We start from the raw sequence: 121,896 nt of genomic DNA, 5'->3' as shown, positions 1-121,896 counted from the left end.
GTTTAGAAAAACAGCGCAAAAAAGTGTTTGTCTGTTTGGGACAAAAAGGGAAGGGGAGGGAGCACGTTGCATCATGGGAGGATGACAACCTACCCAAATGCCTCTGCCTCTAGTTGCACTGTAGGATAGCTACCTATGGTGCACTGCTTTGATTGTTGACCCAAGGACAGCTAGTGGGGACGCAATACTCTGACACAATGAATGTGGTGTGATGACGCTCCTGCGACTTCTAAAATTGGGTGGTTGAAAGTCGATTTAAAATAAATCAACTTCACTCCGCAGTGTAGACATACTCAAAGTGCTCAAAGGCGCTTAGGTCAGTCCATTGTTCCTGTATGCATGCCTCTGCTGGGCATGGACCCACAGCTTTGTGTTTGTCTGCATGTATTCAAGACATGTGCGACACACTTTCGGGAGTATGACATAGCAGAGTTTCATATCTGTACGTATGTATGACATTACCGGAAACATGCTACTATAAAAATAATGTTCAGTATCTCATGATTGTTCCAACAACACCTCACATGACATACTTTGCATTAGACAATACACAGTTACATTATTAGGATGAACATGAATTAAACACAAATCACACTATAAGGATGTACATGGGGTACAGTGTGTCACAGTGTGTGTCTGCATGGGTCACGGGAAATGCACAGTCAGAGCTATGTGTGTGTGTGTGTGGGACACAGGTATGAGGAGGAAGAATAGTCAGTACTGTGTGTGGGTAGATTCGGGGAGGTGGTACAGTCAGTGTTGTGTGTGTGTGGACGGGTCTGGGGAAGGAGTACAGTCAATGCTCTGTGTATGTGTCTTGAATCTAGGGAGGGGGTACAGTCAGTGCTGTGTGTGTGAGTGTGGATGGGTCTCGGGAGGGGATACAGTCAGTGCTGTGTGTGTGTGGACGGGTCTGGGGAGGGGATACAGTCGGTGCTGTGTGTGTGTGGACGGGTCTGGGGAGGGGATACAGTCGGTGCTGTGTGTGTGTGTGTGTGGACAGGTCTGGGAAGGGGGTACAGTCAGTGCTATGTGTGTGTGGACGGGTCTGGGGAGGGGATACAGTCGGTGCTGTGTGTGTGTGTGTGGACGGGTCTGGGGAGGGGGTACAGTCGGTGCTGTGTGTTCGTGGACGTGTCCCGGCTGGGGTACACCCAGAGCAGGGGGCAGGGCTCGGCTCGGGAGATTCTTTCTGCAACCGTTGGAGTCACAGCGCGAGCGCGTTCGAGGAGCCGTTTGAGCGCGAGGCAGGTGCCGCTCCCCGCGCCGGACGGGGGTTGCCTGCGACCAGTAGTCTCGCTCGGGGCGGCGGCGCCATGCGGCTCTGGCTGCCGGCCGTGCTGGGGCTGGCGGTTCTGGCGGGCGTGTGCCGCCCACAGCGCAGGGCGGCCAGGCCGGTCCTGCCCAGGATCACCAACCAGACCTTCATCGACGCGTGCGTCCTGGAGCACAACAAGCACCGCACCGCTGTCCGGCCCGCTGCCGCCAACATGCAGTACATGGTAGGGAGGCGGCTGGCTGGGGGCGGCTGGCCAGGCTGCGGTCTCACGGGGGGACCCGAGGGAGGCTGGTCGCAGGATCGCTGTCCCACGGGGCACACGAGGGGGCTGGTTGTGTGGGGCACAGCCCCACGGGGGAAGTGAGGGAGCGCTGTCCGATGGGGCACACTGGGGGAGGGGCGGGTTGCGGGGGGCGTTGAGCCACAGGGACCGCCAGGGCGGCTGGGGCTCTGCCCCATTGCGTGTATGAAGGATCAATCCTGGAACCAATTTAAGAGCCAGAAATGAAAAATAAACATGTTACTAAATACTTGACACTTCGATGACTGGTGCTGCCAAAGCACGTGATAAAGGGAGTGGGTGATTTTACAGATTAGGCGAAAGGCCTCTTCTACAATGTAAATTCAGCAGGCGGGGAGCCATTTACACTACCATTCAGTACAGATCAATTTTGTGCTGTGGACAGGACCAAAACATGTTTTAACCTTTCCACCCCATAAATCTTCAGTATTGATGTTTGCAGAGTTGCTGCCCAGTGCAAGAATGAACAATACGGTGCCAGGGGCTACCGCATATTGAAAAGGGGCCGGGTAGCTGCAATTCTCTTTTACTGCACTGGAAGCTGCAGGTGTGCAGCCTCATCTGAGGATCAATCCCACACATTACACTTATCCGTGTTGAGTCTGACAGAGTGGCTAATTTATAAATATATTTAATTATCTAAATATAGTTAAATATCTTAGTTAATGTCCCCCAAGGAGATGATAAGAGAGATCTTAAGAGAATGAAATTCCAGCTACCTCTGTGAGGCGACAAAGGGCAAGGTGGGGAGTGTAGTCTTTGACAGCCCCTGGGTCCTGAGCAGACAGAATGGAGCAGGTATCCCTTACACACACACTGATGCCCTGGGCCTGTCCCTTTCCCTAGGTGAGCAGTTCCTTGTCCTCCTTGCAGCACAGGCTGGCCTTGAAACACCAGTAGCCAGGGAGTTAGAAACTAAATAAATCCAACATGAGAGCATGATCCTACAGCTCAGAACAGTGGATGTGAAAATAAAAAATCAAGCATCTTGACTGTTAAGGGATCAAAGTGTGCAGTGTTACTGTAGCCATGTTGGTCCCAGGATATTAGAGAGACAAGGTGGGTGAGGTAATATCTTTTATTGGACCAGCTTCTGTTGATGAAAGAGAGAAGTTACAGAGCTCTTCTTCAGGTGTGGGAAATGTACTCAGAGTATCACAGCTAAATACAAGGTGGAACAAATTGTTAACACATATGTAGTTAACACAGGGGTGTCCAACCTTTTAGCATGAGGGGCCACATTGCAATTTTTTTCTCACTTAGGGGGCCAGTGAGCAAATTTCGGATGAGGGATGCTGCTGCTGCACCTGGCCAGCATGGGACTTCAGGGGAGGGGGGCAGCTACAGGTGCCAACTTTTATTTTTGCTGGTGGGTGCCAGTGTGGGGGTGGGGGGAGTTTTGTGGGGGAGAGGACACGTAACCTGTAACGTGACTCATGTCACATGTCTTGAAGCGTGCCCCCTTCCTTGCCCGTGGCCGCTGTGCTCTTCCCACTCCCTGCCCCACTTACGGAGGGTGGGGTGTGTCTCTGTCCTCCTACTGTGCCCCCATTTGGCTGTTCTCCCTGACAGTTGGCACTTCCAACCCTGGCTCCTCCCAGCTGCTGCTCTGCAGTGGTGGCTACCTGGGGGGGCTTGGCTGGAAGAGGCAGCATCCCCTCCCTGCCCTTTGCTGGCTGCTGGACTGGTTCCCAACTAGAAACTTACAGGGGGGAATGGGGAAAAGGAGGGGAGCTCTGGTTCAATTGGCTCTTCCCGCAGCAGCCCAGCCTGGATGGGGAGTGGGGGAGGGTGCTTCCCCTGGCCAGACTCTCGCAGGCAGCTGCCTCACTGCACAGAGCAGTGTCTCAGCCAGCTGGGGCTACTGCAGGGGGCGGGCTCTGGGGGTGCTGGGCTGGCTGCATTCCACCTGGTGTCAGGGTGGGGCCTCAGGTGGAATGGGGTGGTTAAGAGGAGGGGAGTTGCATGCGCTGTACATGCAACAGCATCCCCTCCCAGACAGAAGTGGCTGATCCTATGCCCACTCTGCTGAGTCCTGGCTCAGCACAAGCTCAGCCTGTGCATGGGGCTGGAGGGGAGGGGCTGCTCCTCAGTTCCGGCTGGTTGGGTGGTGAGGGGGGTCTGCTCCTGCTGTTGTACCGTGCTGGAGAGGAGAGGGGCTGCTCCTCAGCTCTGGCTGCGGTGGCTGCTGCTGCGCACAGTGCGGAGCTCGGGGCCAGGGCTGTGCCGGCCTGGTGGGCCAGATAGCAGCCTTTGGCGGGCTGGACTCTAGCCTGTGGGCCATGGGTTGGAACTATTCAGAGTTAACACATTTCAAGGGACCATTCAAAGTGCAGTGGTCAATTAACGGTTCTTCAGTCATAGGAGGGAAAGGAAAATAAAAAAAGCTGGGGGTGGGTGGGTTATAAGATTATTGTACTAAGCCATAAATCCAATGTCTTTATTCAGTCCTTGATTTTTAGTAACAAAGTTATGTATTTAAGCTCCCAGGCTCATCGTTTGAAAGTGTTGTACAGGTTTCCTTTGAGGATGAGGACTCAGTGATAGGTTTGTGAAAAATGTTCACCCACAGAAGTGCACCACAAAAAACAAGTATATAAATTTCATGATATTTTCATCCTCTGGCCAGACAATGTAAACTCCCTCACTGATTTCCATCACATCTTCAACAACTACCATCCATCCATTAAACTCTCTCTCTAGAACACTCCTACACTATCATCAACTTCCTGGACACCACAATCAGGTTCAACAATGGAATCCTACAGACAACTATATACAAAACTCCACAAATCACCACACCTATCTTCACAGATCTAATAACACCCCAAACACCAAGAAATCTGTTATCTACAGCCAGGCACTCAGATACCACAGAGTCTGCTCCAAGGAGAAAGTCCAGGATATACACGATAACACACTGAAAGCCACCTTAACCAAACAAGGGCACTCTACCAGAGAAGTAGATTGCATCATGGATCGGACCACCCAAACACCTTGACAGAACCTACTTCAGTATGGAAATAAACCCCCTGTGACTGCTCACCCCTAATTATCACCTGCCACCCCACACTGGAACTCATACTGAATACCATTAAACAATTACAACCTATACTCAATCAGAATATGAGAGAGACAAGGTAGGTGAATTAATATCTTTTCCCAGTCTCCCAACTGCATCCTGAAATAAATCTTTCCTGAACCACCTTTTCTGGCCTTCAAACAAGCTCTCCCACTACATCTCTAAGCTCATCATCAGAAGCAAGCTCTCCACAGATCTGGAAACACCAACTCAAAGGGGCACTAGACTGTGCCAGAACAACAGATGGAAAACCTGTAGACATATCTCCACTGCTACGATGATAAGTACCCCCCCACAACACACCTTTCAAGACCCAGTGGTATAGTTCATCCAGTGCACTTCATGCCCAAATAAGAACTACATGGGTAAAATCAGACAATTGCTATGCTCTTAGATGAACTCACACAGAAAAATGGTAAAAGACAAAAACACCATATTACCTATGGGTGAAAACTTTTTACAAAGTGATCCCTCTATCTGACCTTTCAGTCCTCATTCTCAAAGGAATCCCTACACATGGAGCACTGCACTGTGCATCAGTACAACCACTCTTGGTGTGTATGTGCAGCAGTGATATAAGGAGGTGAGTATGCAAATGTACAGGCGATATACTAACTGCTGTGGCTCAATGCAGATGTGATTTGCATCAATCTAAGTTTCTAGGAAAGACAGGAAGTATGGCAAGAGACCACCTTGGCTTAACCAGGAGATCTTCAATGATCTGAAACTCAAAAAAGAGTCCTACAAAAAGTGGAAACTAGGTCAAATTACAAAGGATGAATATAAACAAACAACACAAGCATGTAGGGACAAAATTAGAAAGGCCAAGGTACAAAATGAGATTAAACTAGCTAGAGCTATAAAGAGTAACAAGAAAATATTCTACAAATACAAATACACTAGAAGCAAGAGGAAGACCAATGACAGGGCAGGCCTGTTACTCAATGGGGCGGAGAGAGACAATAATAGAAAATGTGTGTTGGGCCAGGGATCAACTCAGATCAATTCATGTACCCGCTGCTGGGCACCCAATAACCATGCCAGTGAAGACTAGTATTCAATCTCTTCAATGCAGAGCTATTTATTGAAACACAGTTATCACAGACACATAGAAAAGACTATGCAATGCCTCTCCTTAGTAAGCCTCAATTTCACAAGCATTAACCCTTAGTAACTATGCTGGCCCCACATAGTATCCTGATTAGTAAACAAAGCGAGGAATAGCTACAATCCTAGGTGAAGACTGTCTCTTCCTTCTTCCGGGTCCCTCAGGTACTTGGTCTATTTTCTGAGTCACTCGTAGCAGGGTCTAGGTTACCCCGAGGCCCTCTGGTCTCACATCCCTCTTCCGTCTGACAGTATCACCAGCCTTCTTGGATATATGCGTGTGTATAGATAGATAGATAGATACTATGTGATCTTCCTAGTACTTATACCCTCTTCCCAAAGGAGTCACATGTCCCGAAAATATGCAAAATATGCTTTGCTAGTGTATTATCTAGCATATTATAATTAATTCATAATTTGGGAAGGGGCTACAAGGATCGGCTGATATTCACTTTCCATTAACTACTCCCCCCAGACATCTGAGTTCACATTGTTTTATAGGGTCAGTTGACCCAGGTCAGCTAGTCCCAGATTCACCATTACACACCTCTGTGTGTTCACACCAGGCCATTGGCTGACCGTGAATGTTGAGGAGGGTATAGAGAGGTCCCAGTATTGAGTTCTCAATGGGCTGTAGAGAGAAGTGAGCATGGGATTGTTGAACCTGCAGGTCCACCAGAGTCTGCAGCATCTGTTTGCTGCCTGAGAAGCACCATTATGTCCTGGTGCATCTCCCTCTCCTTTTCCTGCACCTTTCTCCTCTCCATTCTATCCTTTTCCAGGCTGTCCACAACATTCATTCTTTATGCCCTGTGCTCACTGTCTGATGCAGCAATGTTTGCAGGATCTCATTGAACATGTGATCCCAAATCCTCTTATTTCTCCTCCTTATCTGGCTTAGGTGTTCAGAGGATGTAGAGGGGGAGATCCCGAAGGCCACAGTGGCAATAGCTGCAGATAAAACACACAGAGGTACCATTATCCGTCCATTCACTACAAAAAGAAAAAATTACGATGTTGAACTCACTCCCCTTGTTTCCCTAAAGTTTTAAGCACTACATTCTCACTTCTGCTTGGGATTGCTTGAACACAGCGTCAGTAACAGCACCAACCATGGTATGGCCTGCCGGGGATGGAGAAATGAGGAGGGATTGCTGGTTGCATGCTTCTAGCTGTATATGGCAATGGCACTGAATAATGGCACTGTTTTCCACAGGTTAGGGGTGATTTTCGCTGATCTCTTATTCCTGAGGATGACAAAAGCAGAGAGAGCATAGCTGCTGCTGGCATCCTGAAGCTGGCCACTTATGCTACTGGTCTATGTTCTGCAGGGGTACCTGCTGAAGTTATCACTAGGTGGAGTGGGAAGATGTCCTTATGTGGACTAAAAAATAAGGCAGCCCTCCCTAGAAACCTTTGGCAGAGGACTGTGGAGCAAGGAAGTTTCCTTGAGATCTCTCTTGATGATTCACAGGACATCCCTGTGCACATAAACAAACTGCTCCACATGGCTCTCCCTGCCAAACTCTACAGGGGAATGAAAAGCAGATAGCAACTCTTCCTCTCTTGGATGTGCCACTACCTCTTCTAGCATGAGTAAATTAATAATAAGTCAAAAGATATGTCCTGCTACTTTTGGGATGCCATCACTGTAATTTAAAATTAAAGTGCACACTTACCCAAGATTCCTTTCCGTGCATGGGGCTGGCTGGACTGCAGTGGAGTCAAAAACAGACCCTGGCTCACTGTGCAGCTGGTTCCCTTGGTTGCCTGTCCATCTTACTCCTCCTCCTCTTCCACTTCCACCTCCTCCTTCTCCCTATTCACAGCAGGGACCTGCGACTTGGGGTCCTCGGAAGTATCCACAGTGCTGTTGGGGGTGGGATCTCTGCCAAGTATGCATGCAGCTCTTTGTAAAAGCACTGGATCTGTAGATGGATTGTTAGTCTCCCTGGCCTTCTGGTATGCCTGCCACAGCTCCTTGGCTTTCATGCAGCACTACTGCTGGTTCCTGTTGTAGCCCTTCTCCTGAATCCCCCAAGCAATCTGCTTGTAGATATCCACCTTTCTATGGCTGGAGATCCAATACCTCTTGTCTGCTTGAGGAAGGAATGCATCTGGAGCACGTAGTTGAGATGATCAGCTGGGCAGTTGCACTCAACAGTGGAGAGCTGCTAGGTGTGCTTGCCAAACCAGGCAACCAAGAAAAGTAATTTAAAAAATTCACAGGGCTTTAAAGGGGAGGGGAGGCTTCCAGTCTCTGTGATCTCTAGGCAACGGAGTTCACAATGGTGACCAGAGAAGTCAGCACAGGGCATTGTGGAACAGCTGCTGAAGGACAATAACAATTGACATAAGTAGCAGTATCTGCACTCACATTGCATTGCCCAAAGTATGTCAACCTTGGCTCTACACAGTTCGGAGACATGGTGTTATTAAATAGGCGTAATAGGGCTGTCTCGGTGGGAGCCAAATTTAAGTGTAGACACATGCACAACTAGATCAACATAAGCTGCTTTGTGTTGACCTGATTTTGTAGTGTAGCCAGACCTAAGTTTTCTACAACAACACAAGAAAAAAAAAGAATGTTATAATGAGACATAGAAGGTAATTCAATCTATAATGCACTAACTTTCTTTTGTCCTACAACTTCAGAAATGTTAATCGCTTACTTCACTTTAAATGGTCTCTTACAACTATCTGTTCCACCTTGTATTGAACTGTGACACTCTGGATATGTGTAATTAGCAACTAGACACCTGTAGCTGGCCCGGGCCAGCCGACTCAGGCTCACAGTGCTCGGACTGCAGGGCTGTTTCATTGATGTGTAGACTAACAGGTTCAGGTTGAAGCCCGGGCTTTAGGACCCTTCGAGGGGGACGGTTCCAAGGCTCAGGCTGGAGCCCAAACCCGGAAGTCTATGCAGCAATGAAACAGCCTCGCAGTCTGAGCTCCACGAGCCTGAGTTAGCTAGCATGGGCCAGCTGCAGGTATCTAGTTGCTGGGTAGATATACCTTCTGAGTATCTTTCCCAGACCTGACAAATAGCTCTATGTAGTCTTGAAAGGTTGTCTCTTTCACTAACAGAAGTTGATCCAATAATCTCCCACCTTGTCTCTCTTCTATGAGTGAATCAGTTTACATTTCTGTACTGCTATCCTAAAGTTCATCAGTAAGTAAAACTAGGATTTTGGAGTGCTTGACTGGGTGACAGAAGGAGAATAAAATATTTATATTGTATAGTTTTACAGAATTTACAGACAATTTTAATCAAATTCAAATTATAGCATTAGCTATTCATGTTCTACTTTAGTTTGTCTGAGGGACACAAATGCCATTGTTATTTAACTCTGTTAACACAAATTCTTCAACTTTACTATTTTGCAGACTTGGGATGCAGCTTTAGCACGGACTGCCAGGGCATGGGCAAATAAATGCCTTTTTAAACATAGTCCGTATTTAGAGAAAAAATTTATGTCCCATCCTCATTATCCGGATGTTGGAGAAAATATCTGGACTGGAAATTACCGGATATTTAGTGTCAGTAAAGCCATTGAATTTTGGAACAATGAAGTCAAGGACTACAATTTTCAGACTCGCAAGTGTACTAAAACATGTGGTCATTATACTCAGGTAATTTGCTAAAACAGTCTACACAGCTCAAAGCACAATGCCAAGAATTAAAGTTCATGGAGACGATAAATAATTACCAGTTAATGGAAAATAGCTGTTATAGTGAGTGACCTATACATCACATTCTTTCAATGTTCCATTTAGATACTTATGTGGCCCCCACTGTCATACAGTCTACTAACTCTTAAGATACAGTTTGAAACCTATCACTCTGGATTATACAACAACTGTGCAAGACTTCCTGGATAGTACTGTGAATATGTTAACTTTTGTAAACAGAAATCATCTCTAACTTGGCATTCAACCCAACCAAATCACCCTGCTCTTGTTTTCTTAGTTTTTCAATCTTATAAGAAATAAAGAACATTCCAGGAGGTGGGAGAGGAGGGGGGAAAAGAGCTAACTTGTCATTTCCCAGAAACATAACTCTGTTTTATTTGTATTGAAAAGGTAAATAAGCTTTTATGAAAAACTTAAATGATTGTGAATCCACATGAACTTTGAAATAGAATTGTTTTCCAGTATTGCAGATGTAGTCACATTTTAGTGCTCTAAAGCAGTAGTTAATTTTGTCAGACTCAAATTGTTAGCTAACGGCCAATAGAAGTGGGTATTTAAAAGAAAAATTTCATCCTTTATTTTAATTATGAAACAGCAGATTGTGTGTTGTGCTTATATGTTGATCTTGCTGTTTTTCATGCAGTGAAACCTGTTAACATTCACCAGAGTAACTGCCAGTTCATCAAGTGGCGTCTGCACTTATGGGACCAAGGCAGCTGCATTGTGAGCTTCCAGAATCTCTTACAGAGCAGTATCAGTGGGGGTCACTTATCTCTCTCCCTTTCCTTATCCCGCTCCTTCCCTCATGTAGAGTTCTGAGGATATAAAAGGGGAAGTTAGTCCCTCTGTTTCTTCTAATTGCCAGTGGTGCGAGATCATCTAATTGCCAGATCACACTCGATATGCTCAATGGTTATTTTGTTGCAGTTTTTTCTTTTTTCCCCCTGCCCTTTGGGGACTATTTTTGTTTTTAATTAGTTAGACTGTAAGTTAGCTTTTCTTAGAAAAAGTAGAAAGGAGGAGGATGCCTGAATGGCATGGGCATCTAGATTCACAAAGCCTCACAGGCCTGCTGGTGGATGAGGCTCTTCAGGCCCAGTTGATTAAGTCTGGCACAACGTAAAATCACTGTTGACTTTGGAGAGCTGCACACCAAACTGTCCCTGTGTGCTTGACGTAGGGAGCTACAAGGTTCCTGTCCTGGACAATGAAGTTCAATGCCAGAAATCCATCACACCTTGAGTTTGGAAAGCCACTTGCCAAAGTGGTCTTAGTCTGTGGATCTGTCCAGTTTAACAGAGTTTGATGCTGAGTAGTTCTGTGACCAACGTGAGCAGAACTGAGAAGTCCCTATTCATCAAAGTCAAATGAGTCCAGTAACAAGGATCCAATACCCTTGACTCTGGAGAATCACATATCAAAATGGTTCTGTGCCCAGCATAAGCAACACCAAGGTCCCTGGATCTGTCCAAGTTGCCTGAATCTGGTACCAATGATAGAACATAACTGATTCTGAAGAGTTGCTTGCCAAAATAATTTTATGCCCAGGATGAATGGGCACTGAGGTCTTCAAATCTCCCGAGTCAAGCAAGTCCAGTGGCAAGGGTCTGGCACATTGGTTCTGTGCTCAGTATCAGTGGCACTAAGGTCCCCAGATCCATTTGAATTGGCAGAGTCCAGTGTCAAAGACCTGATAACATAGGTTCTGTGCTTAGTATAAGCAGCATTTGGTTCTGCTGACTTGTCCATGTCAGCAGAATTCACTGCAGAGATCCTTCACAATTATCTCAAGAGAATTATCTTCTAAAGTTGTTCTGTGGCTTTCTTAAGAGATGTTGAGGTCTTCAGATCCATCCAGATTGATCAAGTTTGGTGCCAGGAGTCTAGTGCTATCAAGCTTCAAAAAGTCACTTGAAAAGGTTCTTTTTGGCATAAACTGCAAAACCTAGGATCTGGTCCACTCATGACTCCAATCTCTTTGAATAATGAAACTGTCGAAGCAGTCTCCAGCTTTTGCTGTTTAGGTTCTATACTCACCGCTTCCTCTGACTCTCATTTGGAGGGTCTTCACCAGATTAGTATCACAGCTTCTGATATGGATCATTTACAACAAATATGGACTTAATATCATCTCGGCACAACAACCAAGTTCAGGACCTATTCGAGCTGTATCCGAAACATGGACACTATGCCACTAAGACTGGGCAAAACTGGAGGCTTTCCACACAAAATATCAATATTGTTTATTGGGCATAAAGTGGAAAGACTTCATTTGTAATACAGACATTTACGGTTACTCTGGTCTACAGATGACTGAGGTCTTTTTCCATAGCCAGCATCATACGATTTTCAGACAAGTTGCCAGAATGCCACAAGTTGTTCTGGGAAATGCTATTCTCCAGGTGGCTTGTAACATCTGGGATAAAATTCCACGAATCAAGGGGTGGAGGCGGTCCATAAGCAGACCTATTATATGGGTGCATCAAGTCTATTTCAGTGTTGGATATTCGGTCCGTCAAGCCTTTGTGACTGCACAGGAATGGACCAAATGACGAACGATCACTGCGGCTGACCATTCAGCTAAGCGTTGAAGAAGCATCTTGGACCTAGAACTATTCCAAGTTGACAGTTCAGTGTCAGGAATTAAACACTGAAGTGCCGAAGTGGCCAAGATGCCCAGATCCATCCAATGCAGAAGTATCTGGGATGACAGGTCTTGAATGCTGGTCTACAGGGCTCTTAGGAACTTGTAAGTTCCAACCTGCAATCTAATGACTTGCTTACAGTTGCCAGAATAGAAGCTGAACCCTGACAGAGGACTCTAATCTTGGAATAGGACTGGCGGAATGCTGGAGTTCTCTATTGGTTCATAGCATCTACACAAACCCAGCACAGGAACAGGAAGTTGTCCATGCAGATGAGATCTCCCTTCTTAAGACTGCTTCCCCTGCAATATCTGCTCCTGCTACTGATCTCCTGGTTACCTGCCTGCCTCATGACGTCTGACTCCCAGTTTTGCCCTCTGACTTGCCTTGAACTCTGCATGGTATCTGATGTAGTCTGACTCCCGACTCCTGCTCTGACCACGTCAGACAGGCCATGCCCTGATTGTGACAGTTTGCATGGACCACTCAGGCCACAGGTGCCAGCAGAATAGGCCTGGCTAACCCTTCAGGAGTACTAGACATGCTCTATAGAGGCACCTACCTTCAGGCAGACAACCAAGCCCTGCAGGCCTAGGTCATTCAGCTTGGAGAACCTTGGAGAATCAGCTATTGCAGCAGCATGTCATGCAGTTGCATGCTGAAAATTGCTTACTACAGTCATGATTCGTGCAGCCCTAATCCCTGATACAGCTGTCAGAATGCTTTGACAGGAATCACCAGTGATTCCGGGGTTTTATAAACCACTGCCATCTCTTATTCATGATGCATCCTCAGTCCTATATTACTGATCGGTAGTATGATTGGTCATCGGCCTCCTCTCCGGAGAAGCATTAGACTGCACCTCTCCCTTCTTGAAGTGTGATAGCCTACTATTGTTGAACTGGTGGGTTTTCCTCCAAGACATATTGGTATTTTTCGATGACCTGCACCGAACTCGAATAGCAGAGGCTGCCCTAAGGAAGCTCTGATGGGACAGGGTACTGTAGCCTCCTATGCCATGCAATTCCACCACCTCAAAGCTGATACAAACTGGAACAAGGCAGTATAAGGTTCTGATGGGCCCTGCAAGAAGAAATTAAAGATGCATTAGCCCAAGTAGAGATTCCCGTGAGTCTGGATGCCCTTGTGGATCTCGCCACCTATATAGACAATTGGTTACAGGAATGAAGGGAGGAAGAAACAAGACTTTTCATCACTGCCTCTCACTAAGCCAGTTGCAGGTGGATGTGGGCTGTTGATGGCTCACCCCCATAGAAAAGGAACAATGAACAGCTCTGCTTCTGGTGTGTGCATTAGGTCACTCCATCTCTGCCTGCCCCATACAAACTACAAGGAATCAGGGAAAATAGCTCCCCCACATTTCAGTCTTGACTGGAATGCACCCGAGATCTCCCCACTTGTAGATTCGCATATCTGGGATACCACTGTAAAATTCCACCCTATTACCCCTCATTGACTCAGGTACAGCTGACTGCCTCACAGATGCAGTGGCAGCCCAGATTCTGCAGATTCCCCTGCAATGCAAGGCCACTCCTGATCTTATAGAGACTATGATGGCTCTCTTCTATCTTCTAGTTCAGTAATGGAGGAAACAACTCCACTGGAGATTGTGATTCAGGGGCCTCAAGAATTATTATAGTTTGGTGTAATGCATTCTCCACTCTTTCTCTGATCCTCAGTATCTCCTGGCTGGCCCTCTACAACTCACTTATTTGGTGAGCTTGTGGAGGGCCACGAAAAATGCTTTACTTAAGAGTTTTATGGGCAGCAATGTTGGATATCAGTAGATCTTGTCCCAGTGACCAAACCTCGAGAAACTCAGGTGGGGGGTGACTATTCAGGCAGAATTTTCCATTAAATCTACAGTTCAAGTCCCTTCAAAATACCAAGACTACATCAATGTCTTTGAAAAGAAGAATGCAGAAACCTTATCTCAACACTGGGATTATGACTGCCCAATAGAGCTGCATCCAGGAGCCAAAATAGTATTTGGATGAATTTATGCCATGTTAGGACCTGAGCTGACAGCACTCTGGGAATATCTTCATGAGAATCTAACCCAAGGCTTTATCTGCATGTCAATCTCATCAGCTGGTATACCAGTCCTGTTTGTCAAGAAGAAAGACCGCAGCTTCTGACTCTGGGTGAACTACCATTCATTGAATCAGATAACTATCAGGAATTACCTGCCAGTCCTGACTCCTGAGCTGCTGGATCACATGGGGTCTGCTCATTTATTCACCAAGTTGGACCTATGGAAGTCATACAGCGTTGTATGAATCAGGGAAAAAGATAAGTGGAAGACCACCTGCTGGAACCAATATGGCCACTGTGAATATCTTGTATTTCAGGTTAAATACCACCCTGGCTGCCTTCCAACATTTTATAAATGATATGTTCCAAAACATATTGAACCAGCATGTAGTAGTCTACCTAGAAGACATATTGATCTTCTCCAACTATCCTCAACAATGTACTGCTCACATCTGAACAGTCCTGGAATGCTTGTGGCAGCATGGCTTTTCCACCAAGCTCAAGAAGATTGTCTTTGACCAGGCCTCCCCAGAGTTCTTAGACTTCATCTTATCCCTAGAAGGGCTCCAGATAGACTCATGCAAGGTCCAAGCTCTCCAAGATTGGCCAACTCACCATGTGACATGTGACGTGCAATGCTTCCTGGGGTTTGCCAGTTTCTACCGCTGATTTATCCTGAATTTTTCAAAACAAATTGAGTCCATTACCAGTCTCCTCTGCAAAAATGCCCACTTCTGTTGGTCTCCCGAAGCCCAGCATGCATTCAGTCAACTGAAACTTGCCTTTACTACAGCACCCATATTGTCTCACCCTGATGTCACACAAGCCTTCATTGTAGAAGCTGACACCTCCGGTACCATGATCGGGGATATCCTGTCCCAGCGACCCAAACAAGTGGTACATTTGTGCACTTATTACTCAAGGAAGCTCACCCCTGCAGAGCTAAACTATGAAATATTTGACAAGGAATGCCTGGTGATAAAAACCACCTTTGCAGAATGTTGGCACTATCTGGAAGGAACTCATCACCTGGTCCAGGTATTCACTGTCCTCAAAAACCTGCAATATCTATGTAGGGCAAAAGCCTTAAATCAGCAGCTGTTTTGGCAGCCTCTATTTTTCTCATGATTTGATTTCATTATCACCTACCATCCCAGATCCAAAAATGGCAAGGTGGAAACCCCAAGATACAGTACTAGTCCATGAAGTCCCAGCCAGGAAACAAACCTCATTCTCAAATCTTGGAATTTTCTCAGTGTAGCTTGTCACCAACATATACTTAAATTGATACACTCCGTCTCTGCCTCAGAAATTCTGTCTGATGAATGCGTTATTATCAACAAGCAGACACATGACTCCTGGGAAGGGATCATGTGTGTAAGGGACCTCATCTATGGAACTGCATCCTCCAGGACCCATAAGAGTTGCAGTCCTATAACTATGCAATGATTTACCCTGAGCAGGACACTTGGGGTACTTCAAGACCCAACGACTAATATCTCACTACTTTTGGCGACCCCATTGTCATAGCTTATATTGTAGAACTACCAGAGACCAACAAATTTACAACAGTTTTGATGGCAGGGGACTACTTTACCAATATGGTCCACCTCATTCCTTACATATGCCTCCACTCCTCTGAAAAGACAGCCCAGCCTATGGATTAGCCATAGTCCACCTCCATGGCCTTCTGAAGCACATAACCTCTGATTGGGGGTCTCAGGTGACAGTCTGGTTCTGGCGCAAGGCCCAGTGCTTGTTGGGATTATGCACGTCTTTCCTCCTCTTGCTGCCCCAGTCCAGCTGCTGGACAGAAAGGGCCAACCAGATTCTCGAGCAGTTATCCATGATGCTACATTAATGATCACCAGAACAATTAATCTTCACTTCTCCAGTCCATGTAATTTACCTATAACAAAACAGACCATGCATGTATAGGTCAGAACCCCGTTTTTATCAATTTCGGATACCATCCCCAATTCCACTTGCAATTACCTGCACCGTCTGCTAACCTGGCCAACAGACCTGGTGCAGAAGATTTGTTGGGCCCAGGAAGAAGTGAAGAAGCACCTGGAAAAGGCAAGAGCAGATTATAAGAGGTATGTGGAGCAGCATCAACAGCAGGGCCCCACCTATGTAGTGGGACAAAATATGTGGCTCTCCACGGAACACCTCCACACAGACAGATCTGCTCGCAAATTGGATTTTTGGTTCCATGGTCCTTTTAAAATCCTGCAACTGGTTAATCCAGTCACTTTTGAACTCCAACTACCCTGCTCTCTGAAGATTCAGCCAGTATTTTAAAACCCTACAAAGAAATCCCATTTCCCTCACAGGACCCAGCCACCACCTCCACCAGAACAGCTACAGGGCCACGAGGAATACTTATTTAATAAGATCCTGCGCTCTAAATATAAATGTGTCAGACTCTGATATCTTGTTGATTGGGAGAGGTGTGGTTCTGAGGAGTGCACCTCAGAGCCCGCATAAAATGTATATGCTATCACACTTGTGCGGGTGTTCCACAGAAATCACCCGGAAAAACGTGCTTCTGCATCACCCTGAGGGTGCCCTTCGGGAGGCGGTGATGTCATCAGAGACCACAGCTGTCAAAGCTTGGTCCACGTGGCCTTAGGAGCTTGTAAGTTCCAGCTTGCCACCCAGTGACCGGCTAATGGTTTCCAGAATTGAAACTAAATCCTGACAGAGGACTCCAGTCCTGGAATCTAATTGGCAGAACGCTGAGGGTCCTGATTGGTTCACAGTTTCTATATAAATCCAACTCAAGAACAGGAAGTTGTCATTGCAACTAGAATTTCTTTGCTTAGGACTGATTCCCCTGCAATACCTACTCTTGCTACTTGCCACTGATCTCCTGGTAACCTGACCTTGCCTAACAGCTGACTCTCAGTTTTGCCCTGCCTTGAACTCTATCCTCCTGGTATCTGATCTGGCCTGACGCCCGACTTCTGCTCTGACCATTATATCAGACTACCCATGCCCCAGTCATGACAAGAGGCTCTGGTTCCATTGACCCAATGTGCCACAAATGGTGCTGAAATCCATGAACCTGTATGGGTTGACAGAGTCTATTGCTTATGGTCAAGCTTTGGAAAGAGCTGCTCATTATCATGTCTCCATATCTGGATGGACTTGGAGGTCTGTGTTGGGGTTTCTCAGTGACCTGATTCTCATCTTAGCTCTCCTGGCTCAGACCACAACTTGGATTTTTACTCTAGAACAGCATTTACTCCACCCATGTCCTATCCCAGAAGTCTGTCTTGCACCTAGACTCTACAGAACTGCTGCTGCTGCAGCTAGTTTCCAGTTCTAAGCCAAGAAGAGGATTTTTTAGGGTCCAGTTCTGAAGTGGCTCTGCTATGGAGTGTGGAACTATCCAGTTGTCAGTGCCAACCAGTTCTTGATGCCAGGGACTTCCTCAGCCATCTTTATTTGCAAGTCACTCAATGACTGTGACCCAGGATATCTAAAAGATCATTTAAAGATAAGGAATAAAGTCAGTGGTAAACATTCCCATTCATTTGGCACAATGGTACTTTCTAGTGCTAGGGTAAAGTTGGTCTTTGTAGGTCTATAACAGGCTTCACTTGGAGGTGAGCAGGCCTACCGGTCAGGCTGCAGCCAGTCCTGGGATGGCTCTTCAAGGCAGTTTGGAGGGGGGCAGTCACGGTTCATTCCCCACTGACGCCCAGAGTGCTACAGAGTCGCTCAGGCATCCAGGGAAGGAGGGAAGGGTAGGGGGACCCAGGCTCTCCCTTCCCACTAGGTCCCAACCCAGAGCCCAAGGGGAGAGAGGCAAGGGGTAGCTCAGTCCCTTCTGGCTGCTATTTCAGATCAGCTTCTGGATCTCTTCCTATATTCCCTATTTTCCCTTCAGTTTGGGGCATGGCTCCAGCCTTCTGCTTGCAAAGCCTCAGCAATTCAAAGCTTCAGGTGGGAGTCCAGGTGGGGGTCCAGTCCTCAGGTGGGATTCCAGGTGGGAGTCACTTTGAGTTCATTTATTTCCCTATGAAGGGAGAAGGAGTGGGGGGGAAGCAGCGGGAGAGGGAAGTCAGGTCCCTAGCCTCCCAGTCAAGTCTTTCTCACAGTCCTGGTCTTTCCCTTGTAGATCACTCTGTCTCAGCAGCTACAGCATCTACCTTCTTATAGCCAGTTTCTCATTTACTGTCCCGCTGCACTTGACTGCCAGAGATTCCTTTTAAGTAGGTACTCAATAGGAGATTCTGTGCATGTCATGGGTGTCAGTGAGTTGTTGGATCTCCTTCACTTTGTTCTCCCATGACTTGTGCTCCCATTTCCTTTGAACCTCAGCTTTGAGTTGATGGTGGACATATTGCCTTGCATTTATGGTCAATCAGGTCTTGGATTTCCTGATTGCTCTTGTCATATTGGTCTTGATGCTTCCTGGTGGAGAAGCACAGTGTTCTCTCATACTCAGCATGGACGGCTGATTTGAGCACTTTCCAGTGATCTTTGGGGTTCTCCATGTTGGTTTTAATATTCATCAGTTTCTTGATGAGGCACTGCTGGAAAAGGCCATGTTTACTTGGGTCCTTAAATCTCTCAACATCGATTTCTGTCTGTGTGATTTCGTCTGCATTTGCCATTTTGTTGCAAGGTTGAGGGAAATGATCAAACGGATAAGGTGATGGTCCATCCAATAATTGTCGGCATCAGTCATTGCTTTGGTGATGTAAAGTCTTCACAATCACAAATACAGACAATCAGATCAGATGCCAATGCTTAGAATACAGGTGTCCCACAGTGTCTTGCACTTGTTATTTTGGCAGAACATGTTTTTTTTCTGAAAATTAGATCATATTCTGCACATTTGGTTAGGAGAAGAATTCCATTGGTATTGATCTTGCCCGCTGCTTTATTTCTGATTGTGCCATTCCAAAGCTCTGAGTTACATCTAACTCATGCGTTAAAATTGCCAAGGAGTATGAGCTTGTCCTCTTTGGGAATGGCAGAGAGAATCAAGGTTGGCATACAATCCTTCTTTGGTTTCATCATCAGTGTCAAGGGTTGGAGCATATGCACTGATGAGTGGTGTATGCTGGTTCTTGGTAAGTTTGATGCGGAGGGTTATGAGTCATTCATTGATACTAACAGTTATTGAACTCCAATATGCAGACAACTGTGAGCCATGTGCCCACTCAGAAGATCTTCAAAAAATAGTCAACGTTTTCTCTGAGGCCTACAACCAACTTGGCCTCACACTCCACACCAAGAAAATGAGGCTCCAAAGGACTCCAAAGCACCAGGATCCTGTTCCCATAATGCAGATCAATAAGGAAACCCTGGAGAACATCAAGCATTTCATTTACCTCATCAGCTGTCTGTTGCAGAAAGCTGACACTGATGAGGAAATTCAACACTTCCTTCAGTGTGCCAGTGCAGTTTTCGGGCACTTGAGAAAATGTGTCTTTGACGATCATGACCTCAAGAATCAAACCAAGCTTCTCATGTAGCAGGCCATTGTTATCCCTGCTGTCTTGTATGGTGCTGAAACCTGGGTCATGTATAGTAGACCCCTCAAGGTTCCTGAATGACACTACCAATGGTGCCTCCACAGGATGTTCCTAATCAAGTGGGATGACCAGCGCAGCAACATCAGTGTTTGTCTCAAGCCAAAACCTCCAGCACTGAAATTATGATCATCTGCCACCAACTCCTGCGGGTGGTCAAAGGCCAGAAAACGTATTCCCAAAGCAGGTCATTTTCTCACAACTGAACCATGGCCAATAGACTAAGGGTGGGCAAAATAAGCAATTCAAAGACACCCTCAAAGCTGACGTGAAGAAGTACAATATTGATATGAATTCCTGGGAAATCCAAGCCCTCAACCAACAAAATCCTTGTGGCAAGGATCCCAGTATTTCAAGATCCAACAGAAACAACAGGAAACAGAGAATGGGAAAGAAGGAAAAAACACACCACAGCCTGACTCAATAATCCAGATATTCCCCTTCCATTGGGAAATGTCTGCCCCAGCTGTGACAAGATCTGTGGATCCCTGATTGGTCTCATCAGCCATTGTGGATTCACCAGCAATAACTGGTTATCATTTCATGGAAGACAATCATCCTTGAACACTGAGTGATGAACCACTCCACAGTTTCCCCTCCTGGAGAGAGGACAAGAGAGGAAATGTACCACATGTGACAGATGTTAGCCATTTTGTTTGATGCATTACTGGAAGATGTTAAAACACTGTAATGATACAAGAAACTATATGGAATAGGGTATCTAGTATCCAGTATTGATTGTTTTGTATGATGCTGAGTCCTGCCTTGGTACCAGAGACACCTAAGAACTCTCATCCTGGGTCTTCACTGAGCCTTCTTTGGATCTAGAAGTAAACAAGCTTCACATCAAGGGAGGTAGGCTCTGTAATTTGAATGTTCAAAGGGCCTTAAGTTATCTATCTGGAGCCAAACTAGGGGACTTGATGACACTTCTCCCTTTCCCTTCCTTTCTCCTTCCTTTCCCCCCTCCAATACTCTGCATAGACCTGATTGTCTGGAGGGAGTACCATTCCAAAACAAGAACACAGAATTAACTACAGATCACCTGGGCGGGTTTGAGTCAGTGAGGAGACAGCTGGGAAGAGGTGGGACAGGAAACAAGCCTGGGAAGATTTAGAAAAAGAACTAAGAAAGAAGAGAACAGAAAAAGAAGCTCTGAGCTGGGGCAGAGACTGAGACACCACCAGAGTGCAGGAGTGCAGAGTCTGAACTAGGAGCTTCTTTGGAGCAGAGACAGCTGTTGCATTGGTGATTGCAAAAGAGGACTCTTTCATCCTGAAGCCCACAGGACAGCTGAGACCATGCAGCAAGACCCACCCTCACAATGCATACCAGCATCAAAGTGCACAGACAGGTTGGGGGGGCGGGGGAGTAGTAGGGGAAGGTTTGTACTGGTGCAGAATAGAGAGTCAGTATGTGTCTAGCTGACATGGGGGACAAGGTAGGAGGGGAAGGTCTGTGCTGTATACTGTATCGGGGCAAAGAATCTATGTAACCCCTGCTACATATCCTGACCTGGGCCTATTCCTGGCTTTTCTGTAGTTAACCCCTGGAACAAGTACCACACTTAACTCTGACCCCTTCAGAGGGAGGGTTGGTGATTGTGCAGAGATGTGTGGCTGGGAACTGGGACCCATTATCCAATTCTGGCATTCCCCTACATGACAAACCTAGCTACAAGTTCCCTACATTATTTGGAGGATGAAACCAAGGATCAGTCTATCACAGCTCAAAGACTGGCCAGGTGCCTCAGACTATGACAATTCTTATGACCTAGCTTATGTTCAGCTACTTGGAGATATCGAAATGAATTTAACTAGATTTAAGGAAGCTTCCATAGCATTCCTTCACATTGTCTTTATCGTAAAAATGTGCATGGATGTTACATGAAATTCTATACATTTATTAGGCGGCTTTTTTTGCTAGCTGAGGCTTCATTTGGGAGAGCAAGAGTTGCTGTCACATCTAGTACACTCTTGACTTGGGATCCAGAGATGTTGCTTGTTTTGGTAATTCTGCTGTCCTTGTCACCTAGAATGCCTCGACTTGCATTCCTGGTGGTTGTATTACTCAGTGAACTCCCATAAGTGGGAATGTACAGAGGCCAGTTGAAGAAGAAATGGTTATTTACCAGCAACTGGAGTTTTTCAAGATGAGCCTTTGTACATTTACACATCTTGCCCATCTTTCCCACTTCCTTTGAGTCTTCAATTAAGAATTCCTACAATTAGTGGAAGGAATTGAGGGATAATTGGGACCACTTCCCCCTTTTTACCCTGGGAACCCTACATGAGGGGAAGGGGAAGCAGAGAATAAGTGATCAACTGACACTGCTGCAAAGAAGATTCTGGAAACCCATGGTACACATTCCTTGCTTTGACAAGTGTGAACGTGCAGAAGCTCATCTTGAAGAACTCCAGTAGCTGGTAAGTAACTTATTTTTCTGGCTACTGTAACAAGTGACTGCACAAAGCAAATAATATTGAAGAATTCTCAAGAGAACAGAGATCCTCCTGGCTATTAGAACACATTACAGTGATCACAGTTTAAGCTTTATTTTGTAAAAGAAAAAAAATCTTATTTCTTCTAGGTTGTTTGGGATAATTCTCATAAGGTGGGCTGTGCTGTTGTTTTTTGTCGTAGTGCTGCAGGAATAAGAAATGCAGCACATTTTATATGCAACTATGCACCAAGGTAGGTTATTTTTAAAATGAAGACAGTATTAATAATGTTTATTCCTCCAAAAATAAATTGGAATCCTCATCCATAGTTTCGTGTGTGGAATCAGGGAAATGATTAATCACTCGGTTAATTCAGGTATCTAAAGACCCAGGAACTCTGATTAATAGTGCCTGTCAGAGAGTGGCTGACCCTCTGTACAGGTCAAAGGCCTAGCCTACCTCTAACCGGAGAATGAGGTAGCTCAGGTTCACCTGGGAATAGTTAACTCACTGAGTAATAGGAAGTAGTTAATTAGACAGGGAAGCATCTGGGCATGATAAAAAGTTTAAGGATCTGAAAGGAGAAACTCCTGAACAGAAAGGCAGCTTCTAGACAGAGGATCCTTCTAGCAGATTGGTGAGAAATTGCCTGAAAAGCAACATTCCAAAGAGGAAGAAACAGAATGAGAGGCTGGGTAAACCTACAGAGGAGGAGAGGTAGCTCACAGAATAACCAGGATCTGAAAAGAATTGGTTCTGGCTGTTCCAAACAAAGGCCCTGAGCTGGAACCTTGTGGAGTGGATGGGCCTTGCTTCCCCTACCTACTCCAGCCAAGGACTTTGAAGATGAACACCCTAAACCCAGGAGATCTAAGGTTGTTTAGTCTCCCCTAGAGCCATGGAATGTTCAACTCCCAATTTCCTTGAAGGGGACAGAGACTATTAAGGACTTGTTCAGAGGGCTGGATGACAAACACAAAATTGAGTGTGGTGGCATAAGGGGGATGGAGTCATGTGGTATAGCTTCCCATCTTGCTACAAAGGGGTGCTAACAGATAAAGGCCCCATATTATAATGCCTGGCAGTAGTTTTAATTTTGTGAGTTTTGTTGGTAAATCTTATGCCCTCTGTCTAACAAAGGAGGGAACTTCTGCACTAGAAGAGGCTTTACTCTCTCTGTGGAGTAATTACTAAATGCATGAACTAGAGAATTGTGCCAAACTAGATGGGTGTTTCAGTACCTTAATACATCTTTTGTCTGACCAGCTTTGGCTCAGCTCAAAAAGATAATGTATGGCCCAGTCATGGTATTAACATCTTTTTTTATATAAGCAAGAAATCTAAAATATGTTTTAACTATAGTAGAGGATCATGTTTTAACCCTGTCAGATTGCTTATGTTAAAATAGGGTTCCTTAAAATGGTCATAGTTTTTCTGTGCACACAGGAAAAAATCCCATGTTGTAACCCAGCTAGACTACAATCTTGTTACACAATAATAATCAAACATCGTGATTTTGGTAATCTAGGCCAGAAATTATAGCTATGCTATATTTTGTGGATCAGTCAACTGGACTAGGACTAATCTTTAATGTCTTTGTTTTCCATCTTACCACCTCAAACCACACATTATTAAACCATCAATATTTATTTTATTTAAACATCATAGGAAACTTGTAAATTAGTTTTAATCCTGTTGTTATATGATGGAAAAAATATTAATTTGGTTATAACAGAAAATCTTCAGTTTATTTGGACGCTGTTAATCAAATCAGTTACCCCAAAACCAAACATGGATAATGTGCTGTGCTCCACTGGACTCCCCTGTCTTGGCTCCACTTCACTGGTTTAAGAAACTGCCATGAGCAGGGTCAGAGTAAGGAATAAGCAGAACAGGCACATAACATCAGAATTTAAGCTTAATAATTCTCTTGGAAATTTCTTGGTCAAATTCTTGGAAACCAAAATCTTCCTTTTGACTTCTCTTCTGAACTGCAGTCACCTTTACTTATTTCCCCCAAACTCTTAGTTTAACATGTCTTCCCTAAACCTAAAATTTTCTATTACCAACCTGATTCCCTTATTCTTACAGCATTAGTAATCTTTTGGTATACTCTTCACTTCAGAGTTCACCAGAGCCTAGCAGACTTAAATCTTTCTTCTCTCCACCATCTTCTCAACTACCACTTGATATTCCTTGGATGCATTTACCAGTACAGAAGTGTGTAGCACACAGCTTTTGAGAGAAAGAGAAATAGAGTAATAGAGGTCCTGGATGAGGCAATTTACCTTTTAAGATCTCTCGTTCATTTCCCTACTTATTTTACTTCTGAGGGAATTCTGCGCCAAAAAAAATCTGCACGCAATATTTTAAAATTCTGCAAACACCAGAAGCACCCCTGCCTGGCAGTGGTTTTAATGGCCCTGCCCCTCCATGCTAGGTGCGGACAGACGGGCTCAGCTTGGCAGGGACCAAGTGTAGAAAGGTTTGGTGTGGGGGGATACATGTGTGGGTTGAGAGGGTTCTGTGTGAGGCAATCTGAGTGAGCGTGGCTTAGTGGGGGGTCTGGGAGCAGGGGGGCATTTGGATACACTGGCTTGTTGGTGGGGGGGTTCTGTATGCAGGGGCAATGGTACTCTGCAGGAGGCTCCAGATGAAGGTGGTTGGTGTTTGACAGGGGGCTTAGAGGGAGGGATGGGGCTCAGTGGGGGGTCTGGGTGCTTGGGGAGTGGGGCTTGGTGGGGTGGGAGTCTGGGTACAGCTAGTTGAGGCTTGGTGAGGTGGGGATTCAAGTGCAGTTATGAAAAGCAGCCAGGATTTCCTAATATTTATAAGTAAGCATCTTGAGAGGAAGGTCAGAGGGGTAAAAGGGATGATGTAGAACAAACTGTGTGGCCAGGAAGAGGCAGGTTGTGACATCCAAAAAAGGGATACCCAAATGTAGTTGAACCAAAGGCCCCATTGACAACTAGCCAGCTACTTGAAGACCATACCTAATTTGCATGATCATTTTATACATTTTCCATTAATAGGTAAATTCTTCAGGTAATGTCCTTCTGGGTGCTCCACTTCAGGTGTGCATGCACCCTGTACCTTTGATCAGAGATTTTTGGTAGCAGTGCCCATTCAACCCATGCATGTGCCCTATACATCTTTATACCCATACTGAGGCTGTAAAGGGCTGTGTAAGTGAACTATCCTTGATTCCTTCTCAATTGCCTTCAGCCAGAGAGGGGGGAAGTGTGTGCCTGTTTTTCTCATTAGAGTTAGAATATAGTATATAGTGTTAGTTCTTCATTGAGTGATGAGTCCCTGGGTGCTCCGCTGTAGGTGCAGCAGCACCTGTGCACCTGGGATCAGAGCTATTCAACAGCAATGCTCATCGGACCACACATGCGCAACTCCCTCCTCTCATGTTCAGTGTGGAACGTGTATATATAGCGCTGTGCGGTGTGACTGCCCTGAGTTCCTTCTCTACCGCCTTCGGACCGAGGCAGAACCCTTTAACAGAGCCCATTTTACTTTCTTCTTGATTACCTTCTGACAGGGGACACAGCTCCACTGCAAGACCATGTACCTCAGGTACCATCTCCAAGAGAAGATCTAAAGATCCTACCAGGGCAGACTGACTGTCCTGGTGCTACCTTCCATTTCTGGCAACTCAGGCAAGCCCTCTACTTCATCTTCGCACTGATGCCCTTTTTGGCATTGGTGAAACCTTCAACAATGATAGGAACATTGGCACCAACATCTAAATTCTCAGCACTGAGAAGTCCTCAGCACCGAAAAATACCTTGGCACTGAAAGATACCTCAGCACTGATAATCATTGGCACCAAAGAAATCTTTAGCGCCACCTGTCAGCCTTTCAAAAACATACCCGTTGGCACCATGCAGTGTGGCAGCACCAATGATGATTTATCCACCGCTGCAGGTATCTGACAGATCTAAGGGAATCTGACAATCCAGAGTCTCAACTCCTCAGGTGAGATCTATCCCCAGTCCCACTGTACGGGGAGATTTTGAATAGACCAATAAAAGGGCCAAGGTGATAGTGTACCATACTTGTTGCTAACAGCAGCCAAAATTGATAGGCCTTTCAGCAGGCCTGTGCAGCCGTGGCATGACTAAGCCAGAAGAGGAGGGGAGCCCCTTTATCAACCTTTGCCTGACCCTGCTCCCCCTCCTTGATGCTCTGGTGGACATGCTGGGATCTGTGTTTCAGGAAAAGACCAATAAGCTTATTTATGCATGCCCTGTGGGAGATGTTTGTCCCAGCCTCAAGATGTGCAAATTCTGTCAGAACATACCTCGCTAATTAAGTACTCTGGTAACCTTAGGTCTAGCTTTTGAAACTTTTTTTCTTGTCTACTAACAAAGATAAATGGGGATGGATCTTTGTTTGGACTCAGTGGTGGGTGAGTGTGTTTTTTGGATTCTACAATGACAGCTAGAAGATCTGGCCAATCGGAAAACCATCGCTGTTCCCACTCGAAAGCTGCCCCAGACTTCGGCAATTATAATGGTTGAGGGTTGGGATGTTTTACTAACCTGTTGCGGACGTATGTAAATGTTTGAGCCTAAGTAAAAGTATACCTTTAAAGTAATAGCACACTTGGGTTGTGGTTGAGCCTAAGTAAAGCATAGCTTTGTAGTAAGAGAACTGTTGTGTTATACTGTTTCTACCAGTCCATCTATCAGCTGGACAGCCATGTCTCCATTTGACTTATTTCCTGACACCACCTCGCACAAAGTAAAGTTACCACTAGCTTTGGGTTGGCAGAACCCTGGGTAACACCACCATCACTAGACTCAAGACAGTCTTCATTCTTGCCTCCACGGACGGCAGCCCCCTTTCCTCAGTGATGCCGAAGGAGGAGGAGGGCCCATCTACATCTGAGCAGATGACATCAATGTACCCTGCTTAACCTCACACTAATCAGGGAACCCAGGTTTGGCAGGGACCTCCATGGATGCAACCACATATCCCACTTCCACTTAACTGGCCATACTGGGACCTCTGAGCCATGTATAGAGCACAATTCTGCAATCCCCGCAAGGCAACAAATCCAGAGACCTGCATATCTCCCCTCTCAGCCGGCTTCCCAACCTCAAGAGCTAGAATTGCCACAAATACCAATGGAAGAAGTGGAATAGGAGGAAGAGGCTCCACCAGCCCTACATTTCTCATCATCACTGAACAAAGCCATCATGCCTCCACCTCCCACAGCAACAGACTACGTCAGACACTTTCAAGAACTCTTCAGCTGGGTGGCAGACTTCCCACATATTACACTGGAGGAGGTCAAGGAACATCCTTCATACATCCACTTCAGCCAAAAATTACATTTCCTATCAGCTAGGCACTACTCAAACCAGCAACCTATTATGACAGACCTCAGCTTCCATCCCACCTACATGCAAATATGCTGATAGAAAATACTGTGTGCCAGCAAAAAATGCCAAGTTTTTATTTTTGTATCCTACCCTGAATTCGCTCATGGTTAATGCAGTGCGCCAGTAGGAGAAGGGCTGCCAAGTACCAATCTTGATGCACCCATCCTAATCAAGGTTGGAAATGTCTAGACTTATTCGGATGAAAATCTTATTAGTCAGCCATTCTCCAATTTAGAATTTCCAATTATGAGGCCCTAATAGCTAAATATAATTACCTCAACCATTCTAAATAGAGGAGCTTTGCCAGGACCTACCGCAGACAAAAAAAACAATTCATGCCTTCTTATATCAGAAGGCCACCTAATAGCCCAGAAGGCTCTACAAGACTCCTTGGACTTGGCGGATACTGCTGCTTGATCCAGAACTACCATGATAGTAATGAAGTGAGCATTATGGCCACACCTCTCAGGTTTCCCCAAAGAGGTACAGACAAAAGTCAAAGACGTACCATTCAAGGGCCAAAAACTATTTTCCAACTGCACAGACAATTCCCTGCACTCTTCGCAGGATTCCCGAGCTCCTTTGTGATCTCTTGGGATATACCTCCTACAACCAAAGAGGAGATCAGGGAAATACTAGCTTCCTCCACTCTCTCGACCGCGACAATACAACCCACAACCATCAGTTTGACACTCAATGCCATTGCCAAAGGCCTCCAAACAGGCATAGACAACCCATTGTACTATGGGTGACGTCCTATACACCTTCAGCCAAGCAACAAATTTGAAGGTATGGCTTAGGCCCTGAGAACCTCCCATCTATCTCCACCATCTGCCACGTACCAACAGTTTTTGGCAACCGGCTATTTCATTTTTCCCATCTTGGACATTCATCAGTTAGGTCCTGGAGATAGTAAAGGAAGGACACTCCATCCCCTTCCTAGCTATACTGCCCTGCCACCTCCCCACCCACTGCATCCCTCTTCAGGAGCCTCTCTCATTAATCTATCCTACAGGGGGAAGAGAGACATATTATGCAACTAGGAGCCATAGAACAGGTACCTTCAAAACACAGAGGCTGAGGTTTCTATTCTCACTATTTCCTAGTTTGGAAGAAATCTGGTGGTTGGTGTCCCATCCTAGATCTTCGCAATCTAAACAAGTTTGTCAAACTGCAGTGTTTCAAGATGGTTACCCTCTCCACTATCATCCCAGTACTGGAACAGGGGGACTAGTTCTCTACCCTTTACCTACAGGTTGCGTACTTCCATATTACTATACATCCTGCCCACAGGCATTTCCTATGTTTAATCGTGGGCAACTATCAATACCAGTACAAAGTACTACCTTTCAGACTATCCACAGCACCATGGGTGTTCTCCAATGTCCTCGCAGTAGTTGCTGCCTATCTAAGTCATTATCTTTCCATACCTGGATGACTGCCTTTTCAAAGCCCCATCTGAAAACTACACCTTTGGAGCAGTTCACATGTCAATGACTCTGTTCACAAAATTAGATCTTCTAGTCAATCTAAAAAAATCCACCTAATACAGCAACTGAAATTCATCAGCACACAGCTTATGCCATACAAGCCAGAGCCTTCCTACCACCTCAGGTTCACGGCTATAACAGATCTGATATCCACTGCACAGGTATTCCCCTCCCAGATCTCCACACAGACATGCCTCCAGCTCCTAGGACATGTGGTTGCAGCCACGTTTGTGTCAGACACACAAGACTACACATGCAGGGTCTTCAGGGTTGGCTCCATACAGATTACCTCCCCCACAAACACAGCATACACAACTCTTATCCATGCCAAACTGAGTCAAGGACTCACTACTTTGGTGGACACATCTCAACAACATTTGTGTTGGGGTTCCCTTAGTGCAGCCATTACCTACCATGATTCTAACCACCGATGCCTCCCTCATCAGCTGGAGAGTGATCTACACAAAAACACTATACAGAGCAGATGGACACCTACCAAATCCACTTGATGCATCAACCTGTTAGAACTAAGAGCGGTCTGCAATGCCTATCTACATTTCCTACCACTTCTCAAACAACAGATATGAGTGTTCACTACAATCTCACCTGTATGTATTACATCAGACAGACAGGGAGGAGCAAGATGTTCAGAGGTGATCAAGCCCTGGAATTGGTTTATTCAGAACACCATCTCCATTTCAGCCACATATCTTGCAGGGTGTCAGAACACCGCTATGGATGCACTAAACATGACATTCTTGCATGATCACAAATGGGAGCTGGATGTGTGAGCACTTCAACCCATATTTGACTGATGGGGTTGCCTATGATACACCTTTTCGCCATTCAGCACAAAACCTGCTGCCCTCAATTCTCTTCCAGAATGGGATGGAGATGTGGCTCACCAGGAGATGCATTCCTCATAACCTAGAATGCACCATTCCTTTATGTCTTCCCTCCCTTTTCTCTTCTGTTCTGAGTCCTACACAAGATTCAGGAGGACTAAGCTCCGGTTATACTAAGAGCCCCAACATGCCATGACAAGTTTGCTACACTTAGCTTTGCATGATGCTATGCCAACCTATCCATCTCCTCCTGACATTGTGGCTCCTCTCACAAGATGCTGGAGGCATTTGTCACCAATCCTTGAATGCTCCACCTCAAAGCATGGTTCCTTTGTGGTTCCAGGGTCTGGAAATAGCCTGTTTAGAGGCAGTAAAATAGATACTACTGGATGGCAGACATGACACTACCAGATGCATTTACACAAAAGTGGAAGAGATTTCAACACTGGTGTGCTCCACGGTAGTTCAACACAGTACATACTCTGTTACCACTCATATTGGTCTATGTCCTACAACTCTAACAGGATGGATTAGCCAACAGCTCTATTAGAGTACACCTGGCTGTAATTACTGCTTTTCACTACCCCATCAATGGCTACTCGCTCTTAACACACCCTCTCACAAAGCGTTTCCTCAAAGGCATTCAAAATCTAAACACAGACATATGGGCCCCTACCCCAGTCTGGGACCCCAGCCTAGTCCTATTCTCTTTGCTTAATCACCATTTGAACCAAGGGCAACCAGCTCACACTTACACCTAGCAATGAAAATGGCCTTTCTCGTTGCCATCACATCTGCTTGACAGGTGAGAGAAATCTCAGCCCTCATAGCATATCCTTCATATATGGTATTTCATAAGGACAAAGTGACACTTCGCCCACACCAAAAGTTCCTACCTAAAATTGTAACATCTTTTCACTTCAGCTACCCCATACATTCCCTTCTTTCCCAAACCACACAGTAACCAACAGGATGCAGTCTTTCACATTCTAGACATGAGGCGTATGTTGTCATTCTATTTGGACAGGACTAGGTCATTCTGCAAATTGCCACAATTATTCATAACCAGGACAGAGATTGTACCGCTATAGCCAAACAACACCTCTCTAAGTGGATCTCACAGCGCATACAGCTATCTTACAAACTTCATAGGCAAACACCTACCTTGATCAGGGCATCCTCCATATAATCACTATCAACTTCCATTGCACTCCTTAATAGTGTTCCCATTGAGGCTTCCACATGGGCGTCATCAGATATTTTCACCCAACTCTATGCCATCATGCATGACTTCTACAGACATTCTCCTTGGACATATGGTCCTATCTTTGGCTATACAGACCCCTCCAAAGCCCCAATCTTCTGACTAGGAGCACTGCTTTCTAGTCACCTACAGTGGAGCATCCACGGGGACATCACTTGGAGAAGAGAATGTTATTGAACTTGTGCAGTAACTAAGGTGAAGGCAAGCAGAAAGATGCAATGGCCCTTTTGAGAACTGCATGCAGCCACAGTTGCTTGCACAGTGACACTTTAAAATTTTAAGTTATCCTTCTTTCTCCCCATTAAAACGGGTCATAAATAAAACTTTGTAGCATTAAAAAAACATCTGCCTTTATTCATTCATAGCTTGGGTGGACAGAGAAGGGGAGGGGCCACTGGAGTGAGGGTGGGAAATAAAGGCACAGCACAGACATACATTACTGCAGTTCATTGCAAAATCGGTTTTTCAGTGCTTCCCAAAGCTGAAGTGCTCTGCAATTGGCTTTGAGTGTAGCGCTGGATCTGGTGGCTCAAAATTTGCAGCCAGCCTATCAGCCTCCACGGCCCAACCCTGGGGGAACTTTTCCCCCTTTGTTTCACACAAATTATGCAATACACAGCATGCAGATATAACTGATGGGATGTTCTTTTCACTGATTTCAAGCCTAGTAAGCAGACATCTCCATCTGGCTTTTAAACAGCCAAATGCACATTTCACCACCATTCTGCACTTGTTGAGCCTGTTATTGAAATGCTCCTTCTCGCTGTCCAGGTGCCCGGTGTAGGGCTTCATTAGCCGAGGGAGCAAGGAGTAGGCAGGATCCCCCAGGATCACTATTGGCATTTCCACATCTCCAATGTTTATTTTTTGGTCATGAAAGTGCCCGCCTGCATCTTATTGAACAGACCAGAGTTCCTAAAGATGAGCGCGTCATGCATCTTTCCAGACCACCCCACACTGATATTGGTGAAACGTCCCTTGTGATCCACAAGGGGCTGCAACACCATTGAAAAGTATCCCTTCTGGTTTATATACTCTGTGGCAAGGTGATCAGGTGCTAGGATAGGAATATGCATGCCATCAATTGCCCCCCTCTCAGTTTGGGAACCCCATTGCGGCAAACCCATCCACAAACCCATCCTGCACATTTCCCAAAGTCACTACCTTTTTTACCAGAAGCCTATTGATGGCCCTGCACACTTGCATCACAGCAGCTCCAATGGTGGATTTACCGACTCCAAATTGATTCCCAATTGACCAGTAGCAGTCTGGGGTTGCCAGCTTCCACAGAGTGATGGCCACTCGCTTCTCCACTCTCAGAGCTGGTCTCAAACGAGTATTTACGCACTTCAGGGCTTGGGACAGCTCCGTGCAAAGTTCAAGAAAAGTGGCCTATCGCATACGAAAGTTCTGCAGCCACTGCTCATCATCCCACACCCATAACGATGCAACCCCACCAATCTGTGCTTGTTTCCCAGGACCAGACCATCACTCCACGGACTGCAGATGATGTGTGACAGCCTGCAGCAAACGGGAATTGTTTTGCTCTGTGGCTTGTAGCAGGACGGCCTCAGTAACATCGCTATTTTCCATGCTGTGGTTCCTCTCTCGCCTTTGAAAATATTGCAGGATAAGCTATGAGCTATTTGTGATGCTCACAATGATAGTGCAGAGCTGAGCGGGCTTCATGTCTCTCCGGCAATGGTGTGTGTCCAGCATAGAAAAACAGCACGGAAAAGCATTTGCAGTTTGTTTGGGACAAGAAGGGAAGGGGAGGGAGCACGTTGCATCATGGGAGGATGACAAGCTTCCTAAAAGCCTCTGTGACTAGTTGCACTGTGGGATAGCTACCCATGCTTCACTGCTTTGAATGTCGACCCAAGCATGGTGAGTGGAGATGCGAGAGCCTGGTGCAAGGAGCGTGGTGTGATCATGCTCCTACGACTTCTAAAATTCAGCGCGTGAAGTAAAGTAAATTGATTTCAGTCTGCAATGTGGACATACCCTCAGTTTATAGGAATCGTGGAAATGTTGTTCCTGTTTTATTTCTTAGAAAAGATTTAAAATTATTTTACCCCTTATCAAGGGGTCAGATTTTTCTCTTGTATATGGGATGCTGGGCTTCCTGAGTTTTAAAAGATGCCACTGTAACTTTGTAAGCCTGAGTCTCCCCTCCTTGCAACTTCCAGACACCTCTTGGTACTGATAGGTTGGTCACCAACTGCACATGTTGTATTAGTTTGTATCTTACGCAAAATACCATCCTGCCAGCCAATCCTTTAGTAGCTAAAACTAAAGGTTTATTACAAAAGAAACAAACAAGAAGAGATGTTAAATGGTCAAAGCAATCAGATACATACATATGACTTCAAAGTTCATATGTATCAGATTCTTAGCAATATTGGGGTTATACAGATCCTCTGCAGTATATCCAGTACTTAGCTGGGTCTGTCAGTCCTTTGCTTCAAAGCTTCAGCTGTAGAGAAGTTGATCCAGAGGTAAGAAGCAGGAATGAAGACAAAATGGAGAGGGTAGAGCTGCCTTTTATACTTTCTGCCATGTGGCTTGTCCCAAACATAAGCTCACAGCACATGGGCATGGAAAAGCACTTGGAGTCCCCAGTCCACAGGCATGTCTGTACATGTCCTGCTGACTCATAGGCATAGTTCCTGGCTTCTCTCCCTGGGCCTCTTGATTACTGTTGATGGGCCACAAAGCAGGCTGGCTAGTGCTGATGCTGATCCACCTGGGGGTGTCACCCAGTAGCACAGCACAAGTTTCAGTTATATATATCACACATTCATAACTTACAACATAAAGATGAAACATATAGATAAGCTTATCATATTTAACAAATCATAACTTTCCACTGATACCTCACATGACATATCTTGTAAGATTCATTGAAATATTTATCAATATTATTATAAATGGTCACCTCTAATCCATACAGCATCACACCTCCTCTCCACTCTAATTCAATAGAGGAGACCTTTGAGGAGCAAGAGACAAGGGTGGATCAGGAGGTCACCCCCTTACAAATGTCTTCATCACCTGATTAGGTAGTAATGATGCTGCCACCACCGCCATCATCATTGGCTGATGACTTTTGGCAGTTCCAGGACCCAATGAAGTGGGTTACAAAGGCACTTCAAATTCACCTGGGAGAAATCCAGGATTCCCATTACAAGGTCTTGGGCATATTGCATGTTTCTACTTCAGCATGGATAGCAGCACCAATTAATGAAGCACTCCTTGAGCCAGCCAAGACCATCTGGCAAACTCTAGCAACAGCACCCCCTACATGCAAGCATGTCAATAAATACGAGTTCTGGCCAGGGATTGTGAGTCTTTTGTTTTTACACCCTGCACCAAATTCTCTGGTCATAGATGCAGTTAATGAAAAGGAGCTTTATTCTTAAATTTACCCCACATAACAAGTAAGTAGCTGGACCTTTTTGGTCATAAAAACTACTCTTTGGTGACACCGTTCAAGAGTTCAAATCACCGGGTGCTGATTTCAAAATATGATTATCTCAGTTATGAGAAGTTCTGTGCTTTTTGTTGACCATTCACTGCAGAAACATTGAGATCAGTTTAGTGCCCTAATAAAGGAGGGTCTGCTCTTGGCGAAGACATCTTTGCAGGCTTCACTTTATAGGCCTGGATTGACATGACTAAACAGAAGGGAAGCCTCATTTCTTGGAAGAGAGGTAACTAGGTCAATATACTGAAAATGGAACATTTGTGCTAAGATAAGTACAGATTGTCTGAGCCAAGTAAGATAAAAAAGAGACCACCCAGCAAACCATTTACTATGAACAACAATACTGGCTCATTTTATCCAACATAGAGATAGGTTGAAAAGTATGTAGAACATGAACAATGCATAGACAGAGCATGCTGCACAGGGATTGGTTTCTGAAAAGTAACCAAGCCAATCTAAAAATGTGTGATGCAGTGTATGAAAAGGGAGAGTGTTTCTGTTTAACTTCTGGAATTGTAACGTACCCTGCATCCATCACCCCAAATTTATCTGAGTCTGATCACCTCAGCGTAGCATTGTTATATGCCAAACAAAGATACCTGAGTGATGAAGTCTGGAGTTGAACTGAGTTCTTGGGAAGCTGAGTAGAAAGCAGTCTCTGAGGGAATCCCTACATACTTTACATGGGTGACTGTGCAGCCAGGTCTATTTCCACCGCAATAGTGAGGAGATGAGCTTAGTGTCTTCAATTGCCCGGTTTCCCATGGGAGGTACATTTGATTGAAGACTTGCCATTTGATGGCCACAAGCTCTTTGACTCTCAGACAACTCACTTCATTCCCTAAAGGACTCTAGGGCTACACTTAGATCCCTTGGGATATATACATCTGCAAAGAAAAGTAAATTCAGCAGGTCTCAATCAGCACAAAGATCCCATCCTGTTCAGTTTTCCACCATCTGGACCGCTGGATAAGAGATTAAGATTTTTCTAAAAAGAAGTAACTACTACCTTGACTGCTTCATCCCAGCCACCAGCATCTTCCAAATACCAGTTTGATGGTTATTTGAGAGTCTGAACTATCCAATACTCAGCTGCACTCTTCCACTTCTTTTCCTCAATTTGGACACTACCTCTTTCAGTACAAGCAGGCATAGGAAAGTATAACATGAGACAAATGGGTATTAGAGACCATTACTACTGGATATACTATCCAGTTTTCCTCCATCCTGCCCTCCCACCTGCCTCCCATTCCTCTTCCAGGACCCCTCTCATGCTCAGTTGCTGAGACTGGAGATCATCTCGCTCCCAAGTCTAGTGGCTATAGAACCAGATCAATTTCAACACAAAGGAAAAGGGTATTCAAAGTATTTTCTGATATGCAGTAAAAATGGGGGCTGGTGGCCACTAGTAGATCTCAAGACAGTTAAAAGAGTATGTCAGACATCTGAAATTCAGAATGAAGTCCCTAGCAGCTATAATTCCCTCCCTGGAGTCAAAGGACTGGTTTGCAATTCTCTACCTCAAAGATTTGTTTCTGGCAACCTGATCTTTACTGCCACAGAATACAGTTTGAAGTAGGCTCCCAAATTTAAAGGGATTTTTTTGACTATCCTCTTTATTTTGTTCTGTCTATGTAAGAAACATAGGATGATGTAAAAACAACAAAAGACAGTGCCCCATATGCAGGGGAAGATTGAATTTGGAAAAATAGTGCACAGGAGCTGTCTTGTGAGTGGAATTTTATAACCCAAAATGCTATCTAGTGGTGGAAGAAGAAATGTTAAGTCCATATTTCTTATGCTTGGTTTGTTAAGGATGGTTTGTAGTTCTAAAAATTGTAAATATCTTTACTTAATTCAAATTTTCATCTAATTTTCATCTTTGAAGGCTTCAGGCCATATGGAGAGTGGGGGCACATTGTATAAATTTGAAATGCGTGGTTTTAAGTTAGTAGGACCTTTGGTTCCTAACTCCTGTGTCTGTATGCTATTTGCTTGTATTTGAAGGGTTTAGCTGACTTCATGTACAAAATGCAAGATAACATGTATTCTATACCATATCTGAGATTAAAATTGTACTTATATTCCTGAACAAAAACTGCATTAAAATGGAATTCAGACTGAGAATATAGATATCAGCCATTTAGAGGAACTGGGAATTGTGATTATCCCCAAAATAAGTATTTTAAACCCAGGAAATTCAGAGATAAGGTTAACTTTAAGACAAATCTAAACATCTTTAGTTGTGGAAATGCACAGTTAAGACACCCAAACAACCTTAACTCTGTACTGTAGGGACACCTTGCAGTAACTATACAGTTATAATTAATGCATTTTTAGTGTTTGTAGTACTAGATTAAATGTCACAATTTTTTTCTTTCTCCATCCATCCACCCCACCCCCCCAAAGTATCACTATATGGCAGCAATAAGGTTGTTTGACTGCCTTAATTGTATCAAACCTGAGAAAAGGAAACATCTATAAGAGCATGCATAATGAAAGTATCTGTAGGGGGTGGGAGGGACTGATAAGGCCTACTTCACTATGAGAATACAAACTAAGACAACACACTACTTCCTGTATAACTTAGTAAAATACTGCTCTATTAAGTTATACTAGGGTAAAATTGGATCATTTTAAGAAATTGCTTGGCAGTTTCCCTGATCCCTGTGACCAGAAATAACCTAACCAAGGAAAACATTTCCATTCAAGGATCTGGAGCTATTCAACTCCTGGGCCTAGCTATAGAACTCTAGGAAGGAAAGATGTCTGGAAAAGGGGAAAGGACAAGAGGTGAGGCAGTTGGATCCTGAGAGATTGAGAGGGATATGAACATCAAGAAACTAAAAACAAGCAAGTATCTTGGCCCCATAAGATTTCCAAACAGCATAATGCTAGGAGTTGGGTTCTAATGGTTTCTATATCTATACCCAGAGGTGCCAAAGGTTTTTTAAATTTTGTAGCAGACAGAAAAAGGACACTATAAGCCAAGTCTCTGACCAAACAGCAGTAACTGAGGACACATCAGTTATCCACATGTAAAACCTCTGGTGAATTTTGAAAGTGCAAATGCTTTCATTTAGCCAATGTTCCTCTCTTTAAAGTGTATCTGGGAAGGGAGAAATTTTTTATGCAGCTTGTTATCCTGCTTTTGTCCCAGAGTATGTAAAGGTATTCAGCTGAAAAACAAAGATAATATTGTTCCATCTTCGCTTTGTGGAAAGATCTGGGACTCCAGGTATTCAGCCACTGGAAGCAGTGGGGAAAGAACATCTACAACAAGCAAGGGGCACAAAAACTACAGTTCAGAATTTCACTGTATTTTTTTCACCAGAGAATAATCTAGCCAACATGTCACTAGATTGGTAGATCTTGAGAAGCAGAACAGTAAAATGGCCTGTTGGCTGCCAAAGAAGATGGGGCTATGGGAGAGAAGGTCCTATTAAATCAGGAACTTGAAGGCATGCTTTTCTTAGGGATGCTACAGCATTTTGCAGTACACATTAGATCTTCTTCAAAGACTATGAAATTAGCCTGGAACTATTCCATTAATAGGAAGGGGTGTGGATGTATTTCACTGGGCCCCCCAAAATCATTTTGCAATCAAATTTGAGTTTGTTTACCCTTATTCTAAAAGGGTATTGCTTTCAGATAAGTTTATTTGTGACAAGCTTTCATAATATGTTAGATTTTTACCATCTGAATTTTCCTCTCCATTTCACCACTTCATTTATTGTATGAAATTACTTCCATTTTGTCCTCCAGAGTTATATTCAGGCATTAATCTTACAGGTAGATTAATCAGCTCCAGTACTACTTCAGTTAAACAGCCTTTGTATGAATCTTTCACCAGAAGTAGGATGATATCTTAACTTTCAACTCACAGCCTGCACTCATCTGAGATAAGTCAGTGCTGTTGGTTTGGTCTTTATTATTAAGCACTTTGGTCCCATTTAAGCATATTTTAACTTGAAGTCTGATTAACTTCAATAGGATTACTCTGTGCTTCATGTTAAGCAAGTTCTTAAATATTTTTGGTGAATCAAAGTCTTATCTCAAGAATTTAAATTAGTTGTAAAGAGCATGCAAATCTCTTTTCTGAAAGTTATTTTGGGAGTATATTGGGTTTCCTGCGTACAAAAAATTATCATTTAATATCTACCTTAATTACAGTCACGCTGTACCCCTAGATATTCATTTTAAATAAATTTGTATACTATGTAATATTTGACTTATAAATCACTGGCTTTTTCCCTTTTGAGAAAGAGAGGAAGGAGAACAGTGGGAAAAAAAATGTTTTCCGGGAAGTGTCATGAATTGTTAAAATATGCTGAGAATGTTTTATCCTGAGATGTTTAACATTTTAAATGTATGATCTTGTTAAAATTGTACACAGTGAAATTTATCTAATAGAAAATTTTCTTCTGCCTTTGTAGTGGCAATTACCCAAGAAAACCTTATAAAGCAGGACAATCATGCAGTCTGTGCTCAGAAGAGGACACCTGTGTGGACAAGCTATGTAGTAAGCATTAGGAAGAGGCAAACAATATCCACCCTATTGATAAACTGTTTCTTATATTCTTTATACCTCTCAGCACTCCCTCAGGCCCCAATTCAACAAAGCACTTTAGCTTATGTTCAAGTCCATCCCTATTCAGTAAAGCACCTAATCAAATACTTCGTGTCTTATTGAATTAGTATCTCAATGAGGACTGCAAACTACCAGATTGGTCATAGCCAGTTATTACTGCCACTGGGACAAGGTGCTACTAACCACTGACTTTCTGTTAAAGGCTAGCAAGCAATTTAAAATCACTCATCCAAGAAAGTCAAGTTCCAGCTAAGCACTCTTTGGGCAGCTTACAGTATATATTATACTTGTTCACTAGCATCCACTGTCACTTTTGGGAAATAGTTGTGACTTTAATTCATACCTAAGATGTCTAAGTGTCCTGTCTCTTCAGACGTGTGGCCTTCAGACAATTAACTTATAGGAGTGGGCCATTCTTTCCAGGGCTGTTTCACGTAAATTTAACATCCTTGTAGGGATGTTAGAAAAGAAACTGAACACAGTAGCAGTTAATTTCCAAAACGGGAACTACACAAAAATGAGGAAGCTAATTAAATGGAAATTAAAAGGAACTGTCACTAGTGTGAAATGCCCATAAGCTGCTTGGAAGTATTTTTAAAACATCATAATAGATACTCGAACTAAATATATATCCCAAATAAAACAAGCACAGTAAGAGGACCAAAACAATGCAACCATGGCTAAAAAAAGTAAAAGAGATTTTAAAAATTGGAAGTCAAATCCTGCTGAGGAAGATAGAAAGGAGCATAAATTCTGGCAAGTCATGTATAAAAGTATAATTAGGCAGGCCAAAAAATTGGAAGAGCAACTAGCAAAAGCCACAAACTAAGAGCAAAACAGTTTTAAGTACATCAGGAGCGGAAGCCTGGCATACTGTGGGGCCACTGGATGATTGAGGTGCTAAAAGAGCACTCAAAGAAAACAAGGCTGTTGTGGAGAAACTAAATGAATTATTTGCATCTGTTTTCACTGCAAAGGATCTGAGGAAGAATGACTGGGTTTGGGAATCTGTTTAGGTGACCAATCTGAAGAACTGTCCCAGATTGAGCTATCAGAGCAGGCTTTGGAACAAATTGGTAAATTTAACAGTTGTAAGTCATCAGGACCAGATGGCTCACTCAAGAGTTCTGAAGGATCTCAAATATGAAATTGCAGAACTACTACCTGATATGTAATCTATCGCTTAAATCAGCCTGTGCACCAGATGACTGGTGGATAACTAACGTAACTCTGGTTTTTTTAAAAAGGCACCACATGCAATCCTGGCCATTTCAGGCCAGTAAACCTAATTTCTGGACCAGACAAAGTGGCTGAAACTAGTTAAAAAAAACAAAAAACAAAACAGAGTTATCAAAAACACTGGTGAACACGATATGTTGGAAGAGTCAGCATGGCTTTTGTAAAGGAAAATCATACCTCATCAATCTATTAGAATTCTTTGAGGGGATTAACAAACACGGACAAGGGTGATCCAGTGCATATCATGTACTTGTGCTTTCAGAAAGTCTGTGACAAGGTCCCTCACCAAAGGATCTTAAGCAAAGTAGACAGTCATGGGATAAGAGGAAAGGTCTTCTTATGGATCAATACCTAGTTTAAAGATAGGAAACAAAGGGTAGGAATAAATTGTCAGTTTTCACAGTGGAGAGAGGTAAATAAACGGGTCCCCCAAGGATCTGTACTGGGACCAGTGCTGTTCAACATAATCATAAGTGATCTGTAAAAAGGGATAAATAGTGAGGTGGCAAAGATTGCAGATGATACTAAATTGCTTAAGCTAGTTAGGTCCAAAAGTATATCTTGATTCCAAGAAGGATTAGATAAGTTCAGAAACAATAGGCCCATCCATGGCTATTAGTCAAGATGGTCAGGTACTCAACCCCATGCTCTGGTTGTCCTTAAACCTCTAGAAGCTGGAACTGGACAGGCCGGGGTTGATTACTTAATAATTGCTCTATTCACTCCTTCTAAAGCATCTGGCACTAGTCAGTGTTGGAAGACAGAATACTGGGGTAGATGGACTATTGGTCTGATCCAGTATGGCTATTCTTATGTTCATATAGCATTCAATTAGGGTGTGATGCTATTGCAAAAAAAAAAAAAAAAAGCGCAAACGCAATTTTTGGTTGCATTAACAGAGGCATAGCATGCAAGTTACAGAAGGTGATAGTACCAGTCTACTCAGGTCTGATTAGGCCTCAGCTGGAGTTCTATGTCCAGTTTTGGTCACCAATATATAGAAAGGATGTAGCGAAACTAGAAGCGATCCAGAGGCGAGTGATAAAGATGATCAGAGGAATGGAATGCAAGTCATATGAGCAAAGCAACTGGGTATGTTTAGTTTGGAAAAGAGATTAAGTGGGGACATGATAGTGGTCTTCAAATACTTGAAAGGCTGCCATAAAAAAGATGGAGAAAAGTTGTTTCCTCAGCACAGATAGCAGGACAAGAGGCAGTGGGTTTAAACTACAGCATGGCAGATTTAGATTAAATCTCAGGAAATGCTTCCTAACTGTAAGAACAGTAGGACAGGAGAACAGACTGCTTTGGGAGGTTGTGGAAGCTACTTCACTGGAGGTTTTCAAAAGGCTGGGTAGCCGTCTTGGATAGTTTAGACCTAACAAATCCTGCATCTTGACAGGGAGTTAGACTAGATGACTAGTTGATGGCATGGGCTAGCTGCCAAAGTCCAAGCCTGCTCAACCCACTGCATCTAAGCTTAAGTGGCTAGTCCAAGCTGCTGCCCATGCCAATGTCAATACTGCTATTTTTAGCATGCTAGCTCAAGCAGAGCTAATATGTGTTTGTCTGCCTGATCTAGGAAGCACACTCTCTCTCAGCTGCACTGTAGACATACCTTTAGTGGGCTGGTGTGGCAGGAGAGTTTGGTTTCCTACCTGGGTTTTCCCCCAGACAGTGGGGTCTCAATTTAATTTTCTAACTATGGAACATTTTTCACATTTCCTAGTAGACTTACTCCTCAGGCTATCTGAATTAATTTTTCCAGGCCTGATTGTACTCTTGGCCAGAAAAACAAGTGGCAACCTCAAGAATTACAAAATATGGATAGACTGTTTGGATGAGACAAGACATCCCGGATGAGACATCCTTGGATGAGACAAGACATCATTCTTGCGCCCCGCGCAGACTTTTGAATTTCCCGCCGCGTCTTACCCTCCACCGAAAAATCGCACTGATCCCTCAATTTCAGCAGCAGCTTGTCAATTTCGCTTTTCCCTCCCCCTTACTACTGGTGGCGGAAAAGTGAAATTGACAAGTTGCCACCGAAATTGATGGATCAGCCCAATTTATTAGTTCTGAATGTCTAATTTTGGCGCCCCATCCAATCAGGCGCCTCGGGCTGTTGCCCGGTCACACTGTAGCTCGGGCCAGCCATGACAGTTAGGGCACTCGTCTTGAGATGCATAGATTTGAGTCCCTACACTGGAGCAGGGATTTGAATTCAGAACTCTTCCCCCCCACTGAGTGTACCAATCACCACTTAAGTTCTAGTCTTTATTCCACTAAACATTTAAGTATTTATACAAAGTGGCACAGCTTCAACAGGAGTGACTGGAAGAAAAACCCACCACCCCAGAATGCCCCATAGCCTGGTGGTTAGCATGCTCATCTGGGAGGACACCTGGGTTTAAGCCCTCACTCCAGACTGGGGATTTGAGCCTGAGTCTCACCCATCCCATATGAGTGCGCTGGACTAAAAGTTATAAGGGTGGTTTATGAAAGTAGTCCATCATTTCCTTTACTTTTCTTAAAAATACCTGAGCCAGAATGTTCCATTCAACCCAAACACATTTTTGTATCTTATTTTTCAGAACAACCAGTGAGCCAAACAAGTTATTCACCCAGTTTGAGTTAGGTCATTTATTTTCAGTTTCAATTGAGAGGTACAGACTGAAATCTAGACTGTGCAGTAGGAAAGGATTCTTTGACAATTGCGTATTGCCTTGCTCAAATTACATGTAGATTCATTGAGTCTAAGGCCAGAAGAAACTATTATAATTTAATCTGACCTCCTGAATAGCACAGGCTAGAGAATGTCCCCAAAATAATTCTTAGAACATATCCTTTTGAAAAACATCAATTCTTGATTTGAAAATTGTCAGTGATGGAGAATCCACCAGGACCCTTGATAAATTGCTCCAATGGTTAATTAATCTCGCTATTTAAAATTTTACATCTTATTTCCAGTCTGAATTTTTCTAGCTTCAACTTCTAGCCATTGGATCATGTTATACCTTTCTCTTCTAGGTTGAAGAGCCCGTTTTTAAATATTTGTTCTCCATGTAGATATGTATAGACTGCAATGAAGTCACTCCTCAGTCTTTTCTTTATTATGCTAAATAGATTGATAGACTCAAGGAGTTTATTAGGCATGTTTTCTAATCCTTTAATCATTCTTGTGGCTTTTCTCTGAACTCTCCACTTTATCAACATCCTTCTTGATTTGTGGGCACCAGAACTGGACATAGTATTCCAGAAGCTGTTGCACCAGTGTCAAATATAGAGGTACAATAACCTCTCTAATCTACTCAAGATTCCCCTCTTTATGCATCCCAGAATCATATTAGTTCTTTTGGCCACAGCGTCGCACTCGGAGCTTATGTTCAGCTGATTATCTACCATGACCCCCAAATCTTTCTCAGTCAACACTTCCCAGAATAGAGTCCCCCATCCTGTACGTATGGACTACATTCTTTGTTCCCAGATTACAGTGTACATTACATTTAGCAAAATCGAAATACATACTGTTTGCTTCCACACAGTTTATCAAGCAATCCAGATTGCCCTGAATCAGTGACCTGTCCTCTTCATTATTTACCACGTCTCCAGTTCTTGTATCATATACAAACTTCATCAGTGATGATTTTATGTTTTCTGCCAGGTCATTGATAAAGATGTTTGTGATAGAGTTTGCTTCTCACAACTGTGGTGCCTCCTTGGGCCAGGTCTGGAGATTAGTGCATGATTAGTCTGATACCCCTTCTTCAGTTTCTCTCCCCATGGTCTCTCACTGCTCTCTTTGGAGTCAGGTTATTTCCTCTACTGTCACTCAGGGTGATCCCTCTTCACAACTTGGCCCTCCAGCTAGTTCATTATAATCTTCCCCTTCCAGAGTATCAAATCCTATTGGACAAACCATCTCAAGCTGACTTAAGATCCACTGCCCAGGCTGTTCCATTTCTCCAGTGGCTGGTATGGGAACCTGGGCCTACCCACACTACTCCTGGTGCTAGCCTGGAGACACTACAACCAGTAGCCAAAAGCTGTAATGTCCCAAATTGTGCTGCTGTTTCCCTGGGCTGCTTTCTACTTGGCCTCTATCAGGCTCTTTCTCCACCCTTCTTTGGGTACATCCTTATCTCAGAGACGGGATCCCAGAGCTTTTATTATCTGCTGAGTTTCCTCCTTTACCTTTCTAAGCTTTTCAGAGAGGGACTACAGGACTTTTCTGCTGCAGCCACCCTCCTACTTTCTACTTCCTGATTTTATGGTGCTTAGCCTGACTATTGCCCAGCTGGGCTTCATTACATAAAAGCTTATCAGCCTGGACTCTCCCCCAGGGGCAGCCTGTGGCAGGCTTATTTGTCCCTTTCTCTCTACTCATGCCTTGTGTGGGGTAGGCATCCATCACAATGTTAAATAGGATAGGGCCAAGAACCAATCCCTGTGGGACCCCACTGGAAACACACTCACTCAATATTGATTTCCCATTTACAATTATATTTTGAGACCTATCAGTTAGCCAGTTTTTAATCTATTTAATATGCATCATGTTAATTTTATATAGTTCTAATTTTTTTAATCAAAGTATCATGTGATACCAAGTCAAATGCTTTACAGAAATCTAAGTATATTACATCAAACACTATTATCTTTATTAACCAACTGTGTAATCTCATAAAAAACAGATTTCAAGCTAGACAGAATCTATTTTCCATAAACCATGTTGTTTGTTAATAATTACATTATCCTCCTTTAGTTCTTTATAATCAAGTCCTATATCAGCTGCTCTATTATCTTGCCTGTGATAAATATCAGGGGAATGAAAAGCAAATAACAACTCTACCTCTGTCTGTTGTACCAGTACCTCTTCTAGTAGGAGTAAATTAATGAAAAGTTAATATTTGTGTCCAGCTACATTAGGGTTGGGCGCCATCTGTACATTTAAACATTGTAATGGGAAATGAATTCACACACTTATGAGTTTCCTTCCCCTACATCAGGCTTGCCCGTCCTTGGCTGCCAGGACTAACTAGATGGCGGTAGAGTCTCAAACAGACCCTAACTTGCAGAATAACTGGACTTGCCCCCTAATCACACAAATCACATATCCCCTATCCTTCCCTGCCTTACTGTTGATGGCAGGGATCTTTGTCTTGGGTTCCATGGTGATCTGCGGGATGCTGGTGGAGTCTCTGGCAAGTATGGCATGCAGTTAGTTGTAAAAGTGGCAGCTCTGTGGCTCAGCACTTAATCAACTGTTGGCCTCTCTGGGCTTCTGGTATGCCTGCTGCCATTCCTTCACTTTCACTGCTACTGAGCCCTGTCTTATCCTTTTGCATATATCCCCCCCATGCAACATGCTCATAGATGTCCATGTTTCTACCACTGCTCCATAGCTGTACCTGCACAACCTCTTTTCCCCACAGGCCCAGAAGAGCCAATACCTCCTGTCCACTCCAGGCAGATGCATGTGTGGAGCATGTAACTGGCATGGTCAGTTGGATGGTTACACATAAGGAAGAACTGCTAGGTGTACTCATCAAACAGGGCAATCAGGAAAAGGCATTTAAAAATACACAGGGTTTTTAAAGGGGGATGTGGCTTTCCGTCTCTGTGACTCCTGGACATTGGAGTTCACGATTATAACCAGCTCAATCAGTGTCAGGCATTGTGGGAAAGTTGCTGGAGGACTGTTAGGGTCAACATTGGTCACATGGTCTCTACACTTGCACATTGCTGATCACAGTAGGTTGACCATGGCTCAAAACTATTCAGGAAGATGATGTTACTGTGTCATCCTAACCAGGCACTTACATCACTGTGAGACAAATTTGAGCATAGACACATGCACAGTTAGGGCGACGCAAGGCAACTTATGTGGACCTAACTTTGTAGTGTAGACCAGGCCTTAGCCTGTTGGCAAACAACAAACAATACAAAACCTGCCCATTATGTGATGCAGCAATTCCTTTGAATGATGGGCACATTAAGTGTGTCTTTTGTTTAGGGAAAGGTTATGTCATTCCAAAACATGGTGTTTACATCATTTTCAAAATGCAACCAGATAGCCAGGCTCTGAAATCTCTTCCAGATGGAGCAGTTGATGAAGGGAATGTTTTGTTCAGAAGTTTTCCTGAGGGAAGAAGTTCCTGATACTTCTTCAAACCTTTACTCGGTGCTCCATCCTCAATAAATGTCACACCAGGTTTTCAGGCATGAAGGACAGCTCATTAAGCATGTAAGAGCTGAAAGTCTTTATCTCAGACACCTTCAGAGCAGCCAGTTACCACTGCTGTCTGTGGGAGAAAGGAGCATCAGTACCCATCTCTGGTACTGGGCAAGAGGAAGCCAAAGTTATTTTAGAGACTTAGGTAGGTCTGCAGCAAAGCCAGTACCACCACTCAACATCAGTCCCAAAATCATTCCCTTTGGATAGCTATAAGTACAGGTGATTATGGTACCATCTGTCACATCAGCATCTACAGTACTGACAATAGGTACCCATATTTATTCCAAAAGTAGTCTCAGACTTCCACACCAACCATTAGATACATTTACCAGTGTTCTTTCTCCAAGTGAGACAAGATTACATACCCTGGATGTAAAAGGAGCTATTATCTACACAAAACAAAACTCTTTAGCAAATCACCAAGATTATTTGTGACATTTGGAAGCAAATCTAAAGGAAGAACTCTCATCTCAAAGATTTTTTAAATAGAATCAAATTGTATTAGAACAGCCTATAACATTAGCAAGTTGACTTCTCTGTAATAACGTCTATGTTATGTTAACATAATGTTAGATCTCTTTCTACCACAGCACAGGCAACCTTGGTGCCAGCTTACCTTAGTAATGCCCCCAGAGCTGAAGTCTGTTCATATGATCACCAGCCACTATTCATTGATATCTGATGGTAGATCTGATGCCAAATATAGTTGAGTTATATTGCAATCATTATTTAGATAACTCCTCTAGGAAGCAAGAGCTAGGAGCTTAACTGCTAGCTCATGACCAGTACACGTACAGACACTCAAAGAAGAAAGAATGGTTACTTTACAGTAATTGATTCTTTGAGATGTTCTCTACATGTGGATCCCATGACCCATTGCCTTTCCCTGCAGCTCAGAATCTTTCAACTGTATTCTGGGTGGTGAAATACCTGAATAGCGATTGGCATCCCTCTGCCCTTGGGTGGGGGAGCTCAAAGGAGTGGACAACCCCAGTGGACACTGCTGGTCAAAAAGTTCTGAACTCTTGTACATGCAGTGCATGTGCAGCAAGAGTGGGATACACACGTACATAACATCTCAAAGAATCAATTATTGTAAAGTGAGTAACCATTCATTCTTAGCTAATAATACTATTTCTTTTTTCCCTCCAGGAAATCCAAAACGTGATAAAATTATACGTATGTATTACAATTCTATACTATTACTTGAAGTTTACTTATTTATAAGCACATTGTGCTCAATAAGAATTTGTGTCTGTATGCTTGTTTATAGGTTACACAAGATGGTATCCACCCTGGGAGAATAGGATCGTATGTGACGAGTCTTGTATTGCTGTTGTGGTTTTAAGGCCAACACTGATGTTATTGGCTTTTCTAACTGTTTTTCTTATGCAGAAGCGTTATTCAAATTTGAGTATATCTAAATAATCTCTATTTGAAATATATTTTATTTCATGAAAAGTTACAAGTCCTAAAAAGATTAACATGTTACACTCGCCTATTACTCAAGAGAATTCTCTTTATGTTTTTACAGTGAATTGGATCATTTTAAACATATTATAAGGTGCTATTAATGTTTAATGGGTTATAAAGAATAAATTATTTTTGCACTAAGCCCTTGCATATATTATTTGATAATTATATTGTATTAAAGATGTGCAACTAATAAAAAAGGATAAATGTTAAGATAAAGGTGACAGTCTGGCAAGATTCATCAGAGGGATAATAAATAAATGGTTTTTCCTTGATGAAATTTAAACAAATAAAGTGGAATACCTTGCCTCTAGAATTCAATAAGTAAATTAAAACAATGTTTCCATTTTATAGTAGGGCAAATATTAAAGTGGTGATTACTTATTTAGCTATCTGTCTACAGAATCATACTGTAATGGACCCAGTCCTACTTTTCTGGAGTCAAAGTCAAAACTGCAAATCAAATGGGAACAGGATCAGATATCACTTCTATAGAAAGAAAGCATTTTATAAATATTTACTAGTACTAATATATACACATTTTCTAAAGCTATAAATTTGTGAATGCCACTTAGTTATTAATGTTTCAACTATTAAAAATAATTATCTTTCTATTAATTTGTTCCTAACTTATTTTGAACTTAGAAAAAAATACACAGTGAGGGTAAAAACTCCAATTTAGACTTCTCTTGTAGTTCCTGGCTTGCTGTCATAACCGTTGTTATGTAAACCAGGATATCTTTAATTATTTTTAATGTAAAACAAATATAGTATTTTATCTTAGAACCATTCCAGTTCCTCTGATAAATACATGTTTACCTGTATTTTATCCAAGAGACTTTAAAGGCATTAAAACGAATCCTATTTCAATATATGTGAACTTGAATTGCTCCAAAAGAACATATGTATTGACTCAGGGATTTTAAAGAATTTTTCTTTTGCCATATAGTAAGCTCAAGAGCCAGCATTGGTCTAGTATATCTAATACTGAGGGCATGTCTACACAAACACTTAGGTTGCAACTAGCTGGGGTGTAATTCTCCCTGCATGAGCCTGCTACACACTAAATGTCCACGTGGTCCCTGCTACTGTGCACTAGAAGTTCTGTAGTGTGCTTTAATCTGCTCTGCTTTGAAATAGGAGTAGGTTAAAGAGTTGTACTGCAGAATTTTTAGAGCACAGCAGCAGAGTCCACATAGACCCAGTTTGCAGCAGATTAGTGTGGGGTAGATTTACACTCCAGCTTACCGCAAACTAAAGTGTTTGTGTAGACAAGTACTGAGGTTGCTTAAAACCATTCTAGTCTATATGGTAAATATGTAACCTTTTACAAAATGTGTATTGTCTCAGGAATCTGTATTAGTTCAAAAGGTTTAATTATATTGTTTGATGGTTTGTCTTTTTTTTTTTTTTTTTTGAGCACAAGGCTAAATCCCTCATTTTTTTCACGCCCAGAGCTCAAGATTAAGTTAATTCACACATGTTCATTTTAGGGAAGAGTTGGCCTATAATACTTTTATATATATATACATCATTGTATTTCTAAAACATTATACTAATCCTATAAAACTATATTCAGAATCATACTGATTCATCTTATAGAATGTCCCAGAGTAAAAATGAATCTGTATTTAAAAACAGTTATTGGACATAAAAGCTTTTAAATTTCTAAGCATTTAGACCTTACCTATTTCAAAACTAAAGTTACCAAAAGGGTTATTAATTTTTTTAACTTGGGCCATAATTTACACATCTAGGTGCCTAAAGTTGGGCATGCAAAGCCAAAATTAGGTACCTAAATAAAACTTTCCCAATATTCAAAATTGCTCAACATCTATAGCTCCCAATGACTTCAACAAGCTGCAGATGCTGGCATCTTTGAAAATGAGGTTACTTATTTAGGTGCCTAAATCTGTCCTAAAGAGCCTGGATTTGAAAAAAAAAATTTCCTTAGTTCTTAAAGTAAGATGTTTTATATTTATAATAAAACTGTTTAATGTTTTTAACTTTCTGTTTGATGTTATTGCATAACTTTAAGGTACTGCCTTTCTTGCAAACAAAAACAAATCCAGTAATATTCAAACTTTACTCAGAATAGGATTTTCTAGTTTTGGCTATTGTGGAAGATAATACAATTATACCTACTCAGATCTCCAGGGCGAACTCCCTAATCACTTAGTAGCTCCCACTGTAACAAGATTTGAGAATCTTCTTTCCTCATATGTCTCTTTGAAAACAAAAGAAACCAGCTTGAGAGCAAAGAAGGGAGGGAGGAGATCCATGGTCTTCTAAGTTTTGTGAACCCAGTCAGCACATAGTGGCCAGATGTCTGCCAGCATGATTTGAGGCTTGCAAACTTTAAACTCAAGGCATAGCTCAAGTGAATTTGAGGTTTGTTACACAGTTCTTGGAGAGCTCTAGTTACTAAATCCTGAACTAAAACATGAGTCATACAACTGCTTAACCAGCAGATGGTGGTGCCTACCTGATTAGGAGACTATTACTTTGCCATCAATACCTTTTTCAGTATGCCTCAAGTTCATTTCAAGTTCACATCTCAGTTGCTGAGCCTGGCATGTAAGTGTTCTTTAGCTGTTATCAATTAAATTGTTTTTTGTTAGTGAAGATAAAGAGTGAGATTGGAAGATGCCTAAAGATTTATCAAAATGGGAATTGGAATTAGGATACAATTGACATGCTTTACATAATGCATGGTTGTCAGCTAACGGAGCTTTTTCTAAAGGGGAGACAGAATTTTTTTTTACAATCATTCCATGTTCACTTCAAATCTCATATACCATGGCAATGTATACTCCAGATGGCATTGCACTTTTGTGAGCATGCAAAATTTGAAATGGAATGCCAAAAACACCCACCCTAAAAAGGTCTCCACACCTTCTGAGCCACTTCACATGCCATCTCAAAAGATGAGAAGAGGGATGAGCTAAGAGTCCTGAGTTTTTAATCCCAATTTATTCCCCTATTTATATTTTTGTTACTATAGTGTTAATATCAAAAATGGTATAAAATAACAAATGTTTTATTTACTGTAGATGACAGCTTTATTTCCTTGTTAGTTTGTTTCAAATAAATTCTTTTCATCTTCATGGACTGCATTTTATTTTATCTTATCCTGTGTCTCCATTGTAGTCACCTAAGAAAGAATGACATTAGCAGTAATTAATTGTATAGTGACACTCCTACAGTGCATGTGACTTTGACTGTATTTTAAAGCATGAATTATTTGTAAAGCATCAGCAGTGTGCTTGGTTTAGTTCAACAGATTTTTCCTAGAAATATTACCATCACCTACCTTGTGGTCATAATTAGGCTGCAGTTCCACATGAGCTTCTTCACTAATGCACCTGTGTTGATTGTATTTTGGATTAAAAAGATGATGGGAGGAAGGAGAAACAGATGCATGAATTTCCTTTGACATTTTATTATACTGGAGAATCAAGCAGTTCTGGTACATTTTTAGGTACATTTAACTATAGTTTGAATTTTTCTGGCTATGCCCTCACTGTATCTTAATCAATCATGTGCCCTACTTAATTTGCTGTCACACACTTTTTTTCTCAATTTAACTTGAATCTGGCAACCTCAATTGTCTTTAGAACTTGTTTTAACTTTGTTTTGTTCTACCACTGACTCCTCCGAATACACTAAAATGCCATCTTTATAAACTTCCAGGCCTTACAGAATCTCATTTTCCTTTGGAAGATGTGTTGTGGTTGGGATGCCAATCACGAGGTTATGAAAGCATTATAAATGTTGTCAGCTTAACACATTAAGTTATAGCTGAATCTGCTGTGTCTGTTGCACAAGCGGAGTCAGTCAATCATACAGAGCTAATGGGTCTAAGCACCACCAATAACTACTACTAAACCAATAACTTGTCTACAGTGGTGATGGTGTCTAGGGTTTATGTAGCTACATGCCACATTGAAAAGTGGGCTGCGTGCACACAGTGGTGTGTAGCTACATGCGGCAGTGAAAGGCTCGGGCACTCAGAATGTATGTTTCTTGCAGCAGGGAAAAGGTTCTGAGAGCAGGACACTGCCCTGGTAAGAATAGCAGCACAGAGAGGGAGGCATTGCTTGAGTAGAGAGCTGTGTAGAGTATATTCCCTAAGGTTCTAGCTTGTCTTTACTCCCCTAAGAAGCTGCTGACCTAGGAATCCCATTCATGTTTTGGAAAGAAGGATAATGTGACGTGAGTTCTTTTGTAAGAGAGGATTAGACTGTGGTCTCATAAAGATAAAGAGGCATTTTCCACAGAGGGTGACTTGATTTTTTTTTAATTATGCTACACAGAAATGACAAACCAGTTTCTTTACTCTGACACCGGAACTGTTGAAGCAATTCATTTCCTATTACTCACACACTGTCAAGGGGTTCTTCCTTCAAAGTTTTGAGAGAGATCAAAAACAGTTGAGAATCATGAAAGTCAGAGTGTTCCTTGTTCTGCTATTACTAGACCTTTTCAGTTCTTGTTATTTTTATAAGTCAGATACTTTGCCTGATATAGAAGATGCACAGTTTATTGAGGAATGTGTGAATGCTCATAACCACTTTCGGTCAAAGGTGAATCCAACAGCCAGCAACATGCGTCACATGGTAAGGGGACCTTCACCATCTATTTGTAACAGAAATTGTTTTGTGCTGTTGAAATAACACATTTTTATTTTGTAGTTCATTTGCCTTGTACTTTTCTCACTTGTTCTGTGAATATTGTAACTACTCCAGATGTTAGTGGCTCATAGTACAGTAGAACCTCAGAGTTACAAACACCAGAGTTACAAACTGACCAGTCAACTATACACCTCATTTGGAACCAGAAGTACACAATCAGCCCACTGCAGAGAGGGGGGGAAAAAAGCATATCCAGTACAGTACTGTGTTAAACATAAACTACAAACAAAATAAAGGGAAAGCAGCATTTTTCTTCTGCATGGTAGTATTTCAAAGCTGTATTAAGTTAATGTTCAGCTGTAAACTTTTGAAAGAACAACCATATTGGTTTGTTCAGTTATGAACATTTCAGAGTTATGAACAGCCTCCATTCCCGAGATATTCGTAACTCTGAGGTTCTACAGTAAATACAAAAAAAAAAAAAAAAAGGCAATTAGTGATTAGAGCTGGGTACGAACTTGTTCAGTCCTTTTGGATTGCCAATTTGTAGTGCTACCTGAGTCAGGGCAGTGCACTGCTGTGCTGCTTCAGGAGAAAGGCAAGAAAAAAATAGACATTGAGTGCCTTTGTAATACAGGGCCAGCTTATGTGCATTGCTGTCCTAGCTCAGCTGTACAGGACAGCATATTGAGGGATCAAAATTAAGGCTCTTTCCACTCCTTACCCCTATCCACCCACTTCTCTCCTTTGTGACAGCAGCTACTGGCCTATCATGGGCATGCACACAGCCTGATGGGGGGGTAGCTTGTGCAGGAAAGTAAAGGGGCTTCTTATACCCCTACTCCCTGTGCAGGTGCACAGATGAGCTCATGACTGAGCCCTTAGTGTGTAAAAGCTGCCTTAAAGTAGTTCAGTTATGGAGGGTAAACTTTGCAGTGTGTTTTAATAAGACACTTAGAATTTCTCCCATTCTGATTGTCATAGCTTGACAACCCAGCATGCTATGCATGAAGTTTGTAATTACTCAAAAACAGTTGAGATACCAGCAGTGAAATGGGATCTTAAAGTGGGCAGAAATAGCCTCCTGAAAACAGCTCCTGCACAGAGGGCCTCTTTAACCACTGAAGAGCTGGCAAAAGGGTTCTGCAATACCTTAGTACCCTACGTTAGGGAATGGACCCAGGTGTGTCAAGGATGCAGTCAGACAGCACTACAGGATAGCAATTCTCCACTTCCCAGGGACCACGTAGGCCTTATTTTGCCAAGGTGTGGATGCTCGTTAGAATAATAGGCCTTGTCTGCACAGCACTAGAACTGGTGCTAGTTAACATCTACCAGATCCCTACTAGAGGCCATGTAATGCATTATGTGTTCACAGATCTTACTAGATTTTTTTCTAAAAACAATGCCTTCACCTTAGTTTCAAACTCTTGTTTTTTAAAACTAGATATTTTCAGTCTGAAGGACTTTGCCTCTCATGTTATAACAATGTTATGTTGTTTAACTTGGGCACATCAAACCTTTGACTGCGTCCTTGGAAAAATTGTTGTAGGATAGCTTGGTAGAATTTCTTCTTTTTTTTTTTTTTTTTTTTTAAGTTTGAACTGCACACTAAGGCTATGTCTACACCAGTAGTTCTTAACAAGAGGTGAGTATACATCTGGGGGTACACAGGACAAATCACACTCCTAAAAGGGGTACAGTAGTCTGGAAATGTTGAGAGCCACTGGTCTACACTACCACTTATGGCGATATAAGCTCTCTAGTGTAGCCATAGCCTAAGTTGTCTAATGCGGAGTAAGTAATGGAGCATATGCCAAGTCTGTTGTGAACCAAGTCATCAGAAGTATATATTGCTCAGCTCTTGGCTTCCCACGTATTCACTTATGTGCATCTAAGGTGAGGTAACTGCAGTATTTCATACATTAATCCAGTTTCTGTGCTTTGTGGTATTAAGAGGACCGAAAAACAGTGAAGGTGGGCCTAGAATAATCACTTTGTGCAGATGATCTCATGGTGACACAGAGGTGGTGGAGTGACTGTAACACCACTCCCTCACTGCTGCCAGCACAGGAGGCATGGCTGGGGGAAGGGAGTATTGCCAGGACTTCCTTGTAGCCCACTGATACTTGGTGTTATATAGGGCCAAGGGGCTGTTAGTAGCAACATTTGGGCCGGAAAGTTGTCATCTATAAATACAGCTAGTATTAGGGCAGACTTTGAGTACTGCTTCAATACCAGCTTGCTCAGTTGGCTACTGAAAGAAAAAGGCTAATCAAATCAAGGAAACAGCCAAGATCAGTTTGACCATCTTAACAGACCTTTAAACACATTTGTGTGCAGTTTTTCACCTCAGAGAAATATTTAAATATTAACTTAGGGCCAGGCAGAAGGGACAATATTAATGGGCAGATTATTTGAAGCCACAGAAGCAATGTTCTGACATCAAAGGAAGTTGCATGCACAAGCTGCAGGCAAAATATGAGTGTGAGGGTGGCATTAGGGCATACTGCTTTGCAAGGAAACTCAGTCAAGAGCCTAAAAACTGAGTATCACACTCATAAAATTTTCATTTCTTGCCCTTTTCATTATGAACAATGTTTAAATAATGTTTTTATTGCCCAGAATGGAAGTGGCCCCTTTGCAGCCACACAAGATTGAGCAAGAAAGGTTAAATCTACTTGTGTGATTGTGCACGGGGCCATTAATGATAGTAGTCCCTGCACTCTGGGGAATGGGAGAGCAAGGAGGACAGGGAGGTCTGGCTATGGCCCCACTCCTACCAGCACTGGCCAGCAGATGAGAGCAGTTTCTATGCCTACAGCTACACTGACGGCGGCAAAGTCGCCGCCATCAGATCGATTTCTCTGGATCAACTGAGCAGTCAGTGAAGACCCACTCAGTCGATCCAGAAATTGATGCACTAAGACCACCTTCGCAAGTGGCATAGCGCTGCGTCGACGGGAACGCGCTTCCCATCGGCGCAGTGCAGTGAAGATGGCGCGCAGAAGAGAAGAGAAGTCAACGGGAGTTAACTTGCGTAACTCCCGTCAACTGCCACCGAATCCCAGAGGTAAGTGTAGACAGGGTCTATGTCAGTCTAGTGACTGATGCAAAATATGCCTGCCTGTGCACAGAAAGCAGCACCTCTGTAGAGCTCCTCTTGGACTAACTGGCTCCATCCCAGGTCTAAATGTCATGATCTAGTCCTACATGTTTAACAGACTGCATATCAGAGGTAAGTGCACAGATATTAAATCCCTTTCAATATAAGGGACAGGCAGGAAAGAGTGGATTTTTAAAGGGAAGCAAGTGACAGGATTTCAGGGAAGACTGGATATGGGGAAGTGAGATGAGCAGAGAAGACTCCAAGATTACAGGCCAGGGAGGCAGGAAGGATTAGGATAAAAATTTCTGTTTAAAGAGGTTTGAATTTATGCAAGGCATTGCAGTTTATGTACTTTTCATGTCTTTTTCATTCTGCAGTCCTGGGACTCTGCTTTAGCTAAGAGTGCCAAAGCATGGGCAAAGCGATGCCACTTTGATCATAATGTCTATCTTAAAGTACCAGGAAAGATGCACCCTGACTTTACTCCAGTTGGAGAAAACATCTGGACTGGCTCTCTCTCTCTCTTCTCTGTGAATGCAGCCCTCAAGAAGTGGTATGATGAAGTCAAAGACTATAATTTTGAGACCCACTCTTGTACTAGTGTATGTGGCCATTACACCCAGGTGATTCTTTTTTATCTTGATCTTACTTTCAAATGTTTTGTGATCTTTGAAGAGAACAAGACAGAAACACATTTTGCCTTCTACATGTTATAAATTGTAGCCTAAATCAGTTACAAAATTGTAATTTAGAAGTGTGGGTTAGGAGAGCTTTGTGCTAAAAAAAAGAAAAATGGACAGTCAGGAAGGTGTTGTACTGCAAGAGACCCGCTGGCCTTGGTTTTGGTGTGAAGACACAGCACCTCTATGCAGATATTCCTGTGCCTCTGGGAGAGATCCGTAAGATGGCTGGGGTTCTGGCACTGAACCTCTCATGGAGGGAGGAGGAGGCATGCTCTGACAAACTGGTCTGGGGAGAACTCCATGAGAGGACATTTAGATTTTTCTGCAGCAGGGTGAGGATCAGAGTTTAAAATGTCTGATTCCAATATTACACACAATTGCACACCCAATAGTCAATACAGGAATTGTTCATCTAAATGGGTCCCTGAACTGTAACTACTGCTTCTGTGTTTGCTGTTACAAACACACTCAAGATACACTCCCCTCAATTGGTTGTTTCTCATTTAATAGCATAACTGCAGCAGTTGCTATGTAGTCCTGGAAAAGTTTCATGTATTTTGGTTTTCTTTTTAGGTTGTTTGGGCCACAAGTTACAAAGTTGGCTGTGCAGTTCAATTCTGTCCTACAGTTACAAGTTTTAAAGGACTCACCAATGGAGCACATTTTATTTGCAACTATGGACCAGCGTAAGTTAGCAGATATTATTTTAAAAGATCCTGATAGATGGCTTCCCTATCAATTCCCTTCTGGCTGATGTTTGGAGGGGTTTTAAAAGTCATAAAATACAAATGATACATAATCTGCAATATCCCAAATTAAGGTTAATACATTTAACAACACACTTAAAATATTAGCATCCAAACACGTGGGTACGTAACTCATAAAAAGTTATACTAAAAGTAGCTTGTGGAAAGCAATCATAGTAATGAGTGTAGATTGTCCCTCAGTAAATACAATGCATTAGAAAAGTATTTCAGTTATTTTCCTGGACTTGCTTCTCAATGCACTCTGGTTCATTTCTCCTGGTATTGCCGATGTCCAGTGATATATTCTAAATAGATGTCCCTTGACAAGTGAATTGTAACCCAAAACCAGCCAAAATTGACCGTTTTGGGAAAGCAGCTCTGGCTTCTGAACACCCAGGCAGAGTAGGTGTGTCCCTGCAAATACAGTCTATACAGATATGCTTGTAGAAGACTGTGATTCAGAGACACTCCCTGGCATAGGACAGTGTTGTGTGAATTGGGAGATGTGCCCTACATCTGATCTAACATGGCTACTCCCAGCTGTACATCATGTCCATCTGTGTTGTTAAAGTTCTATTCCTTATTCATTCAATAGTTTATTCTTTAATGAACCCTCAAGATCATTACACAGTTTACTTCTGAAGTCTTTTCCCCAGGTTTGTCACGAGAGGGTCTATTACAGGAGTGGGTGGGTCTGGGGCCTGCAATGTGCAGAAGGTCACATTGGTCAAATAGGATGCATCATGTGAGTAGCTGCTTCCCAATGTGAGTAAGAGGTTCATAGTCTGGACCAAAAGAAATTTGTAAAACAATTGATTTTTATTTTTAAGAACTACATATTTCTGGTTAAGGGATGTTTTTTTCAAAATACTCTTATGTCATTCTAACAGTTCAGTCACATGATTTATTTAAATTCTTCCCCCAAAGATTAAACAGAATATTTTTCTGCTTTGCAGGGGGAATTATCCAACACAGCCTTATGAAACAGGAGCTGCATGTAGGAACTGCAATGGTGAAAAGTGTGTAGACAAGCTCTGTGGTAAGTGCAAGGGAATCTGCTAAGGATATTCTATGGATAGCAAAGTCATATCATTGTCAGTGAAAATATGACAGGTATTCAAATTGTACCAGGTTAAATAAGTTATTTGAAATTATTCAATCAGGCAGCTGTAGTACTTTTCCTAGAATATTTACATGTGAATTCAGAAGTGACATGGAACAGAAAAGCCAACAACGAAGAATGGCTGTAATTTTTTAAATACAACAATAAGGCCTGATCCTGCAACATAGACCCTTACTGCTATGTAGCATGCCACTGAAGTCAAGAACCATCTTTAACATCAGTGATATTTTCAGTAGTGTAGAGATGCTTGAAGGACAAACTCCAGTATATAAAAATGAAAAAATACATATTTTTAGAATGAATATTCCCCCTAACCAGACTCTGGAGTGCGCCAACCACACAAATACCTAAATCTTTAGATTTTTTGATTCCTGGCTATGAAATCCTGCTGGCATGTCTTGCAGTCCATGGCATCTGATGTCTCAGACTGATGCATCAAGAGATAACCAGAAACATTTCACAGAGGGAGTTAAAAAGATTTTTTTTAAAGTTTAAGGCTAGATCCTGCAAATAGATCCACCTGCATGTACCCCTGTTCTGACATGGAATGTGACTAACTCTCATAGAGTACACCCAGGCAGATCCATTTGCAGAATTTAGCCATTAATAAAAACTTGTTTCAGTGTTAAATGCTTTTCTCCACTCTGCTCAGCAGGAGCTTTGAGCAAAGGTTTGTGCTTAATGCACCTTTGAAAATTATGCAAAGCTATCACCTTAAAAAAAAAAAAACCACCTTTTATATTTGCAGTTTCCATCATCTCTGTAATACCAATTTTATTTACTGCATCTTCCAACATTTTTTTTAAAATCAGTTCAAAGTCAGAGTCAAACTTTTAGACACCACTCAGCTGGGGATAGTTTTGTTAATACACTTCTAAATGTTCCACAAAAAATGAAATCTATCTGGGGTTTTGAACAGTCAGCGAGTTAGCCATCTAAACAGTATTTTGCCACTCTACTTTTGTGCCTTTTACATTATGGGTCACTTATAGAATTTGCTAAGTGATCTGGCTCAAGTCTCTCCACATCACTGGCTGAAAGTGGATGATGACCAAATTCTGACAAGTCTCTGTAGATCTCTGAAATTGTTGATCTTAGTACTTTATTTTATAAAGTATTTTATAAGTTTATTTTAAAGGAGGATCATTAAGTATTACTTGCTGTCCAGGCAGGGAGAAAACACTAATTCTAGACTTATTCAGAGTATCATCAGCACAATGGGCTATCCATTTTTCATTAATAAAATAAAGCTGACCAATAGCCATATTTACATTTCTTTCTCATCTCTCACCAGAAAATCCAGACCGTGAGAAATTGATAAGTACGAATCACAATTTTATATTGCTACCTGAATTACTTCCATTCTTCTACATGTCACTTGGCTTGATAAGAACATTATCTCCTTTTTGTTTTCTAGGTTACTCCAGTTGGTATCCAGACTGGGACACACGTCCACACCCCAACCCTCCTCGCGCCTCATGTGATGGTTATTGTATTACTGTTTTAATTTTAAGGCTTCTGTTTGTGTTACTGATCATTGGTGCTGTCTTACTAGTACAATGGCAGTATCCCCATATATTTATATATGATTAATCTCCATTTGCTTCCTATTGTCAATGTGCATAGGCACTAGTACCAGCCAGTTTTCCTGGGCTGTTCATGGTTGTTTGGGACAAGGAGGAGGGTATGTAAACTATTCAATCAAAGCCATACATCCCAGGCGTACATCTTCATTTTCCATCCTTTCCCCTAAGGCTCCTTAAAACACAAAGCCAGAAGGTGCTAGCTTTAGACATTTCACTGTAACTGCCTTCTCTTAACCTTCCCCATTGTCAAGTAATAATCTCCCATAAACATGTTATGAGAATCACCCCAGATACCTTCCCAAAAGGGCTCAACAGGTAAAGGAGGCTCAGTGCCATTGAAAAAAAAAAGCTGGTATCCTGAAGTGTTGGCACAGCAATGATAAAGTCAGCTGCCAGTGTGCTTTATAGCAGCAAGGAACCCATTCCAGCAACAGCATCATCTAGCCTTCTATTGTATCCTCATTTCTAGATAATACTCTCACACACACTCTCTCTCTCTCTCTTTGAGGGCTGAGTGACTCTGGGGATTGGAAATGGAATACTGAGCATTTCTGCTTCACAACCAGAGCAAGAGTGAAGACTGAAAGTTTTACATACCAAATGACTGTTTGGTGGCCAAGATAGAATGAATTTGTTTGGTCTCAATCCAATTCTAGGAGGATAAATAGATTGAGGACCTATAAGTACAATGATAGAATACTCAGTATGTCCCATATTCCCTTAACTAACTCAAACACTCCACTCAAAGTTCTCAGCTTCATCTTGGGATGGGTTATAGAATCATGGGAATTCCCTCTTACCTTCTATTTCCCCCTCCCCCATCCCCAAGTTGTTTTTCCATATATAAAGTTTTAATAAGCATCCTACCTCTGTCAGCGCCACCATGAGGCTCTCATCCTGCTCACTTGGCAACCTTTGCTTAGTCACTCTGGATCCAGTGCTGCTTCCAGAAGTGCTGATTTGGCACAAATGGGACTACAGCAGAGGTAGGACAGAGAGAGGCCCTAAAAGACTTATTACCAATGGGTTGAATTTGATATTAAACTGGCAACTAGCTTGGCTTAAAATAACCCCTCAGATCCCAGTGGTGTTAGTTGAAGGGGTGGGGGGCAGGGAAAGAGCAGGAGACGTATCTATTTAATACACAATAAACACAATTACATTCTCAGTGTGCTGTATGTGACTTTACTCACATAAAATATAAAAGTCACCATATCACACAAGATATCACATATCACACACTGGGCTTGCAATACCAGACTAAACTTAATGGTCCGATAATGTGACTCTGGCAATGGCCCATACCCCTGGAAGAAAAATAACCCATAATGCACCTGACTGAGTGTGCAATGCTTTATCCCAGGAGAAAAATTCCTTCCTTATCTCCAAGGCAATCAAATTGTGCTCTGTAGTATGACATTTAGCTACGCTTCTCATGCTGAGCTATGGTACAAGTATTCTTAAGGATCACCACATTAATTATTGTCAATATTGCCCTTTTTAAAAAATATAGATACAGCCAAAGCATTGTTCTGTTAAATGTCTGCAGCAGTGAAATGCAGAGTTTGATGTTACCCTGAATATAGGTGTATTTCTTTTTTATTGGCTGTAAATTGATACTTCACCAGTCAGATAGTAAACCAAGGGTCATGGTGGATTCTCCATCACCGACAATTTTTAAATCAAGATTGGTTGTTTTTCTAAAAGACGTGCTCTGGGAATTATTTTGGGGAAGTTCTATGGTCTATGTTATATAGGAGGTCAGAGTAGATGGTCACAATGATCTCTTCTGACCTTGGACTCAATGAATCCAGTATAAGATACTCAGGAATCATTACTGCTACATCACTGAAATAAGAAGAATGATAATCACACAGCTATAAAAACAGTTTAGTTATGTTTGTCATATATTCCTTTAGTATGTAATAAAAAAATCTGCCATTTATTATTTTAGCCTTTTGAATCATTGTACACTAAAGTTATTTTTGCATTTTAATTCTTACTCTTAACAGCGAGGAAGTGGCCTGCATGGGATTGTGTGTTAGATAGATGCAGATCTGAAAACATCATACGACACTAGAAAAAATCAAAACAGGAAGTTTAATTTAGATTGCGTGATATACCATTGAAAGCCTGGAAATTCAAAATGTAAAGATGACAATTCATCTCTAATTTTCAACCTAGGGGGTGGAGGGAGATAAATAGAATGGGGTGGCAAAAGTGAGCTAAAAGAAAGAGTCTGTCCTGGAGAGCAAACCCTAACACTTTGGGGAAGACTCAAAGTTGTGATGGATTCAACTCTCTTCTCCCACTATCTTGCCTTAATGCACCCTGTCTGTTAATAAGCCTGTTCACACACTCAGATACAAAACAATGAAGAGATTTAAAAATTGTTTGTACACACAAGCTGTTTTTCAATGGTTAATTTGTCAGTTTAAGAAAATTATACACAAAAAGACTTTTTACCTGAATATAGTGTGATTTTTGGTATAAATGACCATTTATCCCCAAGTCCAGTTTGTCTGGCAAGATAGACTGGAGAGACTAAGGGGACTATCTGACTCCATGGTAAAACTGTTTTAGTTAGTTATCCAGGAATTCACATTTTTACTGGGTTGGTGAAATCTAATTATAGAACATACCATCGGTTTGGGGTGTCTTTGACACTCTGCCCAGAGGTAGGGATTCACGGGCATGAGCCACGCCAGACAGCAGGACTAGGGGATACAGATATTATAAGTGAGATTAACATATGCAACAACTCACAAGCATTTCATAAAGTCCACACACATTCTTATAACTAATATCTATTTTAACAAAATTAACACACAGGTGAGCCCGGCTGGTTTCCAGCTATGCATTTGTCAGTGTTCAGTGAGGCCTAGGCATGAGCTGGCACCTGGTCAGCCAGTTTCACGACCACTAAACAAAGATCTTAGAGTGATTGTGGATAGTTCTCTGAAAGCATCTGTTCGATGTGCAGCAGCAGTCAAAAAAGCTATCAGAATGTTAAACGGGATAGATAAGACAGTAAACATTATAATGCCAGTATATAAAGCCACGGGACACTTAAACCTTGAATATTGCATGCAGTTCTGGTCGTCCCATCTCAAAAAAAAAAATTAAAATCAGAAAAAGTACAGAAAAGGGAAACAAAAATGATTAGGGGTATGGAACAGCTTCTTCCATATGAGGAGAGATTAAAAAGACTGGGACTTTTCAGGTTAGAAAAGAGATGACTAAAGTGGGATATTGGGGTTGGTCCTGCTTTGAGCAGGGGTTGGACTATATGACCTCCTGAGGTCCCTTCCAACCCTAATCTTCTATGATATGATAGAGGTCTATAAAATCATGAATGGTTTGGAGAAAGTGAATAAGAGAGTATTATTTACCCCTACACAAGAAAGAGGATTCACCCAATGAAGTTAATAGGCAGCAGATTTAAAACAAACATAAGTACTTCACCCAAAGCACAGTCAACCTGTGGAACTTGTTGCCAGGGGATGTTGTGAAGGCCAAAAGTATAACTGGGTTCAATAAGAATTATACACATTCATGGAGGTTAAGTCCAGCAATGGCTACTAGTCAAGATGGTCAAGGATGCAACCCTTGTTTTAGGTGGCTCGACTGCCAGCAACTGGGACTGGATGACAGGATGGATCACTCAATAATTGCCCTGTTCTGTTCCTTCCCTCTGAAGCATCTGGCACTGGCTGCTGTTGGAAGACAGTATATGGGCTAGTTGGACCATTGTCCCGACCCAGTATGATCATTCTTATGTACTAGTGAAAGGAGCTCATGTCACCTAAGAGACTTTTCCAGCTTTAGTAAGTGACTTCCAAAACTCCAGCTGTTGTTCACCACCACTGGGCTTTATTATATCCCTTCAGCAAGCCACAGCCTCCCATACTATTTACAGTCAGTAGCCAGCTTCTCCCCATTTCTGCGGAAGGGTACAGCTGCAGAAGTCAGTTCCACCTACTCCTTCTTTTGGGCTCACTAGTCTCTCCCCTCCCCCCCTTCCTTTCTGTTTATATATTCCCAGCCACTGGGATTACTGCTACACAGTTAGCCCCTCAGCTGTATCTCTACTCAATTAGTTAGTACCCTCTGCCAACTGCCTGTCTTTCAATCAGTCCCAATGCTGGTGGGAATAAGAAAGACGGGGTGCTGAGTCAGCGCCTGACTCAGCACACCCTGTTACACCATCTTACTCCCCAAGAGGACCATTTTTTACTCCTCTGTGCTGGAAACAGATTATGCAGTTAGGGCTAGTAGTAGTCAAACAGTTGAGGTAGGGCCGCTTGCAAACATAAGCAAGCTATACTGGGTCAGACGAGTGGTCTATCTAGCTCAGTATCCTGTCTTCCAACAGCATCCAGTGCCAGATGATTCAGAGGGAATGAACAGAACAGGGCAATTATGGAGTGATCCATTCCCTGTTGTCAGTGCTTAATTTGTGCCAATGCTGAGCCTGGCACCTCTAAGCTTTGCCGATCATAGCCTGGGCCCTTCTGGGCTTCCCACGTCAGTTATGAAAGTAAAAAAATTGCTTGAGCCCTGGCACCTCTTTCATTACAAATTAAACACTGCCTGTCATCCCTCCCGACTTCTGGCAGTCAAAGGCTTAGGGAAACCCAGAGCATGAGTTTGTGTTCCTGGCCATATTAGCTAATAGCCATTGCTGGAACTATCCTCCATGAACATATATAATTCTTTTTTGAACCCAGTTATACTTTTGGCCTTCACAACATCCCCTGGAGATGAGTTCCACAGTTTGACTGTGCATTGTGTGAAGTAGTACTTTCTTTGTTTGCTTTAAACCTTTTGTTTGCTTTAAACCTGTGTTAAAGTATCCCCCTTGATAGCCTCATACTCATTACCTCTATGGCCATAGCTTCTGGCCATCTCAGCCCACAATAACCTATTCAGCACTCTGCAAAGTGTACTTCTACTGCACCAAATGCCAGTTCACCTTCTCCACAGGAACTATCGACTGTCTTACAGCAGCAATCATAAACAGCCACTTCAAATTCCTGAGACATCTTCCACCTCATATTCTTCAGGAAGAACAATTCCAGCATGAACCTGCTCAAGTCACGTAGGCCCACAGATCCTTGTCACCACTTTGCATGCTCTAGATGTCCTTCATGCCCTATCTTTTTATTTAAGCAAAACCAAAATATTTATAGCATCACTAAATTATTCATTTCTCTTGCTGAGTGATCTGAAGGTTAAGCAATTCCAACCCAAAGAATTTCTAAATAGGTGTCAGATTTTATTAAGATGTGTGGCAGATTAAAACATGCTCTACCAGAGCATGGGCAGCTGCTGCAGCTTCTTTAAGAACCATTCCTATAGGTGGCAGATATAAAAACAAGAATCTGAAAGACCATACATAGCTTTGGTAAATTGTTCCAATGATTACTCTCACTGTTAGTTATGCCTTATTTCCAGTCTGAAATAAGTGAAACATACATAGAGAACATATCTCGAAGAAATCCAGTCACTGAACAGGTAAGTACAGTACAAGAAGTACATTGCTAGAGAGTTTACTAATTTGGATCATTCTAAACTGTAGAAGTTTCTGTCTGAACCAGAGAAGCGTCCCAATGGCTGCAAAGTGACTTCCAGTTTATTGAGATGCCCTGGTATATTCTCAGGGCTCGATCCAAAGCTCATTGAAATCGATGGGAGTGATTTAGTGAAAGATCTACTTTATGAGTCATCAGCACTAGAAGAGAAACAAACTAACATGGGTGTCAAAAAACAAATGCATTGCAGAGAACAGATGATCAAGAAGAAACATTCTTCAAACTGCCAGCATAATTAGTGTTCACTCTTTGCCAAATTCATCCATACTGTAACTCAGCATGCTTTAACATAATATGAACTACCATCTGGTTTGTATCATATTTTAGATAAATTAATTTATCATAGCATCTATTTCATAGAGTCAGTCTTCAGTTAGTTACAACTGACATTAATATAAGCTGCTTTCATTCAAAGATTGTAAATCACTTTAAAAAAAAATTACAAACTATAGTAATGGCCAAATTCTGTTCAAGGTCAAGACCACCCAGGATCTGAAGCAATGGAGAAGTAAACCAGGGTGAAAAAAAGAGGAAGGGTGTAGGTAGTAGGAGACAGAGTGTTCTTCATGAGGAACCATTAGAATTTTTTTAAACACACTAAAACAGAAACCACAGCTTCAGTGCATTTTCCTCATTCTTGTTTCTGCTGAAGCTGATTCATTTCCTGCTACCAATAGCCTAATAAGCCTGAAAATAAAACTTGAAGATAAAACTCAGCCTGAAAGCCTTCCAGCCAAACACCATAAAGGGAGCTAAGAGCACATTATGTAGCTAAAATATTCTGCTTTCAAAGCTGGAAGGTCAGAGAGACTTGAGAATCATGAAAATCATTCTGTCCCTTCCTGTGCTGGTCATATTGGATCTCTCCGTTTGCTGTTACTCTTATGAGTCAAACACTTTACCTGATATAGAAGATAAACAGTTTATTGAGGAGTGTGTGACAGCTCATAATCGTTTTCGGTCCCTGGTGAATCCAGCAGCCAGCAACATGCGTCACATGGTAAGGCAACCTTCAACAATATTACAATATTACTCTTCACTTGATCACAGACGGTGAATGTTGCAATGGAGTTAACCGCTCTATTGATTTCCTTTTGTAACTGGCATCTCAGTTATGCCAACCCTCCTTGAGTCATAGTAAAAAACCAAACAAACCCAAAGCCTAGAACCACTTCAATAAGACTTCGATTATCACAGCTGTACACCTATCTGCTCAGTGCCTTTCCCTCCTGGGTTCAGATTGATTTTTCAAACCTCACTCTTATGTTTCAGGTTTATGTTAGGAAAATCCTCCTTGTTCTAAACTGTCACAGGTCTGCAGCCCTATATGTGATTTGTATGGAGCCTTAAATATGTCCTTTAGCTGGTTTTCTTCCCCCTTCCCCCCCCCCCCCCCCGGGCTTTCTTCAGCGTTGTGTGCTGTAAATCTGCATTGGAAGAGGACACTGTCGTCACTTTGTAGGGTTTATAGCTAAGTTTGATTACCTTCAATACTCTCTATCAGGACTTCATCCAACAAAGGATTATTCACAGGTGCTGATGGTCCTAAAACCTGGAGGTGCTGGGTCGGCAGCAGAAGCCAAAAAGAAACAAAAATCTAATCAGGAATGAAGCCCATGACTGTCAGTTCTAGGACCATTCAGGCCTCCCACTCATCTCATTATTACTGTTGGGGGTGCATTATCTATCCATCCCACATTGGAATACAGATGGAACCAACCCTGGTAAAAATACCCAAAGTTCTCTTAAGGGGAGAGCTCCCATTTATCAACTGCATCAGCAATTCTCTTTCCCTAGTTCAAGGAATTCACAAACTACAATGATAAATGTGTTATAGTACATAACACAAACCCTGCTGTTCTGTTCAGAGGGCCATTTCCTTAGGAAGGTTTCTTCAATTTCAAAGTCCTGGGAAACATCCCATCCTACCTAGTTACCTTTCTTGCATCTTCTCATTGGAGAAATCTTCCATTACTGAACTTTCAAACAGTGAGATCAAGCTATATTTGAGCTGTAGTCAAATACATTCTAGTCACCCAGGAAAAAATCTGCCACCACATGGGACATACTTTGTCAATGCTCAGCAAGATCCCTGCCAAAATTTTACTAAGCCCATTTGTTTATATGGTGATTGGAGAGACCAGCGACTGTGAATCCACCTCAGGAAAGAGGGGGCCACTAAGCAGCAGAACCTATGCATGTAGAAACCATGAGTAATGTTTTTAGCATGCTAGCATGAGCAGAGCCAGCACATCCTTCTTCTCACACTGGGAAGTGCACTCCCAAAGGCAGTGTAGAGATATTCTTTGACTATGTTTTATTGTCATGGGCCATTGGTCACCCAAGTCACATGGCATGGTTTCTGCTCCCTAATTTGGTGTGTGAATTATTTTTAAATACAAGAACAAAAGTAATGAAGAGTTGACGAAAAATGAACTTTTCCCCTGTGCAAATGTGATATTTGTCCACAGAACAGCCATTCCTCAGACATTCCAGTTTGCTTCTCATGTGACTCAATCTTTAAGTGAACAAGGATGCATTCACACAGAGAGCAAATAAGAGTTATGAATATGGTCAAACAAATCAGTCATTTAGAATTTGAATAAGTGTTTGCAAACACTGTTTTTGCAGTAGTCAACCAACTCTAGCTAGGAGCAGTCACAAAAAGAGGAAAAATATACAGACTTTTTTTTTTGGAGGGGGGGGGGAGGGGAGGAGAAATCGGAGAGAAAATGGAATTGTAAAAAAGAACAAAATCTGCAAAACAGGGCCCCAAAACTCTTTGAACCAAATTCCCTGCTCACAGCCACTGATTGGGTCTCTTTCTTATAACTCATAGGAGTTGCACAGATGTAAACAGGAACATCACCCTTAACTTGTAATATTAGGACTGGAATTGGAAAACAATCTCTTGCAAATATTCGTTTAGGCAGATCTTCTATTGTATTTACTCTCTTTAAAAGTGAAAGAAATATCAAGTATCAGTTTGTCTAAAATATTGACAAAAGACCTTGATGAACCAATCCATAGGAAAATACAACTTTATTGCAATATTTTGCTAGGCAAGTTGTTTTTATATCAATTTTGTGAGACAAATCCAAGCAAAATTTAAAGATTTCAACCATAAAAGTTGACATTATAGCTCACTGTTCTGAAAGGAAAGTGCCTCAATTTGAGTTAGTGACTAAATGACAGATAAAACTACCTGGGCTTTTATTGATTTATGCACAATTCACTTTTACAGTATTAGCTACAAAAAGAAAGGGAAGAAATATATATTTGCAGTGGGTTATAAAACATATCATCTCTATAAATATGTTTAAAGATGACCTCACAGTTTAATGCTATTGTGGCATATTAATACAGTTGTGATGCTGTATGATTAAAATGTGACATGGTATGCTTAAAATATGACCATGCATATCATTGTTGCTACCACTGTTATATAATTGCAACAAATCTTATACAAAGTATGTCATGTAAAGTATCAATGGAAAAGTTATGATTTTCTGAGTATGATCATCCTGTTTATATGCATGTATCATCTTTGTATCTGAAGTTACAAGTATGACTTTCCAGCTGGATTTCACGTATGTTTGCTCCTGCGATAACACTTGTTTGTATCCAGTCTATTTACTTTGTGATTCATCAATGCCAGTTAATGGCCCATCAAAGGATATTTAGCTTTCACAATGGGCCACAAAAGGAGCTTGATCCCATCCGGTGAACTTTCCTGTGGATGTTTCAGCCAGCTAAGTAATGGCTGCTCCTATGGCTCACCAAAGCATGCAAGGACATGTGACTTGCTCATGTGATCCTGGACCCCATCTTGTTTCTGTGAATTTTCACAAGCTGAAACAATGAGCATCCACCCTCATGGCAGAGGGTATTTACGGCCCTGAAAATACCTCCATTTTATCTTCATTTCCTGCTTCATTTCTTTGGACTGGATTTCTAACAAGGAGGCTCTAAACAAGGACTGATGATACCCAAACTGTTTGGGTATGTAAGCTGGTGACACGGCCTAGCAGGGGCATCATGGCCCTTCCTCAGGCCCAGGCCCTGAGGAAGGCCACAGCGCCTTGCTCTAAGTGAAAAAGCTAGCGGTTACGAGTCTTTAGCCCTGGCCCCCAGGCGGGGCATGGCTATTAACGCAGTCCGTAGCTCCTGGCCCTCAAGCGGGCGGGGCAGGCAAAGTAGTCTTGAGCCCCCGGCCCTCAGGTGGGGCGGAGTTGGTGAGAGTCTTTAGCCCTTGGCCCCCAGGTGGGGCAGAGTTATTAAAGCAGTCTGTAGTCCCCCTGCCCTCAAGCAGGTGAGTCTGGCAAAGTGGTCTATAGCCCACGGGCAGGGCGGAGCTTGCACAATGCTCAGTATCCTCTGCAGTGACAGGTTCAGAGGAGCCAAGCGCTTCTGGGGTGGCCTGGGAAGGGGAGGCAGGCCCACCCGACTCCACTGTGTCCCAGCCCAGGGCCCTATCAATGGCAAAGAGGTTCTGCCATTGGGTTAGTGGGGCTCCAGCCACAATACGCTGACAGTGGTGCGACCGCAAGCTTAGCCAAACTATAGCCAGCTGCCCCTGGGCTACTTCCTCCCACCCTGAACCTAGATACCTGAAGCCAGGGGTCTTCTTCAGATTTCCCAGGGTAGACAGCCAGCGGGAGTCAGAGCAGGTCCGGAAGCCTTTGGGCCATCAGCAGATGGTAACTCCTTCAGGTCGCAGGGTCCCGGTGGGTCCTCCGGCACACAGGGTTCCAGCAGCTCTGGTGGGTCCCAGACGACGGGCAGCTCCTCTAGATCAGGGCCGGCCTCGGGGGGGTTCTCCCAGTCAGCGGTCTCAGGTAGCTCGTCCCAGCTACTAGGGCTCGGCAGCCCTGGCAGGCCCTGGAGGCTTCAGTCAGCGGGGGATTTGCTCTACACAGCCGCAGGGTCTGGGTCAGGCCCAGCCCACTGCTTTGGGCAAGACACGTCCTTATCTGGCAGCTGCTTCTCCTCAACTGAGCTGCTAGACCTGCCTTTTATACCTCCTCTTCCTGTCCTGTCCCCGGCCCTCTGCAGTGTCCGGATCTCTGAAAAAGGCCACAGCGCCCTTGCTACAGGCTGATTTCCGGACACTTTGCAAATTAAGAACTTTGCAATTCAGTTATTATCTCTACTTTGAAACTGACTTATGAACTTTTATTCTCATCAGTATGCATGTGAACTTTTAACCACTATTCTCTTTTCTTTCTTTTTTAAATAAATATTAGTTTAGTTAATAAGCATTGGCTTTAAGCATGTATTTAAGTAAGATCTGAATTATTCATTGACCTGTTTGGTAATGTGTCCAGTCCTTTGGGATTGGCAGAATATTTTTTTACACATGAAGGATAAAGATTTTCAGTAATCTCCATCATATTTGACTTGGCTGCCTGGGTGCTAGCCAAAGGGCTGGATAACTTTAAGGGAACTGTATTTTTATCTTCTGAATAACAGTTAGGTAATCAGAAGCTGTTTGTTGCTGGCTTGGTATATCTTATGCAAGAAAAACCACCAGTATTACCATTCTGCCTGCCCCATTCTTTGCAGTTTTGCCCTGTTTAAACTACCTCAGCTTGGCTCCCTTAGAGGCCAACGTCACAAAAGTGGACAGTATATTTAAAATATTGTACTTAGATGAATGTCATGAGCTACATTTTATAAAATGTAAAGTCTTTTTGTGTTTGTTTACATTTCTAGCAATCAGTTAGTCCCTGACAGAGCAGTCAGAATTGATTATTCATTTGAAAAGAAAAAACGTTTCTTTCCAGAAACTGAGACAGTCAAGAGATGCAATAGAGAAATTCCACTTGAAGATAAAAATATTCTAAAAACAAAATACCTAGTGTAAGCATGGAGTTGACTGGATCACAGAATTTTCACTGTAAAACGGTACTTTTTATAGGTACAAGTGTAAGCTCCCAGGCTGAATTTTCGGAAAGACACAACTCTAGATTTGTCCCAGGAGATTTTGTGTGCACAAAGGAAGCAAAAGAAGAAAGCAGAAACAAACCAACACTTGTGCAAACAGGCACTTGAGTATACACATTTTGTAGACAGCCATTTGACTGTCTGATTTGCATAAGCAAATACATGTTTGCTTATGCAACTATGGATTTGGAGCAAACATTTGCACTTACAAAACGTGTGAGTACAAATTTATGGGGAGAGTTTAAGCCACTTTAAAAGTTTGGCTCATGGTATGCATGTGACTTGACCTGAAAGTCAAAGTGCTCTGTCAATGTGTGTTAAGCTTTCATTGACGTTAATAGTAACCAAACACACAGGTAGGATTTGCTCTAGGGTTGTACTCTAAGTGCAAAAAATGGGAACATCTGGAATTATCCTGACCCCATAAAACTGGGCAGATAGCAACACTAATTTGCTCTGAAGTACCTATGATGCTCCTGAAATTAATTTTTTAACTCACTAATGAATCCCCATTTGCAACTAAAAAGAGGTTAAATGCCGACACTTGTTTTCCAAACAAGTTTAGTATTTGGTTTATAACCCAGGAGTCCAGCAAAAACAGAGCTTGGATGTGCTTGTCTGAGTGATTGGTTAAACTTATCAAAAATGGGTACACAGGACTGTTTATCAGTTGGTTCCATAAAACTTCCAGAACCCCTTCTTGGAAATCCCTGAGGAGGCCAGGAATGAATAGACACGCAAAACATATGAAACTTTCACATCCGGGGATGACCTACCCAGGAAATTCCTTTGCATTACTGTAATGCCAATGTAACTGAAAATCATTTGTGTCTATCTGTACATTTGACAGAGTTGGGACCCGGATTTGGCAAAGACAGCCAGAGCATGGGCAAAGACGTGTCAGTTTAAACATAACATCTATCTCAAGATACCAGGGAAGGCACACCCTATCTTTACTCCTGTTGGAGAAAACATCTGGACCGGCTCTCTTCAAATTTTTTCTGTGACTGCAGCCCTCACTTATTGGTACAATGAGTTCAAAGACTACACCTATAGTACTAACACCTGCACCTATGTATGTGGCCATTACACTCAGGTAAGTCATTTGTTACATTTTGCCATCTGAACTTCAGAATTATTTTTGTCCATTGTAATTTAAAATGGGAGATTCCTATTCCAATTCAACAAGCTATTTTCTAAGTGTTGGAATCACATTATATGAATGCTCTTTTTATTTCACTGTTTTAGAAAGGACCCTTGAAATAAAGAGGAATTTCTTTTTAACCTTTAAATTTAATTTTATTTTGTTTTCCTGAAAAAGACACTCTCTAGCAAGGAATCAGACACAGACTCTGAGGCTAGTTAGTAGCAGGATGAGTCATTTAGAGTTTGCTCAAAATTAGAATGGGGTGAGACTGGAAATTAACTACAGGGTCTTTTAGTTTTATGTCAGCAATTCAGGCTCAGATTGGTAATAACTAAAAATCATTATTACTGTTATTAGCTGTGTAATCCAGAAGCCATTTGCAGTGCACAACTTTATTGGCCCTGTATTTATGAAAAATATGCATCCTTGTTATGTTCCTGTAGGAAGTTTGTTTATTCTCAATGATATAAAGCTCAGGCTTGTATACAAATTCCCCTAATAACTGCCTTCTGACAGTACAGTGGCCTATATGTTAAATGAATTTCTGGTATCAGTCCAGTTCTTAGTAGATAAAGGTCCATGTGTCCTGTTGTCGCTCTCACCAAAAAGAGGCCAAGGATCATGCGGACATGCACACTGAGGTTATATTTACACTGGCGGCGGCAAAATTGCCACCGCCAGCTCGATCTTTCATGATCGATTGAGCGGTCAGTGAGACTTAATAAATCCACCTCCTCAACTAGCGTAGCGCTGAGCCGACGGGAACGCTTTTCCCGTCGGCTCAGCGCAATGTGAACAGCGCGCAGAAGCAGTTGACGGGAGTTACGCAAACTACGTATAGTTTATATATACTGCCGCCGAATTTCCGGGTAAGTGTGAACAAGCCCTGAGTTGCCACCAGAGGTAGTCCAGGTCAAGCTGGAGGTAAGAGCAGTTTGGGAAACTTGCACTGCCACTGGCCAAACTTTGCCTATAGACAGGAGGATTTTAGTTTCTGGAAGTGTCACTGCAGCATTTTTTATGAGCAATACATTCACTAAAACTTGTTATAGAAAGTTTAAAATAGGGTTGAGGCACGGTTATCGAGCAGAAAGTCACAGTCCTGGGATGTCAGCAGGCAGACCTACATGTTGTACAAGAAAAGAGTCCCTAGGATACACTTTTCTTAGTTCATCAATTCTGTTTGTGTCACAAATACAGTAGCAGTCTCTCTGTAGTACCGTGAATGTTAAATCAAATATTTTATTGTCGCTTATGCTCACTTCTTTTCAGGTTGTTTGGGCTACAAGTTACAAAGTTGGCTGTGCTGTTCACTTTTGCCCTACAGTAACAGGGTTTCATGGAGCTAATGTGGCACATTTTATTTGCAACTATGGTCCAGCGTAAGTCCTCTCATTGTAATTATTTTACAAGGCTGTGGTGTGGGGGAGGAGAAGCTCATGTTACTTTCTGGCAAACTCATCTGGGTAATGACTGAAGCAGCAATGAAATCCTCCAGAGAAAGACATGCTCCATTCTCTTTGAGTTCAGGGAGGGCTACCCGCTGGAATCTATAATGGGGCCAAAGAAGAGGGTAAAATAGGGGAGGTGCTGGAAGACAGATTGCATTGAATCTTTGAGCTGCTGACCTTCTGACTTGTGTCACTAGCAAACCATACAACTGATGCTACTGCAGAGCATGCATTGAAATTTAAGATTTTGAGAGGTTCAAACCTATTTTTGACATTTAAATTCGGGGGATTTAGCCCTAAATACGGAGCCCTTCTCTGCGTAAACCTCTCTATTCCTTTTATCTATTCAGTGGCCCTCTGGGGGAGAGCCGGGGGCAGATCCCCAACTTAACTATGTCATTCTACACATGGAGTATGCCTACACGGCAACTGGAAGTGTGGTGGTAGCTCGTGTGGACATACTTGAGCTAGCTTTAATCTAACTAGTGCAAATACTAATAGCAGTGAAACCACAACAGCAAGGACGTTTAACCAGCATAGGCTTGTTGCCCAAGTAAATACTTAAGGCCCCAGGCTCGCTGCCCAAGTAATTGCCCAGGCTTCACTGTTCTCAGTTCTCATGCTAGCTAGATTACATGCTGCAGTCATCCTTCCCTCCCTTCCCCCCGCCTATCAAGTGCAGTGCAGGCATATCCTAGGGTAACCAAGATTAACTATACAAGACTGTACTTGCAAAAATGTCAGACCAGTGCTTTATAGTGTAATGCAGTATCCCTGAACTTCTAATGTATCTGTCTTGATATTGTATGAGCCAGCATCCTGTTGGTTTCCTTTACCACTGCTGAATAGTGAATTGAAACTCCATATACTATTTCTTGTACAACTCAATTTATCTTCTACCATGTGAGCTAACCTAATCAAACTATACATCATTTGGGCATAGTTCCACATGGGTGCACCATTTGATTTAGTGACATTTGCCCCTATACAGGGAGCCAGCACAAAAGCGATGTACCACTTAAATTACACTTAATCCTTAATTTGAGTGCCTTGTCCCCAAGACGGTTTACTTGAGATTATATAAAACAAACAAATATGGGGTGAAATCCTGACCCCATTGAATTCAGTGGGGCCAGTATTTCACCCATAAAGTATCTACAAAAGAAGAAGGGTGGGGAAAGAGAGAGAGGGAGAGACAACTGTGACTCCTAGAACAGTCTGCATATGAACTGAAATAAAATAGTTCCCTCACAGATTCCCAACCAGCTGGCAGGGATTCCTCTATATTAAAAGATGCAGTAGGCACAAAAGAGAACACAGACCTCTTTCAGTAGCAGAGGTAAGAACACCACTCTTTCAAGTTCTCAGACTCTGCAAATTGAAATTTGGCAGTGTTAAACTCAGGAAAGAAATAGTTTTAATGAAAGTTTTGTCTGAGTTCCTAAACATGGGGCCTAATCATTCCTGCTCTCTTCCATTTCACTGCATGTTCTGCGTGAAAGGGACTTTGCCTTAATATTTCCTCATGATAAAATAATTCCAACAAAAAGTGAACACAAGATATTCAAATTCTTCCCAAGGAGGTCAATATCAGACCAAAGTTGTTCCTCTTTGCAGTGGGAATTATCCAGGACAACCTTATGAAACAGGAGCAGCATGCAGCGAATGCAATGGTGAGAAGTGTGTGGACAGATTATGTGGTAAGTAAAAGGGAAAGTCCCTAACTGAACTATGTTATATGGAAAGACCCAGAAATAAGACTTAATATCAATGGACCACTGCCATAAGACAATGCTCGCTTGCTTTCAAGTATGTTTGAGAATCTACATCCAAAAGCCAAGTGCGGTGAGGATACGCATAGAGGAAGAGAAGAGAATACTAGGAACCTCTTTCCCATCCCATGCAGTAGACAAAACTCTTAACATTCTGGTGAGCCTTAGGAGGGAGCCAGGCAAATACTCCCATCAATGTAACAAAACCCCCAGGGTTTCTGGCTAGCCTGAGATCACAGCTAGGCCCAACCTTCTGTAAGTGGCTGATTCTCTCCACTGCATGTGCTTGGGGTAGGGAGGAAGAGAGGAAAGACGCTGGTTTTTCAAATGGAACATGAAGCAGCCCTGCTGGTAACGTTTTCAGAAAATGTTCAGCCCAATGACTGTACCTCTGAGGAAAAACACTTAATAGTCCTTGGGCCAGAGATGGAGAGAACAGAACACTATAATCCAGGGGTTAGGGCATCCACCTGGGATGTGGAGATCCAGGGTCCAGTCCTCCTGTTCCAATCTCTCTTTATTTATCCACCTTCAGAAGAAGAGACTGAGAGTGCCCCAACATCAAAATATCCCATAGCTCAGTGGTTAGAGCCCAATACTGAGGAGGGGAAGACCGCTGTCAAATCCTTCCACTCCCCTCAGAGAGAGAGAGTGGGAAATTGAACTTGGTTCTCCCACATCTGCCACTCCTAGTTCCTTTTGTGGCTCCAAGCCTAAGAAAATAGTAGTAGCATCACTTGAAGTTATCAAATCCCATTCCTCTATTTCAGCTGCTAGGGGCTAAAGGAAGCAGGTAGGTTATGAGCAAGTTCTATCTCAGTCAGGCCTGGAGTATCACTGTGGAAATAAATGATTCTCAGATTTCCTTTCTTTTGGAAAGGAAACATCTTTCACTGTTTTTTTAAACTGGAGCAGACATATTTTTATTACACCGTAGGTGAGAAAAGCACAGGTCCTGGACAAAACTTCTCATTATGTACCCATGTTCTCAATTATTTTTCATTAAAATGGTTTCTAACTGGAAAACATATTTGTTCCTTTCTTTTCTCTTGCCAGAAAATCCAGAGCGTGATAAAGTCATAAGTATGTATCACAATCCAATATTGTTTCTTAAATTTGTTACGTTGCATACAGTTATACTTGAAAATAATACCTCTTGTTTTGTTTATAGGTAACTCTGGGTGGTATCCAGACTGGGACAAAGCCATGTGTGACCAGTACTGTATCATTGTTCTAGTTTTAAGGCCATCATTAATTGTATTAACTTTTGGAGCTGTCTGCTTTCTTCAGAAACATTATCCCCAAGTATCTGTAAGTAACTAATACACATTTGAAAGATTGTGGAGCACTTTGGGCTATTCTACTCTTATTCTACATGCAGATTTCCCCATTATTAGAGGGGAGAAATCTTACACATTGATCCATGGAATAAGGCCCATTCTATTAATTCTGAGTTGCAGGTGATTTGAAAATAGATAAATGCAAAAGGCTACTTTGGATTAAGGCTTGTCAGTGGCTATCTAGATATAGGTGAATGCTCATACTGCAATTCACTTTGTTAAGGGCCAGAGTTAAGGACATGCATTCCCCCTTCTCTTTTACATGCCCTGATGTTGGATGACCTAACTGCACAAGCTTGATGACATACTAATAGAGTTAATTGCTGCTGTGTTACCCCCGTAGTCCAACAGAAGTCAATTGGACTATTTATGTGAGTAAATCAAGCAAGATTTGGCCTATAACCTTTTTTTGGGGGGGTGAAGTGGGGGGTGTTAAATGGGATATTGGAGGCGATGAAGAGAAGAGTCACAAGTTCTTTAGCTAGCAGGCAGCCAGCAGCACAGGCCAGCCGGTGCCTATCCTCCTCTTCAGTCATATGTGCATTTGTTGACAGGTGCCAGGTAATAGTGTTTGTTAGTTCTGCGGGCTGAGCACACTGGCATATCTGTACATTTATTGAAAGGTGTCTTCCCTCCCAGAGCATGCTAATTGTAAACATTTGTAACTGTAAAGGTACCGATCAGATTTTCTTCACTTGGCTCTTTTGATTTAGATTGTGTGCTCATTGAGACAGGGACTGTGTCTTCATGGTTGGGTGAAATGCACCTAGCATGCTGTGGGTATTACCACAATATAAATGACAATAGGCTCATGCTTTAGATCTTAATGAAGTCTAAAAGCAAGTCAAATTGAAGAAAATAATTCAAGCTTGCATTAAACATTACCTATTTCACTTTATACAATGTGTATCGTAATTCAATAGTTAACTATCCTAAACAAAGTTGACCTACATGGGGCCCAATCCTGCAAACACTTAGGCTATGTTTACACAACGGTGGCAAATTCACCGCCGTCAGTTCGATTTATCTGGTTTGATTGAGCAGAAGTGAGGACCCGCTCAATCGATCCAGAAGTCAATTTAATAAAACCACCTCCAAAAAAAGAGCAACGCTGCATCAATGGGTACGCATTTCCCAATGGTGCAGCGTAGTGGAGACGGTGCGCAGAAGAGAATTTAGGAAGTTGACATAGGTTACACAAGCTACTCTATGTAGCTGGCATAACTCCTTTTGACTGCCACCAAATTTGCCGGTAAGAGTAGACCAGGCCTTAGGCATGTGAGTAGCTTTACCTATGTGAACAATTCCATTAGTTTAACAGACTATTTGTGAGAATGATGTTACTTATATGCATTAAGAGTTTGCAAGCCTGGGCCCTAGCTACTCCTCTCAGACCCAAAAAATAAAAGACAAGGCCCTCACTTGCTCAGCTCATCTCTTCCAAAACATTTGGGTGAACAAGAAGGATTTGCAACATCCCCAAATGACAAATCTCGGGACTCTGTCAAAGAGAACAGGAGTGTACAGGTGTGGTGACGATTTGAGAAATCTGTCTACGAATGTGCAACCTACAAACTGTTTGGTATTATTCACTCTCTGTAAGCCCTTATGATTATTTTACTATATTCTTACCGCATAGTCCTTGTCCTAAAGACAAAGGGAGTGATGCCTGAATGTCTGTCTTTGAATGAGGCTCTGAGGGGCCATCAACAAGTGAGTAGGCTGAGCCTGAACATAATGGGATGACTGAAGCCTAGGACAACTAGCTCTCTTCAGATCTCTGGAGGAGAGGAAAATCCCTCAGAACGAAACAAAGGTCTTGTCTACACTAGAAAGTTTTGTCACTGCAAGTCACAGCGATGATCACAAAGTACTATAATTATAAGGCTTGTGCCTGTCCATACAACACTCGTGTCACCGACGCATGTTCACAGTTGGTGATCTAGCATTGATAGTGAGAGCAGTGTATGTGGGCAACTATCCTACTGTGCAATTTACCACCTTGTGCCGCTAGGAGTTGTGGGAAGGTGGAGAGGATCACAGTGCGTCATGGGTGCGGGCTCAATGTCCCATGATGCAGTGATTCTGTCCCATCATTCCATGGGTTTCCAACTGCATTTCACAGCATTTTTCAATGGTCCCAGTTTCCTGTGCACCCACCACCTCTGTCTGAAAGGATGGATCCTGCACTGCTCTCCACTGTTGTTGTCAGTGTTCTGAACACATTGCGGCTGCTCATGCAGTGTATCACACACTCCCAATCCGAACAGGAATCTGAGATGCCTGACCTGATGTGTGTCAGGCAAACAAACAGTTTTGGATTACTGTTTGCATTAATGGAGCATCTGCACATGGTGCACCACTGCTTTTGGGCATGTGAAACAACCACTGGATGGTAGGCTTGCATTGTTATGCAGGTCTGGGATGATGAGCAGTGGTTGGAGAACTTTTGAATGCACAAAGCCACCTTCCTGGAACTCTGTGCGAAGCTCACCCCTGCCCCTGCGGTGCAAGGACACCAGAATGAGAGCTGCCTGCTCAGCAGAGAAGTGCATGGTGATTGCCGTGTGGAAGCTGGCAACTCCAGATTGGTTGCTAATCAGTCTGGAGTCAGGAAGACTACTGTTGGAGCTGTGTTATCGCAAGTGTGCAGGACCATTAATCACATTCTGCTACGAAGGACTGTGAGTCTTGAAAATGTGTATGAAATAGTGGATGGCTTCGCAGCAATGGGATTCCCTAACTGTGGTGGGGTGATAGATGGCACAAACATCCCAATTTTGGCCCCAGACCATTTTGCAACAGAGTACAGCAATAGAAAGGGGTACTTCTTTATGGTACTGCAGGCACTTGTGGATCACTGTGGGTATTTCACTGACATCAGTGTGGGTTGGTCAGGGAAGGTGCATGATGCACACATCTTCAGGAACACTGTTCTGTACGGAAAGATGCAAGCAGGGACTTTCTTTCCAGAGCAAAAAATTCCAATGGAGTATGTTGAAATGCCCATAGTGATCCCGGAAGACCCAACCTACCCCTTCCTGCCATGGCTTATACAGACAACCTGGATAGCAGCAAGGAACGCTTCATGGGCACCGTGTGTTCCATTTGAAAGAAAATAAAAAGATACTTCTCAAAATCGCAAGTGCAGCCTGGGCTAAAAGTTGGCCGTTCTCTTTCTTTGACTCTCTATGGAAAGTTGTGGAGTCACTCTCTGTGACCATATGAACGTCTGAGAACTGAATGAGATCTCAGCAGGGCTTGTTAGCATCAACACATCTTTGGACTTAGACTCCAGAACTCAACTAGCCAGATGTAGGCTTTTGGCTCTGATCCTACAAGTGACTTTGCATGGGTGGACCACTGAATCCATAAAAAGCCTGGGGCAGGTGTTTGCTTGGATGAAGTTACATGCAGATGCATCCTTTATGAACAGATTTAATCATATGCTGCCCAGCTCATACTACTATAAAAGAGGAGCACACGGAGTCTGCTGCTGATTTATGGGGAGTGAAGTTAAATACAGCAAGACTACTCCTCCCCTGCGTAGCTTACCTTGTGCTCTGTTTTACTACTCTGGAGACAAAGAAAGCGAAGAGTTAAAAATGTACAGAACATTCACATGACATTTCACACACACACACACACACACACACACACACACACACACACACACACACACCCCCTTAAGGAAATTCCCATACAAAAAGCTTCATTAAGATGGTTGTAAATCATAAACTTTAGATACAAGACTCAGAATTCAGTATTTATCAAATGATGAAAGCAAAGAAACTCAAATTTAAGGATCAATAAACAAACTGACCTGCTGACACCCATTTGATAACCGTAAAAAAACCTCAGACATTTTATTCTCAACCATACTAGTAAGTCGCCCTAACTCATCCACATTTCCATTATGAACTACAAATCCTCACCTTCTATACAATAAATGCAAATCACATACAGGCCATCAGCCTAAACACAAATGTTTCTCTTCTTCAGTTGCTCTGTATTTCTAGCCCATAAACATTATAATCCATCCACAATTCAGTTAAGAACCAGACAGTCCAAACCAATGTAAGTTGTTGCTGGGAAAAAACCAAACAAACTATACCTGCCCCTTTCAACTCCTTATATAGCACACCACTAGAATTATATACTCGCATCCTCTCTTAAAATAAGACACAAAATTCACTAAAAATGATGATATGCAACCAGTTATTAGTCAGAACTGAACACTTGGTGGGCATATGAATCAGTTTAAATCATTTATAGAAACATAATTAGGCATTTCTTGATTTTCCAGTGTATCCCCTTTCTAACCAAAACTCCTGACCAAGCCAACCATAAAAAAAAACATAATACATTTAAAAATACATAAATTCTCCCCCAAGCAACGTTCTCACTACGAAACAGGAGAAGTAACTGAAATTCCATGAAGTTCACAGGACTTCACTACTACAAGCGATGTTATGTGGCAGCTGCTCAGATACTAGTGATGGGTGGCAATATAAAACCCTAAGACAGATAGGACTTTTTCTTTATCTCTTCCTGTTTACTTGAACCTTAATTTTGCATTTCTTGGCTCTCTTGCACTCTCTCTCATATACATATTAAATAATATTTATTTAAAATCTCACCTATCTTAAAGTTTCTCTGGGAATACCAACATTCTGAATGAAATGCAGTCATATCTAAAGCCAAATTTCAGCACAGATGACATGATACTTTGCTGTTAAAGGGATGCCATTTGCTTAACAAAACCTCCCTGCACAACTCTGTCAAAGTTTTTTTCCCTGAACCTACAGGTATTACAACTATTCAGATTTTTTTCCCCTAATGCATGCATTTGTCAGCATTTTATGTCTAGTTAGTTTCATTGTTCCCCTGTATAGGTAAATAAGGACCAATGCAGCACACACATATGTGAGTAATTTTACTCCTGGGAGTAGTCCCATCAAATTCCGTGCAGAAAAGAGCCACCCGAGTTACTACTTGAAATCAATGGGCTATTTTCACATGTAAAGTTGTTCGTATGCATAAGTATTTGGAGGATTACGGCCTTAGTTAGTTTCCACTGTTGTTTAGCAGGTCTTTCAAACACTTACAAGGACAAAAGAAAGTATATTTAAAAACTAGGCAAGTGTGGTTGTAAAACCACAGAAGTAAGCAGGGAGATTAAGGAACAGGTGGTATTCCACAGACTACTTTTAACTCATTTTTGGATTTACTAGATTTCACGCTGGCAGGGTCTCTTGAATATGTTCTTGGTAATTTATTCCATTTACTCTAGTTTCTATTATTACAAACTAGCCTTTTTGTATTTGACTGATTAGTTTCAGTGTTGCATCTATCACACAGCATAACTAAGATTGAGAAGAGAAATAGCCCAGTGGCTTCAAATGACTTCTGACTCTAAACTGAGACAAACCAATGGTTCCGAAATCTGTAAAGTTAGTGACAGGACTGGGAAAGGAAGATTAAGTTAAAAGCATCTTATTAACAAAATCTAAATGAGTACATTTTAAGAATTGTGAGAATAAAAGTTTCAAGTCACTGAATAGTTGCAGTTATATGACTCATTAGAGAAAAATCAAACAGAAATGTTACCTCAGAATCTAATCTGTGACAGCACAAATTGCACACGCAGCTCACAGATACAAAAACATGCAAAGGTCATAGTGCTAGCTCGTAACTCCAGTCAGGCAAGACAATCAGATACCAGAATATCAATACCAGAGTATCTTGAGGTCTAATTGACAAGCAGTCGCAGACTTTACAAAAGCCACTGAAAACAAATCAATATACTTACCTACCTCAGGAGCTTAAACAAAGATAAAAAGGCTGAGTTCAAAGTAAAAATTGATAGCTTTAGACAGGCAATATTTGCCGAGAACTTTATAAATTAGCAATGACCTTTCCCCATAGGAAAGAGATGGCTGTTAATTTCTGACACTAATTGCTCAGAACACATTACTTAATAATTCTTTTCTGTTAGTCCAGCCCTGTATTTAGCTGGTCTGATTCTCCACAGCCTTGCAACCTATGTATTCATTTGCAACTGTGCAAAGTGGATGTAAAATGGTGCTATTCAGCTTTGAATATCCAAATATTGTCTTTACTCTCAAAGAGTCATCTTCCCTGTGTCAAAGTCTGGATGGACCCTGTACACTCTCACACTCCATAGAATAGGCCATCTTAGACTTCATAAAAGCACTTAAGTACATATTCTAAGAGAAAGACAAGATGCTTTTTAAAGCAATCAATTTGATATAAGCCAATCAAATGTTAACAAGGATACAGCAATAACAAAGTAGTATGCAACTTACACTTGGTTCTTAACGAGTTTGTCTTGTGTGATATTATTTGAAAACTAATAACTCCCTGGTCAATAATATCATAGTGAAATATGTAGCAACATTATATGTAAAGTTATGATCATAAAATGAAATTATGACTGAAATGTTTTTACCGGTCAACTCTGGGGAGTGGATAAACCTGTTTCTCAAAGACAAAGGACAAGCCGATGCCTCTAACCAGCTGTCATCAAAGTTGATGGGCAATCACCTGTCAAATGGCCATTCCTTGGCAAAGAAGGTGGCAAAAACAGATGGATCTATATTTAAGCGAACAGCATGGAATCTCTTGTACCACAAGACTCCATGACTCCAGTCTCACAGCAGGAATGCACTTTATCTAGGGGCAACCCTCAAGAAAATGCATTTCAAAGGGGGACTTGACTATAAAAGTAAGGGGCAAAAACATACATGTAGGCCCAAAACATACACTGTTAAATCCAAAAGACAGAAGTGGTTAAGGGGGTTTTATCTGTAACATCCTAAGATCTTGTTTGTTAGACTGCGGTTACATTTGTTTGAAACATCCTGCTTCTAACACCTCAAGATTCTGTTTATTAGACTCTGCCTTCTATTTGTACTCACTTAAAATCTCTCTTTATAGTTAAACTTGTTTTACTCTTTAATCAAAACTAAGCCAGTGTTGCATTCAAACTGAATTGTGTGGGTAACTCCACTTAAAGTAGCAAACTGTTGGATATTGTTCCTTTATAGGAGTAATGGACCTAAAATATCTGAACTGTCCAGAAAAGTGGGGGACAGTACAGAATACGAATTTTGGGGGGGAAATTCAGGTCTTGGAGTGTGTTGGGGGTCATCCTGAAAGTGGTAATCAAGGCTGATAGAAGCCAGAGTGTGCTGTCAGGCTGCAGCTATACACAAACATTCAGGGTGTGTAACCTCCATGCTGTCTGGCTGCTTGTGAGGGGCCCATGTTGGGAGTTACTGAAGCAAAGCATTATGAGGCACTCCAGGTTGCAGGGCAGGTGGTGACACAGTTCCTCACTGGTCTGGATTGCACCCTGGAATGCCAGTCACAAAAAGCAATCAGGGGCTTGCAAGACATTGAAAGTTTTATTACAGTCTAAACCAAAGAAAATCTCACTCCATTACTTCCCACACACCCTGGCCCTTCAATGTTAGGTATTCTGACATCTCAAAAAGCACACAACTAAATAATTTAGGCTTATCATGATGACGGATACTTCTTTATTCTTACATTTAAAGTAAATGTAAAGGAGTTGTGAAAGTGTTTGATTTCACATAAGAGGTCACCAAGCCGAAGAGGTTGAGCAGCATAGGTCTACTGGAATGGTTCTTGCTTTGGGTGCAAGTAGTCAGGGGTTCAAACCCCAGCTAATCTTTCACAGATGTCGAGAGGGAGGGTGCAATGTGGACCTTTATGAGATCTATTGCCTGTTATGTAGATGGCCAGAGTAAACGATCACAAAATTACATTCACTTCTGGCTTTAAAAAAAAAAATCTATGAATTTCAAGAGTATGAACTGAATGCCAGCCAGTTGGTTACCCCTAAAAGTTATATTTCACCATAATCTCCATTTACTGAAATAAAATAAAGGGCTTCAAACATGTTTACAAAACATAAGGTTTGATTATGAGGAGGGCATGCATGGATTAATCAAAGAAAATGTACCAAATATAATCATTATGATGTCCCTTAAAGAGAGCAAAAACTAGAATAAAATGCCTTAAAAATGAAAGTTACAAGATACTTTATATATTATCCTCTACAACCATGGCTCCAAAACTTAGATGCTGACTCTGCAATCAACTCCAGTGAGCAGACATCTACATCATTCTCTTTAACCACCTTCAAATCAAGTCATCTGATCAGTTTAATCTCCATATTAAGATTTTCTAAGGCTTTTAGATATTCCCTCTGAGTCATGAGGACTAAGAAACCAGTCACAGCTATTCACTCAGAAAATCAAGTTAAGGATTGAGACGTAATAGACAGCAGTTCTAACGGGGGCAGAAGGGAGCCACTGCCTAAAGACCCAGGTGGAGTGCATTTCTGTGGGGCTAAAAGACTGGTGCAGGCTCCTTGCGGCAGCCATGGGGATGGGAGATCAGTGTTCCCCTCCCCTTGGCTGTAACAGAAGTACAGCAAAGCGCTCTGCCTGGGTGCTTAAGTGCTGGGGTCCCTGCTGGAGCCAGAGGGAAGGAGCACTGATCTTCCATCCCCCTGGCTGCAGAAGGGAGCCACTGCCTAGAGACCCAGGTGGAGTATGCAGGGCTACAGGACGCGTGCGGTTTCCCTACTGCAGTCAGGGAGACGGGAGATGAGCGAGGAGGCAGCTGCAGTCTGGCTGCAGTGGGGGGTGGGTGGCCTACTGGCGGAGACTGGTGGCCCGTCAAGGCTCTCAAAATTATACCTGTGGCCCTCTAGCCAAAAAGGTTGGGAACCACTGAGTTAAATGGTAACCAATAATTTTCACGTTGATTAGTAAGAGTAAGAACTAAATTTTAATTGTGCACTACTTTGATACTGCCATATCCTTGTTTAACTTTGATCAGTTTAATAATTGTTCCAAAATTCTTTATTTTTATACAGAAATACATAAATAAGTGCTTTTATTATTCAGTGAGTTCCATGTGGGCTTGCCAGCTGAGATCAAAAAGAGGCCATTTCATGGAAGCAATCCACTTTCCTAAAGCAGATTACAGGACCTACGGTTAGGCTAGGTCTACACTGGAAACCATATGGCAGGACAGCTATCCCAAGAAACCCATCTTACGTAGACCCTCCTCATGCCAATGAAATAAGCTATACCAGCAAAACAATTGTATGCCATCATATAGCTATGACTACACAAGACCTTTGACGGTATAGCCATGTTAAAAAAAGATCACATCCATAGTCAGCATTACTATTCTGGCAAGTTTCTAATGATGACTTGGGTTTAGTGAGTGACGTTTAAAATTTTTAATTTCAACTTTATGTGTAACTTGATAATATAAAAAGTACCTCATAGACTCTAAGGTCAGAAGGGACCAATATGATCATCTAGTCTGACCGCTGCACAACGCAGGCCACAGAGCCTCACCCACCCACTCCTGGAATAAACCTCTAACCTATGACTGAGTTATTAAAGTCCTCAAATTATGTTTAAAGACTTCAAGGTATAAAGAATCTACATTGCCGTGCCTCATGCTACAGAGATAGGGGGAAAAACCTACAGAGTCTTTGCCAATCTGCCCTGGGGGAAAATTCCTTCCTGACCACAAATATGGCAATGAGTTAAACTCTGAGCATGTGGGACTCACCAGCCAGACACCCAAGAAAGAATTCTCTGTAATAAATCAGAACCCACCACATAGGCCCAATGGCCTATGAAGGAATGTTATATCTACCACTAGTAGTCAAAGATCAGTCAATTGCCAAACTAGGCTGTCCCATCATCCCATCCCCTCCATAAGTTTATCGAGCTCAGTTTTGAAGCCAGCTAGGTTTTTTGCCCCCACTACTCCCCTTGGAAGGCTATTCCAGAACTTCATTCCTCTGATGGTTAGAAACCTGTGTCTAATTTCAAGTCTAAACTTCCTGATGTCCAGTTTATATCCATTAGTTCTTGTGTCCACATAGGCGCTGAACTTGAATAATTCCTCTCCCTCTTGTTGATACTGGACATTTTGTGATCAGTGTGGATACCAATGAGACACAGTACACCCGATTTGCAGATCAATAAGGTTTAATGTGCAAGGTTTTCTATAAATATACTAGTTAAATACAAAGCCTAAAACTAACTACAATATATCATACTCACTAAGCCTAGAGAGCTAAGCAGTCACTCAGAAGGCTGTATACAAGAACAGCTTTCTTCAGGGACCCGCCAGGGAATCAGTGGCCTCTGGTCTGACCAGCAGCACCTCCCGTGGAGTCAAGTATTGATGGAGCACCCCCCTTTGTCTAAGTGGTGACTTCTTACACCCTTCCATAAACAGCCTTCACCTAATTATCTTTCTCTCATGATCATATATGCTAATTACCTATCTTGGGTTTCCAGCGTTAACTACACTCCATTCTCACCATGATAATTGGGGTCGTCGAAACAACATCTGGTGATAGGAGGGGAGGAGTAAAAGTATGCCCCTTGGCAATGAAACAATGTACCCCCAGATGTTCAAGGATAACTTCTTGTTCCCATCACCGTTATCTATGTGCGGCTGCAAGCATACAGTATCTGTATTTTGTCTTATTATTTGCCATGGTATGCAGAAACTGAGACATCTACAAGGTTACTCAGTACTCCTGGTCATCTGTGCTAACTGGAAGATGTCACGCTACAGGTGTCAGAATAGCCAAGCAAGCAACTGAAGCTATGCTAGGCCTATAGGACAGTGGTCAAACAACTCAAATTGTACTGAGCCTCCAACACCTCCCTAGTATTTATCCCTCTGATTCATTTAGAGAGAGCAATTCAACCTTCTTTTGGTTAGGCTAAACAAGCCAAGCTCTTTGAGTCTCCTCTCATAAGGCAGATTTTCCATTCCACAGATCATCCTAGTAGCCCTTCTCTGCACCTGCTCCAGTTTGAATTCATCTTTCTTAAACATGGGAGACCAGAACTGCACACAGTATTTCAGATGAGGTCTCACCAGCGCCTTATATAATGGTACTAACACCTGCCTTTCTCTACTGGAAATACCTCATCTGATACATCCAAGGACCGCATTAGCTTTTTTCATGGCCATATCACATTGGCGGCTCATAGTCATCCTCTGATCAACCAATACACCCAGATCCTTCTGCTCCTTTGTGACTTCCAACTGATGCGTCCCCAGTTTATAGCAGAAATTCTTGTTGTTAGTCCCGAAATGCACTTTCCACTATTAAATTTCATCCTATTTCTATTACTCCAGTTTACAAGGTCAACCAGATCTTCCTGTATGATATCCCAATCCTCCTCTGTTTTGGCAATACCTCCCAACTTTGTGTCATCTGCAAACTTCATTAGCATATTCCCACTTTTTGTGCCAAGGTAAAGGTTAAATAAGATTGGTCCCAAGACAAATCCCTGAGGAACTCCACTAGTAACTTCTCTTCAGCCGACAGTTCACCTTTCAGTATGACCTGTTGTAGTCTCCCCTTTAAACAGTTCTTTATTCACCTTTCAATTTTCATATTAATCCCCATATTTTCCGATTTAAATAATAATTCCTCATGTGGAACCAAATCTAATGCCTTACTGAAATCTAGGTACATTAGATCCATTTGCATTCCCTTTGTCTATAAAATCTGTTATCTTCTCAAAAAAGGAGATCAGGTTGGTCTGGCACAATCTACCTTTTGTAAAGCCATATTGTATTTTATCCCAATTACCGTTAATCTCGATATTCTTAACTACTTTCTCTTTCAAAATTTTTCCCAAGACCTTGCATACTACTGAGGTCAAACTAGCAGGCCTGTAGTTACCCGGATCACTGTTTTTCCCTTTCTAGTCATATGGTACAGTCCCTGAGTTTACAGATTCATTAAAAATCCTTGCTAATGGGCTTGCAATTTCATGTGCTAGTTCCTTTAATATTCTTGGATGAAGATTATCCGGACCCCCTGATTTAGTGCCATTAAGCTGTTTGAGTTGGCTTCTACCTCAGATGTGGTAATTTCTACCTCCATATCCTCATTCCCATTAGCCAGCCTGCCACTATCCCCAAGATCATCACTAGCCTCATTAAAAACGGAGGCAAAGTATTTGTTTAGATATTGGGCCATGCCTAGATTATCCTTAACCTTCACCCCATCCTCAATGCTTAGTGATCCCACTTCTTTCTTGGTTTTCTTCCTATTTATATGGCTATAGAACCTTTTACTATTGGTTTTAATTCTCTTTGCAAGATCCAACTTTAGCTGGCTTTTAGCCTTTCTCACTTTATCTCTACATGTTCTGATCTTCAAGAGGTAGCTTTCCTTGCTGATTCCTGCCATCTTCCACTCCTTGTGGGCTTTCTGCTTTCCCTTAATCACCTGTCTGAAATGCTTACTCATCCAGCTTCATCTACAATTCTTGCCTATGAATTTTTCCCTCTTCCTTGGGATGCAGGTTTCAGATAGTTCTTGCAACTCTGATTCGAAGTAATTCCAAGCCTCCTCCACCTTTAGATCCACGAGTTCTTCAGTCCAGTTCACTTCCCCAATTCATTCCCTTAATTTTTGTAAGTAGCCCTTTTGAAGTTAAAGACCCTAGTCACAGATCTATTTTTGTTTATCCTTCCATTTAGTTTGAACTGAATTAACTCATGGTTGCTCAGACCAAGGTTGTCCCTACAACCAGTTCTATGACGTCCTCACTACTCACCAATACCAAATCTAAAATGGCATCTCCTCTTGTTGGTTCAGTAACTATTTGATGAAGGAATCCATCAGCTATCACATCCATGAAAATCTGGGCCCTATTATTACTACTAGCACTTGTCCTCCAGTCTATATCTGGGAAGATAAAGTCTCCCATAATCACACAGTTCCCGGAAGTATTTACTTCATTAAAAGCCTTAAAGAGGTCCTTATCCATGTCCAAATCAGATCCTGGTGGTCTGTATCACACCCTAAACACTATCCCAGGGGAAAGTCTAATAGTTTTCTTCCCCAATGTGATTTTTACCCAGATAGACTCTTATCAATTCCATCACTTCTAATTTCTTTACAGTCTGCCTCATCACTGATATATAATACTACTCCACCACCTTTGCCTTTATATCTGTCTTTCCTAAACAGCACATACCCTTCAATACCAGTATACCAGTCATGACTACTATTCTACGTTTCTGTTATTCCTATAATATCTGGTTTCACTTCCTCTACCAGTAGTCTAGTTCCTCCATTTTGTTACCCAGGTTCCTTGCATTGGTATACAAACACCTTAATTTTTGCTGTTTGGCTTCGCTCACTTTCTTTACCTGATTTGGCACAGTCATTCTACTGCCAATATCGCCTATTAGACTGGTATCTACACTACACTTCCTCCTAATATCCATTCTGCTCCCTACTGCTGTGTCCTTTCTTACTTCATTTTCCTCCCTTTCAATTCTAAAATCAGGCATGGAGATTACTTAGGCATTTCCCAACCATCTTCCCCAACTCCCTAGTTTAAAGGTCTCAATCAGTTGTGCCAGCCTCCATCTTAGAAGTGCATTTCCCTCCCTTCTCAGGTGAAGTCCATCCCAAGAGAACAGTCCTCTGTCCATGAATGCCTCCCAGTGACCATACATTCCAAAGCCCTCCTTATAGCATCACTGCCGGAGCCATCTATTGATCATCAGAAACTTGTCAAACCTTTGTTGTCCTCCTCTAGGGACAGGCAGAATCCCACTAAAAATCACCTGAGCATCCATTTCCTTAAGAGTCTTCCCCAGCCTGGCATAGTCTCCTTCAATACATTCCAGTGAGAATCTAGCTATATCATTTGTACCCACATGAAGGACAATCACATCACCACTTCTTTTCTGACTTACTTTGTTTTCTAATGCCATTTTATACATTAATAAATAAATAGTAATCTATGGCAAACACTGGGTGACAGACTATCATGCAGACCACCAATTTTTATATATAGGTTTCCTAAGCAGTTACTTCTCTTCAATATTTTATTCTTTTGGGCCAATTAGCGCATGAAATGTCAGCAACACACATTGAACTTTGCATTCTTTCATGCTTAGTTTGTTTCAAATCTGCTTCCATAAACTAAGGAAATTAAACAAGTGTCTTAAGATAGGTACCCTGGGTAGTCTACATGGAAACAATGCCACGTGGTGCAGTCACATTATAATGTGGAGAAGATAAATAGTTAAGAAATACACACCACACAGATGAAAAAATAAATATTACTCTGATAAACAAAGACATATAATATATAAAAATACAACTGGCTGCTTTTACAAAAGTTATCACATTTAACATTTCAATATCTGAAGCTTGTTATACAGTGCCAGTCTGTTAGAGAAACATTTCCACAAAAAACAAAAAACCCCACACCATATTCCTGTCAAAGTCTTATGGCCTGATGGCTAGCATTCTGTACCAATCCCCCCCAAACTTGCTTTTTGTATTATGCAATACTGAAAACCTTCACGTGGGGTTTAAAACTCCTAATCACTCTGAGACGTGTAACATGAATGGAGAAAAGATACTACTGTACCTTCTCACAACTGTTTAAGATGTGATATAGCAGATACCAAATTATTTTCTTCTCAGACTACAAAGATTATTACATGGCTTATTTAGATCTATAAATCTCCAACATATTCTCTTTGTCATTAATATGTTCTTTAATCTTTTCATCAGTGTTCACTGGCAGTATGGCAATGCTCAAAACCCCAAGTCTTAAATCTTAAAAGTACAAAAACAGTCCTTTGCAAGTGTAAAAGAAATGTAAGTATTCCAGCTCACAAATCATTTCTTTTTCTTCTTTTTCTTTTCATCTGCTGCAATTTTTAATTTAACTTCTTCAACTGGAAGTGCTCCCAGCTTTTTCTTCTTTGCTTTCTTCACCTTTTCCTTGATGGCTTCAATATCAATTTTTGTTTCTGTAGAAGCTACACAATTAAAAAAACAACACACAAATATGAGAAACATCTCTCTTCCTTTTTTTCCAGTACCTATTGGAAATAGTCTACAAAATGATTCCATATTTATACACAGTGAGTTGTGTTTAATAGTGAACATAGAAAGAAAGAGATTGGGGATGAGGCGGTCTGGCATGTGAATGTTATTTTCTTCTTACCTAGCCAGTGGCCTTTGCGAGCAGTGATTTTAGTAAAAGAGTTTTAATACCACAAAAAAACAAAAAAAAAAAACCCAAAAACAGGATTTCCTGACCCCACCTTCCTCTTGGGGAGGAATCATAAGATAGAATCAAGTGTGTTTATCTCATATAAGCCATTTCCTATTTGAACTGACATTTTTAGATCTCCGAGTTCTTCTCTTTAACATCAAAAATATTTTTGTAATTCATTTTAGAAGGCTGAGAAATTTACGTTCAGCATACACAGTAAGTAAAAGTACAGCTGGTCGAGAACTTTTTTTGACAAAAATCATTTTTCATCAGAAAATGCCCATTTGTCAAAACCAAACTGTTTGTGCAAAAGGGTAAATTTTGATGAATTTCTTGTTTCTACATTTTTGGGGAAAATAGTTTCAAAGTAGCCAGTAACTCATTTCAACATTTTGTAAGTGAAAAATTCTGTTTTTCAGTCAAATCAACTTCTTGTTTAGCAATTTAAATCAGAGCAAAATATTAAAATTAAAAAAAAATAAAATGTAAAAGTTTCAAAGATATTGAAACAAACATGTCAAGTGATTTCAACCAATGTTTTTTTCCCCAGCTTGTCGATTCACAAAAATTTTAGTGTGACCTTTTGTTCCAATTCATGATGGGACACTTTTTCAGAATGTCAATTTTTTCCCCCTTTAAATACTGTCTTTATGTTTCAAACATCAACGAAGTACGATCAGCAAGTTCATCTTTTCTTTTAATTTAAAGAAATTGCTAAAGTGCAAAAATCAACAGACTAGAATCAGCAGAATAGCTCCTATTCCAGCCCACAGACTGAAATAGCAAACACACCTCCTACATACCTGATGATCCAGTAGTCGCTCTTTGTCTTGCCCCAATGTCACTGTCTACAGTCAACACTGTTAGGCTAAAAATTCCTTAGCACTGCCATTGGCTGCTTCATCTATTCTGTTGCCTCATGCAGTTCCACTGATGAGCGTAAGTGGTGAGGTGGCCTTGCACCTTACTCAAAAGTGAATTTCATGCTTCATATACCTTGGTTGGCATATAGCCACCTACCAAAGGAACAGCAGCTAATAAAAAAAAAAAAAAAAAAAAAAACAGTAGAAAGGATTCTAAAGACAGAAAACCAACACTACCTTTCTTCAGTTTTACAACTTGCTTTTCCTTGGGAGGGATAAAAGCTTTGTTTCTTTCCTCTTGTCTCCTGCTAATTGCCTCTGCTTGTTTCGCCTAAAATTACAAACAAAAAAGGTCAAACACTTGCCTTGCCAAGCACATCAGATACAATGAGAATCTGACTGACCAAAAATATGAACAGACCCATTTTCTTTTTTTGCTGAAGGCTGAAACAAATTAAAACAGCCTTACCTTTATCTCTTCCACTCTCTTTCGTTTCTTCTGGCTTTCTTTCAAGAAGTATTCACCACTTGCCAATTCTTTATCAACCTGTAAAAAACACATTTACTGAGAGACTTTAGCTATGTATTAGATTGATACCGAGGAATGCATCCAGCATCAACTGACTAATGCTTCCAACTATCAATTACTTAGCAGCAAAATTTCAGGCCCTTTTATCTTTCCTGTGGAATTATTCAAGACTTGGACTGACCTGGCTTTCTGGTTGTGGAGGTGGGAAAGGTGTGTACTCCTTCTTCATATTTTTCTTCCTTGGCTCCTTGCGTTTGTTCAAGTTCTTGTGTTTGAACTGAGGCAAAAATCGTTCCCAACTTTGCGTTCTTAGTTCAGCGTCCTTTGACAGCTCTCTTTTAATCATGAGAGTCTTCAATTATTTCAAAATATTAAAAAGAAATATTATTTAAGACGTATAATTAACACATTTAAGCCCAGTTATTTAAATGTATAGTGAATCACCTACGCTCACAGGGAAATTGGAGTGGTTTAAGCAGGAGCAGTCAAACAGATGAGATAATTATGCCTCAAGGAGTTCTTTCTACAGGGATTCAGAGACATTAGTGGTACTAGGGAAGCTGCCTTGATATTTTCAGATGGATAGCCGTGTTAGTCTGTATACAGCAAAAACGAGCGTCCTGTAGCACTTTAAAGACTAACAAATTTAATTTCTGCAGGCATAAGCTTTTGTGGGCTGCAAGCTTTTGTGGGCTGCAATTGCAGCCCACGAAAGCTTATGCCTGCAGAAATTAAATTTGTTAACCTTTAAAGTGCTACAGGACTCTCGTTTTTGCCTTGATATTGTATTAATAAGTATCAAGATGCTAATTATGGAGACAGATTAACATGCACTTTTCCATTGGTGCTTTGTCAGATACTGTTATGATTCTACTGATTGTGTACTCTAATACACAGAAGTATATTCAAAGCAATATACTGTAAAAGTTTCTTTAAAAAATTGTATTAGAGAAATCCTCAAAATAAAGTATCACAGAAATATTTGATACTGCTTTTCATAAATTAAGATGCCATGTTTCAAAGAACATACTTTAACACAGAAAGATTGGCAAGATGCAACTCCTTACTCAGTGAACTGTAATGTACTAGCCTTAATATAATACACCAGACCACACCCACCTTAATGTTATATATGGGATGAATATTCTTCATAGTGTCCAGGACCACTTTTCTAACCTAGTTTTAAAAGAAAGCAAAGGGAAAGGAAAACGCGATCAACATTCTGAGTTATTATAAATGAAAGTCCTAAATACACAATGATTTCTTCAAACTCCTTTGCACAAAAGGACCTTTAGAGAGATTTTTTCTCTCAACCTTTTTTAATTAATTATCTTAAAACTAACTACTGATTCATTTCCTGTAAAAAAAAGTAAAAGTTTCAGATAGAAATATGATTTTTAAATTAATGTTATCTTTTTCAAGTGTTATATCATCAATTTAAAAAGACACAGTGAAGTCAAATTTACCCCCAAATTTTGATTTTGAAAAACGATACCCACAACCAATAGAAAGGTTTCCATGGAATTGTGTTATAATTCCCGTGAAAACAACTGCTTTTAACATTCTCCTGCAGAGTTTGCAACTCAAAATAACAGTCCATCTGAATGTGAAACCAATTTCATTGATGCTGAAAAATAGTTACTCAGATACCTTTATATTTTTATTATTATTATTATTATATTACTGTAGCACCCAGCAGCCCCAGTCATGGACCAAGACCTCACTGAGCTATGTCAATGGTTTTCAACCTTTTTAGGCTACATACCCCTTTCCAAATAACATAGTCTACTGATTACCCCATCTGAGATAAGGTTATAATATACCTATGTTTAGATTGCCAAGTCTTACTAAATAAAATGCATGGTTCGACATTACAGGATTTTTCTCGCGTACCCAGAGAGCCTGCGTACCCCTAGGGGTACGGGTACTCCAGTCTGAAAACCAATATGCTAGGTGCTGTACAAACAAAGCACAAAGGATGGCCCCATGGAGATTACAATTTAAATACAAGAAAACAGATGGATGCAGGCAGATGGGGAGTACAAGGAAACGAGACAATATTGCTCAGCTTGATAAACAAACATCTTAGCAATATCTGCGTCCTCACATAACTCCTGTATTTCTGCACTGTTTCTGTCCCTACTGTCTATGATGTAGAGCGACCCACTTACCTTACCTGCAATTAGACCACTGAAAGAAAGAGGGGTCATAATTGACAAGTTTTGTGCATGTCCATGTGTGACATTCATGTAAATTATTCAATGAGTAAATTTGCATGCCAGCAAATAATTTGAATGTAGCTAACAACTTCATCTTAAGGTTAAACACATCATGCCCCAAGCAATGGCAGGGATAGCACATGGAAGGTGGGTGAGTAATAGGGTAGGAAGGATGGTGGGTGGATGAGTGAAGAAGAATGTTGAGGTTTTTGGGATAGGAAGTTGTCTGGGAAGTAGCTAAGTGTTGTTTGTGGGGAGGGATACAGTTGGGGCAGTGGTCTATTAAAAAAAGCTAGTGCGTTCTCTCTCTTACCTCTTTTAGCCCATTAAAAGGTCCCAGAGCTGAAACAGTGTTCCCTTGAACCATGATATAACAGTTTGTTAACAGTTCCAGAGCCTATACAAAAAAAGGGAATAAAAAGTATAAACTGTTGCTTAGATGAACAACTTCATACAGTTAAAATTTTGATTATTACACTTGTAAGATGTACCTTCAGAGTGGATCCTTTTGGTCCAATGAGTCTTTGTCTTCTTTTTATAAATCTCTCTCTGTTTCTCACTAAAGACCCTATTTTAATGATATCACATGCAGTGTCATCCTGAAGGATGCGTATTGCCTAGAAAGGAAAATCAAAGATATGTTAGAAATAAAAGTGATGGGCAAACATACAGGCAATCAGAACTACATCACTGTGATAAAATTAATCAGAGCACAAACTCATCATTTATTACTAAATGAAAGTCAACAAAACAACAGTCTGTCACTTTAAGTACAGCTTCAGTATTCCCAGATGTATTTTTTCTTTTGAAAATTATATTCTATTCTCCTCAACTGACTTTACTTGAAAATCAAAACTTTTTTAAAAATAGGAATATAAAAGTCCATAATTTAATATAGATAAATGTAATATTAAAATTGACCTAATGAATAGTTGATATAAATTACTGGCTTTTGTTACAAACCTGTTCAAATGGAACACTTCTTGCTAAAAGCTTTATTAAATCTCTTGCCCTGATGATCACATATGGATCAAAAGTCTTCTTAGTTGTGGTGACAGTCATGCTCCCTTCAATTAAGTCCAACATTGTGGTCACATGCTGCAATATTTATAAAGATATTAAAAATAATGGTCAATTACATCAATAGTCAATCATCAGAATAAAACATTGCCATTTTTATGCTGTATGCAGATTTGATTTCTAAACTGACTTCTAGCTTAGTAAATTAAAATCAGACTGCAGGATTCCATTCTAAATTCTTAAAATATAATGAGTTAGCATATTAAGAAATATATACATAAAATATTGTGAAAATAGTGCATTTTCTTGCATGATTTTGCTTTAAATAATTAACATTATGTGTAATAAGTCTTTGAAATGGTATAAGTTTACTTAATGTATATCTAGGAATTATTCATACATGCTCATTCAAGGCTTTCTGCACCAATGGCCAACACTCTTTCAAGTAAGCTTCTCTGTATTTCGGAAACAGAGTTGCAAAGCTGCTTTCCTCCAGGAGCCCTCTAGGATTATCTTCTCTTTTAAAGGCTGGTTCTTTCCATCCATCAGGGACAGTGAGAAGTTCAGATTCATCTACTGTTACAAATAAAAATTTACTTGCATTAGAGTGCTTTTCCCTCCAACCACTAATTTTTTTTTTCATGTAATGATTGCAAAAGGTGCTAGATCAGTGGTTCTCAACCAGGGATACGCATAACCCCAAGGGTACACAGCGGTCTTCCAGGGGGTATTCAACTCATCTAGAACAGTGTTTCTCAACTTTGGGGTTTTAACCCTCAGGGGTGGTTGAGGGACAGGTTTAGTGGGATTGCAAGTGCAGGGCCAGCTTTAGGGGGTGGTAAGCAGGACAACTGGCCGGGGGGCTCCATGTCACTGGGGGCCCCGCAAAGCTAAGTTACATGCTTCAGCCACTTGAACTTCAGCCCTGCCACCTGCAGCTCTGGCTTCAGACAAGGCTCATAAATGAAAAGTATTACACTGAAATGTAAGTACAATATTTATATTTCAATCAATTTATTTTATAATTATATGGTAAAAATGAGAAAATAAGCAATTTTTCAGTAAGTGTGCTGTGACACATTTGTATTTTTATGATTAATTTTGTAAGCTAGTAGTTTTAAAGTGAGGTGTAACCCACAAATCAGACTCCTGAAAGGGGTACAGTAGTCAGGAAAGGTTGAAAACCATGGTGCTCGATTAACAGTCCTTAACATTGGGGTCTGATTTTAGAGGAGAGCTGAGTATCCACAACTCCCACTGAAATCAAGAGTAGCTGTAAGTGTTCAACAATATTGAAAGGCAGACCTTAAATTCCTTTATTTATCCAAGGAGCAGATAAGGAAGGTCAGTGGAAATGCAGACCCATGGATATGAGACTTCAATCTCTGGTAGTCTCAGCAGGGAGGCTGACATAGGCACTAATCAACCCTGATAGTGATTCTATTGACCTAGACACCTGCTCTTTAGGAAATGGACTGAGCCTAATAATCCATTTCCTATAAGAAACCAAACAGCTTTCAAGTGCTGCTGCTGCTTGCTGAATTGGAGCCTGAGCAGAGAAATGTCACATACTATTACCAATCAGTTGAGCCATCCAATTCCCAAAATGATTAATTCTAATAAAAATATTAATTATAAAAGATTTAAATGGTTTCATTTGTTTGCACAGATGATTATATTTGTTCTGCTTAACAGATATTATTATAAAAACAAATGATTACCAGGCAGACAAGTTTAATGACATTACGCAGACATTTTTCTGTGCAGGAAACAAAAAAAATAAGACACGGTGACTAACAATTTGTGGGATAATTTTTATTTAGTGTTTAGTTGAGCTCCGAGGAGTGGGAAGCCACAATACAATTATTTTAGTGTGTTACTCAAATGAGTAACGTAACATTTCTTTATTATCTGGAGTGGTTTAGAGAGGCAGGTGGAAAGGAGAATCTACTTTCAAGCACTCCACTTTAATGTTACAAAATAATTCATACCAACATTGTCAAACGTTCTTCATAAGTGGAAAACTGGTGCAATAGAACTCTAGCAGTCAAACCTATTATCCTTGATGGCAATAAGAGTAAATGTATTGCTAAAGATTATGTACATGACTAAGTTTGCAAAACTAGGCCCTTATTTTGTGTAGAGTTTTAAAACAAACTGTATTCCCAAATCGTTGGAAAAGATGACCACCATCACTCCACAGGGAGCAGGAACTAAATGGTATAAATGAGGAAAAAAAGGTATTTTAAAATGAGAACAGAAAGCAGACTAACGCAAAATGTTTAAAGACAGCCCTTCACCCCCATCATACAGTTTACAGGGGACTGGATTATTCTTGGCCCAGTTATGTCTGAAATTCCTGGTATTATTTGCTTTCAAGTAACAAGGAAGTATTTGAAAGACAGAAGATCCATTAATCCTCATGTCCCAATCCTGCTTTCTTTCTGTGTAACCATTAGTGTCAGATATGATCTGAAGGTATATCCACACTTACAGTGGCATGTAGAATACAGACATGGCACGCTCAGCTAGCATGGATATAAGTAGCAGTGTAGATGATGAGGCACAGCTTCAGCAAGTAGACTGCCCTATATGCCTGAACTCCCAGGGTATATACCACACGTGGCTCTCTACCTGCACCAGCAGCGCATTCCATGTCTACACTGCTATTCTGTGTGGTGTCCTGATACCTAACTGCTGCCAGGGCCTTTGCCCACCTTAGTGAAAGGCTCTGGCAATGGGGAAACTGCTTCCCTCCTGCCAGAGCCTTTCACTGCAGTGTAGCTACACATGTAGTGACTGTACTCTACATGGTGCCATAAGTTTAGACAGTCTGAGACACACTCTTGGGCCTAACCCTGAACAAGGTTCAATCACTATAAATGTGATCTTGATGTCTGCATGAGAAACAGCTGGAGTGAGGGTTTTCAGCTGCACATTTGATTTTATTCTCTTTAATTTCTTTTTGAAAGACAGAAACATGAAGCCATCCAAGTGCACCCTACACTGAGCATCCTTACTAGTCACGCAGCCTGGACCACTTATACCCCTGTATCATCACCACAGCTCACCAGTGGTACAGCACTGTGCACACTCATTCTCTTATGTCCCGTTCCCAACATGATTACAGAAGGGTAGTGCCATTGTGACTCTGGCTCACACTTGCCCCAAATGGAGGTATTGTTCTCCCCCCTTCAATCTTTGCCTGCATCACAGGAGTGGGGCACAACCAGCCCAGCTTCGCTGAGCATGTTGCACTTCCCAGGTATCTTCCCAGCAGCGCCAGGTGCGGGGGGGTAGAGGGGAATGCAAGCAGGTAGGGGAGCAGGAGCTGGGGGAAGCAGGGCTGGCTCAGACAGTTGATCCTGGCAATGAGTCATGGGAGTGAGAGGGATGTTAGTACTGCAGGTCTCCATGTAGAGCTCACCCCAATTACATGCACTGCTTTTCACAGGAGTAAGCGTGAGCACATTCTCACTCCAGCAGACGGGGTGAGCACGCACCCCCCCCCCCCCCATACACACACACACCCCCAGGGGGTGAGGGTGAGCACGCACACCACCACCCCCCATACACACACACACACACACACACACCCAGGGAGTGAGGGTGAGCACGCGCACCGCCCCTCCCCCGCCACACACACACACACACACACACACACACACACACCCGGGGGTGAGGGTGAGCACGCGCACAGCCTCCCCGGCACACAGAGCCGAGCCCGAGCACGCGCACAACCCCCCGAGATACGCGGCAGGCTCCCGGCAGCAAGGCGGGGTCGCCTGACGGGCGCGCGCGGAGGGCTCTTTTCGAAAGGCCGCCGCGCGGAGCCCAGGCCGAGCCGTGTAACCGCCCAGCGCGCGCTCGGCTCCCGCACTCCCGCCGCGCCCCTTTACCCGCTTTCTTTTTGCTCCGGTTCTCGGCCGCCAGCGCCACCTGCCCGCGCTTCGCCTTCCCGGGGGCCGCCATGTTGCCTTCACCGCCCTGACCTCTCACCCGACACGACACGACACGACAGGAACGGCAGCGCCGCGCCGCGCCGCACGGGGCCCAGCCGGCCCGGGCCCCTCCTCCTCCCAGAAGCGTGGCGGCTGCGCGATCCTGCGCTGACTGCAGAGGGGCCCCTCGCGCTGCATGCTGGGGCTTGTAGTCTTCGCCCCTCTCCGTGGGTGCGCTGCGCTGGACCCTGCGCGGGCTTGGAGCAGCTACAAACTTGGCTCCTTGTCTATGCACATGGGTGGGCCGGCTTGTGTCATTGTGGTGGCCGCCCCCAGCCCAGCCATGGGTCTGCCATGGTACAGCCATGTTAGCTAAGAAGGAGGCTGTTCTCAGTGGTGGCAGATGGCAGAACTAGGAGCAATGGTCTCAAGTTGCAGGGGGGGGGAGGTCTAGATTGGATATTAGGAAAACTTTTTCTCTAGGAGGGTGAAGCACTGCAATGGGTTACCTAGGGAGGTGGTGAACTCTCCCTCCTTAGAGGTTTTTAAGGTGAGGCTTGACAAAGCCTTGGCTGGGATGATTTGGTTGGGATTGGTTCTGCTTTGAGCAGAGGGTTGGACTAGATGACCTCCTGAGGTCCCTTCCAACCCATATCCTCTATGATTCTAAGAGACATAAGCCTCAGCCATGCTCTCCCCACCCCCAGGTTTTCACAGGGTAGTGAGATGTTTATTGCATCCCCAACATTGTAAAACGCAAGCATCTCCAAAGAAACCACAATCTGTATCTCTTTTCCTGGACCCGGAATGATGAAGAAAGGTTGCTCAGCGGAGAAATTTTTGTGCTCAGTGTGTGAGTAAGAGAAAAGAAATTATTAAGAAACCCACACAGAGTTGCCAGTTTTGGTTGCACTGATTCCTGGAGGTTTCATCACATGACATAATCTTTAATTCCTGGAGACTCCAAGACAATCATGGAGGGTTGGCAACCTTATGAAGTCAAAGAGTTTAAGACAATTTTGCAATTAGTCCTGAAGTCATTGAAGTCCACTTTTGTCTTTGTCTTTTCCAGGAACCTCTAAAGGCCTCACAGGAGAAGTGAAGCAAATGAACACCTGCAATAATTATTGTTCCAGGGAGTAAATACCCTTTACGCTGTGAATACTCTATTACGCTATAATATACAAGTCATGGAAACAAATCACTAATGAAAATAAAAGCACAAGAGTGGTTAAAATAAAAAAGATGATTCCACCTACCCTGAAACTTAAACATGAGATTTTGATGAGAAAAATTGATAAAATTTTACCTCTAGAGAAAGGGGAGGAAAATAACAAAGAAACATAAATCAAAGAGATTTTAGGGTTTTAACCTAATTGAAATTTTTCTTGAAAAAATTTGGGGTTTTTTTGGTAAAGATATTTTTTATAAAAAAAATTAAAAGAAAATTCAGCTCTCTCTATACAAGTTAATTAACTAAAAGTCACATCTTCATGTAATCTTGCTTTGAAAGAGTGGAAAGGTGTGGGGACTGGTGGACTGCCAAATGTGATTAAACTATTCTTGTACTCCACTTAGTTTTTGACACAGTTTTAATTAAATTTCACATACTGGTAACATGCTTACTGTACACAATGCACTATATTCTGTACTAAACCATCTGAAATAGCATACAACTGGGTAGGATGTAGTCTTCAGATTTAGATTTTAGTCTGTACAAGTAACATACATGTTATAAATTGCCATCAGGATACTGTCATTGTTAATATAAATATAGTCCCATAGTTTGATGCCTGTATATGTGTAGCTAAACAAATGGAAAAAGATAGCAGTGCCACCAAGTGGGTTGCTGCTGACTAACAGCATGACTGACTGCTGCAGCACTGCAGGATGCAGGTATTGCAGCCAAATGAAATAATCAGTGAGTCATCATGATTGGAGCACTTTGGCAGGGGAGTATGATTAAGCTAGCATAGCTGTTGCTTGTGCTATATCTTTTCTGAAGAGAGAGCACTATAGTCTGAAGTGTTGTCGGAATGACACCTTTATTTTAATAGATATTGTGGAGATACTCTTCTATGAAGAAACTTCAGAAATCTGATGAAAGAGAAGGTTACTCACCTTGTGCAGTAATGAAGGTTCTTCGAGATGTGCCCCCTGCCTCTACTCCAGGTGTTGGTGCATCCTCGATTGAAGATTTCGTCAGCAGTGCCCATCCGGCTCGCACATGCGCTGTCCCCATCTCGCGGTGCTGTTGGCGCCCTTTTCGGCACATGCAATGCAGACCCCTCTGTTCCTTCTCTATCGTAGAGCTGTGTGTTTGACTCCTAAGTAGAGGGGAAGGAGAATGGGTAGTGGAGCACCCACAGGGACACACATCTCAAAGAACCTTCGTTACTGCACAAGGTGAGTAACCTCTTCTTCTTCGAGTAGTGTCCCTGTGGGTGTTCCATTCCAGGTGATTTCGAGCAGTTCCCTCAGTTAGAGGAGGGAGCTTCGGAGTTGTTAGGTTAAATGGAGGAGAGGACTGATAGTCTGATAGCTGCATCATGCCTTGATGCTTGGTCGATGGCATAATGTTTTATGAAAGTGTGGGCCGAGGCCCAAGTCGCTGCTTTGCATATTTCAGTAATTGGTATGTTATGCAAGAGGGCCGTGGATGTAGCAATTGATCTAGTTAAGTGAGTCCGGACACTCTGGGGTGGCATCACTCCTGACTGTGTAGCATGTGTGGATGCAGGCAGAAATCCAATTTGAAAGCCTTTGGGTGGATATGGCATTGCCTTTGGAACGTTCTGTAATTGATACGAAGCGCTTAGGAGATTTCCTGAAAGGTTTAATACTTTCTTGTTAAAACACCATGGCTCGTCTGTGCACTGGAGTGTGGTTTCGAATAAAAGGTAGGTAAATGGATATTTTGGTTAAGGTGGAATGACAATGTTGCTTTGGGGAGGAACTTTGGATGAGGTCATAGCGTCACCTTATCTTTGTGAAATATTGTATACGGTGGGTGGTCCATAAGTGCTCAGAGTTCAGTCACAGAACATGCCAAAGTGATGGCGACTAGAAATGCTACCTTCATGGACATATGCAGTAGTGAACAAGTCACTAAAGGCTCGAATAGTGGCTTGATAATTGCCCTGAGGACCAAATTGAGGTCCCAAGGTATAATGGGAGGACGTATGTCTGGGTTCACATTTTGTATACCGGTCATGAAGTGTTTGACAATTGGATGCATGAAAATCATGGTATCGTCAATGAGATCATGGAAGGTGGTGATAGCTGCTAGGTGTGCTTTAATTAAGCTAATCGCTAATTCAGATTTTTTTATTTCCAGGAGATAGTCTATTACAGTAGGGATTGATGCCGTTAGTGCGTTGACCTGCTTCCTTTGACACCATAAGGAGAATCTACATGTCTGAAGGTAAGTTTTTCTTGTGGCGGGTTTTCTACTGTTCAGTAAAACGTTCCTTACTTGTTCTGAACATTGTAATTCAGCTTGTCGGAACCAGTTAGGAACCATGCTGTGAGATGTAAATTCTTCAGGTGTGGATGGCGTATGGTTCCATTGTCCTGGGAGAGGAGATCGTCGACTAGTGGAAGAATGATTGGTGCGTGGATTGACATCTGTGTGAGATAAGCGAACAATGGTTGCCAGAACCGTGCTGGAGCTATCATTATCACACTTGCATTGTCCCTGCGTATTTTGTGTATGGTTTTGGCTATCATGGGGATAGATATGAATGCATACAGGAGACCTGTGTTCCAGTTGATGAGGACTGCGTCCCCCAGTGAGTGTGCACTTAGACCTGCTCTTGAGCTGAAATAACGGCATTTGCAGTTCTTCATTGTTGCAAACAGATCAATTGTGGGGTATCCCCGTTGATGAAAGATATTTTCTAGAACTGTGTTGTGTAGTTCCCACATGTGATTGTTGCTGAATTTTCTGCTCAGGTTGTTTGCAGTGGTATTTTGGGTACCAGGTAGTTATGCCGCTGAAATGCGGACGTTATGAGATATGCACCAATTCCACAATCTCATTGCCTCTGAGCATAGAGAGCTGAACCTTGCATCTCCTTGGCGATTTATGTAGAACATACAGGCGATATTGTCTGTCATTATCTTTATCGTTTTCCTGCTATCAGAGGTAGGAAATGTATACGGGCATTGCGGACAGCTGGTAACTCCATTAGGTTTATGTGCAATTTCATTTCCTGTGATGACCATTTGCCTTGAGTGGTATGGTTTTGTAGGTGCACTCCCCATCCAGTTAGTGATGCATCTGCTGTGATCATGATTGAAGGTATTTCACTTATGAATGGAGTTCCTGTTAGAAGGTTGTTGGGCTGTGTTCACCATTTTAATGACTGTTTGATGTTTTTGGGGATTAATACCATTTTGTATATAGAGTGTCTTTGTGGTTTGTAAACTGTCGCAAGCCACATTTGAAGTGGCCTTATGTGCAGCTGTGCATTTTGCACTACAAAGGTAGTGGCTGCCATATGACCCAACATTTGAAGACATGTACGTACATTCAGCGTTGGGCTGCTTTGTATTATAGATTCCAGATTTACAATAGTCTGAAATCTGCTGTTTGGTAGGAATGCCTTGGCGGTGAGGGAATTCAGGTGTGTCCCTATAAGTTATAGTTGTTGCGCAGGTTGTAGGGTGGATTTTTTGTCATTTATCATAAGGCCTAGTGTGTGAAATATTGACCTTGTAGAGTTAACTGCATGTACAGCTTCCATATAGGTGTGTGCTCTTATTAAACAATCATCGAGATAGGGGAATATGGTGACCCCCAGGCTGTGAAGGTAAGCTGCTACTACAGCAAGGACTTTGGAAAAGATTCTTGGAGCAGTGCAAAGGCCGAAGGGTAGCACTGTGTATTGATAGTGGTTGTTGAGGAGTGTGAATCTTAGGAATTTTCTGTGGGCTGGATGAATAGTAACATGAAAATATGTGTCCTGAAGGTCGAGAGCTGCAAACCACTCCCCCTGTTCCAGGACCAGCAATATAGTAGCCAGAGTAACCATCCTGAATTTTTGTATCTTTATGAATTTGTTCAATTTTCTTCAGTCTAAAATGGGTCTCCAACCTCCGGTTTTCTTTTGGGTGAGAAAATAAAGGGAATAAAAACCTTTTCCTCTGTGTTGAGAGGGAATATGCTCTATAGCACCTATTTGGAGTAAATGATTGATCTCCTGTTGTAATAGTTGTTCATGAGATGGGTCCCTGAGGAGAGACAGGAAAGGAGGTTGGGTTGTAAAAAGGATTGGGAGAAAAAGATAGTATATCCAGATCAGACAATGTCTAGTACCCATTAGTCTGATGTTATGTTCGCCTAGTATTGTTAAAAGGGGCGTAGCCAATGTTTGAATAAGATGGAGTCTGGCTGAAGGCAGGGGAGGTCGTACAGACCCTTGACCAAGACCTCAAAATTGCTGCTTTGGAGGGGCAGCCTGGGATGTTGATGGCTACTGGTTATTTTGTTGACGTCGTTGTGGCCTTTGACGGGAGCGTGACGGTTCATATCATCTGTTCTGCGAATAATATTGGTATCTGGAATTATTGGGCTGATACCTCAACGGCCCAGGATCTGAAGCAGATCTTAGTGACCACTCCATGAGTATTAGTTTCAGGTGGAGGTCCCTGTCACACCTGGCTCTGGCTTTTATGTTTGTACAATGGACGCATTTCTGGGCAGCATTTCCTTCACTGAGGCAAGTGATGCACTCAGAGTGTCCATCCGAAGCAGGCATAGTGTCTCTGCATGAGGTACAGCGTTTGAAGCTGGGGGAACTGAGCATAATCCTAGCTATAACGGAAGGGTAAGACTGAGGGGATTTTTTTTTTTTTTAGAATCATAGAATCATAGAAGATTAGGGTTGGAAGGGACCTCAGGAGGTCATCTAGTCTAACCCCCTGCTCAAAGCAGGACTAACCTCAGCTAAATCATCCCAGCCAGGGCTTTCTCAAGCCGCAGCTTAAAAACCTCTAAAGATGGAAATTCCACCACCTCCTTAGGTAACCCATTCCAATACTTCACCACCCTCCTAGTGAAAAACTTTTTCCTAGTATCCAACCTAGACCTCTCCCACTGCAACTTGTGTATGTCCAATCTTTCTAAATAGTCCTGAACCTGTTCCTTCAGCACTGAAGGATGTTCAGCTCCTCCCCATTCTGTGCCGCCCAGTGCAGTAGTCTGGGAGCTGACCTTGTCTGTGAAGACAGAGGCAAAAAAGGCATTGAGTACCTCAGCTTTCTCCACATCCTGTGTCACTAGGATGCCTCCCCCATTCTGTAAGGGGCCCACACTTTCCCTAATCTTCCTCTTGTTGGTAACATACCTGTAGAAACCCTTCTTGTTCCCCTTCACATCCCTTGCTAGCTGCAACTCCAATTGTGCTTTGGCCTTCCTGATTTCATTTCTGCATGTTCGAGCAGTATTTTTATAATCCTCCGTAGTCATCTGACCAAGCTTCCACTTCTTGTAAGCTTCTTTTTTGTGTTTAAGCTCACCAAAGACGACTTTGTTAAGCCAAGTTGGGCGCCTACCATATTTGCTATTCTTTCTGCACATCGGGATGGTTTGTTCTTGCGCCCTCAATAAGGTTTCTTCAAAATACAGCCAGCTCTCTTCGATTCCTTTCCCCCTCATATTGGCCTCCCAGGGGATCTTGCCCATCAGCTCCTTGAGGGAGTCAATGTCTGCTTTTCTGACCGTATCCGTATCCTGCTGTTCTCCTTTCTTCCTTTTGTCAGGATCCTGAACTCGACCATCTCATGGTCAATGCTGCCTAGGTTGCCACCCACTTCTATTTCCCTTACCAAATCTTCCCTGTTTGTGAGCAGCAGGTCAAGAGAAGCACGGCCCCTAGTTGGTTGCTCCAGCACTTGCACCAGGAAGTTGTCCACAACACTCTCCAAAAACTTCCTGGATTGTCTGCGCTCTGCTGTATTGCTCTTCCAGCAGATGTCAAGGTCCTGTGAACTGGAAAGAGAGCCAGGTCCTGTGAACTGGAAACTTTCTCTACTTTAATGGGGAAGGATTAAGGTAAGATACACTAAACTATGGGTAAAACTAAGTAACTTTATGAAAAAAGAAAAGACTTATTGAAGATTTCTAGCGGGCTATAAAGAACTGCTGGGAGCTCCATCTTGAACCACGGATGGTTGAGAAGGAACTGAGGGGTCCGCGTCACGTGTGCCAAAAGGGCGCCAAGGGTGCCGCAAGACAGGGACGGCGCATGCGCGACCCGGATGGGCACTGCTGGCGAAATCTCCGATCGAGGACGTGCCAACACCTGAAGTGGAGCACCCACAGGGACACTACTCAAAGAAGAATTGAATTTAGGCTTAGGGCTTTGGTTTTAGGTTCTCTAAGAACACCAAATATTGAATTCTGAGTGACTGATCTCTGCAAGTGACTTTGTAATTTGCATACAGAGTAGCATACATTTTCCTACCAAGTTGTCCTTCTCTAGAAACAAAGGTGAAAATAAAGCTAATGCAAACATGCACTGATATATTGCTGTTTTTCAAGTGACAAAGAGACCAATGTTGACTTCATTACTAAAACTACAATACATGCAGTCAGGTGCTTGATAATTCAGGATGCATGACCGACCAAAAATATCTGCTTGATCTTTCTGAAAGGAAGAACATAATTTTAATCAGAATGACCTTTATTTTAGATTGAGAACAGCAAAACAACCAACAAGAACAAAGTCTCTATGTGAGAGCACTTTTCACAGTCTGAACTCTGAGAATAAAGTGGTTGTTAAACTGTGCATCCAGGGAGAGAACTTAGAAATGTAAAGGTGCAGTAAAGAGGAAAGAAAAGAGTATCACGGTTTCATGGCTACATATGCCACACTGATCACACAAAGTGGACAGCAGTAGAACTTGATGTTCACTATCCCAGGTAGTAATATCAGTGTTTAATTTGTGCCAGGGCTGAGCCCTGGAACCTCTAAGCTTGGCAGTTCGTCGTCCTGGCACCTTTGGGCTTGGCATGTCAGTTATGAAAGTAAAAAATTTGCTTGAGCAAATTCTTTCGTTACAAATTAAGCACTGCATAATATCTTTCTAAACCTGGAATAGGAGATTCAGCAGTACCACAGTCTCTGTGAAGTGGAAAATTCTCTGGTTTTTTTATGTGCACACACTTTTTCTCTCCCTCACCACATTTTTTATGCCACATTACTGCCCCCTCCCACATTATTAACCTAGAGAGGTCTGAAAATAAGTTATCATAAAGGTTCCCAACCTAGTTCAGGAAGGGATAATTCAGATTTTCTTAATTTACTAGAAAGCAGATTTGTTGACCTGAAGTGCATGCCTACAAGAACAAATATCCCTGACGGTGAAATGTGTGTAGGGGAAGAGGGGAATAGCAAAATCAATGTGAAATGCAGGCACAAGTGCCTAGATCCACAAAGGGACTTAGATGTTGTAATGCTGCACATGAGTGCTCTAACCACAGGTCTAAAAGATATAAGGTGGGTGGTGGCAGCACCTCCTCCTCTTCCAGCAGCCATATTTTGAACCAGACCTGATCCGGTAGGCAACCTCTGAACATGCATACTGGATTGGGCCCTATGTGCTACATAGATGGCTGAACACTAGTCCTTCCTGCTTCATGAATTGTTCTGGAGTTTAAGCTGGAGGTAGCTGAATGGGCACCTAAAGCGAGGCAGCAATGTGCATACCCACAGGCAGAAACTTAGGTGCAGAGTGAGGTTAGGAGCCTACAGTGTTCAGCAGGAGTTTTGTGGATCACAGTGGAGCCTAAAACTGAGACTTAGGCACCTAAGTACCTTTGTGGATCAGAACCAGGGTAATTCCAAGAAATTTAAGCTTGAAGACTGAGGTGAGAGAGGAATGTGCAAGATAACCCCTCTTTCCTCTCTCCTTTTTTGTGCAGTAGGTTTTTTGTTCATGTTCTGCAACTTTGAGGACAGCCTTACAGTTATGCAACATGAAGGGAACAACACCCTCTCCCTTAGAGTTGAAGTATTTTGATAGGTGACAGTGCTTGTATCTAAGAAAATATAACATGTTCCTGAAGTGATGCATTTATTCAGTTGAATAATGCAATTTAAGATTCACCAGATTAATATTTTTATGTTTTTTAGGTAATACATAGCAAAGGCCTTCCTAACATCTGCCCCTATTAAACTCAGAAGCAGTCATTTGAATTATGCAATTACAAAAAAGAAGCAGCAAAAACTTGCCTGTTATTCTCCATTATGTGGTTCTTTATAGAGAGTATATATTCACAGAAAACTTACATTGTTAAAAATAATGTTCTTTGCAAGGATGACAAACTGGTTTTCCATAAAAAGAAATTTAAAGTATTTCAAGGATCAGGAGACCATATTCCTGTTGTAGGTTATACTGCAAAACTCAATTACCTGAAGCGCAGTGAATGAGGTTTTTTTTCTCAGTATGCTTCAGTTATGTGAGCTTGTGTATCTTCTGCACTATTACAATTTCCTTTTCTTCAGTGTCTCAAATATATAGAATAGGAATTTCTCTTAAACATTTTTTTTTTGAATTAACATCTTCCTGAACAAGGAAAAGCTACAGCTTCATTGTATTACCTTTTATTATAGTAACATATTGGGCTTTTAAATATATGTATGAGTAGTCAGTTGCATCTGTGGAGATGGAATATGATGATCCTGCTAATGTTGAGTGGTGAATTATTTTATGCATTTTGAACAGGTACACAGCAATCCTTTATTTGCATGTAGAACACATCAGTAGCTTGAACTCTACTAGAAAGCAATCAGCAATCTTCACCCATTATGTTGATTTTATCCGTTATGACAAGAGGGATTGCAAACAAATGTTCAGCAACAAATTATTCAGGTAAAAGTGTTTTAAATATTACATTATGTTTGTTTTAAAAAAATTATTTCGAGATAAAAATTAAATATGGTTTTGTTGCAAATTCAGTACTGTAATTAAAAATGGTCAGTTAATGGTTAGCATTGTCTCCTACAACAGACAAAGGATGGGGCAACAAAGTAGAAATCAGTTCTGTTTCCAGTTCTGCCATTATCATCATGTGTGGCCTAAGGCAAGTCACTTTAACCTTTGGGCCTTGGTTTCCCCATCTGTCAAATAGGAATAATGGTGCTTATTCACCCTTGTAAAACTGCTTTGAGACTTGCAGATGGAAAAAAATCAATAGAGTTAGAGCCACAAAGGGATTTAGGCACCTAACTGCCACTTTACTGCCTATGTCCAAAATTCAGATCCTCAAAATTCCCGCTCAGCTGCTGCCTAACACTGAAGTTACCTAAATACTCTAGGCACCTAAATTTTGGCTGATAAAGTCTCCAGGTGCCTAAAAATCTGCCAGAGAGCACATGCACAGCTCCCTAAGTCCTGACAGTTGGCACCAACAGTGTCCTCAGACTAGGAGTTCCCCTGCCTATGTTGCCTGTGGGGCCTGATCCGATAGGCATTCTCAGGGTGTCTACGCTACAGAGGCTACTGATATGGTGCTCCAAATGTGCTGCTGTAGCACCGTAGCGTAGACACTTGCCACATGGACAGAAGGGTTTTTCCATCATTATAGTTAATCCACCCCTCCGAGAGGTGATAGCTAGCAAGGAAGAATTCTTCCATCAATTTAGTGGTGTCTACTATTATCCAAGAAATGTCTGAGGTGATAATTCCAGAGATTCCACCCAGAGTCAGTGGACTTTATAACCACCCAAAACCAACCTGGTAACTGAGAAATGTGAACACTTTAGTTATTAGGATCTCTCAGATTCTCCCCGACAGCATCTATCAATCAGGTTAACTTAAGTAAAACAATACATGTAATGAATAAAACAAGAAGGGATTTATTAAAATAAAGTCACAAAGTCCAAGAGCCAAAGGCCTAAAGCCTGGGAACCCAAAAATACAATAACAGTGAAATGGGGTAAATGAGCTAACAAAATCTTTCTAGCTCATAACTCTAAGCACATGGAATGGAAGAGGGAGATGAACACCAGCTCAGGAATCAGGAACGGATGAACAAGAATGAAATCAGGAACAGATGGGTAAGTAACGTCAAACAGGTGTGTTCTTTCTTCTTGCTTGATCCAATGAGGCGGGAGATACATGACCGCCACTAGAATGGACAACAACCACTGTATGGTGCTGTGAATTATGGTGATTATATACAATCAGGTGTTTTCATTTTCCCATGGTCTGCACACATCTCGCTATCCTACACACAGGCCTCTAGTTATGTACTCGGCCCACAAGGGTTTGTGCACACATCCCACTAGGTTTCAGATGTTCTGTTCTTAGGCTCATCCAATCCAAAAAAAACCACCAAAACAAACAAAAAACAAACAAAAAAGCACCAAACTGGATTTTAGGGTCAATCAAAGTTCAGAGAATGGAGGGTTTCTAATAACGATAAGGGAAACTGGGTTACACTACACTGGGGCTTAGGTCGGCTTAACTGTATCTCTCAGGTATGAATTTCCCCCCCAGACCATGGAGTTAGGTCAACTTAAGTTTTAGGTGTAGAACAGGCCTCAGGGGCTGCCTAACACATTGGGCCCTACCCAGAACATAGCTGATGCTGCCTCCCACCCCCCATAACTTTTTTCCCAGTGACTAGAGCACTCACTCAAGTTGTGGGACACCTGGGTTCAAAACCCCCTTCTACCTGATTTGGAGCACGGATTTGAACCACATCCCCTATCTCTCAAGAGACTGACCTAACTATGGGGCTATAGCATATCCAGGGGCAGCAGGGTGGGTATCTCTCTCAATCTCTCATGTTGAAGCTGTTCCCCATTTTATTTATAAATATTCTTTGTCCAGAGAAAGAGTGAGTGACTCTGCAGCTCAGTGGTTAGGAAACTCACCTGGGATTTGGGAGATAAGTCTCTGTTCAAACAGCAACTAATCTTGTATGGTTACCAGTCCTAGCCAATATTCCTCCACTTAACATCTGGCGTCTGACTGCAGCTAATAAAGTGATCACCAAGCTACAGCAAATGCCACACTTGCCACTGGATATAGAGGTTGTACCCTGCCATGTGCTGCATAGTAGAAACCCTATCTGGACGGTGCTGCACATTTTGCGTCCAGCTGACATCGTCAGCTCACTGTGGTGAGCAGACTGGGATGAATGGCTATCTGGCTTTGGGTTCTCATGTCACCTCTGGAGCCAGCTTAATAGTTTCAGGTGTGGAGTGGTTCATTGTGCCAAGAATAGCCATGCCTGGGGCTTCCAGCACTGCCCACTGAGCATCTGTGAAGGATGCTGCTTACATGCTGGATGTCATGTTGGAGTCTCTGGAGGTCTTCTCAAGGTATACTCTGCTGACTCAGAGGCCATTGACTGGCTCGAGCTGGGTTTTTTGCCCTTCCTCTTCCCACAAATTGTCTTGCCCTCCCACAGTCACAGTATAGGATGACTAAGTCCCCTTTCTGGATCTAGCCCAAGACTTTCTACAAATGCAAATTCAGACCTTGGGCATACCATTTGCATTGTTAGAGAAAGTGCGTGCAGCATAGCTGTTTCCTTGGCAGATAGAACACCATCAGACCTTGCTGTGACACATTTTCTCTGATGTTGAACTGAGGCGTGGCATGGAGCTGCTTCAAAGTTAACTAAATGTAGTTGACACCTGTGAGATCAAGTTAGGCTGCTGCTTTGCAAGGGAGAAAGGGGAACACAAGGGGGCTGCAGAAAGGGCTTCTCTTGCAGTTTAATGTGCGTTGTCTAGCAAAAGTTATTTATTTTTCCTCTCTACCATTAGATGGCAGTAATCACTCAATTACCTTTGTTGATGCTCCATATAACCAGCAATTGCTCCTCCACACAACCAAAATTGAACAGTTGCATAAGCTTGCTTGAGAGTCTGTGCGTGATGGGGCACATGCAGGGAAAGGGGTAAGTATTGTATTCACGTATTTCATCAGTAATTCTTTGCACATATATTTATATAGAGAGCTTGTACACACTGTACCCCACTTATTTGGGGCTAGATTGTGAAAATTGCAAAGCCCACCATAAGGTGCAGAGCCCCAGAATGAGCACCAGGAGGCATTTTCCTTAATAAGCTCCTGGGTAAAACAGACTGGCCATTTACTAGAGTCTGTAGTAGGGTACAGCTTACTTTCCTCCACACTGCATCACTGGGCAGAGCTGTTGCGCAATGTGTACAAGGTGGGGTTCAGTGTATGGGGTCAAGTACAGGCATGTTCTCACCTCCTCCCAGTCCTTTTGGGGTACTTTACCCCCCTGAGGAGTAGGAAGGGAACAGTCCCTGTTCTTCCTTGACTGCCCCTGTGAGGTGGGAAGGCTCCTTAGCTTTCCCATGTAAGGATTGTACAGAATTTGGCCCTTCAGTAGTAACTTGTCTTGCGTGTTAATATGGTTTAGATTTAATATTTCAATACTATGCTTGAAAACACAGTTCTGTCCAATTCTGACAGGCCTGCTACAAGTAACAGGAAATGCAGAATAATTGTGTTCTTAATATATTGGGAAGCTTGGACGTAGGGAAGCTTCTTACCTCATCCCCTGCTAGATCGTTTGAGGGAGGTAGGAATTTATCTATACCAGGCTCCCGCCACAGTATCTGAGGGCCTTCCTGGTAGCAGGAAGCCACTTCTCTCTTTCTTCATATACCACAGGATATCCCCCCGGACGCTCACTCTACTATTAATTAATTTACCCACCTTTGAAAAGTGTTCCAAGGATCTAGAAATGAAAGAGCACTATGTGCGTTAAAGGCAAACCACATTTCAGATGAAGTAACTAAGGCACAGAGAGGTGGGTAAGGAACTATTATTAAGTAGGTTGGGCATTGGCTGTGGAACCAAGGAATCTGGAGCCACATTTGTGGTCCTTATCCTGGCTGCTTTTCATGGCAACTTGAATGTTGCCCTACAAGGGCAGACAAGAATTTTCCAATGAGAGGGAATCGTTGGTGAATTAATACTAGGATAGCAGCTCTGCACCACTGGCTCAAAATGCCCCAAGGAGTTGAGCACATAGCACTGTGACCAAGCCTCAACTGGCACAACTTACATCCTAAGGAGTGCTCTCTTATTTATGTCAGAGGTTGTTCTCCACCCTGCCCCAATGGCTCCAGCATTAGGGGAGCAGAAAAGGGATCTTAGAGACACCTTTCCCTCCAGCTGCACTAAGGATGAGCTCAGGGCAGTTAAGGATTTGGCTCCTGAGGTCTCATCTTGTGTTTGACATTTTCCTATGATTTTTTAACACTGACTGCCAGAGCTGGCAGTGAAGGTAAGCTGTGTTATGCATGCATGCCCAGCTAACTTGGCTGTGTGGCAAGTGTATGTAGCTTGTTGGATGTGTACCAGATGATACAGAGATTTTTTAGGATCCCTTATTGTAGTTGTGATTAGGCTTAAAAGGATTAGATTTTTATGGGTACATGTACGGATTTCACCGTGCACACACGCAAATCAACAAAAACACATTTCTATCAATAAAAATTGAAATTTACAGATCAGGAAAGTAAGAAAAATGCTGCTTGAGAACATATTGGAGTTTGATTTAAGGGTATTTACTTTGTATATTTTGGCATGTTGTTATAATGCTGACAATTTGTGTTTTAACGGTTATAATGCTTTAACTTTTTGAATCTCAACATCTGCTGTCAATCAATAATTATGGTCTAGATATTCCCTGCTCCCCTATAATTTCCTGCAACTGTGAAAACTTAAAATATGTACAAATCAGAAAAAAATGTTTTAAAATAAACAGATATTATCAACTGCAATTATAAAAAAAAAAAAAAAAAAACCAAGCAAGCAGCAAATTCTGCCAAACATAGTTATGAAGCTGGCCACGTTAATGTATTAATCTGGTGACACTCCATTCCATTTATTTAAAAAAAAAATCTATATCTTAATTTAACTATACATAGGCAATCATAAGCATGTAACAACCCTTGAAAATTTCAAAAACAATAGAAAAAATACCTTGATTTCAAAAGCCAGTGAAGGTTGATGAGTGACAACAGTGTATTAGCCTATCACAATTTATTACAACCTAGGTGCTTGAAAGCAAAGAGAGATATATTCTATCATACATAAATTTTTCTTATAAATTTAACATTTTGCAATATATTTGTCTTGAGTATATATGCGATTTTCATTTCAGAATGGTCCAGTATATCATCAGGAACAGAATTTTTTAAATGATAGACCCTTTTAAAAGTTATTTATTTTATTAATATAGACCTGAAGCATGCAAAAGGATTCACATACATGAATGCATACATCAGTTCAGAACTATTTTCTGGATTGGGGCCTTATACAGTTGCCATGTATGTATATATTTTCTTTTCTTAAATAGTGCAACCTTCTTTAGGTGCAATTCAAGTTATGTGATGAGAGAGAGCAGACCATTGCTATTGTTACCCTTTTATTCTACAGTGCAATAATTATTTCCTAATCTGTAGATAGAACTACAACCACTTGGAACTTCCCTCTATAATATTTTTAGATCTAAAAGAACAATTTAGGATTTTGAGATAATTCAAGCAATCAGATGGGCTAATGTACATGGCATTCATCTTCTAGACATGCCATGTAATTCCCATTCAATCTTATCACCCATAAAAAAAATCCACATGCCTGTGTTTTATCAATTTTTAGCTTTTAAACAGCAGATTATGCTTGTGGTGCATTACATTTTCTGGGGATTAATAAGCGATTTGTGTTGATGACTAAAGGGGTAGGCCATTAACTGCTCCTTTATGATAATTAATCTCCAGTAAGTGGTCTGCACCTGGATCACTACTACATAATTAAATAATCAATATTACCTTTTGATTCATATATGTGATGAAAAATACTGCAACTTTATCTTGGTTATGGCTATGCTCAGTTCTTCTAGTTTACAGTGGAAGGAAAATCAATAGCATGAGCAAATAAAAGCCACTTCAAATCTGTTGGCTCCTAAATTATCAGTTATTTTATAAAATGGCAATCAAAGGTTGTCTACATACAATTTAGAGCCATTAATATTCTTCTGACTATAAAGAAATGTTAAACGTAACAGATGCAAACCAGAAATAATCTCTCACTCTGAAAATAATATAATACTCTTGCCTGTTTAAGTGTATTTGTTTTGATTCAAACAATACAACAGCTATACAAGGCCTCTAGGGCCCAGATCCTCAAAGATATTTAGGTGCTTAACTCCAATTGGTTTCAATGGGAGCTAGGTGCTTAAATACCTTTGAGGATCTGGACCTGAATACCCCAACATTTATTAAAACAGCAAGAGTTCTGTAGCATGTTAAAGACTAACAAATTTATTTGGATATAAGCTTTCAGGAGCAGAACCCACTTCATCGGATGCATGAAGTGGAAACTTCAGTTTGGTAGGTATATATACACATGCAAGGATGGGTGAGTTACATCACAGTGAGGAGGGCGAGTGTTACAAGGTTAATACAATCAGGGTGGATGAGGCCATTCACAACGGTTGATGAGAAGGTGTGAATGTCAAAAGAGGGAACATTATTTTTTGTAGTGGGCTAGCCACTCCCAGTCTCTATTCAGACCTAGTCTGATAGTGTCAAGTTTGCATATGAGTTCCAGCTCTGCAGTTTCGCACTGGAGTTTGTTTTTGAAGTATGGTGAGTTTCAAGTCTGTTACTTAGTGTCCAGGGAGATTGAAGTGCTCTCCTACTGGTTTTTTAATGTTACCATTCCTGATGTCTGATTTGTGTCCATTTATTCTTTTGCATAGAGAGAGTCTGGTTTGGCCACTGTGCATGGCAGAGGGGCATTGTTGGCACATGATGGTGTATATCACATTAGTAGATGTGCAGGTGAATGAGCTCCTGATGGTGTGGCTGATGTGGTTAGGACCTGTGGTGGTGTCACTTGAGTAGATATGAGGGCAGAGTTGGCAACGGGGTTTGTTGCAAGGATATGTTCCTGGATTAGTGTTTCTATTGTATGGTGTGCAGTTGCTGGTGAGTATTTGCTTCAGGTTGGGGGACTGTCTGTAAGAGAGAACTGGCCTGCCTCCCAGGGTTTGTGAGAGTGAGGGATTGTCTTCCAGGATAGGTTGTAGATCCTTGATGAAGTGTTGGAGAGGTTTTAGCTGGGGGCTGTAAGTGATGGCCAGTGGCGTTCTGATTTCCTTGTTGGGTCTGTCAGTGACTTCTGGGTACCCGTCTGGCTCTGTCAATCTGTTATTAATTTATTAAATCAATTTATTAAATTAAATTTATTAAATCAATCAGACAAGGAACTCTGCCTGCCTGCCATCCACTTACAAAGAAAAGTACTTTTTATCCCTCTATCATTCTGATAACATACTCTCAACCATCTCAAACAGTTGTTAAAGTCATCTCTTTCATTTTTCTTTTCTCTCTCATTTTGTTGCAGTATAGACTACTCTGGCTTCTTCAGATTTCTACCTTTGATGCTCGAATCCAGTGATCTGTCAAAATGTCAGGAGGTGAAGATAATAGTACTCACTGTAAACTCAGTCAAGCAAGGAGCACACCATATTGCTCCAGTAAGATGCTATCAGCATTACTGCATTCCATAAGAAGAGCTATTGAAATGCAGAGCTGTTGAAATGCCGAAGAACATACACTACTGCATGAGGTAGGCACAAAATAGGGCAATACAGTACACTTTCACATGATGGGAAGACTTGCTCTATTATAGGATCATACATTATTCCCCATTATCTTTGCCATTTTGCTATTGTTAGCAGATTGTGCTTCACCACAAATAGAATCATAAAAATGTTGGGCTGGAAGGGATATCAAGAAGCCTTCTAGCCCAGCACCTGTATTAGGCAGGACCAAGTACAACAGACCATCCATGACAGGTGTTTGCCTAATCTATTCTGAGAAACCTCAAAATAATGGAGATTCCTCAACCTCCTGGAAGCATATTCCAATGCTTAACTATTCTTTATATAGTTAGACATTTTTTCCGAATATCTAACCTAGAGCTCCCTTGCTGCAGATTAAACAGATTACATCTGTCCTACAAAAAATGGACATGGAGAACAATCAATCACCAATAACATAAATTATATACAAATAATAATTCACCTTAGTTATCACTATTAACCCAATTTAAAAATTAGAAATGATTGTTCAATCAGAGAAGAGTCTATTTTCCATTGAGGTTGTAAGCCTGCGTGACATGGAGGATGGTAGCATTATCAACCCTGATAGAGAAGGGAGGAACAGACAAGATTGTGCAAGGAAAAGTGAGAAATTTAGTCTTGGCCATACGGAGGTTGAGCTGGCATGGAATTTCTAGGTGGAGGCATCAGAAAGACAGTTTCAGATGAAAGTCTGAACAGAATAAGAAAAATAGCTTTGGTAATTAGCAGCATAAAAAAATAGCTGAATTTACAAGGTCCCCTAGGGGACCAACTGTAGAGAGAAAAGAGGATGAGACCAAAGGCTGACCCTTGAAGCATGATAAACTGAGAAATAATGAGGAAGAATGGCCACAAAAAGTCCAGGAAAGAGGTAGGCAGAGAACCAGGAGAGCAGATATTTGTGGAAGAAGCACAAAGGTTAGGAGGAGGCAGCAGACACAGGCAATGAGTGTTTTGGTCAGGAAAAGGTTATTGGCAAAAGCAGTTTTGCTGGAGTGAAAGAAATGAAAGCCAAACTGAAGGGGACCTATAGAGAATTAGTAATGAAGACATCAAGACTGCAGGTGTATAAAACAGGCTGTTTAGGCCAGGGTCTGTGTCTCACCATGTATTTGTGCAGTGCCTAGCACAATGAAGCCCTGATCTTGGTTAGGGCTATTATAAAACAAATAAGTAACAACACCATCACAGCATGTTTTAGGATCTTTAAAGTAAGGTTGACATAATTTCATAGTGTAGATCTGGCTAAAGTTAGGTACTGCTCAATGTGAGTAGGAGTGGCAGGATTTGGCATTATGTAATTATGTATTTCAAAATTAATTTGTGAGTGATTCCACTGACACTTTCTGACTGCACCAGGTAAAATAAAAGGCATGTTAAAAATCAGTTTCTCTCCCACTCACCCACAGATAACAGACAAAAGAACTATTGGTAATTAAAATGTCTTATGTACTCAAGCAGTTCATTGGAGCAACTGAGTGATATTGATGATGTAGCTAACTCAAATGAAGGGGAAATTACCTCATTATAAAATCCTAGAATAATGTGTCAAATCAAACTTAGTTCCCTAAAATCCTTCAAAGAAAAGACTTCTCAGTTAGTCATAGAACATAATATGGATACTCCTGAAATGTCTTCTGTTTAATGAACAGCTGTTATTGGCTAACCTCTTTGAAATAAGAGAGAATTAGTACCAGCTGCAAAACACATTCACTGGACAGTGAAACTTGCAGTTGGTATTATGCTTGCTATAAATATTTTTAATTAAAAATTGTTTTCTGTCTCTTGAATTGGTATAATAGCAATGATGCTTAGTGAGAATTATCAAAGTTCTAATGGGATTCTCCTTCATATATAGCTGATGTTATTTATTCTGCCATATTTTTGCCATAGTACAAATCTACTTAAGATGCTTGCATCTTTGTGAAAACGATACAGATTGTAAGCATATATTGCAGATGTGTTTCAGGTATTATACTGAATTCTTTAATAACTATAGAGTCAGAGTCAGGCTATTTAGGTCTGACTTTGAAACCCAGAAAACGGATTATAATTTTAAAATATCTCTGGTATATTATATCCCACCACTGTCGATATAATTTTAAAAAAGGAAATAGTTTTGCGAGATCTAAAATGGTTTCTGCTTTGCTGCTGTAGAAAGAAGAGAATGAATATGGGAAATAACTTACTCAGGTTGTTACCCTGTAGCACATAGTGCCACCTTTGCCCATGCTGAGTACTAACTTACTCCATATTAAGGAGCAAGTTACTCCCTAATAGGAAGTGCTCATTAAGTTAATGTGTCACTTGACATGAATAAGGGCAGCAGAATCTGCCTTATAATAGTGCTGACCTGCAAGGAATTAAACAAAGCAGAGCCATGCAGAACTGACCGACAAAGGGAATAAATTGGAGGTCAGTGGAAAAGGACTATATTGGTATAAAAAAGAGTGCTCATAATCAAAAACAACCAAGTGACTGAAAACAGCTCTTCAGCTACTTATAACTAACCAAATGCACTGACTTTTTTTAAATCAGCAGGCCCAATTTTCCAATGGAGTTACATCAGTATAAAACTGGAAAAACACAGTGGTGAATTGAGCTCAGTGTTTAAAAACAGCATATTGATCTTCTAGGACATTTTTTACTTTTTAAATTAGTTTCATGTATTTATCATATCTGTTTTACCAGTCAAATGTAAGACCTAGCCAATTGTACAAAACGCAGATTGCTAATGGGTACTGTGACACTGGCAGACCAGATACCAGCTTTTGCCAAGACTTTAGGCCTCAGCCGAGCACTGACAAATTCATTACTAGGAAACCAGTCCAGCTCACCTATGTGTTAGGATAGTTAAGATGGGTATTGGACTTATAATAATGTGTTTAGATTTTATGAAATGCTTGTAAACTGCTACATGTATTAATCCTGCTTATAATGTCTATCACATGCTGTAAGGTAATACTTAAGTGTTTTCTATACAGCTGTAAAATGATTATTTTGAAATATTGTAACCCACCGAACAAAAAAACTTTTTTTATAGGGAGTTAGCACTAGGTAAGATATTATCACCGCCTATCAAAAAGGACTATCCAAGCTAAATGGGCCATTGTGAAACATCAGATACAAAGACTTGATTGATGGCCCTCTCATGAAGGTGCTATATGCAAAAAAGTCTATCCCTTTAGCTTGAATGCTGAAAGCAGGGGATAA

General features: G+C 41.9%; 4 protein-coding genes and 1 long non-coding RNA gene across 7 annotated transcripts; 3 read left to right on the top strand and 2 right to left on the bottom strand.

Moving 5' to 3' along the window:
* Nucleotides 1-1,316: 1,316 nt before the first annotated feature.
* LOC137160560 (glioma pathogenesis-related protein 1-like) lies at nucleotides 1,317-48,130 on the top strand. Its single transcript, XM_067559105.1, has 6 exons — nucleotides 1,317-1,502; nucleotides 9,157-9,402; nucleotides 22,305-22,408; nucleotides 39,074-39,159; nucleotides 47,855-47,881; nucleotides 47,976-48,130. Exons 1-6 carry the CDS (start codon nucleotides 1,317-1,319, stop codon nucleotides 48,128-48,130), a joined length of 804 nt encoding a protein of 267 aa, XP_067415206.1.
* A 2,863-nt stretch (nucleotides 48,131-50,993) lies between these two features.
* LOC137160927 (uncharacterized) lies at nucleotides 50,994-66,588 on the bottom strand. Its single transcript, XR_010921999.1, has 4 exons — nucleotides 66,553-66,588; nucleotides 62,699-62,773; nucleotides 51,489-51,540; nucleotides 50,994-51,329 (listed from the first exon to the last, which is right to left on the bottom strand). It is a non-coding gene; the product is annotated as an uncharacterized lncRNA (long non-coding RNA).
* Nucleotides 52,177-61,088, top strand: LOC137160924 (glioma pathogenesis-related protein 1-like). 2 transcript variants are annotated; one of them, XM_067559919.1, is made up of 7 exons: nucleotides 52,177-52,242; nucleotides 52,688-52,794; nucleotides 56,296-56,541; nucleotides 57,175-57,287; nucleotides 58,304-58,386; nucleotides 59,765-59,791; nucleotides 59,888-61,088. In XM_067559919.1, exons 1-7 carry the CDS (start codon nucleotides 52,191-52,193, stop codon nucleotides 60,061-60,063), a joined length of 804 nt encoding a protein of 267 aa, XP_067416020.1. In that variant the 5' UTR covers nucleotides 52,177-52,190; the 3' UTR covers nucleotides 60,064-61,088. The 2 variants fall into 2 exon arrangements, with proteins under 2 accessions (XP_067416020.1, XP_067416019.1); XM_067559918.1 differs by lacking the exon at nucleotides 52,177-52,242 and having other exon boundaries at nucleotides 52,555-52,794.
* LOC137160926 (glioma pathogenesis-related protein 1-like) lies at nucleotides 66,337-78,180 on the top strand. Its single transcript, XM_067559920.1, has 6 exons — nucleotides 66,337-66,650; nucleotides 72,447-72,692; nucleotides 74,016-74,125; nucleotides 75,812-75,894; nucleotides 77,023-77,049; nucleotides 77,138-78,180. The coding sequence occupies exons 1-6, from the start codon at nucleotides 66,471-66,473 to the stop codon at nucleotides 77,287-77,289; spliced, it is 798 nt and encodes a 265-aa protein (XP_067416021.1). The 5' UTR covers nucleotides 66,337-66,470; the 3' UTR covers nucleotides 77,290-78,180.
* Nucleotides 78,181-91,509: 13,329 nt separating this feature from the next.
* On the bottom strand, nucleotides 91,510-101,173 carry KRR1 (KRR1 small subunit processome component homolog). 2 transcript variants are annotated; one of them, XM_067559916.1, is made up of 10 exons: nucleotides 100,986-101,173; nucleotides 97,487-97,662; nucleotides 97,030-97,164; nucleotides 96,558-96,683; nucleotides 96,380-96,463; nucleotides 94,967-95,023; nucleotides 94,029-94,199; nucleotides 93,788-93,865; nucleotides 93,556-93,649; nucleotides 91,510-92,216 (listed from the first exon to the last, which is right to left on the bottom strand). In XM_067559916.1, the coding sequence occupies exons 1-10, from the start codon at nucleotides 101,056-101,058 to the stop codon at nucleotides 92,074-92,076; spliced, it is 1,137 nt and encodes a 378-aa protein (XP_067416017.1). In that variant the 5' UTR covers nucleotides 101,059-101,173; the 3' UTR covers nucleotides 91,510-92,073. The 2 variants fall into 2 exon arrangements, with proteins under 2 accessions (XP_067416017.1, XP_067416018.1); XM_067559917.1 differs by having other exon boundaries at nucleotides 97,487-97,659.
* Nucleotides 101,174-121,896: the final 20,723 nt, after the last annotated feature.

This window comes from Emydura macquarii, unplaced genomic scaffold, assembly GCF_026122565.2.
Source record: "Emydura macquarii macquarii isolate MOO-44397 ecotype Brisbane River unplaced genomic scaffold, CSIRO-AGI_Emac_v2 contig_2205, whole genome shotgun sequence".
Taxonomy (NCBI): Eukaryota; Metazoa; Chordata; order Testudines; family Chelidae; genus Emydura; species Emydura macquarii.
This window is presented reverse-complemented; position numbering and strand designations above follow the sequence as displayed.

What these genes read in the sequence shown, in the direction of transcription:
- LOC137160926 (XM_067559920.1), top strand. Translation starts at nt 66,471, where the DNA reads ATGAAAATCATTCTGTCCCTTCCTGTGCTGGTCATATTGGATCTCTCC. An exon ending in CCAGCAACATGCGTCACATG is followed by an intron (nt 66,651 to 72,446) that starts GTAAGGCAACCT and finishes TACATTTGACAG; the next exon opens with AGTTGGGACCCGGATTTGGC. An exon ending in GTGTGTGGACAGATTATGTG is followed by an intron (nt 75,895 to 77,022) that starts GTAAGTAAAAGG and finishes TTCTCTTGCCAG; the next exon opens with AAAATCCAGAGCGTGATAAA.
- LOC137160560 (XM_067559105.1), top strand. Translation starts at nt 1,317, where the DNA reads ATGCGGCTCTGGCTGCCGGCCGTGCTGGGGCTGGCGGTTCTGGCGGGC. An exon ending in ATATGCAACTATGCACCAAG is followed by an intron (nt 22,409 to 39,073) that starts GTAGGTTATTTT and finishes CTGCCTTTGTAG; the next exon opens with TGGCAATTACCCAAGAAAAC. An exon ending in AAAACGTGATAAAATTATAC is followed by an intron (nt 47,882 to 47,975) that starts GTATGTATTACA and finishes GCTTGTTTATAG; the next exon opens with GTTACACAAGATGGTATCCA.
- LOC137160924 (XM_067559918.1), top strand. Translation starts at nt 52,618, where the DNA reads ATGAAAGTCAGAGTGTTCCTTGTTCTGCTATTACTAGACCTTTTCAGT. An exon ending in GTGTGTAGACAAGCTCTGTG is followed by an intron (nt 58,387 to 59,764) that starts GTAAGTGCAAGG and finishes ATCTCTCACCAG; the next exon opens with AAAATCCAGACCGTGAGAAA. An exon ending in AGACCGTGAGAAATTGATAA is followed by an intron (nt 59,792 to 59,887) that starts GTACGAATCACA and finishes TTTGTTTTCTAG; the next exon opens with GTTACTCCAGTTGGTATCCA.
- KRR1 (XM_067559916.1), bottom strand. Translation starts at nt 101,058, where the DNA reads ATGGCGGCCCCCGGGAAGGCGAAGCGCGGGCAGGTGGCGCTGGCGGCC. An exon ending in CCGGAGCAAAAAGAAAGCGG is followed by an intron (nt 97,663 to 100,985) that starts GTAAAGGGGCGC and finishes TATTTGTAACAG; the next exon opens with TAGATGAATCTGAACTTCTC. An exon ending in AGTTGTAAAACTGAAGAAAG is followed by an intron (nt 92,217 to 93,555) that starts GTAGTGTTGGTT and finishes TTAATTGTGTAG; the next exon opens with CTTCTACAGAAACAAAAATT.